At 44.9% G+C, this 144,179-nt stretch overlaps 1 protein-coding gene across 1 annotated transcript; it reads left to right on the top strand.

Annotated features, from left to right (window-relative positions):
- The first annotated feature begins 35,703 nt into the window (after window positions 1–35,703).
- Window positions 35,704–95,591, top strand: LOC126199147 (uncharacterized). Its single transcript, XM_049935903.1, has 2 exons — window positions 35,704–36,078; window positions 93,778–95,591. Exons 1-2 carry the CDS (start codon window positions 35,724–35,726, stop codon window positions 93,873–93,875), a joined length of 453 nt encoding a protein of 150 aa, XP_049791860.1. The 5' UTR covers window positions 35,704–35,723; the 3' UTR covers window positions 93,876–95,591.
- Window positions 95,592–144,179: the final 48,588 nt, after the last annotated feature.

The raw sequence follows: 144,179 nt of genomic DNA, 5'->3' as shown, positions 1-144,179 counted from the left end.
GGTTACCACACATCCTGACACGTCCTTCAGACCTCCTTCGCACTAAACCAGGCACTTATGAATACACCTCGTTACACTACAATTGCGTTACTAGTACTGGCACCCTGTAAAGTCTGCTTTTAATTGTCCCCATAGCCAGAAATCCAACGGATTGAGGTCTACTGAAGGGAGAATCCATGATACTGTACCTCCGATCCATCGTTACAAAACGTTGCTGTGAGGCACTGTCGCACGATTCGTAGAAACTGGGTGGTGACCCATCGTTCATATACTACAGTAATAGACGGACACTATAATACCGTTTAATAAATCACCTCCCAATAGGTAGACGTCCACAAAGACAACAAATTCTGTAGCATATTCAATAAAAAATATAATACGGCTTCCGTCATAACTTGGTGACTTATTCGATTTGAGTATTTTCAATTGTGTTTCGGTACGGTGGATGCTTATTTCAATTTCTGTCGTTTGCGAATGTGTGAAGCGGCCAGACATTCACGTGCTCTTGAAAATATAAATGAAAACCTTTCTAAATACGTAATCTTTCCGCATTTTATCTGTTGCCTTCGTTTCGATGCTCGACTGATGAATGCATGCACCCAATCCATTAACTTTTTAAAAAAAAATTTCTGTTATTGCGGAAGCTTATGTAATGTCATAAAATGACACAAGACCAATCATTTTTTCGTATACGTTTCATTTACGCTTCTCTTGCTGAGTGTGCAGTTTCCTGTATACATAGAAACCCGGTAGGGATTAAAAACACTCCTGCCCGTGAACATATTTGCAAAAAGTTTAGAATCACATAAAGCGTAATTCGCCTGGCTGCAGTACATCCGCGCGTCGTGTGCAGCTATCTGGTGGCCGGAACTGCAACTACAGCGGTGTGGCTTCGGTCGCCCGCAGTGCCGCGTCTACTTGCGCCTCTGCGTTCAGCGATTTCTGTGTTTCCAAAACCAGGGGTAACTCAGCCGCTGAGGTTCCTGTCTCTCTCTCTCTCTCTGTCTCACTCGCACCCCGAGAGATTCTCGGGACATGGCTGCACATGTGCAGGAGATGCGACTGTTCCGCCACAGACACCGCCGTCTTAAGTTTCACGGCATCGTGTTGCGAGTATCGCATGTCGACGTGTGAAACCACACAGCGGTAGTATGCGGCGACACAATTTCGAGGGCAACCAAAAGTTGCAGCATTCACAAAGAGAGCATTATCCAGTTTGACGTTAGCAAAAAGCAGCAGTGAACACCTGTATCTACCAATCCATAAGCACACAGATTTATTTGTCAGAAAAGCGGAATATACAGTGACAGTCTTCGGGAATTCGCGTGCAAAAATTAAACTGGAAATTTATTACTTCAATTCTCGATTCAGGTTTTTCAGTTTAGTTTATATTACAATTACGCATATCGTCGAGTTTGTTACATATGAGTACAAATCAACCTTTCTCGCGAAACTTGACGGATGCTCGAAGTGGAGCTGCTTATTTAGAGTACATCTGTTTTTGAAGTAATTTAAAACACACTGCAGTATACGGCAAACTATACATATAGTGAGGTTGATAACAACCGGTCCAGAACAATTCTCCTAAGGTAAAAAGTGCTATGACAACCCCTGTAAGCAGTAAGGAAACTGGAAAGGAGTTGCAGCTGTTCGCTCACTTCACGTTTTTCCACATTAGTCTCCATGACATTAGTGTCAGTCTCAAATTTTTAAGATTTGCCATTATGGCAGGAACACTTAACGTTCAATTATACGAACTGTTAGTTTAGGTTGGTCATATGACTTTAATTTGTAGCTGTACTAGTCGGACAACTCACATGCGATGTCATAGCTCGCGAAAAGCACGTGGCGTGTCGCATCCATCACAGAATCGGACTGGCAGTAAGATCAGTGTTTCGCTTGTACTCTTCGGATACTGCGTGGGACTGTAGTAAACAGTGATACAGATCATATTAGGTCTACATAATTTTTCTGTGGCATCACGTAGTTTTATTTGACGAATACGATTCCTCCTTTTCGAGGTGTCAGGCTGTTACTGTTAAAATGTACTCGCATTTTCAGGCGAGTAACAGTTTCGTTTGGTTGTATTGCCTGAAGATAAGGGGTTACAAACTTATCGAAACGTTGCTCAGAGACGACGCAGGTATTAGGCTGATAACCTGAGAAGATTCCATCATTGGCTCTTCGTTTAATTATGATCACGCCCTACGTATTCACTACGAATACTACTCCAATAACATGGCTGTTGACGGACCATTACATACTGATGTAACTGGAAGAAAGCAGTAAAATTTTCTTATACGCCGAGATGTACCTTTTCTTTGTGTTACAACCTTACTGCCCACTTTTTATTATAATGAAGTGGCAGAATGCTCAGGATTTCTCTAAATGCACCTTTCAGGGAAGTCTTCCATCTTTGGGATTTCTTAAGTTTATCACTTGTCAATTAGTAATTCAGTCAAAATAACTTTATCTTCTTAATGGCGGGTTCCACAGCTTTCACAGTGCGACGTAGAAGTAACTGGGCAGCTATTCTCACAATCTGGCTGACACTTCCAGTAATATTCAGACAGGTCTCTGAAATGTGAAATTCAATTGAAAGATCGTCCTTATGATGAAGCTCAGATCTTGTATTGAGTTCTGTGCCATGATCATGGCGTTCTTAGCAGTTTTAACAATAGATAAATTACAGAATACGCATACTGCTCTGTCACGATGCTGAGGGTCTCAGAAATATTGTTTCTGGATAGCTGCGGATATTCCCAAACTTAAACATTTTTTCTCCCAAATTGCATGCAAAACGTTCCTTCCAGCTCTTTTTATTGTTTATCTAAGAACTCACTAGTCATTGTGACGTTGATTTCGTTATATGTTGGCTGCTTTCCTGTCCTAAATACGTTCGGCGACGTCATCATCTGAAATACTAGCGAGCAAATGTAACATATTCCACTGTTTATCGAAGGTAAAGTAAATACGTCATCGAAGATTTGAAACAGATCTGCCCCAATTTCAATTATGATTTTTATCTTGTATGTTAGACTCAGATTGCTTCTTCCTCGTTGATGCGTTGAGCGCCAGAGCAAAGGGTACTTACATCTCTTCACATAATGGTATGCTCTTGGAGAAACTGTTGTTACTGTAAGTACCTAAGTACATCATCGGACCGTCCAATGGAGTTTACGCAAGTTTTCTTTCCGGGAAAGTTAAGCGTCAAACTAGGCGCCAGCGTTCTCCCATGATTAACTTCAGGAGTTCAGCATATCTCACTGAAGATCTGGCACATAATACCTGCCCTTGGATTCAGATACGAGAAAACTGAAAGTTCACTAAAGAGCCTAACAGTAGATTATCAGCCTGCTGCAAAAGAAATGTCTTTGTTTCCTAGCAATTGTTGATCATTCATACTTGGTAAACCTTGTTCTGTGTTCTCAACACAGATTACCACAACACAGTATAAAAAATTCTTAAAGATGCCTGTAAATTCAGCAGATATATGGCAGTAAACTCGGAGAGGCTGAACAAATCAGCCAACTAATTGCAAATAACATAATTGTATGCTCAAGAATCAACTGTTCTTAACGGACCAACCTAAGTACATTAGCAGACAGTCCAACGGATTTTAAGGAATTTTTCTTTCCAGTCAGTTATGCGTCAAACTAGGCGCGAACGAAAGTGACCCGGTAACGATTCGAGAGACTGTACAAGAGGCCTACCAGCCACGGCGAGTCGCCACAGAGTATACAGGTGGACAACAACAGAGACGGCACGAAAGAATGACAATTCCAGAAAGTAAACCGAGTTCGAAACCTAAGACTTAGCGAATTCGGGACGAAGACAACGATGTGAGGCGATATATGCACAACAGCACAGAGAAACAGCGGCTGAGTGCAGAACTGTTACCGGCCGGAGTGGCCGTGCGGTTCTAGGCGCTACAGGCTGGTACCGCGAGACCGCTACAGTCGCAGGTTCGAATCCTGCCTCGGGCATGGATGTGTGTGGTGTCCTTAGATTAGTTAGGTTTAAGTAGTTCTAAGTTCTAGGGAACTGATGACCTCAGAAGTTGAGTCCCATAGTGCTCAGAGCCATTTTGCAGAACTGTCTTGTTTTCGTTTATTGTTATTTCAGTTCCCCACAAAGGGGAGGGGCTGCCAGCGGATAAAAATAGTTCTTCAGCTAAATGTTACATATGCTGTATTTAAGATGGAAAATATATAAGAAGATGACAATAACAGATGATTTTGTAAAAACATAGTCGCGGACGATATTTACGATTTTTGCATGAAAAAAATTAGCGTTAACGAGGTTTTTGTTAAAAAAACACATCGATGGGAAATTTTGACAGTTTTTAATACTTTCTTGGCGATTTTCTATTGTAGTTAAAACAACAAATGTGAAGGATGCCATGATGTAATGGTGATGCTGGTGATAAATGAAAATAATTGTAATGTTGAGAGCGCAACGATATGTATGACTATAGAACCGAAGGTAGTGACCAAAAAAATCAGGAAGTTGAATAAAGGGGAAAGGAGAAAATAGAAGGATCCTGTGAGGTGCAGTGATGTGATTAGGATTGGAAAGAGGAGTATATCTCGGGACGAATTTAATTCTTGGGCAGTGGGAATTGGCTAAAATTCCAGCGGGAGAGGATGGATAAGGCATGAAGGTGCATGGTAAGTGCAATATGTCGTGACGCACAAGATAGCCGCACGGAGTGGCCGCGTGGTTTGAGGTGCCATGTCGCCCCTGCGCGGCCCCTCCCGCCGGAGGTTCGAGTCCTTCGTCGGGCATGGATGTGTGTGTGTTGTTCTTAGCGTAAGTTAGTTAAAGTAGTGTGTAAGGCTGGGGACCGATGACCTCAGCAGTTTGGTCCCTTAGGAGATCACACACATTTTAATATTTTTGAACACAAGGTAACTAGATTGGTTATTAGTGGGTGGGCAATTGGGTGCTGTGACTAGGTTTTGCGACTAATGTATCGGATCCGAAGGTGCTTTGGAAGAGAAGGAGGTGTGGGAAGTGGATGATTTGGTACAAGATGAAAGTTGTGTGTGGGGGGGGGGGGGGGGGCGCGAATGCTAAAGGAGGCAGTTTGCAGGTCTCTCCAGGATTTCAAAAACGTTATAGAAATTAGGGGAGGCGGAGATTCAGGCAACATTGCAGGCTGTACAGATGTGGGCAATTTTCCAAATTTTCTTCCTGCCTGTTTCACAGGGGTAAGTGGCAGCAGTAAAAAAATGGTTCAAATGGCTCTAAGCACTATGGGACTTAACATCTGAGGTTATCAATCCCCTAGACTTAGAACTACTTAAACCTAACTAACCTAAGGACATCACACACATCCATGCCCGAGGCAGGATTCGAACCTGCGACCGTAGCAACAGTTCGGTTCCGGACTGAAGCGCCTAGAACCGCTCGGCCACAACGGCCGGTCCTAAGTAGCAGCAGTAATTCGCACCTCAGTCATCTAAGCAACTGTAATGAATTACGAAGCCATATAATAGAGAACTGCAGATGTTAACGATTCGAACACCACTGTATTGAATGGCTCGCTTTGAAAGAGCCTAGTATAAGTCTGACTGTGAGACTGAAGAGGAAGGCAAAATTTTATTCTCACATGCATTCTTCTCCTGCAAAACTTTTCAGTGTCCGAACCACAAATTGAGTGACTAGATACTGGACGGTAAAAGTAAACTGATGACTGTCAAAGTCCGCCGGGTCCCACACCAAGTCTATTAGCTTTCATTGATATCTGCTACGTTATGCCAGTTCTGCTACTGCTCCCTTCATTGTACAGAATGTGACTCAAGTTCCACACAAATAGCGTCTCGGAGTGAAAATATTTCTTGTCGACAAAAGAGTTATTCGACAGATGGAAATTTCATGTTGTCTCAACATTCGGTTCTTGATATTCCTTCTTATAGCTTCTTTCATGAATGTCTCAAGAACCGAATCAAAACTCTGTCATCAACAATGACGTAATGGACTAAAGGTAACAATGTAGAATTCGGTCCAAAGAAGGTATGGTCTTCAATTTCCTTAGATACATCACTATCTAATTCCTATTCGTTTGCAGTGTCATACGTCAACTTTATTCTTAGTATACTTCAGTAGTGTGCATATCAGTTAATTAGTAAGCTGCAGAGTGTGCACTCCTTATATTACAGCATATCGCAAGAGTGGAAGAATTTAGAACTGAAAAGATATTTGGCAATGTAGCTAACTACAACAGAACTGTTTTCTTCAACACTGGAAGATGATTTTATGTAGCTTAATTTGGATGCAGAAAGATCATTCATCGACGCAATCTATCTCAAATGTTTTCGATTTTCAGAAGAAATTGTTCTGTTTTAGTTTCTTCAACTGCTGTATTACATCGAAAAAGAGGGTGTAACTAAAAAATGGCAAAATGTACTACAGTAAGTCCAAAATGATATATAAAGTATAGTGAATTTTAATAACAGAGTTTTCAGCTTGGTAGATGATTTCTGAATCTAGACTAATTAAGAAAAAGTACATACGCGAAAAAGTAACAAATAAAGAAATAAAATTAAGAAAACTATATTCCCATTGTGACTGAATGGAAAACGCATAACCAGTTCACACAGTCAGTCCAATCTGTGGCAGAATCCCGAAACGGATGTTGCTGTGTAAGACGTTCTCCGGGAACTTGTTGCAGGAAATCTGTACAAAATTCTCGATCTTGAAAAAACTATCATATTGTTCGTGACGAAAACAACTGTCTCAGAGGTAACACAATTTTGCAGATGGAAATGTGGTATATGTGCTCCTCAACGACCAGGGATTAGGTCAGCGCCAATGGTGATAGGTTGTCCGTACATAATTGTTTAAGTTGATATATTAATGTACGATAAATTTGCATTTAATGAAAATTGCTATATGAACTACTCAGATTTCATAAAAGAGACACAACTAACTCTTGCTATTGAGAAATAGCGGTTTACGAAACGTAAAGGCTTAGTATCCGTTAACAACAAGTTTAGTGAGCCACATCCAGTCAGTCATGTCACACAAATATTTTCGAGTGGCGGGGTGTATGATATTAGTTGGAGCGACCATATAGACTCAGTTGTTGGTAAAGTACGAGTAAGTGATAAGCTTCGAAGGAGATTGGGAAGCTGTAGTTCATCTACAAAAGAGACTGTATCCAAACCACATCTAAGGTCCAAACCTAAACCCGCTCAAATGTTCGGTACCAGTATCAGATCAGTTTCACACGAAAGATATAATGCGTAATAGAAGGGTTGTACAAATGGTCAACACACTTGTTCGATTGGCGAGAGAGCCTAACAGAAACATGTTGAACAATCTCAGCTGGCAGGCATTTGAAGAAAGACGCCGTCCATCTCTCACGATAACCTGCTTGTAAAACGTCAAGAACCATATTTTAGAGCATAAATCACCAGTGTTCAATATCTTCTTTCAGAGTTATCTCGTAGAAATCGTGCCGGAAAAAACAGTCACAAGATGTCCCACAAAGGCGTATTAGCACACATTCTTTCAATTCTCTATCCGTGAACAGAATGGGAGGAATACTTAATACACCAACGGGAATGGAAAACGTTACAACACGAAATACTTTCAGTAGAACGAAAAACCAGCTAAAACATGAAGCACTTTCAGTAGAACGAAAAACCTGTCCTAAGTTGCAAATTTTTGCTTTTTATTCTCTCGATTACTAGTTTCGCGCCAAGATCTATTTTCAGATCATCGTAACATGGTAGAAAATGACATTTCGTATGATGTGAAGAATATGTACTGGTCCGTGACTGGCAGTACCCAAGATCGATTAACAACGACAAGGGATCGTACTGTGCCAACGTCTCTATGCCGTTACTGCAGAGTATCCTTAGGCCACCTGTCTACCACCACACCTTTAATTAGGTACAGTTTCTTATTTTTAAATAGATGTTGAGACTGCAGAAAGCTATCTAATTGCAGAAGATTCCAGTTGGAGAGGAGCCTCTGATGACAAGAATCTAGCCCGCGCCGCAATCACACTGACAATGAACTAATCGGACACGAAATCAGCCTTAGTACAATTAATATTGCATCCACCTCAACCGTTGACCATGCAAACAGCCTGTCTGCCAAATGATGGGAACAACACCCTGCCTACACGACGCCGAAATCGTACCAAGCCACGACAGAACTGCGAATAATTACTTATAAATATTCACACGCCAATGATTACTGAAGTTAAGCAGTAGTGAATAAAAGGGCCTATTTAATGAACCACTCTCGTTGTCTACGATACTGATACCGTCAGAGCAACAAATTACTTTAATTTCAGTTCCTGATTATCTTGCGTAATGATAAATGCGACATCCAACTAGCAATTGTTATCTTTCGCAACGAGCTTTTCACAACGCAGTACGTACTCTCTGACATAAACTCGGAACTGTTTTAGTACTTGTACTAAAATACCAATCTGTCTACCGTCTTGAAATGATTATTCTGTTTATGGACACTTCCATCACTACTGTTAGGAATTAAAACATTTTTTAAATCTCCCTTAAATATTTTTCCAACTCGACGCAGCGATAATATGTAAGTGATGAGACTTCGCATGCGTCACAGAATAACGAATCTTTGTTAGTAGCAAAATCTTTGGCCTTTCCGTAAATAATTCAATTACTACAGTTAAACTTATTCATCATTTAGAAAACTTTTTCCCTTAATTGAAATCTGTTCTTTAATATAGAGAAGAGCTACTTTCAGTAGCTTATTTATAATTTCATTCGTTCAAGAAACTTTTACCAAACACATTTAAAAACACCACATTATAAGTGATATCGACTCCACTGTATCAGTATCTCTAAATTACACTCTTTTAGACTTCCGAAAATGATGTAGATATATTCACACTAGATACCAATTGAATAGACTGGGAAGTTTCCTTTAACCCCAATAAAATTGGATTTATTTTCCTTCTAGGTATCTCAATACACGTTGGTTATCACCAGTGAACGAGTGCCAGCAAGTATATTATCAGTCCCCACAATACGGAAACAAGTAATAAAAAAATCAAACAAAAATCCTAAATGTCACCGCCACTTTTCAACTAACCTGAAGTTACAATTTAAATGCGCGTCTTGGCCTCTTCAGGCGTTGACCACACGCGACCCGCTAAGTTCCCTAACATTTAAATCGGCCACTCGTCACCTTGATGAATCAAGTTTTGGTTTAGCTACGTGTAGCTCGTTAAATGGTTCCTTCAATTTACTATCGCTTGTCTACTCACTGGTACGTGCACACCATCACCGTATAGTGAAACAGTTCGTCGCTCTATGAGCCAATTCGCTGTCTGCTGCAAGCTAGTGGTCTTGAAAATACAGCTACCAACACGTGTTCGAGGCTTTCCCTTCTCGATAAACACACTCACAATACCCAAACCACCTCAATAAAAACGACAAGCAACCCCATTACCTCTGGGCGCGTCGCGACCACTCAACATACAATGCAGACGGGATATCGGTCACACCGATTCCACCTATCAAAGCACTCTCTCAATGAAATCAGGCTCACACGGGACTCACCCCAGCAAATTTTACGAACGAAACTGTTCCCACAACTATAATCAACAAAATTCCGTGCACTCTCCCAAGACTTAGGTGTCAACTTAGTAGCCTCACTACACCACGCAGTGAAACGCTATAAGATCAGACCTGATATACACCACTACCACCAGTTGGTCGGTGAGAGGTCTATCCGGGAACTCACTAACCCTTTTCGTTGTACAATAGGAACCATTTAAAACTAACAAACACGCAACGGCACGCCAACTTTCAACAATTAATGTAATAATCATCGATGCTGTCGATTCTTCGCAATAGCGGCCGGCTGCTGCGCGTCGCTCAGGCGGCATCTCTGGACGCAGCGAGGGTGATATGGTATATTGCTGCAGTCGCGCATGCTCGCCACCTGCTATTCCGTAGACGCTCTCGTATCATCTAGAACACAATTTGATTTTGGTTTTACCACAGCATACACGTATATTATCGTGACCACCAGGTGTTATTATTGATTTATCACTCAGGACGCTCAGCACCAGTAAGGGCGAACGTACCCCGTGCGTTTTGACTCAGCACAAATATGCAATGAACATTTACAACGCACACAGCACAGTTATCTATATGCACTATAACGGTTCGTCACACATTTTTGACACCTTCGGAACTGCCATTTTCGAGTATGTTACGATGATTTGAAAATCGGTCTCGGTCCGAAATTAGTCATCGAGTGAATAAAAAAGTAATAATTTGCAATTTTGGACTGGTTTTTCGTTCTACTGATTAACAGAAGTTGCTAACACAAGGTACTCCACCATGCTGTAAGTTCATGAAGCACTTTACTCATTTTTATCAAACTATAGTGAGATGTTCATCACATAATGACTGTTAAGTGATTTGAGTCCAATCGAATCTGATGTCTATCGTCATCAGGAGGAGGTGTGACACCAACGACCACGAAGCCCAAATTGTATCTATTGTTACTTTGGAGGAAAGTTGTCTTGAAGAGTTTTCAACCAAGTCTAAGACACATGCTGCATCAATTTTTGAAAATTGCTGTACAATAGCTGGTACGGGAGGACACACCTTCTCATCACACCCCAGACGTGCTTAATGGGTATCGAACGAGGGCACTGGACTGGCGAATCAAGACCTCCTATCTTCCTCAAGGCCTCTGTATTGCGAACTGCATTCTGCTATAATATGACATTCGGTGTCATGGTCATCAAGGACAAGGGAATGCAAATTCTTGCCTTGTACTGGAGAGAGTTACGCCTCTCTTCAACAAAAACATTACTCCTGTCATATCCAATAGCTTCCCACACCGTGATTCCAAATTCAAATGGTTCAAATGGCTCTGAGAACTTTGGAACTTAACTGCTGAGGTCATCAGTTCCCTAGAACTTAGGACTACTTAAACCTAACTAACCTAAGGCCATCACACACATCCATGCCCGAGGCAGGATTCAAACCAGCGACCGTAGCGGTAGCGCGGTTCCAGACTGAAGCGCCGTGCACACAGGTTCTCTGGCGAGGGGCCGGCTATTGGTCGAGCGAGTGCCGTTTCCTTATTTTACCCTGAAGATCTGCCCAGCTGAAAAGGGCGTGAGCTGCAGAAAACGCGGATACAGAGGCTCGCGCAGCGTGAGCAGAGTTTTATGTTTACACGTCTGGACACAGTGTGGAGGCCCATCTTAACGTGCTGGGCAGGGCACTGCGCAGCCGACATCGGCCGAGCAAAATGGCGGCAAGGAGGCAGCAAGGAGGCGGCAAGTGCTGGAATAAACAGTTGTAGTGCCGTGTCAGTCACGTTGGACAGCCGTTTGAAATTGCACAGACGGCGGCTGGGCTTTAATTTGCGATCATGTTAGAGACTGCACCTTATGGTGTGCACCCCAGCGTCCAGTCATTAAGAGATTTTGATATTTGTGTCGCAGAGGCACTTTTGTTGAGTTGTTTTCGTTCGTCTGTAAATTAGGCTGAGTGCATTTAGGCCGTTGGCCGTACCTGTTAAGTTACCTCAAGATTACTGAACTTTCATAAAGCGTGATCTGCAAACATGCGTCTACTTATCACGCGTATTGTAATCCTAGCCGACGGTCATTCGGATTTGTAATTGATAGCCGGCCACTGTGGCCGAGCGATTCTAGGTCCTTCAGTCTGGAACCGCGCTGCTGATACGGTCGCAGGTTCGAAGCCTGCCTCGGGCATGGATGTGTGTGATGTCCTTAGGTTAGTTAGGTTTAAGTAGTTCTAAGTCTAGGGGACTGATGACCTCCGATGTTAAGTCCCATAGTGCTCAGAGCCATTTGAACCATTTGTATTTGATAATTATTCTGATGTATAAATTATCTGTTAACTGGATGATTAGTTAACGTCGAAAATTGTCTTTCCTGTGTGGGCCGATTTATGTCAGTGGCACTTCACACGTAATTCTTTTTACCGTGTGCATGCGGATTTTTATTTTGTAATTATTGTCATACATACATTTTCTTTTAACTTGAGAAAGTAATGAACCCTTAAATTTATCTTGTCAGGTGGCGATGTTTCTTCGAAACCGTGTGGGCTGACGTATGTCAGTGGCAGTTCACACGTAATTGTCTTTGACGTTTGCATTCGGATTTATATATTGTAGTGCTGAAATTTAATATTCTGTCTATTTCTGTTGCAGGCAAACTGTGGGCCGATTATGGTTTCTATTTTATACTGCATACAGTTGCGTGGGTCGCGGCACTGAATCTGGTTGGTTGGTTGATTTGGGGGATTAAAGGGACCAGACTGCTACGGTCATCGGTCCCTACTGAATCTGACTACCGATATTATATCTATTTGTCAAAGGTTTTTGTACGGATCATGATCAAACAAAGTAGCAAATTAAAGAGTTGTTAAGTTCTTGTACTTGAAACAAAGCCTTAGGTTTTAGATAATTTGATGTTAAATTGTTCCTTTTGATTATACAAATGTGTACCTTTGTATTTTTGATAGTTTGGTAATGGCTGTGTTGTATATTATACTTACTGCCAAGTTGTTTTAAATGTGCTAAGGTAGACCACTGCCCTGGTGTTGACTTTTGATTTCCTAAGTGGAGTAGATCTGAGTGGTGGTGGTTAGTGTTTAACGTCCCGTCAACAACGAGGTCATTAGAGACGGAGCGCAAGCTCGGGTTAGGGAAGGATTGGGAAGGAAATCGGCCGTGCCCTTTCAAAGGAACCATCCCGGCATTTGCCTGAAACGATTTAGGGAAATCACGGAAAACCTAAATCAGGATGGCCGGAGACGGGATTGAACCGTCGTCCTCCCGAATGCGAGTCCAGTGTGCTAACCACTGCGCCACCTTGCTCGGTGAGTAGATCTGAGAGGACATAAAAATTAATGTTAGCCTGTGTGACAAAAGGTATATTTGTTGATCAGTTATTTTAATCTTCGTGTCAGCTAACTGCTTCGTTGTGTTCTGGCCGCACGATTATTCACTGTTAAGACTTGACGTCTGTTGACGTGCCCTTTTGACGTGCCCTTTTGATATGTTTTGGTGGAACCTTCCAACAGTGAAGAACTTGGTTTGCGTTAAGTTGAGCCGATAACTCTTCAGTTAGAATTAAGTACTTTCACATGATTTTGGGGACTGAATTCTAGCTTAAAACTGTCTCACGGACTGAGCACTGTGAGGTTTAAGTGATTTCAGATTCTTTAAATAAATTTCTTGGCTAAGTTACGTGAAAAATCTAATGAGTATAAGCTCTTGTTTTGAGCTTTTAGGCCCGAAGCAGCTTTTTCTGTGAAAACGTGCTTGTATAGAGCGCCCATGTTGTTCATTAAGTTATTACGATTTTGTTGTTCATTCAAGTAGTAAATCTTTAGGAATGGGTTACTGTGTCATTAATTCTTTGTTTGCAAGCCTGACGCAAGTTTCGGGGCAGCCGTCAAGTGTGTACTTAAGAATCCTTTTAAATTTTCTAACCTTGGTTTAAAGTCACTTCTTTAATTTATTTGACAAATTACACTATGTGATCAAAAATATCCGGACACCTGGCTGAAAAGACAAGTTCATAGCGCCCTCCATCGGTAATGCTGGAATTCAGTATGATGTTGGCTCTCCCTTAGCCTTGATGACAGCTTCCACTCTCGTAGCCATACGTTCAATCACGTGCTGGAAGGTTTCTTGGGGAATGGAGCCCATTCTTCACGGAGTGCTGCGCTGAGGAGACGTATCGATGTCCATCGGTGAGGCCTGGCTCGGCGTTCCAAAACATCCCAAAAGCTTTCTGTAGGATTCAGGTGAATACTCTGTGCAGGCCAGTACTTTACAGGGATGTTATTGTCGCGTAACCACTCCCCCACAGGCCGTGCATTATGAACAGCTCCTCGATGGTGTTGAAAGGTGCAGTCGCCATCCCCGAATTGCTGTTCAACAGTGGGAAGCAGGAAGGTGCTCATAACATCATTGTAGGCCTGTGCTGTGATAGTGCCACGCAAGACAACATGGGGTGCAAGCCCCCTCAATGAAAAACACGACCACACCATAACACCACATCCTCCGAATTTTACTTTTGGCACTACACACGATCGATGGCAGATGACGTTCACTGGGCATTCGCCATACCCACACACTGCCATCGGATCGGTAAATTGTTTACAGTTATTCGTCATACCACACAACGTTTTTCCACTGTTCAGTCGTCCAATGTTTACGCTCCTTACATCAAGCGAGGCGTCGTTTGGCATTTACTGGCATGATGTGTCGCTTATGAGCAGCCACTCGACTATGAAATCCAAGTTTTGTCACCTCCCTCCTAACTGTCATAGTACTTGCAATGGATCCTGATGCAGTTTGGAATTCCTGTGAGATAGTCTGGATGGATGTCTGCCTATTACACATTACGACCCTCTTCAAGTGTCGGTGGTCTCTGTCAGCCAACAGACGAGGTCGGCCTGTACGCTTTTGTGCTGTACGTATCCCTGACCACGTTCTAAGTCCGTGAGTTCCGCGGAGCGCCCCATTCTGCTATCTCACGATGTCTAATGACTACTGATGTCGCTGATATGGAGTACCTAGCAGTAGGTGGCAGCACAATGCACCTAATACGAAAAACGTATGTTTTTGGGGGTGTCCTGATCGTTTTGATCATCCTATTTGAATATATCTGAATGCCTGTCTTGGTGTAAAGTTTCAAGCAGCCGTGACTGTTGATTTCTGAAGTTTTAATGATCTTTGCTTGACGATCTTAGTGTAATAAGAAAAGTTAAATTTTGTTAGGCTATGATTGGGTGTGAGTCGTGTGACATGTAAAACTGTTTGATGATGGGCCTCTGTAAATCTATCAGAAATAGAGTTTGTTTAATAAATTCGCATTGTGTACTAGATTCTTTTCTTTGGGCGCCAGCACCTTACCGCTCCAACCTAGCTCCCTACAACCTAACAGGAGTTGGAGAAGTATGGGTGTCGAGAATCTCTGCTCCCTGTCTTTTCACAAGGTCCTCTACGGACACTGCGTCAGTCTGACGACAACGGATGGCAGCGAAACTCATCGCTGAGCATCACGGTGCCCACTTAATCTGGCCCTACACCACGCAAATCACTGTTGTCTATGGTATGGTGTCAACACTAAACGACCAATGGCCACTGGAAATCTCAAACCAGCTTCCAGTAATCTGTTCTCAACTGTTTGTGATGACACTCTTCATGTAACCTCCGCCAGGATATCAGTTATTGTCATCTGTTTGTCAGACCCAATTGAACAATCCTACGATATTTTCATCGTATGGTACTTCTGGAAGGCCCCCATGAGTTGTATTCTTGCCACACTGTCATTCTGAGTTTCGTTACCACTCTCTCTGCAGTTATTGCATTATGCTTGTAGTGTATCGACCATATTCGGTCAAAGAGTACGCCAGATCGGAAGCGAGTTGCAACAGAGCCAGCTGCAGGCGCGCGAGAATGTTATGTGCTACAAAGCAAAAGACGGTCGCCTGGCGTTGCGAAAGGCAGCCAGCTGTTTGCGGTATTGCAACATCCGACACTGCATATACGCTGGTGGAAGGACGGAATCTTTCCTCACTTGCCACGTGGAAGTGTTTACACTACATGCCTTACGCCCCAAACGAAAACATTCTGGAGCATACAAGTGCCCTGCCATTCGTGCACTATAAAATTTAAGACATTTATTTGACACCACAAACGAAACTGACGACGCAGTCGGTAGAAACTAGTTATGTAACCTTTTAAAAATGTCATTGTTTTAGTGACTGTGGCTTGAGGACCGTTTGTGGTGTCCAATAAACATTTTAAATTTCATTCAGTTACACTCCTTGATGACACTTACTGCCAAAATACGAAAGTCGTGTACTAAATGATCCTTGTCTCAGTATCGCAGCCTACGCCACGAGGCCGCAACACCCATAGTAACATCCCAGAATGAAACTGAAGGTCCATAGTTCGACCACGAGACAGGACACCCTGCCCTTAGTCATGAAGGAGCCGTCTGCTTGCTGTGCCGCCATACTGTCATCACGGCCACAGCCGGCGACATTGCTGACAGTGACATTCAAGTGATGGCATGCTCGGCCCCGCTCTTTGAGCTGTCAGCAACGCTGGACGTCTATTGTTTCGCACGAGAGGCAACTGGACACTTTCACCAAGCTCTTCCTGATTTACTATGTATAAGGGCTGAAATAAAGAAATTAACTGAACGTATCTACAAATCTCCATGGGTGACAATCCAAGGGTCATTTAACATAGCCTACAGTCCGTGGGATAGGTCGGTATCACGTTCCCATGCCCATCATGCTAACGATTCGACCTTTCTCAAGGTCTGAAACATGGCGATAAATAGCACATGCACATCCTCTGGGCATACTTTACTGCGATCTTCACCAGTAACGTTGGACGCACACGGCTACCATCATGTACTCCCATCATTCTTTATCTGCAGGAATGGCTTTTTTCTATACTGAAATTAACCCGCAAACTCCAGAGATTTTTTTCCCTAAGTCTTTAGACCTATTTGATGGGTCCTACCACGATTTCGTTACCTGTGTCAACCCTTTCTCCTCGAAATAGCACATGCAACGTGTGCCCTCAGTTATTTGCTGCGTGTGTTCCAGTCTCTGTCTCCTTTTGTAGTTTTTACCCTCTTACAGCTCCCTCTAGTACCATGGAAGTTATTCCCTGATGTCTTAACAGATGTGCTGTCATCCTGTCCCTTCTTCTTGTCAGTGTTTTCCATACATTCCTTTCCTCGCCGATTCTGCGGAGAACCTCCTCATTTTTTACCTTATCAGACTACCTAATTTTCAACATGTTCCTTCGTCTGTCATGGATTCTTCTGCTACCTAGGTAGTAGAATACCATCACTAATTTTGATGTTAAGTTTCTCGCTGTTTCCATTTGTGCTACATCTCGTTACTTTTGTCTTTCTTCGATTTACTCTTAGTCCATATTCTGTACTCATTAGACTGTTGACTGCATTCAGCAGATCGTGCAATTCTTCTTCACTGAAGACAGCTATGTCATCAGCGAATCTTATCACTGATGTCCTTTCATCTTGAATTTTAATCTCACTCCCGATTCTTTCTTTTATTTTCTTCTTTGTTTCTTCAATGTATAGATTGAGTGGTAGGGGCGAAGACTACATTCCTGTCTTACACCCCCTTTAATCCGAGCACTTCGTTCTTCATCTTTCACTCTTATTGTTCCCTCTCGGTTCGTACATACTGTAATGTCACCCGTCTTTCCCTATAGCTTCCCCTATTTTTGTGAGAATTTGCAACATCTTGCACCATTTGACACTGTCGAACGCTTTGTCCAACTCGACAAATCCTGAGAACGTTTCTTTCATTTTCTTCAGTCTTGCTTCTACTATCAACCGCAATGTCAGAACTGCCTCTCCAGTGCCTTTACCTTCGCTATAGGCAAAATTATCCTCATCTAACACATACTCAGTTTTATTTTCCATTCTTCTGTATATCATTCTTGTCAGCAATTTGGATACATGAGCTGTTAAGCTGATTGAGCGATGATTCCCGCACTTTTAGGCTAATGCTATCATCGGAATTGTGTGGCTGATGTTTTCTTCGGGAAATCTCATGGAATAAAGCCAGACTCATAAATTTTACCCATCAACGTTAATAGACGTTTTGTTGCCACATCCCCCAATGATTTTTAGAAATCCCGATAGCATGTAATCTATCCTTTGCGCCTTATTTGAACCAAATGTCTTTTAAATTTTGATTCAAATACTGTATCCCTTATTTATTCCCTATGGGCTCCAGTTTCTTCTTCTTCTAACACGTCATCAGACAAGTCTTCTTCCTCATAGAGGCCTTTAGTGTTCTCTTCCCATCCATCCGCTCTCTCCTCTGCAATTAACAGTGGAACTACCACTGCAGTCTTAATCTTACCGCCATTGCTTTTAATTTCACCGCAAGTTGTTCTGAGTGTTTTCTCTATGCTGAGTCAGTTCTTCCGATAATCATTTCTTTTTCGATTTCTTCTCATTTTTCATGCATCCAATTTCGCCTTAGTCTCCTTGCACTCCATATTTATTTTATTTCTAAGTGACTCTTATTTCTGTCTTCCTGAACTATTGTACTTCCTTCTTTCGCCGATCAAATGAAGTATTTCTTCTGTTACCCATAGTTTTTCCCCAGTTATCTTCTTTATTTTCCTTTCCAACTCCTGTTATTGCCATTCTTAGAGATGTCCATTCCTCTTCAACTGTACTGCCTACTGAGCTGTTCAGTACCACTGCAGCTGAAACCCTAGAGAACTTCGTGGGTATCTGTTCCATCCTTGCCGGCTGCCGACCGCAGTGGTCGAGCGGTTCTAAGCGCTTCAGTCCGGAACTACACGGCTGCTACGGTCGCAGGTTCGAATCCTGCCTCGCGCATGGATGTGTGTGATGTCCTTAGGTTAGTTAGGTTTAAGTAGTGCTAAGTTCTACGGGACTGATGACCTTAGAAGTTAAGTCCCATAGTGCTCAGAGCCATTTGAACCATTTTCCATCCTTCCGTATCTCACCTCTTCGCACATTGATTCTTGGTGTCTAGTCTCTTAAACCTTAGCTTACTCTTCAGCATCGGATCCTATATCTGCCACTGGGTACGCCTTACAATCCAATATCAGATTTCGGAATCTCTGTCTGACGATGGTGTAATCTAAATGGACTCTTCCCGTATCTCCCGGTCTTTCCCAAGTATACCTCCTCCTCTTGTGATTCCTGAACAGAGTATTCGCTATCACTAGCTGGAATTTGTTGCAGAACTCAAAAAGTCTTTCTCCTATCTCATTCCTGGCATCAAGCCAGTATTCTCGGGTAATCCTGTCTTCTGCTCATTCCGCTACAACCGCATTCCAATTCTCCACGTCTCTAGATTTTCGCCTCCACTTACGTACTGAATTATCCACTCAGTACCTTCACATACTCTCTCCAGCTCTTCATTTTCTGCTTGCGACATTGGCATGAGTAACTGAACTATTATTGTCAGTGTTGACTTGCTGTCGATTTTGATGAGGACAACACTATCACTAAAATTTTCACTATAATTCATCTTCTTATTCATCCTACTCGCGTTATACCATTTTCTGTTGCTGTTGATGTTACCCTATAGTCGTCTGAAAATAAATCCTTGTCTTCTTTCCATTTGAATTTAGTCTATGTCTACGTTGAGCCAGAGCATCTTCCTCTCCATATTTTCTGGTTTCCTACAACATTCCAGCGGTTGACATTCCATTCGCTGAGTAGTAGAACATTATCCTTTAGTTGGCTATCCAATCTTTTTCTCATGCTCACCTCCCTCTGGCAGTTCGTCGCGGAGATCCGAATGGGGGAATAGTCTGGAATCATTGTCAATGGAAACTTTCAAATACAGGCCATATGCCCTGTTGATGCACGTTATATGTCTTTAATGCAGTGTTTTACACTACCTTCTGCATTCTCATAAGACTCCTCCACCTTATTTAACAAGGTCATTGGCAGAATGACAATGACTTCTCATGCCGGAAGTCTTCGGCCGCCATTATTGACAATTTTTATTCAGAATTCAATCAATGGTGAGGCTCGAACCTGGAAACGAGGATTCTTGGGTACCAATCATAGACGCTATCCTAGACCACAGGCACCCAGATGTATTAGTGTGTTAAATTCATCGTGTGAACTATACCCTGGCATGTCAAAGAACAGAATGAAGCCAGCAGCAGAGTCATTCTTGCAAGAAGGCAAAATGGATTTCGAAAAGGGAGAGCTTGTACTGACAAATATTTACTATGAAACAGCTGATAGAGAAAACAACTACATTTTGGTCACCTGTATGGCGTTGTAAGATCTACAGTAGGCCTTCGATAAGGTAGAGAGGCAGGATCTACGAAATTATAGCTAAACGGACTGCTCCTAACACATAATAATATATATATAAATAGTTTTCGTTATGGAACCTGCTTCATACTCAGTTGATCTAATTACAATGGCGGAAACATAGTTATCGATCATGGAGTCTTCTCTTTTTTAACATCATACAGACGATATCCTACGCAGATAGAAGAAACAGGTACCACTTGGAATTAAGAATCACTTATTGCATGGTGATGATTTCGTGATTATGAAAAACACAAAATATAGTCTTCAAATAGGTTTTTATTTATTACGTAAGATTTTTAAAGGATATAACTTTAAAATCTCTGTCTCAAAATCAGTAGCCTAGGCATTCCTGGGCAAATACTAAATAAGAGCAAAGATTATTTATAATGACAGAATTTTAGAAAGATTCAACATTTTAGCTATATAAACTGTGATATCTCGTATAATTTTGACAGAGATAGAAATAATAAATTAGGATGATACCAGGGAATTGCGGAAGTATTCACAGAACATTGAAAGCATAGGGGAACGAAACGCATTGAAGCCGTACAAAGTGATGACAGTGCCGGTTATTCTGCAGGGCAGTGAGATGTGGACATTAAGACAGGAAGACCACAGCGACATACAGGCCACTGAAACGAAATTCCTAGGGCACTGCTGGGGCGCAAACGATAAAATAAAAAAACTTGGATATATGAAACCAGTTACAAACATTTGCCATACAGTATAAAATGGGCGAATATAGAAGCAACTGGGAAGACCATTTATAACGAATGGACAATACAAGGATTCCGAAAGTGGCCTAATGGCCTTAAAGTCCCAGGAAGTCTGAGGCTAAGATTGAATGAGGCCGGAACAGGCCGAAGAGCCTAATTCCTTAAAGAATTATGATTACGATGATAATGAAATTAAGCTCGCATGGGGGTGGAATTTTAATCGATATATACGACAGCCACAGGAATGATGGATAATTAGTTTGTTGGCGATGGGAAAGCTGTTCATAGTGTGACACTGCCCATTTCGATCAGTGCAGATAGAACAATAAAAATTCTCACTGTCCGTACAGGGCAGTGATTTGCAGCGAATACATACGAATGCAGATATAGGACACACTCCCCTGTTTTCTCTGGGTATCAGCGGCCGCCTCTGTGCACTTCTTTATGTGGATCCCTCATCTCTTAATAATGTTATTGCCGGCCGGAGTGGCCGAGCGGTTCTAGGCGCTACAGTCTGGAACCGCGTGACCGCTGCGGTCGCAGGTTCGAATCCTGCCTCGGGCATGGGTGTGTGTGATGTCTTTAGGTTAGTTAGGTTTAAGTAGTTCTAAGTTCTAGGGGACTGATGACCTCAGAAGTTAAGTCCCATAGTGCTCAGAGCCATTTGAACCAAAATGTTATTGACACACTTTCCAGTTGTGGAACTCAAGTGAACAAGCAGTCTACGAGTTGAGGATTCTGGCAAAAAAGTATGTTTGAAATAACAGTAACATTTTTACGATAAGCGCAAGGGAGGCGAAAGAATGTGTAAGGAAGAAGGAAGACAACAACTGAGGCCTTGGTAGTAACTTACGAAACAGAAATGCTGATGAGCACTGTGGGGCGAACGTCTCCTTGTGTCGTTTATTAATAGGCTCTCTGAACTCCTTTGCTTCCTTCATACACTGCCCGAGTTTGTTAACCTCTGTTACAAGGCAACTGGAGACACTGGAAGAGCACAAATAAAGTACTTGTTGCACAAAAGCGTCGCAAGTAGATTCTATCACCTATAAGATAAAGAAGGAAAAATCGATTGGTTTTGATGTTCAAGCCCTAAAATTTAAGCAGCACCTAAATTGGCAGCGTAGTCGTGACTTTGGGACACGTAAGTATTGTTATCAGTTATGTTTATTCCTTTAAGCTTACATATTGAATTACAATAACTAAATAATTACGCAGGCAAAAGCATCGAATAAATAATTTAAATCGTAACGAAGAAATGTACATATATCTAATCCTATTTACGCGAGTCATTGCGCTTCTATGGGACATAATATTTATACAATATTAATTTTGGCCGGCCGCTGTGACCAAGCGGTTCTTGGCACTTCAGTGCGGAACCGCGCTGCTGCTACTGTTGCTGGTTCGAATCCTGCCTCGGGCTTGGATGTGTGTGATGTCCTTAGGTTGGTTAGGTTTAAGTAGTTCTAAGTCTAGGGGACTGATGACCTCAGATGTAAAGTTCCATAGTGCTTACAGCCATTTGAACCATTTTTATTAATTTTGTTCACGAGACGTACGTCTCCGTTTTTTAAGCTTCTGTATTTGTCCTTTTTCTTTTGAATTATTGAATTAGATCGCTCACTGAGATTGTGAGGTCTATGTCAAGAACTCGGGATTTTCCCGCCAGGGGCTGTCCCCACGGTTACATGTGCCCTTGTCACAATCTTCTCTCTACGGGTTACGGGTAGGAGGAACGTCTGGACGTGGCCGCAACGATAGTTTTAGCGAAAAAATCCTAGTTATGCACCCGTCTGGCGGCCTGTCAGCTTGGTTCCGCCAACGCGGGTGGACACTTACGCCAAAGAAAACCCGCTATCCGTCACCTTACAGCAAGAAATATACTCAGCTGAGACCGGTAGCTTTTGCAAGATGGACTGGATTCCGCGCGATAAAATGAGCTAACCAGTGACATAATGGAAGATAGGTGATACGAAGAGGCGTTAGCATATTCTACTACACTGAGATGACAAACCGCATGGGATACCGGTGGGCACGTATACGCACGGTATAAAAGGGCTGTGCACATCGGTAAATACCGCAACCTCGTGAAGCTTGTGGAAGAAGGAAATGGTATTGTTTGATCCACAATATCGAGCCGCAGAAGTTGTTGAAGATGGTCTTCCACCATCTTATGACCAAGAGGGAGCCAGAGTTGCTGAAGCAGCACCTCGCAGCTCAGGGTTTCCCTGTCCGCTCCACCGGCCTGATGAGGTCGCCTAGGGCACACAGGAACAAGCCTCTGCTCCTGGTTGTCCTGGTCGACAACATCGAAACTGGCAGTCTTGTAGGGGAAGGTTGAGCCCCTTCGTTCAGAAGATAGGAGAGCCCAGTGTTACGTCTGCAAGGGTTGCACCATGTGGTGCGCTGCTGTCACATGCCAGCGCGCTGTGCCAGGTGCGCCGGACCGCACCAGAGTAGGGAGTGCAGCAAGAAGAAAGAACACCCGCCGACTTGCTGCAGCTGATGTGAACCACATGCGGCAAGCTAAGGGGGCTGTAATGCCTGCCGCCGCAAGGCAGCCACCAGACGGATCCAGCCAGGACTCAGCTTCGCTGACGTCCCCAGGGTGTAGCGCCACCAGCTAGCAACACGCCTGCGCCGTCAAATGCGCCACAGGCCTCACGAGTAGGGCGCGGATGTCAGACTGAGCGACGCGTCATCTTGCAGCGTGCCAGTGGACAGCGCGCAGCGACAAAGAGCAACGTCGCAGCCGCCGGAACGGACAGCAACGAACTCAGTACGCTCCTGCGGCACTGACCCAGCTTTTCTGACAAATTCCAGCAGTCGTTGAAGCAGTAACGCCGGCAGCTGATGGCCGAGCGGTTCTAAGCGCTTCAGTCTGGAACCGCGCGACCGCTACGGTCGCAGGTTCGAATCCTGCCTCGGGCATGGATGTGTGTGATGTCCTTAGGTTAGTTAGGTTTAAGTAGTTCTAAGTTCTAGGGGACTGATGACCTCAGATGTGAATCCCATAGAGCTCAGATCCATTTTTTGATGCAGTAACGGCGGCTTTCCCAGCCAACGCCGTCAAAAACCAGCGACATCACGGATAACGCTCATATCCATGGCTTGACAATAAGCCCCTTCAATGCGAACGGACTGTGTTCCCAGCAGGACGAATTTCGCCAATTCCTACGGAACGAGGATGTTGCAGGAAACATTTCTCAAGCCCGGGGTGAACTTCTGGCCAGCAAACTACTGTAGCTACCGGATCGATAGAGCCACCCACTTGGACGGCACCGCCGTCTGTATCAAGAGGTCGCTGCAGCGTCATTTTGTCCACCCGCTGGAGCTCGCCTTGTTGGAGGCCCCGGGGGCCGTCAACACCACCGCCGGGAAGATTTTCTTCGTGTCGTTATATCGGCGGCCCAATAGACCAACACACGAAGCATATTTCAATTCTCTGCCGTCACTTGAGGGCGACTTTTACATGCAGAGGATTTCAATGAGAAAAACCCGGAATGGAACTCTCGCCTCACCAACACCAACGGGTGCCAACTCTCCCACGTCGTAACGGCGTAGTCTGCCAGGGGCCGTTTGATCCCACACACTTCCCTGCCCGACGTCATAATAATAATGTCGTGTGACTAGGGCCTCCCGTCGGGTAGACCGTTCACCTGGTGCAAGGCTTTCGATTTGACGCCACTTCGACGACTTGGGCGTCGATGGTGATGAAATGATTATAATTAGAACAGCACAACACCCAGTCCCTGAGCGGAGAAAATCTCCGGCCCAGCCGGGAATCGAACCCGGGCCCTTAGGATTGACATTCTGTCGCACTGACCACTCAGCTACCGGGGGCGGACTGCCCGATGTCGATAGGACGTGATCGACTTCGCACTTCTGAAAGGCATCGGCCAATTCACATACGGTGAAACACGGAACATCCTATCATCCGACACTGTCCCCGTCTTCTGGGATCGTCTCCTCCCATCTAGACCAGAGTCCGAGTTACAGGAATTTGGGGGAGTGTTTCCACACGGAATGAACTCGAGCCACCAGAAGACACAGCAAACACCGAAATTGTCGGGACCGACGCAGTCCTAGAGTTTTCTTCAACCGAAGATTACTCAGTGCAGCAAATGCTGCTATTCCGAGACGACCGCAGTGGCCGCCAGACGTCTCGCGTGAATTACCGCCGCACAGCCTGGCAGCCGTCACCGAGAAGAAACGACTGTTTCGTGAATGGCAGTTCACTCGCCAGCGAGACACTAAAAGCCCGTCAACCGCATGCGACAGGAGATAAAGCAAGCAGTCGAAGAACATAGGAACAGAGAATGGACAGACGTAGTCCACGCTCAATCCAGACGCCAGCAGCACCTGCAAAATCGTAAAAATCTTCTGCGCCACCGACAGCGCGCACCGCTGTTACAAGCCGGAAACGAATAATTCAGCGAGCCTGATGCAAAAGTCGGCGTGCTGGCCAACGCATTCACAGCAAACTTCACGCCAGTGACCGACGGAAGGAACTTGCCCCCCCCCCCCCCTTCTTGCAGCGGTGTACCGTAGGTCTCTAGAAGAGCGTAGCTTTCCAAAGGATTGGAAAAGGGCACAGGTCATCCCCGTTTTCAAGAAGGGATGTCGAACAGATGTGCAGAACTATAGACCTATATCTCTAACGTCGATCAGTTGTAGAATTTTGGAACACGTATTATGTTCGAGTATAATGACTTTTTTGGAGACTAGAAATCTACTCTGTAGGAATCAGCATGGGTTTCGAAAAAGACGATTGTGTGAAACCCAGCTCGCGCTATTCGTCCACGAGGCTCAGAGAGCCATAGACACGGGTTCACAGGTAGATGCCGTGTTTCTTGACTTCCGCAAGGCGTTTGATGCAGTTCCCCACAGTCGTCTAGTAAAAAAATAAGTAAGAGCATATGGACTATAAGACCAGTTGTGTGATTGGATTGAAGAGTTCCTAGATAACAGAACGCATTCTGTCATTCTCAATGCAGAGAAGTCTTCCGAGGTAAGAGTGATTTCAGGTGTGCCGCAGGGGAATGTCGTAGGACCGTTGCTATTCACGATGTACATAAATGACCTTGTGGATAACATCGGAAGTCCACTGAGGCTTTTTGCGGATGCCGCTGTAGTATTTCGAGAGGTTGTAACAATGGAAAATTGTACTGAAATGCAGGAGGATCTGCAACGAATTGACGCCTGGTGCAGGGAATGGCAATTGAATCTCAATGTAGACAAGCGTAATGTGCTGAGAATACATAGAAAGGAAGATCCTTTATCATTTAGCTACAATATAGCAGGTCAGCAACTGGAAACAGTTAATTCCATAAATTATCTGGGAGTAGGCATTAGGAGTGATTTAAAACGGAACTATCATATTAAGTTGATCGTCGGTAAAGCAGATGCCAGACTTTCATTGGAAGAATGCTTAGGAGATACGATCCGAAAACAAAGGAAGTAGGTTACAGTACACTTGTTCGCCCACTGCTTGAATATTGGTCACCAGTGTGGGATCCGTACCAGATAGGGTTGATAGAAGAGATAGAGAAGATCCAACGGAGAGCAGCGCGCTTCGTTACAGGTTCATTTAGTAATCGCGAAAGCGTTACGGAGATGATAGATAAACTCCAGTGGAAGACTCTGCAGGAGAGACGCTCAGCAGCTCGGTACGGGCTTTTGTTGAAATTTCGAGAACATACCTTCATCGAGGAATCAAGCAGTATATTGCTCCCTTCTGCGTATATCTCGCGAAGAGACCATGAGGATAAAATCAGAGAGATTTGAGCCAACACGGAGGAATACCGACAATCTTTCTTTCCACGAACAATACGAGACTGGAATAGAAGAGAGAACCGATAGAGGTACTCAAAGTACCCTCCGCCACACACCGTAAGGTGGCTTGCGGAGTATGGATGTAGATGTAGACATAGATGTAGACATTGTGGACGAGGCCCACGGCCACCGAGTCGATAAGCAGCTCCCCGTATCCCTAGCAACAAGGAATGAAGAAGACATAATTGAGACGATTACAGAGGAAGAAGCCGCGGTGGAACTTCGTTGTCTCAGCACGTGGAAAACAGGCGGCAGTGACGGAATCAACAAACACCTGATAAAGAACCTGCCATCAGGAGCACACCATCACTCAGCGGACGTGTTCAACGAGATACTTCAGGCTGCTACAGGGTGTTTCAAAAATGACCGGTATATTTGAAACGGCAATAAAAACTAAACGAGCAGCGATAGAAATACACCGTTTGTTGCAATATGCTTGGGACAACAGTACATTTTCAGGCGGACAAACTTTCGAAATTACAGTAGTTACAATTTTCAACAACAGATGGCGCTGCAAGTGATGTGAAAGATATAGACGACAACGCAGTCTGTGGGTGCGCCATTCTGTACGTCGTCTTTCTGCTGTAAGCGTGTGCTGTTCACAACGTGCAAGTGTGCTGTGGACAACATGGTTTATTCCTTAGAACAGAGGATTTTTCTGGTGTTGGAATTCCACCGCCTAGAACACAGTGTTGTTGCAACAAGACGAAGTTTTCAACGGAGGTTTAATGTAACCAAAGGACCGAAAAGCGATACAACAAAGGATCTGTTTGAAAAATTTCAACGGACTGGGAACGTGACGGATGAACGTGCTGGAAAGGTAGGGCGACCGCGTACGGCAACCACAGAGGGCAACGCGCAGCTAGTGCAGCAGGTGATCCAACAGCGGCCTCGGGTTTCCGTTCGCCGTGTTGCAGCTGCGGTCCAAATGACGCCAACGTCCACGTATCGTCTCATGCGCCAGAGTTTACACCTCTATCCATACAAAATTCAAACGCGGCAACCCCTCAGCGCCGCTACCATTGCTGCACGAGAGACATTCGCTAACGATATAGTGCACAGGATTGATGACGGCGATATGCATGTGGGCAGCATTTGGTTTACTGACGAAGCTTATTTTTACCTGGACGGCTTCGTCAATAAACAGAACTGGCGCATATGGGGAACCGAAAAGCCCCATGTTGCAGTCCCATCGTCCCTGCATCCTCAAAAAGTACTGGTCTGGGCCGCCATTTCATCCAAAGGAATCATTGGCCCATTTTTCAGATCCGAAATGATTACTGCATCACGCTATCTGGACATTCTTCGTGAATTTGTGGCGGTACAAACTGCCTTAGACGACACTGCGAACACCTCGTGGTTTATGCAAGATGGTGCCCGGCCACATCGCACGGCCGACGTCTTTAATTTCCTGAATGAATATTTCGATGATCGTGTGATTGCTTTGGGCTATCCGAAACATACAGGAGGCGGCGTGGATTGGCCTCCCTATTCGCCAGACATGAACCCCTGTGACTTCTTTCTGTGGGGACACTTGAAAGACCAGGTGTACCGCCAGAATCCAGAAACAATTGAACAGCTGAAGCAGTACATCTCATCTGCATGTGAAGCCATTCCGCCAGACACGTTGTCAAAGGTTTCGGGTAATTTCATTCAGAGACTACGCCATATTATTGCTACGCATCGTGGATATGTGTAAAATATCGTACTATAGAGTTTCCCAGACCGCAGCGCCATCTGTTGTTGACAATTGTAACTACTGTAATTTCGAAAGTTTGTCTGCCTGAAAATGTACTGTTGTCCCAAGCATATTGCAACAAACAGTGTATTTCTATCGCTGCTCGTTTAGTTTGTATTGCCGTTTCAAATATACCGGTCATTTTTGAAACACCCTTTATCTTACAACGTGGAAACACGCCGAAGTTGTGGCCATTTCGAAGGCCGGGAAAGATCGCCAGGTAACAAGCCACCGGCCCATCTGTCTCCTCCTGTCGCTCTCGAAAGTTTTCGAGAGGATATTCACGAAAAGACTGATGGAACAGCCAGGAGGGTGTCATCCCAGACGAGCAGTTCGGCTTTCGAAGCGGCCATTCAGACTTCCATCACAACTGCGACTCTTAGAGCCAACGATGAGAGCACTGGAAGCAAGAGAATACCTTGGAGCAGAGTTTCTCGACGTGTGCGGAGCCTTCCATTCCGTCAAGCATGACGGCCTCGTGTACAGACTCTTCCCACTCTGGCCGCTGCCTATCGGAGCGAACCCAAGTCAAGGCAAACTGCAGATACGTGCGGGAGTACCGACGGGGTCTGTACTCGGCCTTTTGCTGTACTCATTGTACACTGGTGATATTCCGCTGGTGGCGCGCGTCGAACTGGCACTCTGCACCAATGTTACAGCGTTGTATATCCGCAGCATGAATGGACGAACCGTGAATCACCGTCTCCAACTCGGGTGCAACACTCTGGATTCATGGTCAACGAAAGGGCGGCTGAAATTCATCGCAGTGAAGAGCCAGGCAGTGATCTACACCCGAAGAACGCTGATGCCAGATCTCCCACCAGTAGAACTACTTAAACCTAACTAACCTAAGGGCAGCACACACAGCCATGCCCAAGGCAGGATTCGAACCTGCGACCGTAGCAGTAGCGCGGTTCCGAACTGAAGCGACTAGAACCGCTCGGCCACAATGGCTGGCCCAGTCAAAACCCTGAGAGCTCCTGCCCCATTGAGCAAGACGGCGAATTAACTCGGGATAGCCCTAGAACAAAGACTCTCCTGGGCGCCTTATACCCGAAACATCAGAAATGAGCCATAGGGCGCCTTCGCGCTCTCTACCCGCTGCTGAACCCACAGTTGACACTCACGCTGTACCTAACACTGATTCGACCATCGTTAGAGCATGCAGCTGTGGTGTGGGGAAAGGCAGCAGATTTACTCATCGCAACGTCAAAGGACGCAGAATCGAGTTCTGAAGACCACTCTACGCCTTCCGATGGAATACTCCACTCGTCTACTACACGGAGATACAGGTATCCTACTCCTGCAGTAGACGTGTCGTCGTTCTGCGAGAAGGCAGGGCAGTCCCACAACCGGCTCGTCCGTGAATTTGACCATCAACCAAATCACAGGGGAAGAACACGTCTGCCTGACCTGTTGAGAGAATAAGTTTCTCTCGGATGACACAGGAATGCCAATTCGTATATGTAAGGTTTTTGTTTTCTTCCTTACAAGAACAGCAGGAAGAGCATTTTCATACTTAACCTTGCTCAACATGTCGAGCAAGGAAATCTCGCCACAGAAGAACTGTTATTTACACCCAGATGATTCGTGTGAAGAGGTTTCCGACGTGGTTATGTCCGCACAAAGGGGATTATCAGACTTTGAACGCGGAGTGGTAGTTGGAGCTAAACGCATGGGACATTCCGTTTCGGAAATCATTGGGAAATTCGATATTCCGAGATCCACCATTGTCAACAGTGTGTCTAGAATACTAAATTGCAGGTATTACTTCTCATCACGCAAAACGCAGTGGGCGACGGCCTTCACTTAACGATCGACGGCCCCGGCGTTTGCGTAGAGTTGTCATTGCTAATAAACAAGCAACATTGCGTGAAATAACCGCAAAAATCAAAGTGGTACGTATTACGAATGTACGAGTTAGGACTATGCGGCCAAATTTGGTGTCAATGGACTATGGCAGCGGAACACCGAGGCGATTGCCTTGGTTACCGGCGCGACATCGCCTGCACCGCCTCTCCTGGGCTCGTGAGCATATCGGTTTGACTCTGGACGACTGGAAAAGCGTGGCCCGTTCAGATGAGTCCCGATTTCAGCTGGTAAGAGGCGATGGCGGGGCTAGAGTGGCATCATAGCTCAATATTTCTGAAGGGGACTTCCAACGATTTGCTGGGTCCTTGTCACGTCGAGTTGCTGCGATACGCCGGACAAGAGGAGGTTCGACACGGTATTAGGTTCAAATGGCTCTGAACATTATTGGACTTAACATCTGAGGTCATCAGTCCCCTAGAACTTAGAACTACTTAAACCTAACTAACCTAAGGACATCACACACATCCATGCCCGAGGCAGGATTCGAACCTGCGATCGTAGCGGTCGCGCGGTTCCAGACTCAAGCGCCTAGAACCGCTTGGCCACCCCGGCCAGCACGGTATTAGGAACTATGTCCTATGTCACCTCAGTGCAGTATGAATATTGTAATACATCGATATCTCTGAATAAAGCGTTTATCTAGTTCTGCATGACAAATGCTTGACCATGACGTTTCTGTAATACACATGCTTGGAGATTTTTCTTCTCTGGTATCCCCATTATCCAAGTTTCCTTCCTTTGAACTAAATTACAGTGAACCAAGTCCAGTTATTATATTGTGTATTGTGATTTAAACTGGGGACCTAGAAACGACGGGGAGGATTCGTCCCGCCGTAGCCCTCAGTGATTCACAACAGGCCTTAGCAGTCCACCAACCCCACCGCCGCCCCACACCAAACCCAGGGTTATTGTGCTTTTCGGATCGCAGTGGACCCCGCCACCGGGAACGTCTCATACCAGACGAGTGTAACCCCAAATGTTTGCGTGGTAGAGTAATTATGGTGTACACGTACGTGGGAACAGTGTTTCCGCAGCAATCGCCGACACAGTGTAACTGAGGCGGATTAAGGGCAACCAGAACGCATTCGCCGAGGTAGATGGAAAACCGCCTTAAAAACCATCCACAGGCTGGCCGGTCATACCCGCAGACTGCCCACCAGAGCGTTGTTTTACCATGTATTGGCATTATCCTTCATTTATGAGCATGAGTGTATTATACAGGGTGAAAATTATTTGAACCGATAAACTCTGGGAGGTTGTAGGGGACATCAAAACAATTATTTTTCTCTTATGTCATTTTTTCCTTTGAGGAGTATTTACATCGGTAGAGGAAGATTTCTCTGGCGGCAAATTAATTAAACCAACAAACACTTTTCCATTGTTTTATGACCAAGAGACAACACATTAACACAACCCAATTTCAATTACAGTAGATTTTCAAAAATGCCTCCATTGACACGTAAACAATGGTTACACCGCCGGAAAAATGCCTCGGATCATGTTCTGTTTGACACTGACAAAAACCCAAGGAGTATCTTGAATTGTTCCTGGTGCTACTACTATCCGGGCGACCAGATCCTCTTCTGGTGCAAAAGGAGTTGCGTAAACAAGGTTGCGCATCTCTCCCCACACAAAGTCCAGAGGGGACATATCTGGGGATCGAGCAGGCCATGGTAAAGGACCACCTCTGCGAATCCACGTTTCTGCCAATCCACGGTCCAGGAATCGACGCACACGACAACTGAAATGTGCCGGCACCCCGTAATGTTGGAACCACATGCGTTGTCTTGTAGGGAGCGAGACGTGTTCCAGCAATTCTGGCAATGGCTCTGGCTCTGAGCACTATGGGACTTAACATCTGTGGTCATCAGTCCCCTAGAACTTAGAACTACTTAAACCTAACTAAGGACATCACACAACACCCAGTCATCAATTCTGGCAATGCTCTGGCGATAAAATAGTGCCTGCCATTTAATGGCCTAGGTAGCAGATACGACTCAATTAAACAGTCCCCAACAACACCGATCCACACATTAAAGAAGAACCGTACTTGATGAGCGCTAGTAACTGTGGCATGTGGGTTATCCTCACTCCAAACATGCGAATTGTGCATGTTGAAGACTCCATCAAGCCCGAACGTTGCTTCATCGATAAACAGCACAGAGGATGGAACTGTAGGATGCATTTCTCACTTACCACTGCGAAAACTGTGCTCTGGGTGGATAATCAACGGGTCCAGGTTGTGGACACGCTGTAAGTGAAATGGACGTAACAATTGCTCTCGAAGGATTGTTCTTACATTCGTCTGATTCGTCCCCATGTTACGTGCAATTTCACGAGTGCTGATTGAAGGATCCCGCTCCACATGCTGCAAGACAGCTTCCTCAAATTGCAGCGTGATTACCGTACGACGGCGTTCCTGTCCAGGTAATTCGCTAAATGTCCCGGTCTCACGCAGACGTTGGTACACAGCAGTAAAGGTCATATGATGCGGGATACGGAGATTAGGATTTTGTTGATAAACCCGCTGTGCAGCTCGTCCTTTCTGGTGCGCTACGTAGTACGCACCAACCATATCAGTGTACTCACTGCAAGTGTATCGCTCCATTAGTAAACAAAGACAATGTACTACTACACCGGTGCACAGCAGTTGCCTACGCCCTCTAACAACTGAAGATTCTAATACGGCCTCTAACAACTGAAGGGCGTAATACAGCCTCCATCGGTTTAAATAATCCTCATAGGAAAAAATTACAATAGGAAAAAATATTTGTTTTGATGTCTCCTACAACCTCCCAGAGTTTGTCGGTTTAAATACGTTTCACCTTGTATAGGCTACACAAGCCTTACTCATGAATCAATATATCTAATACTGAAAACGGTATCGAAATCCAGACAGTAGTTTCTGAGATTAGCCTTCAGATAGACAGAAACCGTTGGGAAGGACTCTAATCTCTATGTATAAAAGGAAATGTCTCGAGTGACTGACTCACACACTGACTCATCGCCCAGGCTAAACGGCTAAATACAGACACCTGCAACGTGCCGAGCGTGTTGATCTTATATAGTAGGCGTCGTATAGGAAAGGATTTTTCGAGATTCCATCCCTAAGGGCTAAAATAGGGGATGAGAGTCTTTTTGAAAATATGTCGTTATTAAGGCAATTTTGAATCCAAAACTCCGAAAACTGTAAATTTTTTCTCGATCATAAATAAAGTAGTACGTGTTTCAGCATTTTTGTAAACGTAAGCCCTACAGGAGTGAAACAGTGGGTGGAACTGTTCTGAAAATAAAATATTGTTAAAGAACTATTAAAGCATTTTCAAAGCTAAACCTATGAAGACTGGTATTTCACTTCTGATTTAGATATAAAGATATATGTTTTGGGGGATGAAAGATTCTATGAAAACGTAACGACAAGAACGCAAAAGACATGGTTAACAAAACCCGTCGACTCCAGAGACCAGAATCGTTTTCTGGTCAGAAGTACATTCGGATAAGACCATGCTTGTATGGTCTTCATGAGCTTTAAACGTTTAGAAGGTGTTGCAATTTGTGAACAACATAAAAATTCGATTAAATAAGAAACCAAATTGTCTGTAAAGACCGTACAGTCTACACGAGCGAAACAATTCATAATATGTATACATATTGGTGAAAACGTTGTCACTTGAAAATTTCAACGAGACTGTAGTTCCAAAACAAATATAGTTGTTGAATGTTTTCACTCGCCGGCCGGGGTGGTCGAGCGGTTCTAGGCGCTACAGTCTGGAACCGCGCGACCGCATGGATGTGTGTGATGTCCTTAGGTTAGTTAGGTTTAAGTAGTTCTAAGTTCTAGGGGACTAATGACCTCAGAAGTTAAGTCCCATAGTGTTCAGAGCCATTTGAACCATTTTTTTGTTTTCACTCAGTGATCTTTGCTTTTATCCTAATGATGATGAAATTTTGTAAGTTTAGCTAAGAATTCATGTACAAAGTGTGGTACATATGACAACATCATTACTGTAAAAAAATTAATGTCTTACATACGTCTTCGAACAGAAATAGAAGATTGAAGAATTACGAGTAATAACCAAGTAGTAGCTTTCGAAATGTGGAGCTACAGAAGAATGCTGAAGATTAGATGGGTAGATCACATAACTAATGAGGAGGGAGCAAAATAACTGATGATGTCGAAGTAGAGAGGATATAGAATGTAGACCGACAATGGCAAGAAAGCGTTTCTGAAGAAGAGAAATTTGTTAACATCGAGTATAGATTTAAGTGTCAGGAAGTCGTTTCTGAAAGAATTTGTATGGAGTGTAGCCATGTATGGAAGTGAAACGTGCACGATAAATAGTTTAGACAAGAAGAGAATAGAAGCTTTCGAAATGTGGTGCTACAGAAGAATGCTGGAGATTAGGTTGGTAGATCACATAACTAATGAGGAGGTATTGAATAGAATTGGGGAGAAAAGGCGTTTGTGGCACAACTTGACCAAAAGAAGGGACCGGTTAGTAGGACATGTTCTGAGGCGTCAAGGGATCACCAGTTTAGTATTGGACGGCAGCGTCGAGGGTAAAAATCGTAGAGGGAGACCAGGAGATGAATACACTAAGCAGAAGGATGTAGGTTGCAGTAGGTAGTGGGAGATGAAGAAGCTTGCACAGGATAGAGTAGCATGGAGAGCTGCATCAAACTCGTCTCAGGACTGAAGACCACAACAACAACAACCAAGTAGTTATGTCCTATTAAAATCGTGATCATCGTCATCCAGGAGCACTAATATGAAATGATTTGTTGATGCGCATTTCCATCTTTTTAAGTTTTACACACTCGGGCCCAACGAGATGTACGGATCCTGCAACGAACTTGTGACGTCACAGTAGTCGCTTGTCCGCCACAGTTCATTCAGGGCCTACGTGAAATCAATAACTGAAGAAGTGTCCACTAACGAGCTTAAATATCTCACGTGCTAACGAGGGTTTTATGCATTTAGATAAGCGATCAAGAATTGTTAAACTCGTCTGAAATAGTTATTCGCTCCTCGCCGGAGACGGCTGCTACCACTGTAATATCTGCAGGCCACATGCTGTGACGTACGCGCCACGGCTATCTTCCTCGTGGGCCTCGCACACACTGTACGGATGTATTTAAGACTCGCGCCCTCCTCCGAGGTGGTAACCGAACTTCGAAAATCTCTGTACGATGTTGTAACACTCGGTCAAAGCCACGGAGGTCGCCATATCTCTGTCTCCGCTTCCACGGTCTAAACTGCAATATCGGGTAGTCTGCTGAGGCGCCGCCCCGCAGCTGATAGGAGGTATTTAAATGGCAAGTGGCGGCGTCTGCTGCGTGCACTCACTGTCCTGTCAGATGACGTTCACTTTAGCGGACGGCGGTTTACCTTGTAGAACAATACTTAACCGAGACTTTGCTCGCTTCCCGGTAGAAAACGGAAATCTCGTTACCAGGAAAAAGCAGGAAATTACGAAGTGGAAAAAGCGTAACGCAAGAGAGGCGCAACACTCGGCAGCAGCCGTGTGTCCTGGGACGCGGCACGTGGCCATCCCGCCGGCTGCCGATTGGCTACACGCGGGAGTGGTGGGGGAAGGGTGCTAGTGTGGGGGGGACCGGGCCGCCGCAGGCCCGCTCGCGCAGAGAGCTGTGCCGGCAGAGTGTCGCGTACGCTGGCGCGATGCTGACGGCCTCAGCTGCGATGGTGGAGACGTGCCTGCTGCTGCCGGGCGCCGTGCCGGCCGAGAAGGAAGTCGCGCGAGCCCGTGGGGCCGCCCGCTGCCTGTTCGGCCCGGCGGACCCGGGCGCAGCAGAACTGCTGTTGCGGGAGCAGCTGGCAGCCGAGAGGGAGCGCTTGCTGTGGCGGTTTGGCTTCCGAGTCGTAGCAGCGCTGGCGGCCGAGGGCGTGGAGGCAGGCCTGGGGGCGGAAGAAGAGCTGGCTGCGAAGGAGGAGGCGCAACCCCTCGGTCCGGCGTCGGCGCCGAGCTTGCGGAGACCCAGGGCCAAGCCTTACCACCGCCAGACCACTGTTAAAGGTACGTCCCACTGTGTGTCTGGTAACACGTCTCTGTGTGATGCTGTCATCAAGTTGTTTTTCCCTTCTCAAGTGCCGTGCCTCAAGATGTACTTCCAGGTGGCGGAAAGCTTTACTTTTCTTCTTCATTCTCTTTACAAATGTGTCAGGAAGTTACCTGCAACGTCCTCTTGTTCAGTGCTTCCGTTGTTGATTAATTACTGCTTGATATACCTAGTTCACTTGGTCTACCTGTTTATTTTTTCCTATTGGCCGACAATTGATTACTGTTGCTGGCATCCTATTTCACTGTTTCAGCATTTTGTTGATAGAGGACTAGCAACCTCTTTCTCATATTTCTTGGAGCATTTATTAACAAATCTGTCACAGTTGCAGGCCATATGTATATTTGGCAACTAGTTTCGAACCAGTTGGTTCATGCTCAAGCCTGGCCTAGTGAGGTTGCACGGAAAGTGCCTGATCTTACTGACAAACATCGAAATGGCAATAACTGCTTTACAAAGTAAGTTTGAGTCTGAATTGCTAAGTAGGCACATTTGATTGCGAAAGTCATCTGCCATTACTGTGTAACGCATGCATTGCCATTTCGATGTTTGTTATTAAGATAGGCACTTCCAGTGCAACCAAGAGAATGGACCAGGTGGTTCGAAACAAGACGCCAAGTATGTCCTGCAAATGTGACAGATTCGTTAATAAACACTTCATGAAACATTGTATTTTCGCTCATTCTTATGACATTATCTCTCCGATTATCTCTATACTTCTCGACCTGTTCGTACGTGCTTGTAAGTCCTAGTTTTCAAGTCCCAGATTTTTTACACGCAGTACCTCCATGTACTACGATCCTCACTCGCTTTCTTACATGCGATCGTTTCTTAGACTAGTTGGAATCCAAAAGTTCATCACACGACAGAACTGGCTGAAAAACGCAATGGCCGTCGTCGAAATACGGTGCAGAAAAATGTAATTGTCATCCTGGCCAGAGACCGGAAATGTAAAACCAACCAAGACAGGAAAACCTGCTACAATCATATCAGTAGGGAAAATAAGGTATTCTGACCGACTATCGTATTAACTACGTTTGGATTTGCACAATCTGTGAAACTTCTCTTAGGGAGGACGGGGAATGTCACACTAACTTGGAGAGGGCATATGAATGATGCTTAGACACTAAAGTCATTGCTTAAATCAATTTAGAGGACTAACCAATTTGTATTTTACGGACTGCCTTATACTTGAAGCTGTCGGAGACCAGCGAACGTAATGGCAAACGCTGTCTTCCAACCATTAGGTACCTGATGTGTTAATCTCTGCATTGTATGTCATACGTTTTGCAGTGTAAGTAAGGGTGCTCTACCGCCGAAGGGCACTTTAAACATCATTAAAAGTGTAATAAACCCCTGTTTTGAAGGTTCAATACCCATACAGCAATTTCTTCCCCCAGCAGGCTTACAACTGTACAGTAGAATCATACCTACTGTGTAATCTGTCACTGAGGTCACAGAAAATCCAATCACGTGTCTTTGCCTCCCTATGCAAGTTTTTGTTCGGCACAGTCAAACTCTAGTGAAGTATTCGTACGTTTGTTGCATTCTGGCACAAATGGTACACTTCTTGCGATGTGTGGCATGGCCGTAGGAAAGGTGAACTACGAGTAGGAGCTACTTTGTGGTTTCTCATTTCACTATGTATGTGGGAGTGAAGCGAAGTGTCGATACATTGCTCACCGTTCTTCTCCTGAAGTTCAACAACTAACAATACGACACACGGAGGTACATTGACGACTAGTCGCTCTATAGCGGTATCGCATAACTCGCCTCCCCCACTCCCTGCATATACTGACTATTGGTTACAAAAATATTTGTCTCGCCGCTTCTACTCGAGGTGTCTAAACCCAAGCTAGTTGACACAGCACTATCTACACTACGAAGTTTTTGTATGTCCATCTTTGTGAACCATTGTCCATGGGACATAGGCTATTCACTTACGTAATAAAATGAAACATCTGCAGCCGCCGTTTTAATGTTATTTAATTATATTTTTGCCAGTACCGGTGACCCAGTACACCATTTTCAAACCTTCACTTACGCTGAGATGGTATACACGATCCTATCAGTGGCCAACATGTACGAACTGGCTTCTACCAACTCGCTACGAATGCATGACACTGCTTATGTACTCGCCTTTAAGTGTCTGCTTACCAACTGTCTTCTGACACGTAGATCACGGATAAGGTCGATGAATTTTGCTCTTTGTTACCAACCAAGTTGACGTGGTAGTAACGAGGCTGGACTCGTGCCCTGCGGAAAGTAGTTGAGATCCTGTCTGGCCATCTTTGTTCTAGGACACCCTTTGTTTCCCTCAATCACCTGCGGTGGACGGTGCAATGGTTCCTGCATCAGTTTCGGATTTCATCTGGAACAGCATCGTTAATCGACGGGACGTTCATCTCCCTCCTTTTTTCCTGAAAGCCATCGTTGAACGAAGGCTTTGGCAGACAGCTGCGAAACCGTGCGCGAAATCTGTATGCTCGTATTTCCCTGCCGCCTACACGTAGCAACGTCTCTGTTGTAGTGAGTGTGTAGTCGACACCGTGTACATTAATGCGGACCCTTGTGACAGCATTAAGCGCCCCTGGGTATGCAATAAAGAGACCCGTCTTATTAGCAATGCTGAAGTGATGGCTCAGTTAGTATGGAACGGCCGCTCCCCGACGTGTGATGGTGGCGGAAAATGCGGAAGTAGTACCGAGAGTCCAAGCGAGCAGAGTCGCTGACGGGTTGATTCAATTCTGTCTAGAATTACGATGTCGTGTGTCATAATGTAGTGAACTATTTCTCATTACGTTGTTCCTATTCGTTTTCACTTGCAGTGGAACGTGACGAAATTGAAGATTGCTAGTAGGCGCTGTCCAGGGTGGCCGAGCGGTTCTAGGCGCTTCAGTCTGGAACGGCGCGACCACTACGGTCGCAGGTTTGAATCCTGCCTCGGGCATGGATGTGTGTGATGTCCTTAGGTTAGTTAGGCTTAAGTAGTTCTCAGTTCTAGGGGACTGATGACATCAGAAGTTAAGTCCCATAGTGCTCCGAGCCATTTGAACCATTTTCCTAGCAGGCTGCCGCCTCAGTATGTTTCTATGTTGAGCTAATCTGCCTCTCCCCCCTCCCCCCCCCGCCCCCTCGCCGCTAGTTCCCTCTTTTCCCTCGTATTTAGTTTTCGCTACTAATTATGATACAAACTGTGTACAAATCTTGCACTTGTGCTTCATGGCGCACTTCTCAGCTTGCCGCTTTAAGCGGCCGCTAGCGTCGCTTGGATCTTAAACGGGCCCTGCATATTGCAATTATTCTGCTTAGCACTTGTCCCCTCATCTGCTCTCTGCCGCCGGCTGCTCCCCGATGCGAAAGCAATGACCTGTAGTGTGTCCCATCTTATAAGCGTTGTTCCATCTTATTGTTTCCTCCCTTGTTCTTTAGCGGCCTTCATTTTGTCCATTATACACGGTCCAGTGACACTAATGTGACCATCGCCTGTGTTCGGCATCAGCGTGTAATGCCACTCTCAGATTGCAGGTGGCAGCACTAGCAATGGACGGTATATAAAGCGTGTCGGGGGGACGTGCAAAACAGTGCAGTCGTTGTAAAGCGAAAACGGGGGGGATTTATCTGACGTCCAGAAGGACATGTTCATTGGCTTTCGGGCAAAGGGTGGAAGCATTTCCGAAATGGCTAAGTCTGTAAACTGTTCGCGTGCCGATGTGGTTAAAGTATACCGTGTACAGAAAAATGGCGGTATCCGAAACCCACGCGGAGGCGACTGTGGTGCACCACGGACCATTGATATAGGGCTGAACAACGGTTGCGGAGATGTGTACGCGCGAATAGACGTGCAACTGTTGAGGAGTTGACCGCCCAGGTGAACCAAGGGGATAGTAGCAGTATCTTCTCAACGACTTTTGCTGAGCATCGGCCTTCGCAGCAGGCACCTGGTTCATGCACACGTGCTGAATGCTGTTCAGTGGCTACGAAGGCTGAAATTTGCACGCCAGTACCGCCACTGGATGTGACAGGTGGCCTTATTATATGAATCACATTTTATGTTTCATCGGACACATGGCCATTGACGTGTACGGCATGAAACATCCGAAAGCAAACAAAGAGTGAGCTTTATGGTATGGGGAATGTTTCCGTGGCATTCCCTGGGCGTTCTCGTCATTCTGAAGGCCACCATGGATCAAGACCATTTTGCATCTGTCTTGGGAACCACGTCCACCCCTACATTCAGTTTATTTTTCCTCGGCACGATGGCATCTACCGGCAGGACAATGCAGCGTGTCACACAGCTCGCAGTGTACTCCCCTACCCACCGAACTTCCCGGATTCGAACTCAATCAAGAATCTGTGTGACTTCCTCACGCGGGCTGTTTGCACCATGGATCCTCAACAGACACACCTTCCAGAACCTTAATTGACTCTCTTGCTGCACGTTTTGCAGCTGTCAATGCTGCAAAAGTCGACTGGACAGTGATTGGACAGTTTACCATATATTAACGCTCTTCTAAAGCACCGCCAGTTTCGGCTTGGGTGACGCAGAGACTAACCATTGTAGTTGTATTCGGCAGAACCGAGGTCATGTTCCCGTCCAGTCGACCAGATTTTACTGCCCGTGCAGTTCTTAAATCACTTTAAGCGACTGCCACAACGATTTCTTAAAGAGGACCACAATAGATTTTTTTTGTCAAATAAAAGCTTGTGTCCTCTTCTAACAGCCTTGACGGCTACATTACGTTGCTTTCAGTAGCGCTATATATCAGATTCTCTTGTCTCTTTCTTCAAGTTTTCCACCTTTTATTATCATAAAATACCACGCTCTGGAGCTGCAACTTTGGGGGCGTGATTCATGATTCCACGCCTACATTTGTTTCTGTTGAACAGATGTTGTAAAGAATTCTATCTCGACGCCGCACTGCTTCTGCTATCTTCAATGTATGAAGCATGCTGTTGATGTCTATCCGAGATTTATTAATTCTCTTTTTGTACGGTTCTGCATTTCACGATTTTAGTGTTAAAATACCTACACTTTTCTGTATTTGACGATATTCGTGTAACGTTGATCAGCGAACATGGCTGCCAAGCGAAGAACACTGTTTCGATTCTCGCTAGGCCTACTGCCAAGGATTTTTTCTTGATGGGATGACTGATACTAGACCCGTTTACCCTCGTGATCACGGTTGAGGAGCTACTTGATTCAGACTTAACGTCTCCACGGTCTGGAAAGTCGGCAAAACGGCCGAGAGAGCGGTGTGCTGATCGGATGCCCCTCCTTACTGCATCCTCTTCGGGCTTCCATCCACTTTTCGTAAATGTAGAAACAAAATAATGGTAGCAATGTATGTATGTATGTATGTATTTATTAAACTGGGAACCTAGAAACGACGGAGAGGCTTCGTCCCGCCGTAGCCCCCAGTGGTCCACAACCCCACAACAGGCCACAGCAGTCCACCCACCCCACCGCCGCCCCACACCGAAACCAGGGTTATTGTGCGGTTTGGCCCCCCAGTTTGCGTGGTAGAATAATTTTGGTGTAAGTGTACGTGGAACGGTGTTTGCGAAGCAATCGCCGACATAGTGTAACTGAGGGGGAATAATGGGAACTAGCCCGCATTCACCGAGGTAGATGGAAAACCGCCCTAAAATCCAACCACAGCCTGGCCGACAGACCGTACCTCGACACTAATCCGCCTACCTCGACACTAATCCGCCGGACGGATTCGTGCTGGGGACCGGCACGCCTTCCCGCTCGGGAAGCTGCGCGTTAGATCGCGTGGCTAGCCGGGCGGGCATGGTAGCAACGAGTTTAATCAGCCTTACATCTACTTTTATTTTTTGCTTCTTCGCTTTTAAAGATTCACTAGCTCTGTTCCGCTGTGGTACCACCTAAAAACAGTTACTTATAAAAAAGAATGCCAAGGTATGTATTTATTCCAATCTTCTAGTAGTCCATTTTCTCCTTCCCCCTCACTCTGCCCATCTGTTCCTCCCCCCTCTCTGTCCACACATATCCTTCTCCCCCCCCCCCCTTTTTGCTCCCACCCCAGTAGGAGGCTGGTGGTTCTTACCCCCATCTTTCCAGGTTGTAACTACTATGTGTACCAGTTTTGCTTAAAGTCTCTCCAGGGTTTACAATGAGCTTTTTACCCGCAGACGCACACGTAAAATATATTTCATACGTGTTTATCATGTTTCGCGCGACTTTGTACCCAATTTCACCTACGTCTAGCGAATTTCGCCCTACAGTTTCATTTTCACGCATCTCGCTATTTGATGTCCTCTCATGAACTATGTGTCATAAAATTATATTTTTTTGTAGTACATTCGGTGGCATGTGTTTCCATTGTCTGCGAAATGTGTTGCGATAAGAGTTAGCAGCAAAGAAGTAAGAAATTTAAACGTCACACATGATACGGCAGTTTTGGCGCATCTCAGTGTTTGCTGACGTCATATCTTCTGAAATGTGTGTTGTACAACGATATAATTTTGCTGGCTCATAGTATTAAGGCTTTCACAACCGTATGACATTGCTGCTGGTAGAAGATCTTGCCGGCAAGACTCAACGGAGGAGCAACGCCTCTGAAGATGTCGACCGCAGTTCTGGACGAAACGTTACATTAGGAACAGAAGTGTTTCGTGCAGCGCCACCTTGTACCCCGAAAGGATTGCTGGTGCATTCATTGTTGCATGTGAATACTGTTTGAAAAGTGTCGCTAATACAGTTAGTTGTAAAGAAGTAGCCGACCGTGGTGGCCGAGCGGTTCTAGGCGCTACAGTCTGGAACCGCGCGGCCGCTACGGTCGCAGATTCGAATCCAGCCTCGGGCATGGATGTGCGTGACGGCCTTATGTTAGTTAGGTTTAAGTAGTTCTAAGTTCTAGGGGACTGATGACCTGAGAAGTTAAGTCCCATAGTGCTCAGAGGCATTTGAACCATTTTTTTGTAAAGAAGTAATAAATGAAAACGTGATGCCTCATGCAATAATTTTACTGCATGAACAGTGAAAATGCAGTGAGCGATAATTTTTTTTTTCCTTTTGTCATTTTATTGGGGCTGTCAGCGAGGAAGAGTTGCATAAAGATTTGATATTATGTGTAAAGTTTGTTGGAAGTCACTATGCCCTCTCATTCTAAAATACTCGATGACTGAAGTATGGGCATTCGGTGCGTTGTGGCTATACTTCTTTTTCAAAAAAATGGTTCAAATGACTCTGAGCACTATGGGACTTAACATCTGTGGTCATCAGTCCCTTAGAACTTAGAACTACTTAAACCTAACTAACCTAAGAACATCACACACATCCATGCCCGAGGCAGGATTCGAACCTGCGACCGTAGCAGTCGCGCGGTTCCGGACTGAGCGCCTACAACCGTTAGACACTTCTTTTTCACACTCACACCAATCCCTTTGATAAGCAGGTATCTATAAGATAACCTATGTGTTAATACAGGTAATTCAGGGTGAAAGCTATCTCCATTTCGTATGTTATCGAAATCCGTCCAGTCGTTTCAGCGTAAAGGAATAACACACACACACACACACACACACACACACACACACACACACACACACACAAGCTGCCGCGTTAATAATATATGTCAGATTTACATATTAACTTGTCACAGTTGTCGCGTGACGGAGACGTACGTGGGATGAGTAACCTCTAGATATGACATGTGACTGAATCCAATTGAAAAACATTTATGAGTTCGTTAGGACAGATCAAACGCCCCGCCGCCGCATCTGTCAGAAGTATTTACCGTTACTTCTCCGATTAAAACGTACGTCGGTAATCAAAACGCGGAGAGCATTCGTTACGTCTCCGCGCTACCAGGGAAAAAAGCCGCGTGACATAGCGAGGAAAGAAAACATAGAGAAAGAAAAGTAGGCTTGCCGTGTGTTGCAGACAACTGGGCGCCGCCAGTGTTGCAAAACGTGTGCCCAGAACGCGGTGAATCGCACGCAATGAGGGCAACCGCTGACACATCGCTTCCTCACTCTTCTGAGTAAGAGCGGAGTGGAGGGAGGAGGAAAAACCAAACGTTCCGTAAACAGCTGCGACCTAGTCGCTAGCAAAAACACTGCTGTCCTGTTTGCTAGCGGGCAGCGCAGAGAAACAGTAGCTATGAATGCTCCGTTACTGTTGTAATCCATGTGTGCAATTCTGAAGTTGTTTCATCCACTTTTGATGAACATGGCGTCACTTAAATATTCACACAATGCAATCGCAGTGCGGTACTTCGTCCTCGTCGTCTTAGAGACGCCGTCATCGTCGTCGTTGTTATTGTTGTGATCTTCAGTGCGAGGACTGGTTCGATGCAGCTCTCTATGCTAGTTCAAAAATGGCTCTGAGCACTATGGGACTTCACATCTGAGGTCATCAGTCCTCCAGAACTTAGAACTACTTAAACCTAACTAACCTAAGGACATCACACACATCCATGCCCGAGGCAGGATTCGAACCTGAGACCATAGCGGTCGCGCGGTTCCAGACTGAAGCGGCTAGAACCGCTCAGCCACACCGGCCGGCTCTATGCTAGTCCACCTCTTCTAGGGATGGTGGTTATAGCTAGAAACACGGTTTTCAGTTATACTGGACTTTTCGTCTCCAGCTGGTTTGATGCAGCTCTCTATGCTAGTCCACCTGTTCTTGGGATGGTGGTTATAATTAAAAAACCGGTTTTCAGTCTCCAGATTAACCTGAACGTTAAAACCGCTTGAAATACCAGATTTTCGGTTTGTTTATTGCTGTTATTTGCAATAATAAACGTAAGCCTTCGAGCAAAGATTGAAAAATTCTAATGAACGCGAAGGAGTAGGAGATCTCGATCAAGATGAGATAGCAGCTATGGCAGAAATCGGTCTCAGTATCTCCAGTAAAGACGGCGAAGATGTGGAAGACGTTCGGGTGAAGGCAAGGGTGAAAGGCCACAAACTGAGAACTTCCCTGCACCTTCACTTTTGGGTAGTTTCATTTTTTCATCCTGAAGCAACCACAAAATTAAGGATTCAGTTATTATCCTAAATTTATAGAACCTAAATAAAATTATGGGCATATCAATTAAGGGACACTGTGGATGTTTTGTCCTTACATTATGTCACATGTACAATATATATATATATATATATATATATATATATATACTCCTGGAAATGGAAAAAAGAACACATTGACACCGGTGTGTCAGACCAACCATACTTGCTCCGGACACTGCGAGAGGGCTGTACAAGCAATGATCACACGCACGGCACAGCGGACACACCAGGAACCGCGGTGTTGGCCGTCGAATGGCGCTAGCTGCGCAGCATTTGTGCACCGCCGCCGTCAGTGTCAGCCAGTTTGCCGTGGCATACGGAGCTCCATCGCAGTCTTTAACACTGGTAGCATGCCGCGACAGCGTGGACGTGAACCGTATGTGCAGTTGACGGACTTTGAGCGAGGGCGTATAGTGGGCATGCGGGAGGCCGGGTGGACGTACCGCCGAATTGCTCAACACGTGGGGCGTGAGGTCTCCACAGTACATCGATGTTGTCGCCAGTGGTCGGCGAAATGTGCACGTGCCCGTCGACCTGGGACCGGACCGCAGCGACGCACGGATGCGCGCCAAGACCGTAGGATCCTACGCAGTGCCGTAGGGGACCGCACCGCCACTTCCCAGCAAATTAGGGACACTGTTGCTCCTGGGGTATCGGCGAGGACCATTCGCAACCGTCTCCATGAAGCTGGGCTACGGTCCCGCACACCGTTAGGCCGTCTTCCGCTCACGCCCCAACATCGTGCAGCCCGCCTCCAGTGGTGTCGCGACAGGCGTGAATGGAGGGACGAATGGAGACGTGTCGTCTTCAGCGATGAGAGTCGCTTCTGCCTTGGTGCCAATGATGGTCGTATGCGTGTTTGGCGCCGTGCAGGTGAGCGCCACAATGAGGACTGCATATGACCGAGGCACACAGGGCCAACACCCGGCATCATGGTGTGGGGAGCGATCTCCTACACTGGCCGTGCACCACTGGTGATCGTCGAGGGGACACTGAATAGTGCACGGTACATCCAAACCGTCATCGAACCCATCGTTCTACCATTCCTAGACCGGCAAGGGAACTTGCTGTTCCAACAGGACAATGCACGTCCGCATGTATCCCGTGCCACCCAACGTGCTCTAGAAGGTGTAAGTCAACTACCCTGGCCAGCAAGATCTCCGGATCTGTCCCCCATTGAGCATGTTTGGGACTGGATGAAGCGTCGTCTCACGCGGTCTGCACGTCCAGCACGAACGCTGGTCCAACTGAGGCGCCAGGTGGAAATGGCATGGCAAGCCGTTCCACAGGACTACATCCAGCATCTCTACGATCGTCTCCATGGGAGAATAGCAGCCTGCATTGCTGCGAAAGGTGGATATACACTGTACTAGTGCCGACATTGTGCATGCTCTGTTGCCTGTGTCTATGTGCCTGTGGTTCTGTCAGTGTGATCATGTGATGTATCTGACCCCAGGAATGTGTCAATAAAGTTTCCTCTTCCTGGGACAATGAATTCACGGTGTTCTTATTTCAATTTCCTGGAGTGTATATATATATATATATATAGCTCTAAGCACTATCAGACTTAACATCTGAGGTCATCAGTCCCCTAGAACATAGAACTACTTAAACCTAACTAACGTAAGGATATCTCACACATCCTTGCCCGTGGCAGGATTCCACATGCGACCGTAGCGGTCGCGCGGTTCCAGACTGCCGCGCCTAGAACCGCTCGGCCACCCTGGCCGGCTGTCGCAAGTTCGTTTTCCCTTTTAAAGTAAATAGAGCATTTTACTTCACTGATACTGCATTTGGAAACATACTTCCAAACTAGGGAAGGTTCCAGTCTGCATTACAACTAATGTCTGAGGACAACAGCAGGAAACTATCGTATAGACCAGACGGGGGAAATCTTGCACACTGCACGTACATTCGTTACTTCTGATGGGCCACATCACAAGGCAACGGATACATTATTGTTTCAGCGAAGCTGTGCTCATCCTTATGTAAGTGAGTATCGCTGGTTTCTAACCGTAAGCAGTTTTATTAACACTGCACTGATCTATTCACCATTTTCTGTAACAACGCAGTATTTTAAATCAATGAAAATTTTGTGAATAAACGTTATTTAAAGACCAAAAATTTTAGCACTGGTGCTATGAAAAATATGGCGTTTTCTTAGTTATTAGCAAAAAAATGAAAGAAGTGTCACAACCGAGACCAAACAGATAACCAAAATACCGGTTATTCCGAAAATACCGGTTATTCCGAATTCAAATACCGGTATCTATTTCAAGTGGTCGATTTTGCCCATTCCTACCCTGTACAAGCCTCTTGGTCTCTGCATAGCTACTGCAGTTTATTTAAAGTAAACCTGATTTTCATCCTCATAGCTCTGCTATTAGCGCCACTCTTATGCAGCTGGCGCGAAATATGAATAAGCGTCTCGGGCATGGATGTGTATGCTGTCCTTAGGTTAGTTAGGTTTAAGTAGTTCTAAGTCTAGGGGACTGATGACCTCAGACGTTTAGTCCCATAGTGCTTAGAGCCATTTTTATGAATAGGCGTCATCATTCACATGTAGAAATACGCCTAACAACTTCCGTTTACCTCGCACTTCTTCTCGGTGTTAAGATTTTTTTCGATGGTGTGTTGCTGGGAGAGGAGATAAACAACCAAAGGGAAGTTTCCTTTAATTTACGTCTATGGTCACAATCTTTTCTGTTTAACAGATTACCGGTTTCGGTCTGTAATGACCATTATCAGATCAGTCTCATAAAATCAAAATCCTAATGCACTTGATTTTATGAGACAGATCTGATGATGGTCATTAAAGACCGGAACCGGTAATCTGTTAAACAGAAAAGATTGTGACCATAGACGTAAATTAAAGGAAACTTTTTACATATACGGGTCACTGTGTGTTTTCGCGACGACGTCGCAGCTTGTGAAACCAAAGAGAAGTCTGCAATGGAAAACGTAAATAAGCGTGCAAGGTGAATGAAATAGAGTTGTGTGGGATCTGTAAACTCGTGAAACATAAGCGTGAACTCCGTCCACAGGCCATGCCGAGCCCAGGGGTTCTGACAGACCACGGTGTCTTCCTCAGCCAATAAGCCAAGAAGTCACTGCGTGCTGTATGGATAGGTATGGTGTAAGCACAGTGCTCTCTCGTTAGTTGTCAGTTTCTGTGACCTGGAGCTCTACTACTGTGTGGAACATGTAGCCTGATATAAGGATGGAAGACGCATCAAGGAGAACTTTACCTGGAATCAAAAGAAAGATCGAGACGACGAACTTTTGTCAGATGACTGGCAGTAGCAATACGGGCAATATGGACAAAGAACGTAATACACGGAAAATTCTAGAAGAGCTTTATATATCAGAGAATATCAAACGGCTGATGCTGCTGGTGATGGTAGCTAGAATTATTTGGAAAATTAAGTAGGAAAAATGCCGGAGTGGTTCCATCGAAAAGTCCACGAACATTACACTTTCTGACCTGTTATTGCCTAGGCTGGTGCCGTGTATTGAATGACTTCCTTGTCATCTGGACGCTAAAATCAGTCTATTTCAGTTTATTTTAGGCCATAAATACGGCTCAGTAAAAGTGATGGAGCTGTGATTGGCACCTGGTGCTCAAGACGAATCGCAGTGTAGGACGGGACGAGAGGATTGCAGGCTGCTAAAGCACAACGCGCGCCTGCTCCGGAAGTCGTTAAGACGTTGCGGGCCCATTGTATGAGCGCCAATCTGTGTGCAAATTAGCGGCTCAGCGGAGGAAAGGGGATGGGATGGGAGGGGGGGGGGGTAGGGGGGCTGAGGCGAAACACGACGGATGGATGGAGCACGCGGGCCATTTCGCAGAACCGCGAGGCGCTCATCCGGCCTCAGCGGATCCTGATCGCGCCGTCCTCTGTCTTTTGTCACCATCTAGTGATAAGAGGGGCTAGTCTGGCAGGTAACTGCTTTTTGGAGGGATAGCTTGTCCATAAATCATCGTGATAGTATTAAAACAGATAACTGAGCTCCACGAATACAGAGGGAGGAAAAGTTTCGTGAGCTCACGTAACCATTATCGTACATAAGAGCTGTAACTGCGTCTATTATTTTCTCAAAAGCGCACACCATTTTTTTTCTTCTTCTTTCGTGTAGACCGGCTAAGGACCACTACATTTTCAACTTTTGTGTTTGGAGTTGGTTTTGACGTCCGTCCAACAGTGCGCATGGTCTAGATGCGTTGTTCCTTCCAGTCGATAAGCTGACTGGTCAGCCGTCTAGGATGCGTCTTGTGAGTATGTCCGTACAAGGATAGAGGTCTCTTCCTAATCACGTCCGTGGTCTTTATATTTGTTACCTCCTTCGACTGGTTCAAATGGTTCAAATGGCTCTGAGCACTATGGGACTCAACTGCTGTGGTCATCAGTCCCCTAGAACTTAGAACTACTTAAACCTAACTAACCTAAGGACATCACACACATCCATGCCCGAGGCAGGATTCGAACCTGCGACCGTAGCAGTCGCGCGGTTCCGGACTGCGCGCCTAGAACCGCTAGACCACCGCGGCCGGCCCTTCGACTGGTCCCAATATCTTCAGCACTATATTCCTTTCCTGGATTTCTAGTTTTGAGAGCCTTCCAGTTGAGAACCAAACACTCTGAAGTATATAGGGCGGATAACTGGTAGTGCTTCATGTTTCGTTAAAGATGCTGCTGGTCAGTTGACATGCCTGTCCAAGCTCTTTATTCAAATTGATAATGCTGTTCTTTCGGAATGATTAGGTTCCAATCACACTCCCAGGTATTTAAACCCGTTTGTTTAGACTTCTCAATACTTCATGTGCAGTGTGCAAGGAAACCAAATGATGTTCGTGGCGTATTGTTTTTTCAAGCAGCACATTACTAGATAATCCAAGGGGAAAAACGACCCATCATGAAGGAATTATCCGAATGGGACAGAAATCGGTTTATGTGATGTTAATGTACAGATGAACAAATGATTACAGTTTCCGAAAAATTTGTTGATTTAATCAGGAGAAAGAGCTTCACAAACTGAGTAAGTCAATAAAGCTTTGGTCCGCTTCTGGTCCTTGTGAAAGCAGTTATTCGACTTCGCATTGGTTGACAGCGTTGTTAGATGTCCTCAAGAGGGATATAGGGCCAAATTATGTTCAATTGGCGCGTTAGATTGTCAAATCACCAACTTGATGGACGTCTTAGCCCTAATGCTCCGAACATTCTCAGTTGGGGAGAGATCCGGCGACACTGGTGGCGAAGGTAGGACTTGGCAAGCACGGAGTCAGGCAGTAGAAATTCTCGCCGTGTGCGGGTGGGTATTATCTTGCTGAAATGTAAGCCCAGGATGGCTTGTCATAATATGGCAAAAAAAAAAAAAAAAAAAGAACTGGGCGTAGAATATCATCGATGTACCGGTGTGCCGTAAGGCTGCCGCGGATGACAACAAAATGGGTCCTGTTACGAAATGAAATATCGCCTCAGAGCATTACTCATGGTTGTCAGGTATTATGATGTATGACAGTTAGGTTGGTATCCCTGTGCCGACCTGGGCTCCTCCAGACACGTCTTCACTGATCAACGGGGCTCAGTTCGAAGCGGGACTCATCACTGAAGACAGTTCTACTCCATTCAGTGAGATTCGAGGCCCTTAAGACAAGCGAAGATGTCTGAAGAGACGCGCCGGCTAGCGGTGGCATACCATCCTGATTGTTACCAACCATACAGCCCGATAACTGGGAATGACTGTCTGAGGTGCCATTGTATTTCATATGAGGGCCCCTTTGGTTGTCAATCGCGCACTCTTACTGGGCAGCGATACGTCGACAATACTCTACGCCTCGTTATGTTGCCCTTCATGACAGACCGTCCTGGGCTTAAATTTCAGCAAGTTAATGCCAGCCCGCAATGGCGAGTTACCGCTATTTGTCTTCGTGCTTGCCAAATCCTACCTTAGCCAGCAAGGTTGCCGGATCTGTTCCTAAATGAGAACGTCTGGAGCATTATGAGCTGGTCCCTCCAACCATTTCGGAATTGTGACGATCTATCGTAACAATTGGACAGACTTTGCCACGATATCACTCAGGACATCAAACAGCTCTATCAATCAATGCGAAGCCGAATATAAGCATACTTAAGCGCCAGAGGAAGACCAACGCGTTATTTACTTGCTCAATTTGTAACTCTTTCTCCTCAATAAATCATCCAGTTTTTCTGAAATTGTAATCATTTGTTTCTCTGTACGTGTACTAGATTGCACCTAAACTATTCGCCACCATTCCTGTTGTTTCGGGCAGCGCTGGTCTATCAGTGTAAGCAGGTAAAGAACATGAGAGTTTAACGTCCCGTCGACGTGGAGATCATTAAAGAGGGGGATGAAGTTCGGGATGGACATCGACGGAGAAGGTACTTCAGGCGCGTCCCTGTTCACGTCCACTTCAATGTGGATGCCAGACGGATATGCGAGCGCACCCTTCTGGAATTAGAGTCTAGCGTCTTAACCACTGCTTTAAGTCGTTCGCTATGTAAGTGGAGTTTAGATAATGGGGATGGTTACTAAAAATTAAAGCATTAAATCGGACCATTTAGCGCAATTGAATAAGTCAGTGAGTCGGCCGGGGTGGCCGAGCGGTTCTAGGCGCTACAGTCTGGAACCGCGCGACCGCTACGGTCGCAGGTTCGAACCCTGCCTCGGGCATGGATGTGTGTGATGTCCTTAGGTTAGTTAGGTTTAAGTAGTTCTAAGTTCTAGGGGACTGATGACCTTAGAAGTTAGGCCCCATAGAGCTCAGAGCCATTTGAACCAATAACTCAGTGAAATGCATTGGGCCCGAAGTGAAGTGTTAAAGAGTTTAAATTCCCAGTTCAGTATGCTGATTTGAACTGTCATTAGGCTACTGTACTTTCCGTACTTCAATAGGCAAAAACGGAACTCTTGTAGAATCACTTTGTTGTAGTCTGTCTGTTCGTATGTTAAGAATCCTTTTTCTTAGGAACAGATGAGGTATCAAGCTGAAATTTATGTCAAACACTAAGGTCTAGAGTCCCTTGGTGATTTAAATAATAGAAGGTTTTAAGTGAATACAGTCAAAAGGTACGGCCATTTATGCTACTACATACGTTGATAATCGCAAACTTACCCATCAAAACCGTTAAATGACCAATCTACATACATATCGAGCCAGGTGGTCTAGAGGAGCCGGTAAAGTAGCTCAACATGTTCGGTGAGAGGGCTGGTTGTCGTCTATAATAAAAAAAAATCTGAGTGAAGTATTCAACGATGAAACTGAAGGGTTGTCACGTGACGCCGTCAAGACCTAATGATGAGAACAATGACGAACAGAATGAAGGGAAAAAAGATGTAAAACGCATGGCTGGAAATTGAGAAGTCGCGAAATCGAATCTCGGTCGGACCACGGATTTTTCAGTCTACATTTTAACCTAGCCTTCACCTCTCAACTATGTGAGGAATCGCCAGAAATAACACTTGTTTCGGATTCCGCCCTGAACTAGTTCCCGTTTCCCCAGAAAGCTGAGGTATGTTACAGACATGCAAGTCACCATAGTGGTCGCCATAGTGCAGCTTGCACCGCATCATTGCGCCACACGATATAGTTATTATTATTATTTACATACATAGTTAAGATTGCACGAAACCCTCAGAGTGTGAGTCCTGCTAGCATCTGCCATGTATTTTTTTTTTTCTCTCCCGCTTTTCGGTTTGAGTAACAAAAATGGTTCAAATGGCTCTGAGCACTATGGGACTCAACTGCTGTGGTTATAAGTCCCCTAGAACTTAGAACTACTTAAACCTAACTAACCTAAGGACATCACACACATCCATGCCCGAGGCAGGATTCGAACCTGCGACCGTAGCGGTCGTGCGGTTCCAGACTGTAGCGCCTTTAACCGCTCGGCCACTCCGGCCGGCTGTTTGAGTAACAGAAGACTGATATAAATTCAGCAGTAACACCTGGAGATGTGTCCATTTGGGTCTTGATCTGCGTAGTGCAATAAAACACGCACTGTTTGTTGCTGAATATCAGTTCCTAAATCTTCTCTGTAATACCGTTGCATAAATACATAACTAACTAGATGGTAACTGACGGAACTATTATTATTATTTTCTATTCATTTGCCCATTTTTTGTCGTTACGACTGCTAGGAATGCACCGTTTGATTACGAGCACAGGGTACGGAGAGGCTTGTGCTGTCCAGTGCTGATTCACGAGGAACCGGTGGCAGAGTCTGCAGAGTGTCTGAGCTCTTGCAGGCCTAGTAACAGCGCCTGGACGCACGGCTTGCTGTTGGCCCGCCGCGCGCTCTGCAGTGGCGGGGTGTGCCCGCGGGGCATCGACGCACGTGCTCGCTCTGTTCCTGACCTACACTCGGGGCCTTGAGCTCCCAGCGGCCTGCAGCGTGTGCTCAGAGCTGCCGTGCAGTCTGGCCGCCGACATCGCTGCGGCCGAGGCGGGCACAAACACTCGGATGCAACAAAAGCATCGTGAATCTACACCCTTTGCTGGACGAAGTGCTTGCCACAAACCTGTTAAGTGGCTAATCCAATCAGTAATAGGTGGATATACACTGTGACAAAAAGTTGTGGGATGGCGGTATGCACATGCACACCGATGGCGGTGATTCGCCAGCACAAGGTATAAACGCCATTACATTGGCAGAGCTGAAATTTGTACTCAGGTGATTCGTGTGAAAAGATTTCGCTCGTCATCATGGGCGCATCCCGGGAATTAACATTCTCTGAATGCAGAATAGTAGTTGGAGCCAGAAGCATGGGATATTTCTTTTCGGAAACCGTTAGGGCATTCAATATTGCGAGATCCACAGCGTCAAGAGTGCATTACTTCTCACCACGGAAAACGCAGTGGCAGATGGCCTTCACTTAACGATCGAGAGCAGCGGCGTTTGCGGAAAATTGTCAGCGTTAACAGACAAGCAACGCTGCGTGAAACAAGAGCAGAAATCAATGTGGGCCGTATGACGAACGTGTCCATCGGGACAGTGTGGCGAAATGTGGTGTTAATGAACTGCGGTGCCAGACAGACGATCGACGCGATTGCGTTTGCCAACAGCATGACGTCGCTACAGCGCCTCTCCTCTCGTGACCATATCGGTTGGACCCTAGGCGACTGGAAAACATGGCCAGCTCAGACGAGCCCCGATTTCTGTTGCTAAGAGTTGATGGCAGTGTTCGAGTGACCCCACGAAGTCATGGACGTATGTTGTCAACAAGGAAATGTGCAAGCTGGTAGTGCCTCCATAATGGTGTGGACTTTGTTTCCATGGAACGGACTTTGTCCTTTGGTCCAACTGAAACGGTTATGTTCTGCTACTTGGAGACCATTTGCAACCATTCATGGACTTACAGTTACCAAACAGTGATGTCATGTGATCGGACCGCAGTTGTTCGCGATTGGTTTGAAGAACATTGTGGACAGCTCGAGCGAATGATGTGGCCAGCCACATCAGCCGATATGAATCCTAGGGGACATAATCGAAACGTCAGTTCGTGCACCAAATCCTGCACTGGCAACACATTCGCAATTATGGACGGCTATAGATGTAGCATAGTTCGATATTTCAGCAGGAGACTTCCGACGTCTTGAGTCCATGCCAGTCCTGTTGCTGCACTACAGAGGGCAAAAAGAGATCCGACACGATGCCATGAATTTGTGACATCAGTGTACAATGAAAAATGAGAGTCGAGGCCGGTTGAAATTGCACACACAACCAGTTTGGTCCAGGAGAAGCTCTACAATCAACCGCAGGTCCAACTGCAGTTACGTGAACTTAAGATTTCCCCTTGACGACCACTGTAGAATCGTGAATTATTGTTCCACATTTGACTTAAAAGATATTACGTGGTATTCGAGGAAAGTGAACGGTATAGGAGCTCCTTTATTCACTTCAGTTTGATGATTACTACAATAAAATGTGTGCGTTAATTCCTAAGGGACCAAACTGCTGAGGCCATCGGTCCCTAGAGTTACACACTACTTAAACTAACTTACGCTAAGAACAACACACACACCTATGCCCAAGGGCGGACTCGAACCTCCGGCGGGAGGGGCCGCGCAATCCGTCACATGGCGGCTCAAACCACGAGGCCGCTCCGCGTGGCCCGCAACAACAATAAAGATGAAATAAAATTCTGAACATGAAAATGTAGAGGTGACGAGAAGGTCCAGGGCTCTAGGCTATGAAATAAGAGCAAAATACTGTTTGTACTGTCCCGTATATGGGTCATAGGCTGCGTAGGGTGTCGGGAAGAACAGGGAAGCATTATACGTAATAAAGAGAAACGGAGAGGGTGTCAGTCTCCTTGATAATGTCCTATCCAGGTACGTATAGCTTAAGCGTGAACTGGTTAGTAGAACTACTTCATACCTAACAATACATACGACAGTAAGTCATTTATGGCAGAGACACTAAACAGATACACAGAAGGCTGCAGAAGGCTTTCTGTACTGTTGAGCGGTTCTTACTTTGTTTCAAATACTGATAACATTCCGATTAACCTAAACGCACTCGCAACCGTAATTACTTTGAGTTAAAGCATCTATAATTAGGAGTTGAAAAGTGCATGCGGATTGATGACTCTTGAAGGGCGGAACTTCCCATCAAGATAGGATTGTTGTTCAAATGTTTGTGAAGTCTTAAGGGACCAAACTGCTGAGGTCATCGGCCGCTAGATAGGATTGTCACCATGGGCACAAGAAAGGGGAATGCATTTACAAAAAGTGCATTAAAAACGCACAGTGTATTACCGTAAACATTGTATCGGACTCTCATGGACTCGCAAAATTTGTAGTATACTTTAAGTCCATGAACCAGTTTCCCCATAGACATCCACCAGTTCAGTACAGCGACTTAACATCTGCGATCGATTCAAGCTCACTAGAGGTACCAAAGCGTGGATGAACGTACGTTCATACAATAGCAAGGCAAACTCTCGTTGTACATGAAGTTAGTGCCTAATGCGGTCCAAAGTTTGAGTTCGTGGTGCACAAGAAATTTCTCATCAGCTCGTGCCAATTGAAATCTTGACTAACTATAAGAAATTTTCTTTTCCAGTCAGCTGATATGCAGCAAAAAAGTATCAACGCCCAAGACATGAACGGCGCTCACACACACACACACACACACACACACACACACACACACACACACACACACATATATATATATATATATATATGACGCACACGTTTAATAACGCAGATATATATATATATATATATATATATATATATATATATATATATATATCTGCGTTATTAAACGTGTGCGTCATCTGAAGGCCTATCCGTTGTCTGTCACCATTGACTGCAGCTCTCAGCAGTCGAGAGTCATTCGGCAGAAACCAATCAGTGCTATAGGATGATATGTTTTCGGATGAGTAACTGCCGATTCACTACTCGTTCATTTGAAGTGATCATGCTGAATTTTTCAACTTCTACAGAAACTGAATAGTTTTCTGTGCAGTTCTTATCCATGTTCGTTCCTAGTGGTCAGCGTTGTTGGCTTCTGGCGTGGGTGCTTCGGACTGGCCCCAACGATTATTGCAAATCTAATTTGTAATGGAGAGGTATAAAACAGTGTCCTTTCTTCCACGCGAGATCAGCCCAGAAGCCAATCGTATTTATAACAGAAACGTAAACTCAGTGAGCAGGCGCATGCACCACATCGTTTCCGACCGACCGCCGTGTCATCCTCCGCCATCAGCGTCATTGGAAGCGGGATGTAGGAGCTTGGGTGCTGCACACCTCTCTCCTGACTGATGTCAGTTTTTCTAAGCTGGAGCAGCTACCACTCGCTCAAGTAGCTCGACAATTGGCATCACAACTGTAAGTCCGCTCAGTTCAAGTTCATGTACCAAGGAAAAATGCGTGGCAGTAACGGGAATCGAACCCGGGTCATCCGCCTTTGTCAGCCGCTATGATCAATCAGCTACAAAGGCGGACGATATTAATAATCACATCGCCCAAATGCAGTCACATCGACACGCACCACTTCCTTACACGTCTTCGTCACTTGCGTCTTTACATAATGCTTATCTGATGCCTTGTCAACGTTGTACATTACGTCTGAAAATAGCGAATCCGTATTCAGTTTTTAGTGTAAGCTCTGTTGGTTACCCGCTAGTTGAGGGGGCGGTGAGTGCATTCATCATGGTGGAAGTTTAGTCATTCTTCACAGCGCAAGGCTAATCTTGCCAAGTCGACCATACCTTCTAATATAAAGCCGACCGACGGAAGACTCATGGGCCCCAGCACTTTTCTTAATAACGCCTCCGTAGCGGCAGGCCGGTCATACCTCCTGAATGATTGCCTTCTTCACTCTCCTCTAACTCGACGGAATTGCTCTTGATGCGTTTCACATTGTGGGTGCCCCGCAACGATTGCAGCGTGCGTTCCCTGGATGAAGACGGACTGCCTCGCTGCAGTGTTCTTCACTTAGCCAGCCCACTGGCCGGAATTAGTGCTGATGGGCCGCTGAAGATAAGTTATCCACGGACGGAGAACCGTAAAGTAAACGCCCGGCGAATATGTTACTCACTGGTGGGGAACTGGCTTCGTTCAGCAGCATTAATAGACATACAGGGTGTTCCAGAATGTGTACCCTGGTGTAACGTGACCATAAATATCGTACTAAAATACACACACACACACATTATTTCACACATGCGTACACACACTCATGTTCTAAGTTCCATTTAATGTAATCAATGAGAGTGCAGCTTATGACTCGCGAGGCAGTCTATCACACGCCACAAATTTCGTTGTATTTGAGGGGTACCACTTTCAACAGTTTGAATGATACTTTCGCGCAATGCGCGCACATCCGGTAAATGTGTGTCGAACATCTTTCTCTCAACATATCCCTTAGGAAAAAAAAAAAAAAAAAAATTCAATGGGGTAATGTCCGGCAATCTTGTTGGTCGTGGAATTCGGTCACCTCTTCCAACCCAGCGACAAAAATATTCCTTATCCAAAGACTGTAGAGTACATGTTGCCCAATGAGGAGGTGCTCCATCTAGTAGAAACATCACACGGGGCTGCACCTCCTGGAACTGGGGTATAGCATAATAGTGTGTTCAAATGTGTGTGAAATCTTATGGGACTTAACTGCTAAGGTCATCAGTCCCTAAGCTTACACACTACTTAACCTAAATTATCCTAAGGACAAACACATACACCCATGCCCGAGGGAGGACTCGAACCTCCGACGGGACCAGCCGCACGGCTCATGACTGCAGCGCCTTAGACCGCTCGTCTAATCCCGCGCGACAGCTTAATAGTGAAGCATATACAAGTACACAGTACCAGTGACGGAAATTTTCTGCTTGATCTTGGGGTTCCCCCTATGTGCTTCCTCACAAGTACTGGCTTTTCGTTACCCCGAATACGCACGTTTTGTCTAATTATATTTCACTTCAATTAAACATTACTCCATCTGAAAACTCTATTTGCTGTATGAAATTTTCATTCTCGCCAGTAGGGAACAATTTGATATCAGCAAATTATTTACGCTGTTCAAAATAATGTAGTTTCACTTCTTGCAAAATCTGAATCTAATACGCCTACAGTCCCAACCGTTTACGTAACATTCTATGCGCCATGTTATTCGGTTCACAGAGCTGACGTGAACCTCATCTTAATAATTTGGACGGCAATCGTGTAAACATCTTCCGTATGTTTTCGGCAGCCTCTGGATACGTCGACCGGCCAGTGTGGCCGAGCGTTCTAGGCGCTTCAGTCTGGAACCGCGCGACCACTACTGTCGCAGGTTCAAATCCTGCTTCGGGCATGGATGTGTGTGATGTCCTTAGGTTAGTTAGGTTTAGGTAGTTCTAAGTTCTAGGGGCTGATGACCTCAGATGTTAAGTCCTATAGTGCTCAGAGCTATTTGAACCATTTGGATACGTCGAAGATCGCCCACAGCTTTGTTTGTTTCCACCTGAACTCGTAATTAAAATTGATTGCATCTGTGCCTCAATCAACTTCGCATCTGGTGGCAGTTCCCCGGTATTTAGCTACACCATGATTGCATTTTTCGTCTCAGCCTGCCACACAACACATTCTTTCACTGCACTGGTGCAGTCACTTTCAGCTTTAATCGACAGTAGCACTCCCACTGACAGATTCTGAAACTGAAACATGCCATAATGGAAACTTAATGAGTTTTCAACAAACTAAAAACAGGGTATCATAGGTATACGCCGTAAGTAAATAGTAATAGCTATTTGAAATCAGGCTAAATGTTTGGGACACCCTGAATTTTGCATGCTATCCGATTACTTTGTATGGATCGATGAACAACCGGGACTTTAAGCGCTCTAGCTGAAGTCCATTATAAAATAAAAACTGAAAGGGAGAGAGAGAGAGAGAGAGAGAGAGAGAGAGAGAGAGAGAGAGACTTATAAACTTCTGTGGCCTCTCCCTCTATTGTCCTTCGAATGGCAAAAATTTCCAGTTACGTTTCGTAACTGCATTTTACTCGCTCAGGAGAAAAATCAAACAGTTGCGTCGTTAGGTTCGCTTATGCAAAAACAAGGCGCAGATATATCAAGGGGTGGTCTTCATGGTGATAAGATTCACTTTTTTCCTGTCCTAGCAGAGAAATAATGCTCAGACTTCGTTCTCTTCCCTTGTTATAGCTCGATAAACTTCGTCACACAATAATATCTATCAGCACAAAAACAATTAATAACTTTGGGGCACCTCTTTTTGCTAATTATCGCACTAAGTTGCTTGAGGAAATACTTTACTTTTTTTTTTGTAAAGACTTATCTCACAGGAGACTCTTGTCTGTTTTCCATTTTGAGTGAAGAGCATTAGATTTATTGACTGCATTAATTAACGCCTCATATCAGTTTTATATTGATTTAAAAGTTGACGGGAAGGCGAAGTTAACTGATAAGTTTTTGTGCAGCTGAGGACGAATGGTGTGGAGATAACGAACAGTCGTCGCAATATCATTACTTTTGGTAAGTGCTCACACAGAAGAACGATTTACGTTAACAATCAGAGAAACATTTTAATATAACTGTAATTCTGTATACAGTCCTTAACTTCTCCACATCACTGAAGCCATATACGAGCAATATTTTTGCAAATTATACAGAATGAGGTGACGCAGTAGTGAACTGAAACTCTATTAATTTCGCATGAATTTCATTCAAATAATTTGGCTTATTGTTTTCTTTGGCTCCTATAAGAGTATCCCGCCCGTTCCAAAATTATATTCGCTTAGTACACTCATGCGATTACTGGTTCAATTGTTGCCAGCAGCTGTCATTCAGAAAGCACCACAGCGAGGAAAAATAGAGCGTTAAATTTATCCTTGTATTTTTTTCTAGTCATCGCGTTATTTCCGTAACACCAGTGTAACCCTTATCCTTGCCTTGTTTGCTCGTCACAACCGCACGTCTCGAGACGTTATCAGTTCTTCTGTTATTCGACCTCTATTCCTTATCCTCTAGCTCTCCTGTCACACGCTTTTAAACTCGTGTTTACACTCTAGAGGAGGACTTGGCGTCCACTCGATAAGAGCTGTCAAGGTCGCAGCCAACTATACACAGCATCCTTGGAAGACGCAGACGGACCCCGATATTTAACATGTGTAGGTTTCTCCTCTGCGTGCTGCATCATTTCAGTGTAACGATGAGGGGGAACCGCTTTCGGCTTCTGTATGTCTTATCATCCTCATGAACCTGCTGGTGTCTTCCAGTAAGACGCAAACAATTCCAGGTTACATATTCTACGGAACTTTAAAATAAAGCTATGTGATGCAGTCACAGATCAAGGGATCGTGGTCTACCCACCCATGTCAGTTTTCACAGAATGCCACAGGGCGTTAAGCATTGTGTTTCCTGGGTAGCATTCGAGAGGAGAAAGCAATGAGAATGGCGGTATTAGATTACAACTCATCTAATCTCATCGACATCAGTGTTGTAAAACATACTGATTTACTAATCACAATTAGCTGAATTAAACTTAACACATAAACAACACTGGTAGCTCGAAGATGAAGCGTGCCCAAAGTGCGAACGAAAGTTAAAGTACAAAATTTTTTAGGCTTTCGTGGACCCTTGTTGACCATCTTCGGCCAACATTGGCTTAATGCTTTATCTGTCGTTCCGCTAACACGAGTGGCTGGCATTGTCAAAGATTCACACTCCATATCTGTGGGTGTCGGTCTAAAATCCTGAGACGAAAGCCAACAGGCAATACAGCAACAAATAAAGTGTATATACCTTTTAGTAGCATGCCAGTCAATAATAATGTACTTTTATACATTCTACCGCTCCTTATAAAAGACGTAAAGGTTCCTCGGTCAAAACCGTGGACTACTACTTCGTATAAGTGCGACAAATTCCTTATGTGGATCTTATTATGTAGACTTGACGCAAGTGTATCTGTGGAATCATGCTCTAACAAACACTTGAATGCAGGCAATGGTTTGAGAATTAACGTTATTATTCGAAGCTAGTCACCACCAAGAAATAGTAAGCAGCTGTGACAGAAACTTGAAAAAATACTAATTTAGATTGTTGTTGACATAATTAACTCTTACCTTAAAGCAGGTAGCTCTCAAAGTGACCATCGCCAGATCGTTATTCGGTATTGTGGTGTTGCGTTGGATAATCCATTGATGGTCCGATCGCCGGGATCAGAATCATTTGGCGTGACTAATAGAGATGACATTGCTGCTCCGCCAGTGCCCTCAACGCCGTATTCTCCGATGGGTGCATTTCAAAGACAATTTGAAACACGCTTGTTGATGAATCTTCTCCCACACAATTTCACACCATACCCTCTGTTGTGAGTCTTGGCGAGCTCTTTGTGGCCTGAACGATACAGTTTCTCGTGTTTTTGTCTTTGACGATAAATTTATTCCGTTTAGCACCTCGCCCCGTTGCGAAACTTCCCTCTGTTCGCTAATTCAGCTTTTCTAACAGTGGCTCATGCAGCACCACTCATTAAATACACTTCTTCTGCAAGTTCCTGTAGTGAGTGATGGTTTGTCTTGGGGAACAAGCCCTGCTCTGTGGCCAGTGGAGAATTGCACCGTGGGCACTTCAAAGAAGATTGTGAACTTTTTTTTAAGGTAGCGTTACATAAGTCTGTGCATTAGGAGTTATTTGTTACGCAAAAGCAGCAATTTACAAACTGAAAGGCTGGTAATTCTGACTGAGGTCATTTATACTTGCACTGCTTTGACTATAAAGGCTGGAACACGCTGCGTACACAGTCCGTCCAAAGAGTTCCGGGTCTGGCATATAGGCGACGTCATGGCAGTAACTACGGTGCAGCTTGAACTAACAGCTGTAAACAACAGATGGGCATTTAATCAGTCAGTAGTGAGAGAGTAATGTTAAGTAGCGGGCTACGGTCGCAGGTTCGAATCCTGCCTCGGGTATGGATGTGTGTGATGTCCTTAGGTTAGTTAGGTTTAAGTAGGTCTAAGTTCTAGGGGACTGATGACCTCAGATGTTAAGTCCCATAGCGCTTAGAGCCATTTGAACCAAGTAGCGGGCGTGCGGCGTTACAGTGTGTCAACATTGTTGTGTCGCAAATTTCAGTGCAGCAATATCTCTAAGTCAAGCGTTCAATACAGTCTCCCGAATGTGAAAGGTTTATCCCGCACATATTGATTCCTGACCAAAATCTCATGGACGTCTTCTGCGACGTTATTGAAATGCAGCACGCGGAGAATTCTTTTCTGGAAAAAATTATAGTGGGTGCCGAGACTTGAGTTTTTCAGTACGAACCTACTAAAATGCGAGAAAGGCAGAAATGCGCTTGAAGTGTCGATGCTCTGACCACAAATGGTTCAAATGGCTCTGAGCACAATGCGACTTAACTTCTGAGGTCATCAGTCGCCTAGAACTTAGAACTAACTAAACCTAACTAACCTAAGGACATCACACACATCCATGCCCGAGGCAGGATTCGAACCTGCGACCGTAGCGGTCGCTCCCCTCCAGACTGTAGCGCCTAGAACCGCACGGCCACTCCAGCCGGCACTCTGACCACACAACCGATGCTAAAGCCAATGTGACGCACGAGTTGAACACCCCAAAGAAGGACTTTGATCAACTTTCTGCGCGTTGTACTCGAATGCGGAAAGACTATGTAGAATGCCTGAAACATTAAAATGACCATTTGAACTTTTCTCTATGTGTTATTAATTCAGTCTCGGAGCTATCTGGACGGATGGGGTATATATAAGATAAGAACAGCTGATTACATGTTATATGTTACTGTAAGAGTTTTTGGGTGGCTTACCAGTACACTAGCACACTACATTATGGCGGTGGCTGTGGAAAATAACGTAGAGAGATGTCGCGATGATCGGCGAATGTAATGAAGTTGAGAGGTAGGGATGATCGCAAGGTACAGCAGCTGTTTGCGTATGTGACCTCGGCCTTGGCAAAGGACGTCTTCCAAGCTGTAGGGAGCGATAGCAATCTCAGGAAAGCGACTGCGTTTCTACGAAGCTCCCTTCCCCCCTCCTCACCCGCCGCTCATCACCCCCGCCCTATCACATTCTTATTTCTTTTCACGCCATCGTTCTGCGTCACAAACACGAGGACTGTGAAGTTATTGTAATGGCCTAGTGGTGCGCAAGATGCTTATCTTCTGGCTCCCACAGATACGCTTCTACGGAAAAGTGTGAGAATGCCTGGAGAGGATTCATGGAATTGTCTCCTGTAGAAACCGCTTGTTAGAAGTACGACAACGACTAAGAAGTCAGAACTTTTTGTACTGTAGAAAACTTATGACGAGACCATTATTTGTTGATTTGTGCAAGTATACTACCGGAGATCTATGTATAAAAAACTGTCTTCGTTCGTGCTTAATGTACGCAACATGCAGCTAGGCCTATAGATTATTGTTCGTATTGAACAGGAAACATTACAGTGGTCTGTACGTGGCCGTATGGTACACAACAGTGGCCACGCAGGTTTCCACACAGAACAGGGCGGTCGCCGTACATAACGGACTTCAGTAACAGGTTTCCTCCTGCACCATTCACAAGCGGCGTTTACGATGTCGTTGTTCGAAAACTTCCGCATACCTACAGTGCGTTCAACTGTATCTTTGTTTCTTGTTTTCCCTTGGTGCGTGCTTTTGTAGGACTTCGTGCACCCTCGAATTTGTTTCTAATCAGGAACCTTCCTCATGCCGACGATTCGTGACTGGAACAGCAAATGAGGGAAGTGACAGGGGTACGCAAAATACCCTCCGCCACCGTAAAGCGGCTTGCGGATTATACACATCTACATCTACGTGACTACTCTGCTATTCACAATAAAGTGCCTAGTAGAGAGTTCAATGAACCACCTTCAAGCTGTATCTCTACCGTTCCACTATGGAACGGCGCTCGGGAAAAACGAGCACCTAAATTTTTCTGTGCGAGCCCCGATTTCCCTTATTTTATCGTGATGATCATTTCTCCCTATGTAAGTGGGTGCCAACAGAATGTTTTCGCAGTCGGAGGAAAAAACTAGTGATTGAAATTTCATGAGACGATCCCGTCGCAACGAAAAACGCCTCTCTTTTAATTATTGCCACTCCAATTCACGTATCATGTCTGTGACACTATCTCCGCTATTTAGCGATAATACAAAGCGAGCTGCCCTTCTTTGTACTTTTTCGATGTCACCCGTCAGTCCCACCTGATGCAGCACCCACACCGCACAGCAATACTCCAGAATAGGGCGGACAAGCGTAGTGTAAGCAGTCTCTTTAGAAGACCTGTTGCACCTTGTAAGTGTACTGCCAATGAATCACAGTCTTTTGTTTGCTCTACCCACAACATTATCTATGTGATAGTTCCAATTTAGGTTATTTGTAATTGTAATCCCTAAGCATTTAGCTGAATTTAAAGCCTTCAGATTTGTGGGACTTCTCGCGTAATCGAAATTTAGCTGATTTCTTTTAGTACTCATGTGAATAACTTCACACTTTTCTTTATTCAGGGACAACTGCCACTTATCGCACCATACAGGTATCTTATCTAAATCATTTTGTAATGCGTAATGGTCATCAGATGAGTTTACAAGACGGTAAATGACAGCATCATCAGCAAACAATCTAAGACGGCTTCTCAGATTGTCTCCTGCGTCGTTAATATAGATCAGGAACAATAGAGGGCCTACAACACTTCCTTGGGGAACGCCGGATTTTGCTTCTGTTTTACTCGATGACTTTCCGTCTTTTACTGCAAACTGTGACCTTTTTGACAGGATGCAACAAAAATCTACGGCACAAATTGCAGCAGACATACCTCACACGACGAAGAAATTATGTTATGGATCTGGAAACGCTTTGTTTCCATGTTACAACCCATTTTCTCCAACTCATTAATCATGGGAAACACACGAGAACAGAACAAACTAGCGTACCACCTGTAACTCTTTCTCACAAGAGATGTTCAATATGCCCTCCGTGGGCAGTGATACATGCATCAACACATCATGTGGTCAACATTCAACTTCTGAGGTCATCAGTCGCCTAGAACTTAGAACTAACTAAACCTAACTAACCTAAGGACATGACACACAACCATGCCCGAGGCAGGATTCGAACCTGCGACCGTAGCGGTCGCTCGGCTCGAGACTAGATCCGCACGGCCATTCCAGCCGGCACTCTGACCACACAACCGATGTTAAAGCCAATGTGACGCACGAGTTGAACACCCCAAAAGAGGACTTTGATGAACTTTCTGCGCGTTGTACTCGAATGGGGAAAGACTATGTAGAATGCCTGAAACATTAAAATCACCATCTTAGCTTTTCTCTATGTGTTATTAATTCAGTCTCGAAGCCATCTGGACAGATGGGGTATATATAAAATAAGAATAGCTGATTACATGTTATATGTTGCAGCTTCATGTCTTGTACTGCCACTAGGGTCGTCGTCAACTGCATGAAGACTTGCCGCCTCCCGTTACGGTGATCTCGCCCTTCTAGGCCTCCCTCGGTAACAAATGGTTCAAATGGCTCTGAGCATTATGGGACTTAACTTCTGAGGTCATCAGTTCCCTAGAACTTAGAACTACTTAAACCTAGCTAACCTAAGGACATCACACACTTTCATGCCCGAGGCAGGATTCGAACCTGCGACCGTAGCGGTCGCGCGGTTCCAGACTGTAGCGTCGAGAACCGCTCGGCCACACCGGCCGGCCCCTCGGTAACAAATATCAGGCTTAAATGCCCCAATGTTTCCTTAGCCGATCATCAATCGTTTCAAACGTTTGCCCGTCGGGGCAGCTTCGTCCTGGAAACCTCTCCAGGTACAAACGTCGAGCGCCAGAGTCATTGCCGTCGGGTAATCCACACAGCAAATGGGCATCTGCCATCTCTGCATTTGTGTACGCTGTCACTGCTCGAGAAAAGTCTGTGATTAACTCTAGGTAGTAATCTCTGTGCTTGAACCGGTCGTAACAACCCGTAAACAAGCAATGACGTTCGTCGCAAGGGAACAGGGAAATGTAAAACAATAACACTGGTGGTACACAATGTTACCAGACGTCACCAAGAGTGCTTATTCATGATTCTAACGTTCCGTTCATGTGGATTTGCCATGATTAACGAGTTGGAGAAAATGAGTTGTAACACGAAAACACAGCGTTTCCATGTTCATATAACATAATTTTTCGCCTACGTGCGAGGAATGTGTATTGCTGTTGGTGCCGTACATTTCTGTTACACCCTGGTTGGGATAGAAGCTACTACGCGCAAGCAGCAGCTTGCACAGTGGCTCGCGGACTCTGCTGGCGGCTATCAAGGACGTCCCAGTTCCCACGGCCCGTCAGTATCGGGGCGGCGGGCGCCTGTGACGTACTGCAATGCACAGCGCACTTGCTCGTGGTAGACGTCAATTCTCACCGCCTCCTCATCGCCCTCTTCTGACGTTAGTGACAATGGTTGAGCTACGCGTATGCTCATATCGGGACTACTTGAGATTGAGAAATTGATCAGGCGCACTGCGACCGAGAAAATGTTCAAATGTGTGTGAAATCTTATGGGACTCAACTGCTAAGGTCATCAGTCCCTAAGTTACACACTACTTAACCTAAATTATCCTAAAGACAAACATGCCCATGCCTGAGGGAGGACTCGAACCTCCGCCGAGACCAGCCGCACATGACTGCAGCGCCTAAGACCGCGCGGCTAATCCCGCGCGGCCGACCGAGAAACCTCACGGCGTTAATTTTGAGACAACAAAAGAGGTCGTGGCGGGAGTGTAAGTAAACAAGAATGCAGATTTGCAACACAGTTCTATTGTGCATGGTCGTGAGATACTGTACTGCGTCTTACAGACATTGCGTGCGTTATCGAGCGAGGTGGCGCAGCGGTTAGCACACTGAACACGCATTCGGGAGGACAATGATTCAAGTCCGCGTCCGGCCATGCTGATTTAGGTTTTCCGTGATTTCCCTGATTCGCTTCAGGGAAATGCCGGGATGGTTACGCCGGCCGCTGTGGCCGAGCGGTTCTAGGCGCTTCAGTCCGGAACCGCCCTGTTGCTACGGTCGCAGGTTCGAATCCTGCCTCGGGCACGTATGTGCGTGAAGGGCACGGCCGGCTGGCTTCCGTAATCCGATGGGACCGATGACCTCGCTGTTTCATCCCCTCCCCGCAAATCAACCAACTGCTGTTCCACTCTGTGAATCGAGAAAATCACCTTGAGATCACATCCGAAACAACACCATACAGTTATTTATCAACAATTTTCAATACAATACGACGTGCAAGGAGATAGATAAGCTGTTACTCTTCACTGGCGATTCGATATACAAAGGGTAAGTTGTCAACAGGAAATATGGCCAAAAAAACTGCGCCAAGAACAACTACTAAATTTCAGATTTTCGCTGTTTCTATAGCGACAGTGTAGTGTGCGTACTGTAAGACCTTCAGTACTCACACCATGAGATTATTTGACTTGTCGCTCTAACGAAGTAGGCGAGTGTCAGCAATATGTCTCGTGGTCTTATCGTGGCGTGTTTATCTTCTGCCGTTAGGTCAGACGATAGAAATGCCACTTGCACGCTTAGAGTAGGAGATTGACGGTGACCAACTTTAAACAGAACTTGATTAATTTTCACACACATTAATTAAAATAATAAAAAGGCATAGATAGTACGTAACTTGATTCTGGATGCTATTTACAATTGACAGTCTGAAGTTCCTTTGGTCTTGGTACGTTAATCTTATTCTCACATATCTCTGATACTTGACAAAGTGTCTATACATTTATCTTCATGGCTATGTACAGGAATATGATAATCTTATTAGGCGCAGACTGAAACTTGACTATAGACTGGTACAGACTAATGCAGACTAATGCAGAGTGACTAATCGGAGGTCTGTACACTCGTTATAATTCCTCGCGCGTTGAGGTATCACTGCGCGAGTGTGATCCGCGAGGAGAAAAGGTTCTACGTTAGCAGCAATCTCATTGGCTGCGTTACATATTAATACGCGTATCGGCGGAAGCAGAATTTGGTCCGTCTCTAAGACAGTGCCACCTCGTAGAGCGGAGACGGCCGAGCGCTTCGCCTGCGCTGTTGTGCTTAGCGGGGCGCGCTCTAGTGGGAAAGTTGTGTACGCGCTGACTACGGGGAACTATGTACACAACAGACAGACACATAAGTAATGAATGATATCGAAAGTAGTGTTTCTTTCTTGTCCGTGTATTTATTAGTACATACCTCAACATAAGCAAAACTGACCAATGTGGATATCATCTTCCATTGGAGTGACATTACATAATAATAATGTAAAGCAGTCTGAGTGCCCTTAAAGTCAGAGACACAAGGACCGAAACTACCCACCGGAATAACGACGGATGCCTGTGTGCTAGGCAGCCTAGATGTTTTCTGCATCCACCGAGATAAATACCGGGCTGGTTTCCAACTCCAAAAAACACTCTGAAAACGTTATAACATTTGACCACGCGATATACACAAGACATAGCAGATAAGACAAGCATATGGATTCCTCCCCTGCGGAGGGTTGGAAGGGGGGGGGGCGGCAGGTGCTGGCATTAGCATAAAAATCTTTAAACAAATAATTTTTCAATCTAACACATTTTTAAAACGGATTAAAAAGTATAAAATAATTTGTCTCACCGCCATAGTCTCTTAAAAATGAACTATTCATGCATTAAGTTTTAGATTCTACAAGTACTTTCATAGCTATTAAAAATTCCCAAGCAGAACTTCTTAGCATTAGCTGTATACGGTTAGGATTCTGTTTGGAGCTATGAGAAATTATTGCACATTTTTAGTCTGAAAATAGGTCATATTAAACAATTTTTATTTAAATAATTATTTTCTGCTTTTTAGTATTCTGTGTGCCAAATATTTTGATCGATTACAAACATTTCGATGAGATTACAAGAGAGATATGTGGTAAATTTCAGGATTATTTCAGTTTCTCTTGACCTGAGTCAACCAATACATTGCTTCCTCCCTCGATTATCTCACGAAAGGACCTCGAATGTAAAAGTGAGAGAAAATGGAGCTCATCGTGGACTTACTAGCAACCATTCTTACCACAAAATATTGATAAGTGGAACGGGAAGAGAAGAAAATAGCAGTGATATACAAAGTAGTCTCTGCCACCCATGAAAGCTAGTTAATATTGTATTGTCACCCAGTTCTGAGCTATGTTGAAATTTCTGGTCTCTAGCTTATTGGGAAATTATGGTGGCAAAGAAAGTACCGTTCGCCACACACCAGACTAGAAAGCGAGTCAGTATTGCATTGTCATCCAGGTCTTCGCTATGTTGAAAGTTTCAAAAGGTAGCTCATCGGGAAGTTAGCTAACAGTTAATTGGAAACTTCTTACTGAAAGAAAGACAAGAAAGCGACCTAATAAGAACGAGTTGGTAATTATGCACGTATACAGCTATGGCTAGTTCTCTTCCTAATTGGAGACGTAGCACACCACTCCACACAACTCTCGATTCGGCAATGGTTGGACAGAAGGTCACTGGTATGAATAGATGGACTCTGATGAAATTCCGATAGACGAGAACTAAGTGCTTTTTTCTCGTTGAAATATGGATGCTATCATTGCTCGCCCAGTTTTAAATCATTGTGACGGTAAAATGCAGTTGTAGTCGGAAGGCGACACCACGGCAGTGAATCCGACTGCGGTCTTTTGCATCGAATATCCTACTCCATTTGGCCTTGAAGGCTTTGTATTCGGTTCGGATTACTGTAGAGGTACGAGATCCATCTGACGGGGTTCGTCTGGTAAAACATGCCGTCCAGCCGGGAGGGAGATTTCAGGCAGGGTGGGGTGACAGTGGATGGGGTACCCCTGTCGCCTGTCGTATCGTGGTGACGCTGCCGGATCGCTACTGGCACGGGGACTCGCGAGTAAACAGAACGGCGTCGCTGAGTCCTTGTCAGAGTGTTTGGCCTTGAAGCGCGCGCCAAAAGCTAGCGGCGTTCTGTCGAAACGTGGCCAGGGCCGGAAATGCCGCCGCAATGGAGGTTGCCGTCGGTGAAGCCTCTAACAAACGCAGTACGTAATAAAATCGCTCAGTGTAGTCTGTTGTGCAGAATTCACAGGAGGTCTAAATTTTGACAGGCGAACCGGAATAAAATTCTCGTTGGTGTCAACCGCGGCATTTCCAGGATCTTCGGGCGAAAATAGGAACAGAGGTTGTTCTCGATCTGCATCGTGCATGTTGACACATTCGAATTTGCGAATAGCTTCTGAGTATATAATATCCTGTAAAAAGAATTTCAATGACCGTACAGGGATCTTGAACATCACCATTCTTGAGTGACTAAACTCGTTTATTTGGCTACACTTTGGTAGACTTCGTTATTTCCTTATTCCAACGGCATCATTTAGCACATAACGCATAAAAACTGCCCTTATTATGTACAAAGAAGGTAAACCCGTCTTCAACCTAAAGGGTGGTTCGAAAATCAGAGTACTTACGTGTATTGGAGGCGATAAGCACTTGCTTTTCACCGAAATTTGAACTGAGTCATATAGAGGCAGTCAATGTAATATCTAGAGTTTGTTGTGTACGTTGGTCACCTTGCGCTTTACGGTTTTGCTGGCTTCGAATTCTAGCGTGTTTGCGATGCTCTCATGAAAATCGCTTCGATTTGTCGATTGCACCAATATACGCAACACCGATTTAGCTAGAGTCGACTGCATCCGACGCGTGAAACTATCACCAGCATCCTCAGTGAAGTAACATAATGAAATTCAATATCGGATCAAAATTATGTAGAGGCCTGTTAGCGGACGTTTGATTCCACCCTTCGTCTTTATAGGGCTTGAACTCTGCTGTAGGCACTTTCAGTGGAGTGTGTGAATATCCTTGGAGGGATGGCAGCCCATTCTGCCGCAAGAACGAAACCAGATAAGGTAGTGTATCGACGCTGTAGTTTGGGAGCGTTAGATGCTCCAACGCATCTCTAAGGTGTTCCATTGGGTTGTGGTCGGGTCTCTGGGCAGGGGAATCGATTTCAGGAATGTTATTGTCCACAAACCAATGTTGCACAGACGCTGCTTCCTGACAGGGTATACTGACATGCTGATACGAACAATAATCTCCGAACTGTTCCTCTACCTTACGCAGAGCCCAGTACTGCAAAATGTGTTCGTATCATTCCGTAGATGGCATTTCCGTAAGGGCAATAACGGGGCCACACTCTAATCACGAAGAACTCCGTGACAGCGTTAACACCTCCCCCCGCGTATTTTACTCCTGGCACGACGAATGATGGCAAACACCCTCCTCCATGCTGTCGCCAAATCCAAGTCCATCGGATTCCCACATGAGATAACATGAATGAAAACTCCGAATCACTCGTCTCCAGCCATATACTGTCTTGTGGCGTCCCTATTTACACCACATCAAGCATCGCTTAGCATCGACTAAAGAAATTTGGAAATGTGCGGTAATTTCCTGTGGAAGCAAACTGCTGAGGTCATAGGTCCCTAGACTTACACACTACTTAATCTAATTTAAACTAACTTACGCTAAGGACAACACACACACACGCCCGAGGGAGGACTCGAACCTCCGACGGGGGGAGCTGCGCGAACCGTGGCAAGGCGCCTAAGACCACGCGGCTACCCCGCGCGGCCGACTAAAGAAATGTTTGCCTTATAGCAAGCTGCTCCACTACTGTATACCTCATTCTTTTCAACTCCTTACGCACGTCATTGTGCTAGGGGACTCACTAGTGATTTGTTCCTCTGATTTCTTGCTATTTTGTACAACCACTGCCCGAAATGTTCTACGGTCCCTGTCGGTTAGTACTTAGGTCAGCCTAATCTTGGTTTAGCTTTAGTTGCACTTAATATTCACATTACCAACAGTGTCGTTGGTCAATTTGTCACTCAGCTGGCTTGCAGTGACTACTCTACATTCAAAGTCACTGAGCTCTCCTGTTCGACCCTTGTGGCGGTAGTCCTGGAGTAACGATATGAACTTATACAGATGGCGGTAGCATCGCATACACAAGGTATAAAAGGGGAGTGTATCAGCGGAGCTGAAATTTGTACTCAAGTGATTCATGTGAAATAGCTTCCAACGTCGTTATGGCCGTAGGACGGGAATTAACAGACTTCGAGCGCGGAATGGTAGTTGGAGCTACGCGAATGGGACACTACATTTCGGAAATCGTAAGGGTATTTTGTATTCAGAGAGCCACAGTGTCAAGAGCGTGCCGAGAATATAAAATTCCTGGCACTACCTCTCACTACGGCCAACGAACTGTACAGTAGCGTTCACGTAACGACGGATAGCAGCGGCGTTTGCATAGAGTTGTCAGTGCTAACAAACAAGCAGCTGTGCGTGAAATAACTGCAGAAATCAATGTGGGAGGTACGAAGAACATATCCATTTGGCCAGTGCGGCGAAATTCGGCGTTAATGGGCTACGGCAGCAGACGACCGAGCCCAATGCATTTCTAACAGCACCTGCGGTGCCTCTCCTGGGCCTTTGACCATATCGGTTGTACCCTAGACGACTGGAAAACATGTCCTGGGCAGATGAGCCCCGATTTCAGTTGGCAAGATCTGGTGATAGGACCCAAGCTGATGAGGCAGACCACACAAAGCCGTGGACTCAACTTGTCAACGAGGCACTGTGAAGCTGGTGGTGGCTCCTTAATCGTGTGGACTGGGTCCTCGGGTGCAGCTGAACCATTGGCTGGACAGTGTCTGGAAATGGTTATGTTCAGCTACTTGGAGACCATTTGCAGACATTCATGCACTTCATTATCCCAAACAATGATGGAATTTTTATGGATAACGATGGGTCCTGTCACGCGGGCCACAAGTGTTCGCGATTGGTTTGAAGATCGCAATTATGGACGGCTGTTGAGGCAGCACAGGTGAATACACTACTGGCCATTAAAATTGCTACACCACGAAGCGAAATTTAACCGACAGGAAAAAGATGCTGTGATATGTAAATGATTAGCTTTTCAGAGCATTCACACAAGGTTGGCGCCGGTGGCGACACCTACAACGTGCTGACATGGGGAAAGTTTCCAACCGATTTCTCACACACAAACTGCAGTTGACGGGCGTCGCCTGGTGAAACGTTGTTGTGATGCCTCGTGTAAGGAGGAGAAATGCGTACCATCACGTTTCCAACTTTGATAAAGGTCCGATTGTAGCCTATCGCGATTAAGGTTTATCATATCGCGACATTGCTGCTCGAGTTGGTCGAGATCCAATGACTGTTAGCAGAATATAGAATCGGTGGGTTGAGGAGGGTAATACGGAACGCCGTGCTGGATCTCAACGGCGTATCAAGGCCGTTATTACGGCCAGAGGTGGTTGTTCTGGGTACTGATTTCTCAGGATCTATGCACCCAAATTGCGAGAGGACAGGCATCTTTATCCGCATGGCTGTAACGGATCGTGCAGCCACGTCTCGATCCCTGAGTCAACAGATGGGCACGTTTGCAAGACAACAATCATCTGCACGAACAGTTCGAGGACGTGTGCAACAGCATGGAGTATCAGCTCGGAGACCATGGCTGCGGTTACCGTTGACGCTGCATCACAGACAGGAGCGCCTGCGATGGTGTACTCAACGACGAACCTGGGTGCACGAATAGTAAAACGTCATTTTTCTGATGAATCCAGGTTCTGTTTACAGCATCATGATGGACGCATCCGTGTTTGGCGACATCGCGGTGAACGCACATTGGAAGCGTGTATTCGTCATCGCCATACTGGCGTATCACCCGGCGTGATGGTATGGGGTGCCATTGGTTAGGCGTGTCGGTCAGGTCTTGTTCGGTGGACGTTACATTTCAGATGTGTTACGACCCGTTGCTCTACCCTTCATTCGATCCCTGCGAAACCCTACAATCTCAGCAGGATAATGCACGACCGCATGTTGCAGGACCTGTATGGGCCTTTCTGGACAAAGAAAATGTTCGACTACTGCCCTGGCCAGCACCTTCTCCAGCTCTTTCACCAATTGAAAACGTCTGGTCAATGGTGGCCGAGCAACTGGCTCGTCACAATACGCCATTCACTACTTTTGATGAACTGTGGTATCGTGTTGAAGCTACCTGTACACGCCATCCAAGCTCTGTTTGACTCAATACCCAGGCATATCAAGGCCGTTATTACGGCCAGATGTGGTTGTTCTGGGTACTGATTTCTCAGGATCTATGCACCCAAATTGCGAGAAAATGTAATCACATGTCAGTTCTAGTATGATATATTTGTCCAATGAATGCCCGTTTATCATCTGCATTTCTTCTTGGTGTAGCAATTTTAATGTGCCAGTAGTGTTTTTGTGCCGGGCACGTCCAACTCGTCGAGTTGCTGCACTGTGCCGGGTACAAAGAGGCTCTACAGGATATTAGGAGGATTCCATGGTTTTTGTCACCTCGGTGTATAGTCTGAAGGAGTTGCACAATCGGGAGATATGATTAGGTTGCGAGGCCGGCAGGGCTTCATTAAGTTGCGGACAGCCACCGGTGAGAAGACGGGTCTCCTGGCGCGGGGTGGTAAACAGCGGTCAGCCGGGCAGGGGCCGCCTGCTGCGTCACGGGAGATGGCGGTCACGCGGAGCCCCGCGTGCGGCGCGGCCGGCGCTGCCTTCTAACCGACTGGGCGCGGTGCCAGCGCGGGAAAACCTTCCCGCCACGTCTCCGCGCCGCTGCAGCCGCGGCGCCCGCCGTCTTTCGGAAGCCCGGTCCAGACTGGAGCCGGCCTTGGGGCGGGCGGGCAGGCTCCGACCTGTCGACTCGCACCGCTAAAGAGGGGCGGGGCCGCGCGCAGCCGAGCCTTTTGGCGCCAACTCGGAATTCCTCCCATTCCTGTCGGCCCGCAGTTGATCTCGAACCTTCGGCACCGCGAGCTCCAAACCGGCTTTCCACACGGCCAACCGTCATGCTTGTCACCTCACAGTTAATGTATGTTCGCGGGCAAGGGGCTGATTGCAACATATTGCACCTCGAGCCTCCTGTCGATACCCATCTAAATGATACGATAAGGATCGTGGCGCGAAGTATTAGACCCAGACGTACAGTATGGCAGTATATTGCCCCCCACGCAAACCTCCGACAACATGAGTGGATGAAACACGAAAGATCCAAGTCATGAAACGCGTCCGCAGCTCGTGGTCGTGCGGTAGCGTTCTCGCTTCCCGCGCCCGGGTTCCCGAGTTCAATTCCCGGTGGGGTCAGGGATTTTCTCTGCCTCGTGATGACTGGGTGTTGTGTGCTGTCCATAGGTTAGTTAGGATTAAGTAGTTCTAAGTTCTAGGGGACTGATCACCATAGATGTTAAGTCCCATAATGCTCAGAGCCATTTTCATGAAACGCTGAACAACTTAGCACGCACTCGCTAATGTGTAGAGAGCCAATTCGGGTAAATAATGCCCATGTCGAGCCTGAAAACTATAATCTGAGATGACTGGAGAAATCAGTGAACTTACTTCCATCGTCCCCCGGTAGCGAACCAGCCAAGAAAAATAGGGAATTTGAAAAATATGTAAAAATCAGCCAACCGGTTGCGTAGATTTTCTATATACCTTGACTAGGTTTCGTCTCCTCTAAGGGTGATCTTTGACGATATGTTGTTCATGTAATTACCTTACCTTCTGATGAAGTCACCCATAGAGGTGACGAAACCTGGTCAAGGTATATAGAAAATCTATGCAACCTCTTGGCTGATTTTTACATACAGGGAGATCAAAAAGTCAGTATAAATTTGCAAACTTAATAAACCACGGAATAATGTAGATAGAGAGGTAAAAATTGACACAGATGCTTGGAATGACATGAGGTTTTATTAGAACCAAAAAAAAACTAAGTTCACAAAATGTCCGACACATGGCGCGTGAAAGATCTCTTGCGCGCATCGTTTGGTGATGATCGTGTGCTCAGCCGCCACTTTCGTCACGCTTGGCATCCCTGATCCCCAGACTTCAGTCCGTGCGATTATTGGCTTTGGCGTTACCTGAAGTCGTAAGTGTATCGTGATCGACCGACATCTCTAGGGATGCTGAAAGACAACATCCGACGTCAATGCCTCACCATAACTCCGGACATGCTTTACAGTGCTGTTCACAACATTATTCCTCGGCTACAGCTATTGTTGAGGAATGATGGTGGACATATTGAGCATTTCCTGTAAAGAACATCATCTTTGCTTTGTCTTACTTTGTTATGCTAATTATTGCTATTCTGATCAGATGAAGCGCCACCTGTTGGACATTTTTGAACTTTTGTATTTTTTTTTTTTTTGGTTCTAATAAAACTCTGTCATTCCAAGCATGTGTGTCAATTTGTACCTCTCTATCTACATTATTCCGTGATTTATTCAGTTTTCAAATTTATACTGACTTGTTGATCAAAAAATTTTTCAGATTTGTGTATACGGTTGCTGCAAACGTCAGCCATGTTAAAAAAAAATGGAATAGCGGATAATATGGAGATTGCCAGAACAGCAACTGACGTTCGCCACTCTGCTCTTCTCCCCTCTGCCCCCCTCCTCCCCTCCCCCTTCCGTCTCCCGGTGCCACTCATAAAAAGGTGATCCAGCTACAAAAACAAGTAAGAGAACAAAGAGACAGAAAATGCGCTCTCTGTAGGTATAACGCGACTGGAATAGGTAGGCGTAAGTAAAGACAGTATTTGTGTATCCGAAGGAAGACTCAAAAAATCACTGGCGAAAACTGCTCTGTATAAACAGTGGTATCCTCTAGGATAGTGGAAATCTTCACTCTTCTTAACACCGGAGCCAACTACACTTTAGGGAGGCCTAGAACAAGATTGCTAGCAACGGTAATTAAGTTTCTAAGAACTGGTGTATTTATGTACCTCAAAATGCGAGGTGGCCATTCATTTTGTGCGTTACGCCACGTAACTGATTGTTGCTCGTATTTGAACTAATAGCAGTCGGTACTGTATGGCTAGGTACTCACGTTACAACTTACATTTACTGTCAGTGTTTTAGAACGTTAAAACTGAACTACTGTACTTCTTTCTTTGTGCCCACAAACGCACCATAATTGTCTGTTTCTAGACCAGAACAGTTTTCTTTTCAAACTTTCCCCTGCAGTCAGAAGTAACAAGATTCATTTTGCCAGCTTCTTGTCTTGGTATCTGACAAACTATCGCAGCTGCTAGACTCATAGTTTTAACACAAGGTCACGACGCTTGCTGTATGTACGAGCCATTTAAGTCATGTCCTTGACGGCATATCTCAGATGACACAGTGCCTTCGTAAACATGTTCAGATAAGGAGTGCTTACACGTCTTCTATTACTTAGATGCCACAACTCATTAGCTGTTCAAGGTTGGAGCAATGAAGGAGCATAGTTTCTTCCTAGTACACAGTAATATCATCAGACGCTTAAGCGCCGGGCAGTTCACATTTCTGCTGCCATTTCCGAAACTGCGACATTCTCTTCAATTAGTCTTACGCACACATGTTGACTTCTTATATTTTCTACTACCTTGTGATTCACGTCAGAGGGATTCCCGATTTTAACACTAACAGGCCTCCATTAAGGTTGGTTGGTTGTTTTGGGGAAGGAGACCAGACAGCGAGGTCATCGGTCTCATCGGTTTAGGGAAGGACGGGGAAGGAAGTCGGCCGTGCCCTTTGAAAGGAACCATCCCGGCATTTGCCTGGAGCGATTTAGGGAAATCACGGAAAACCTAAATCAGGATGGCCGGACGCGGGATTGAACCGTCGTCCTCCCGAATGCGAGTCAGTGTCTCCATTAAGGGTATACAATCTACTGAAAAGAGGTCATGATAAGTTAAGGAGCTTCCAGTATTTTCTCCCCGTAGGTATCATGGATTAAGTGTTATAGATCCCTAAGCTGCGTTCTTAGAATCCAAACGAACTATTGATTACTTTTATCCCATTCTTTTAAACAGTACGAAGTCCCTTTGAAACAGAATTTACTCCTGAACCGCTTTGTTTTCATTAAAAATAGTGACCTTAAAAAGCAATCGAAATGCAGTTTGCAGAAAGACAAAATTTAAATGGTTAGATAGGACACTGGATGACCATAGCCAGAAACAATGACATAAGAAGTTACAGGTTTTTAGGCCTTGTGTTGAGGTAACTAGGAAAAGTTAATTTCGGAATGGAATTATTAAAGGACAGCGGAAGATCGAAATATGTAAAATGTAAAATATATTATCGTGGATGTTTCGTGTGCCAAATTTTAAAGATGGAGAGAGGAGTGCAAGACGATAAAGGTGGATGATTTCAGACGGGACAGCAAAGAAACCGTACCGTACGGTTACGATGCTCTATCTGGAATTGTTTGGGTATCAGAACCTTGTGCTTTTGTACAGCTTTTATCCAACTGGTATGGCTATTATTGCCGGTGACGAGCCCTGAAAATATTCGTTCAGGACTCCAGTTGCTACCTGGCAGTAAATTACACGGTCAAACGATTGCACGAAACGGTGATGGAGGCTTATAGAAAGCCGGAGTGACGACATCCTGGTATATCGGTACAAGCGCACGCCATGTTGGGCTGAGATCGCTGAGTGATTTTCCCCAGTGCTCAGCCAGAGGTGCCGAGTGAGTCACTGCTGCCGCAGGCTACGCTTTCGTTCGCGTCAGCCCGATGTGAAAGTGGGAGCCATGCTGATGCAATTCCAACAGTCAGCTCGCTCTTCCGGGAGAACGTAATGCTAAGCGCAGCGCGCGTTCCTTCAGACTTACACCATTTTGCCAAAATAGCTTTCACTCATTCCACTGAGATTATACAAAAAAAGTTTGAGCAGTATTCGTAAGTTTTCCAAAGGTATCAGCATGATAGGGTTACTCGTTTGTGGTTTATGGTATGAAAGTGAGCATAGGAGAATACTAGATACCAGCTAGCGCGCTGATACGAAATATCCTCGGTGAAGAACAGTTAAATTCTTGTATATATGGACGTTGAAATGTTTCATAGGTGAAGCAGGGACTCTATACTGTCAACATTAGCCTTGAACCAAATATTCAGACTCTAAATTAAAGTCAAAGCTAGTATTTCAATGCGGTGAAACCGAAAAAAAAATCAGTTGCTCAGATGTTGCACTTGTACTGCGACTGCAACGAATTTTGTTTATACTTTGAGCGTAGAAAATCCTACCTCATAACAGAGGAAATGAGACATTTTGCTTTACTAAGTAACTATCTGCAGTGACCGTCTTCTGTTTTTCGCCTGTAAACTGTGACTGTGTGCTGAGACAAGTTTCATAAAAATTGATCAACCCGCAGTTATCGTTTATACTTGTCGACTGGCATACTCGTTGCAGTTTTTTACGTCAGTGAGGGACCTGAGGTCCATTGAGATGTCCATATGAGTAGACATTATGCTGGTCCGCTGTGGATCACCGTGACGAAGGTTGCCTACTTTGTCCCAGCCGATCTCGAACGAGAGTGTCATGTATGAGGGCTGATAAAAACGAGGCTGATACCGTACATGTGTATGTTCTTTCCATATACGTTGAGTTATTTCCAGTCACCTTCAACATAGAACCCGTTTGAATCCACAAACCCATGGAATCATTCCTTATACTTCTCATATCATTCCTATATATTTGTGTAAGACTGCAAGAGATCGCCAGTTTCAACTTCTGGCAGAAGACAATACTGCTGATATTTAAAGGGTGCAAATAAGAAATGGTATTAAATCCTCGGATAATTCTTTTGTTGTTTACGTTCACATGAGGACAAATTTGCGGTAATGACGGAACAGGATTTGAAAACTAACTATTCAAGCACTGTTACCACGATTTTTCTAAAGAATGTCTCTTTTACAGACTGGACATTTACAATGTGAACAAAATTGGGAGTTTTACGAAACTCTTACCTCTAAAGTTGGGATTAACACATACAGGTCTAAAACTAAAATCTGTAGAGTGGTTATAATTAACCTTGAGCCAGTGAAGGAAAACTGTTTTCTAGACCGAGCGGGGTGGCGTAATGGTTAACAAACCCGCGTCCGGCCATCCTGATTTAGGTGTCCCGCGATTTCCCTAAATCGCTTCAGGCAAGTGTGGGGGTGGTTCCTTTCAAAGGGTACTGCCGAGTTTCCCTGATCTGATGGGACCGATGACCTCGCTGTTTGTTGCCCCCCCCCCCACATACACGAAACCAACCAATTATTTTCCACACGAGGGCCCATCTTTATAGAAATGTTCAGACTGTATGCTGCAGGATTTGCGTTGTTAATAGTGGTTTCTGTCAGGGACTGTCATTAGGTGCCAGTATTCATACACAAGGATCAGTGTGAATTGCAGTTGCAGAGAATCAACACGGGTCTCGGCAAGGTGAGCACAGGACTTTACTCGTAAAGATGTTGTACCAAAAAACTACAGCAATATCAAAAGAACAGCAACGATGGCGCGGTTCATTACGACTGTCGACGCATTAAAGAAATGCGGAGAGGTCCTGTTTGCGCACCGCCTTGGCAGAACCTGATACGAACGTTCGAACTAACTGGCTCCCGGGAGAGGCCGGCAGCCAATTGCGCCGGAAATTGCTGAAGTCGTTACTGTTGCCATGGCTGAGAACGCTGGACGCAATTCGCGATCTTCAAGCAGTGCACGTTGCAGGTTGAAAATGAGCGTAGCAAGGGAGCTAGCTAATATCCCAGCTGAGATGTTTCAAGCAGCAGTAGAGCAATCTATAGCCTGGTTCCAGGCTGTCGTTTATGCAGGTGATCGTCACATTGAGCAACTTTTGTAACCTGGAAGGTAAACATGATACGCTATTAACAAATGTTACCCTCTCATGTGGAAATTAAAATGTGAAAATGTGTTTGTTTCAATAGCTTGTTTGTTTGCCGCATGTCCTTACAAATGTTTCCAAAAAATGGTTCAAATGGCTCTGAGCACTATGCGACTTAACTTCTGAGGTCATCAGTCGCCTAGAACTCAGAACCAATTAAACCTAACTAGCCTAAGGACATCACACATATCCATGCCCGAGGAAGGATTCGAACCTGCGACCGTAGCGGTCGCTCGGTTCCAGACTGTAGCGCCTAGAACCGCACGGCCACTCCGGCCGGCATACAAAGTTTCATTATCCTGTGATCACCCGTTTTCACGTGTCTCTCTCGAGTAGCGAAAGTTCAGTTATAACCCTCCTCTATATCCCACAAGTGTTGGATTATTTTTTTCCTATTTAGTGACCTTTACAAAACTGTTCATAACGTAAACGCTCACATAATTAGTGAAACAATATCTGATTTGGTCTTACCGAAATATTTACGCATCCCGACGAGGTTTAATCGACAGTCTGGTTTTCAACGGAGAACACCAGGACAATCGCGCCTAGATGTGTATACCCCGGAAAAGCTGAACTCAACACGAACTGGCAGAAATCTGTGCGCGTGCAGGGACTCGGTTCTGAGTAAAGTGTAATACCCTTGGCTCCTTTACGAATGAATAAAATTTGAACCAACATTTGTTTCAAGTGCGCGTGGAACCCTATTAATGCACTATTGGCTTCAGAGTTGCGCTGGCCGGCCTAAGTGGCCGTGCGGTTCTAGGCGCTGCGGTCTGGAACCGCGAGACCGCTACGGTCGCAGGTTCGAATCCTGCCTCGGGCATGGATGTGTGTGTGATGTCCTTAGGTTAGTTAGGTTTAACTAGTTCTAAGTTCTAGGGGACTGATGACCTAAAGTTGAATCCCATAGTGCTCAGAGCCATTTGAACCATTTTTTTGAGTTGCGCTTTCATCGCAGTGACTCGCACTATGAAATTTCCGTAGTAATTACGCTTCCTACTTTGCATCGAGGCTGGAAGCCTAAATGGAACTGTGACGAGGTGAGGTGTACGCCGCGGTAGGTGGGTAGCGTATACCCCGGGCGCGCTATCGCTCGGCGTGCTGTGTGACCCGGTGGCCCGCATCGGGCCTGCTGATAGCAGCCTCTCGCCGTGACGTCACCGAGCGTGGGCCGGCGGCCGGTTTTATTGCGCTGGCTGCGGCTGCGTAACCAGGCCGCAGCCAATGCCGCTCTCGCTCTCGGCTCATCACTGAGTGGGCGGCAAGCCGAGCAGCACGCGATTACTCACTCCGTAGTACTCTCCTCTCGGCTTCTTACCTCACCACTCCGTCACGCGCTGTTTTTGTGTGCCGAAGCGGCATTGACGTATGTGCGTGCCTCTCACGATGAGCTGCAGGCTAAATGGCGTGAGAAGGATGTTCATGCCCTACCGTAACATCTAGACTCTGCTGCCAAGTATACAGTACTTGCAGAGAGTATTTACTATTGAACTGTTGTGCATTAAGGCTTCATTTCTTCCCACCGTAGGAATAATGATTATATGCCAGCTGTACGTAATGGCACTGCCGTTTCTCGTTTCTCATCTTCCACTCCCTGTTCTCTTACGAACGTTCTTCTGTGTATTCTGTTGCGGTCATTGCATGACGAACGTCTTCATACCAGTTATACAGGGTGTTACAAAAAGGTACGGCCAAACTTTCAGGAAACATTCCTCACACACAAAGAAAGAAAATATGTTATGTGGACATGTGTCCGGGAACGCTTGCTTTCCATGTAAGAGCTCATTTTATTACTTCTCTTGCAAATCACATTAATCATGGAATGGAAACACACAGCAGCAGAACGTACCAGCGTGACTTCAAACGCTTTGTTACAGGAAATGTTCAAAATGTCCTCCGTTAGCGAGGATACATGCATCCACCCTCCGTCGCATGGAATCCCTGATGCAGCCCTGGAGAATGGCGTATTGTATCACAGCCGTCCACAATACGAGCACGAAGAGTCTCTATATTTGGTACCGGGGTTGCGTAGACAAGAGCTTTCAAATGTCCGCATAAATGAAAGTCAAGAGGTTTGAGGACAGGAGAGCGTGGAGGCCATGGAATTGGCCCGCCTCTACCAATCCATCGGTCACCGAATCTGTTGTTGAGAAGCGTACGAACACTTCGACTGAAATTTGCAGGAGCTCAATCGTGCATGAACCACATGTTGTGTCGTACTTGTAAAGGCACATGTTCTAGCAGCACAGGTAGAAATAAATGATAACGTGCTCCATTGAGCGTAGGTGGAAGAACATGGGGCCCAATCAAGACATCACCAACAATGCCTGCCCAAACGTTCACAGAAATTCTGTGTTGATGACGTGATTGCACAATTGCGTGCGGATTCTCGCAGCCCACACATGTTGATTTTGAAAATTTACAATTTGATCACGTTGGAATGAAGCCTCATCCGTAAAGAGAACATTTGCACTGAAATGAGGATTGACACATTGTTGGATGAACCATTCGCAGAAGTGGTGCCGTGGAGGCCAATCAGCTGCCAATAGTGCCTGCGCACGCTGTACATGGTACGGAAACAACTGGTTCTCCCGTAGCACTCTCCATACAGTGACGTGGTCAACGTTACTTTGTACAGCAGCAACTTCTCTGACGCTGACATTAGAGTTATCGTCAACTGCACGAAGAATTGCCTCGTCCATTGCAGGTGTCCTCGTCGTTCTAGGTCTTCCCCAGTCGCGAGTCATAGGCTGGAATGTTCCGTGCTCCCTAAGACGCGGATCAATTGCTTCGAACTTCTTCCTGTCGGGAAAAAAATGGCTCTGAGCACTATGGGACTCAACTGCTGAGGTCATTAGTCCCCTAGAACTTAGAACTAGTTAAACCTAACTAACCTAAGGACATCACAAACATCCATGCCCGAGGCAGGATTAGAACCTGCGACCGTAGCGGTCTTGCGGTTCCAGACTGCAGCGCCTTTAACCGCACGGCCACTTCGGCCGGCTCCTGTCGGGACACCTTCGTTCTGGAAATCCGTCTCTATACAAACGTACCGCTCCACGGCTATTGCCCCGTGCTAATCCATACATCAAATGGACATCTGCCAACTCCGCATTTGTAAACATTGCACTGACTGCAAAACCACGTTCGTGATGAACACTAACCTGTTGATGCTACGTACTGATGTGCTTGATGCTAGTACTGTAGAGCAATGAGTCGCATGTCAACACAAGCACCGAAGTCAACATTACCTTCCTTCAATTGGGCCAACTGGCGGTGAATCGAGGAAGTACAGTACATACTGACGAAGCTAAGATGAGCTCTGACATGGAAATTAAGCATTTCCGGACACAGGTCCACATAACATCTTTTCTTTGTTTGTGTGTGAGGAATGTTTCCTGAAAGTTTGGCCGTACCTTTTTGTAACACTCTGTGCATTAACATCGCTTGAACCTCGAAAAGACAGTCACAGATAACAGTCTTAATGTAACTGCATTCCTGGCAATGTCTTTAAAACAATGCTCAGCGTTCCGCCTCAGTGCGCACAGTTCGCCGTCACATACTTGTCGCGGGTATTCTTGTCTGGAGCGGACAGTACACAGTGGAGCGGAGGCACAACGCGGAAGCGTGCGTGTGCTGGGACCGGCTGGCAGGCGCGCAGAGGTCGCTGGCTCTAGCGGTACCACGGGCTGGCTCCGCCCGCTACACCGCAGAGGAATGCCCAGGCGGGACCGGAACCCGCTGGCGCTGAAATGCTGGGAGTTCACGGCCGGCCGGGCCTCAGGCACTCCTGTCGGCTCCCGCACTGTTATTTCCCACTGGGGTACGCGCTTAGTTCGGATGCCGCAGGGCACTGTTCTTGGACCAATGGATTTGATGTACAATCGATAATTCAGAACCCGAAAGCTTTTGGCGTAATGGCCTCTGTGTCCGATGTACCTTCAAATATCCTTCACGATAAGGCCTCTGCTTAGAGTACCAAACGTGTCTTGACTTTTCCTGGCAGATTAAAACTGTGTGCCGGACCGAGACTCGAACTCGTGAGTCGTGCTTGGGTAGCTCAGTCGGTAGAGCACTTGCCCGCGAAAGGCAAAGGTCCCGAGTTCGAGTCTCGGTCCGGCACACAGTTTTAATCTGCCAGGAAGTTTCATATCAGCGCACACTCCGCTGTAGAGTGAAAATTTCATTCTGTGTCTTGACTTTCCTGCATTCGAATGGGATAATGTACAAATTGATGGCCAAGTCTTGTAAAACACTGAGAATATTTGCGATGTCTCGGGTGTTCTCTGTGCGATTGCTTAATAGTGCGATTCGGGTGTTCAGCCGAGATGTTCTTTCCACTTCCATAATGGAACGCGTCACTGATATGCGGATGTCACGGATTAGAATGGTAGGCAAGGGCCACCTATGCAGTCCGTAGGCAGTGTTACGAGTTTCGAATGTATGTTTATTTATGAAATGTACCCCAGATTTGAATGTAACACTGCCTGTTGACGGTGCCAAAATCAAAATAGACTAAATTAAAGGTAACTGGCGTTTGTCGCGGGATTTCAGTGCAAGTAGTTCATGAGATACCGTAGTCCGAACATTGTAAACACTGACAATTGTTCGTTCCATGTTGTAGTACAAAAGAATGTTTCTCATGGATGCGTATTCGCAGTCCTGAACAGATGATAATAAGTCTCCGGAGGCGTCTTGTTGTTAAATGGGACATTGCCTAGGTCAAACGAGAGACAAAGGTGAATGCAGTGCCCCAGTGATGTATGACGCGTAAAGACTGTGCTCAGAACGACGACCACCAGCGTCAGTACAACCTTTCAGTCTGTCGTGAAACTATTGCTGCACACGTGTTATCATTTCAGCGGAAACTGCGGCACAGGCAGCAGTAATGCGCCGATTCATACCATGTGTAATTGTTTGACGACGTTGAAGAGGTTGACACCTATTGGGATATCGTTCGGCGTACTCGATACACGAACGAAAGGCATACTTCCTACATTCACTATAAACAATGAGCATTGAGGAATGATATCTTCCAAGCAAGTCCTACTACGTCCACTATCACACAATAAGCGGCAGGACCGTCGAAATGTAATCGCAATCTTCACACAACACAATGTAAGCAAACATAACACCGTCATCTAGCATCTAAGCAATTGATAACTCGTAAACTAATTCCACTAGCTCCCTGCAACAAACACCACTGACGTTTCCATTTACTCTACTTTTAGGATTTTACTAGCAATAGACATTGTCCCATTCAAGAGGAGGAGAAGGGGATTTAGTGTTTAACGTCTCCTAGACATCGAGGTCATTAGAGATGGAACACAAAAAAATGGCTCTGAGCACTATGCGACTTAACTTCTGAGGTCATCAGTCGCCTAGAACTTAGAACTAATTAAACCTAACTAACCTAAGGACATCACACACATCCATGCCCGAGGCAGGATTCGAACCTGCGACCGTAGCGGTCACGCGGTTCCAGACTGAAGCGCCTTTAACCGCACGGCCACACCGGCCGGCGATGGAACACAAGCTCGGATTAACAAAGCATGGAGAAGGAAAGCCGTCATGTCCTTTCCAAGGAACCATCCCGGCATTTGCCTTAAGCGATCTAGGGAAATCTGGATGGCAGGACTCGGGTTTGAAGCGTCATTCCCCCGAATGCGACCAATTAAAGATTTGTAAATGTTTTAAGAAACTGCACTTTCATCAACTTCTCACTGTCTGTTTATTAGCTCCAGACACGCACCCTCGTCTACAATTCAATTCCTTAAATACATCGTATCCATAGTGTCTTCCAACTTCAAAGTGCTTATGACGACCTCAACTCTGCTGGACCACTTTCAGCGAGGTGTCTCAGTGTCTGTGGAGAAACACCAGTACATTTTTCCTCAAGAACAAAACGCTGCATTCTGGAGCGAAGTCGACGTTCTAACTCATCCAAAAGGTGTTCAGTTGTGTTCAGGCGAGATTCCGCACAGGCCAGTCCATTTCGGGAATGCTATTGTCCTCAGACCATTCCCCCAAAGGTGGTGCTTTATGACACACTGCATTGTCATGTTGATATAAACAGTCATGGCTTACGAACTGTTCCTCTACTGTTTCAAGGCACGATACTCTAAATTGTGTTTATATTCTTCCGCATTTAGCGCTCTCTTAAGCACAATAAGTGAACCACACCCTAATCACGACAAACATCCCAATACCATAACATCATGTCCCCAGCACTTCACTGTTGGCACCACACATGATGGCAGGTAGCATTCTCCAGACATTCGCCAAACCCAGACACTTTCATCGAATAGCCATAGGATATAGCGTGATTCATCAATACAAATCACTCGTTCTCAATCGTCCACCGTCCAGTGGCGTCCCTCTTTACATCACTTGAAGCACCGCTTAGCACTGACAGCGAAAATGTGTCGCTTATGAGGAGCTGCTCGATCATTATACCACATTATTTTAACTCGTTACGCACGGTCGTTGTGCTAGATGGACTGCTGGTGGCACTTTCGAACTCACAAGTGATTCCCTCCTTTGATTTCATGCGACTTTTTACAATCATCCACCGCAGTGCTCAACCCTCCCAGTCCGTCAGTACGTGAAGTTTGCGTCGTCTTGCTTTAATTGTGGTTGTTACTTCGTGTTTCCACGTCCGTCTCATCACTATCCATCGTATTGAGCAACTTTGGAAGGACTGAAATGTCCGCGATGGATTTGTTATTCAGGTGCATCCAGTGAATAGTCTACGTTCGAAGTCACTGTGCTCTGTTGATCTAGCCATTCTGCTATTACTGCTTCTCTGTTGACAGCACACCCCGCTTCCTTTAATATTATCGGGTCTACATGCCGTGACGTCTATTGGTCAGTTCTGCATTACGTATGGGTGTTCGGGTACTTTTGTTCGGATAGTGCGTATGACATGGAAGATACTGGAAAATTGATGCCTGTTCTAACGTTTCAACATCGATGACAATTTTTGACTGTTTCCCTAGGTCGCCATTTCTGTAGTTTCAGTGGTTGTAACTGGAGCTGTGAGGTGCATTTTTTACCTACTCTCAGCTATTTATGTCCACATTGTATCTAATTCATTGGACTACTTAATATTTGACAGGGGTGAAAACAATAATTGTGACACTCTGCTGTCGCGGCAGTGATACACTAGAGACCTTTGCATACTGGAAAACTAAAATATTTCATGTAAAAGAACCCATTGTGAAGAAATATAGTGAACGGATACGCTAGTATGGAATGCCGCTGGAACCCATGTGAACGAATGAACCAACTGGAAAACCGGCACTTGAACGTCGTGCAGACGTGCGGAGCTTTGGCTGGCTCTGACAAAGGCGATGAGGCACTCGCCATCCGACGGGAAATGCGAATGAGGGCCTGGGGCATATCTGCGGTTTCCGTCCGGATGCCGGCGGAACCTTTTGATTTTGCCGCTCGCCACCTACGGCGGAGCAGTAAAGATGTTTACGGCTCTACAGCCGGGAGAACTGGCCAAGCATCGCGTTTAATTGTTTACACCTGGTGGGTGAGTCGTCGTAAGTGTTGGATCATTACTTGCTTCCTGTCAGTCGGACGCTAACCCCACGTGCAACTGCGAAAAAGAAAACAGTTTCATTATCACGGATCAGAAACGTGTGTGTTGCTCGCGTGATCCATTGAGCCAACGATGCTGCTTCGTATTTTCCACCACAAACATTGTTATTGAGTGTTACAACGATTGCTAGATGCTGATGAGTGTAATAATAATTGAGTTATTTGAAATTTTTGATGCTCTTTCATTCTGCGGACATGGAAGAGTGAACTACATTATTTGCATGTTGAGTTCGGATGTGAGTTAGTGGAGAGGAAAGTGGCGAATGAGATGCGACACTGTTTTTAGTTCAGGGAGACACCATATTGTATTGAGTTAAATTACGTAACTGGTGGATATTCCTTGCCACAGTGTACCTGTTATTACTGTAAGCCGTTTCAGAGTACCATCAAATTGAGGATCTCTTGAAAACGTTTCGTTTTTTATATGACTTGTTATAATAAAACGCCAGGAAACTAGCATCGGTAGCTACAGGCGTCCTGTAGCTGATGTTTTTAATCTTGTACCTTATGTGCTGTGAAAGTATACCGTTTCAATGCTAAGGCACATTGATAATCTATCAATAGCACGTCGTTTTGATACAATTTATCACTGTTAAATAGCAAATAATGACATTTCTAGATGCATCTTCAGGCAGTGTATCATATATACAGAGCACTGGCTGTCATGTTGAAGCTGTAGCTTGGTTGATAGAGTCGAGAGCTGTGAAGAGAAGATAACAGATTTACGGCCTCCTCCTTCCAATTTTTTTCGATTTTTCTTCTAAACTGTCTGGGTGTTTCTTGTTAATTTCATAGAAGTATTGCGGTGGTCTCGCGGTTCTAGGCGCGCAGTCCGGAACCGTGCGACTGCTACGGTCGCAGGTTCGAATCCTGCCTCGGGCATGGATGTATGTGATGTCCTTAGGTTGGTTAGGTTTAAGTAGTTCTAAGTTCTAGGGGACTGATGACCACAGCAGTTGAGTCCCATAGTGCTCAGAGCCATTTGAACCATTTTTGTCATAGAAGTATTACCTGCAATAGTCGATGTTATTTATTATAAATAATGTATTTCATGGAAGTCTTGCTGGGATGAGCAACGACTGGAATTTTTCTCCAATTTAATTTTATTCGAGGTGATAATTAAAATTTTATTGTTATATTTATAATGATTTTCTTCCATGTTTACGTAATAAATCAAAATAGAAACAACTTACAAAAGTGAGAGCATGCTACATTTAGAGAGAGAGTGGAGAAGTTGGGATGTGTGAGCAGGACTTCTTGCATGCGGAGTGGGAAATCTCTTGCATCTTTTTCAACAAAAAAATCATAACATATTACCAAAGTTAGTTTTCAGATTACCACATTGTTTTGCTTGCCAAATTGCTGTTTCCATGTTCACTCGGCAATCGAACATAATGTCACTGCCGCATCTATTACGTATTTTAGGCTATCTAACGCTCAAGGAGCCATATTACTGTGCTGTTTTTAGGATCCTGCACCTACATTGGTAGAAGCGGCACTCTTAAAGGATCACTTTGTTGTCCGTCAGTTCGTCTGTCCGTTTGTCAGACTGTTAAAAATCTTTTTCCACAGGAATGGACAAATATGTCGAGCTCGAGTTTATGTCATATACTAAGGTGTACGGTCTCTTGACGGTGTAAAATATTTAAGCTTCTAAGTCAAAGCAATCAAAAGATACGACCATTTATGTCACGAATTTTGATACTCGCAAACTCGCTTACTAAAACCTAGAGGGTACTTCCCGTTTACCTACACTCACAAACTTTGTCTAGAAGCAAGTTTTCACAGTACTAGTAAATTAATACACCTGAAAACTGTTTGTAATTACTTCAGACGGATAACATAATTTTGTCATTTGTTATCCAACTTAAAACGTTCTCGAAAGTCTTGGAACTGCTGGGGCCGATATCTTGCCAGTATCGATGTCGATAACAGGCAAAAATACTCAGAAAGTGAGTACTACTCACAGTGACCAAAGTTTAAAATTTTTTATTTGATTATTATTAGCCGGCAGGAGTGGCCGTGCGGTTCTAGGCGCTTCAGTTTGGAACCGCGTGGCCGCTACAGTCACAGGTTCGAATCCTGCCTCGGGCATGGATGTGTGTGATGTCCTTAGGTTAGTTAGGTTTAAGCAGTTCTAAGTTCAAGGGGACTGATGACCTCAGATGTTAAGTCCCATAGTGCTCAGAGCCATTTGAACCATTTTTTGATTATTATTTTTAATTAAAACTGCGTAACTAGTTATATTATCATTTCAGTATTACAGCTTCTTTGTACACTTCAAGTGAGCAGTGCTAATTTCTATCGCACCCATTTCCATAATTTTTGCAGCTGCCCGATTTGAGCGGCGTCTCGTATTAGGGCCCCTACACAAGAGGGCGACAGCCGAGGCGTGACGCGCACTTGGGTTGTGCCCACGCCTTGTCGCAGCCGTGTCGCGTGCCCCGGCGAGCTTCCGCCGCCACCTGCAGCGCGCTGCTGTCCTAATTGGCGCTCATCTGCAAACAATGGCCCAGGTGAAGATGGCCCGCAGGCTTGTGGCGCGTGGACCCGCATGCGCGCCTCGCATGGGGGTCGTCTTCACCTGGCGCATTGTCCGCTACCGGCGTTCACCCTTTCTACCCAATGGCGCTAGGACGCTCCTTACGTACACCTGTAAAGCTCACGAAACTAGTCCATCACCTCTCTCCACTCGTGCATTTGCGTCCTATTGTAGCGGCCTGCACACGATTACGATGGTGGTGAGACGTTGTGCACAGTGGCAAGGGCCCTGTACTACGTGATACTGTGGCTAAAAGCGTCGTCCTGCCCCGCCCATCTGTAGCTTGCCCTTTGGGGCGCGCAGACAACATTTAGCGTTGATTTTCATGTCAGTTTAGGTATGGTGAAGGTACTTAGCCAATGTAGTGTTCGTACACTTTTTGAGTCATCAGTCTTCTGAAATTCTTGATGCGATCCGCCTCATTTCTTGCCTTATCAGTCTACCTAATTTTCAACATTCTTCTGTTGCACAACATCTCATACCCTTCGATTCCCTCCTGTTCCGGTTTCCCTACTGTCCATAATTGGCTACCAAACAGAAATTTGGTCCTTGAATTAAGGCCACTGCTTGATACTAGTAGACTTCTTTTGGCTACAAATGTCTTCTACACTGTGCTACTCTACTCTTCACGTCCTCCTTGCTTCGTTCGTAATGGATTATTTTTTTGTTTCCAAGGTAGCAGAAATCCTTAACTTCTTCTACTTTGTGGTTCAAAAATGGTTCAAATGGCTCTGAGCACTATGGGACTTAACATCTGAGGTCATCAGTCCCCTAGAACTTAGAACTACTTAAACCCAGCTAACCTAAGGACGTCACACACATCCATGCCCGAGGCAGGATTCGAACCTGCGACCGTAGCGGTCGCGCGGTGCCAGACTGAAGCGCCTAGAACCGCTCGGTCACACCGGCCGGCCGTGTACTTTGTGATCACCGGTTCTGCTGTTGAGTTTCTCGTTATTCTCATTTCTCTTCCTCCTCTCTTCGATTTACTCGGTATCTGTATTCTGTACTCATTAGACTGTTCATTCCATTAACTGATTTTAGGAATGATATCAGCAAAAATTATCATGATATCTTTTCGGTCTGAATTTTAATCCCACTCTTGAACCTTTCTTTTGTTTCCGTCGTTGCTTTTTCGATGCTTAGAGGGTTTCCCAGAAATGCTAGGTCAGACTTCGGACACATCATCCAAAGATCTTCTGTCTGGTGGAACAGCGCCGTGAAGTGGACTGCGCCTGTAAGTGCAGGCTACCCATTTTGCATCCACATGTCCACATTGCAATACCTGGCCAGCTGCCCAGGGGAAAGAACACTAGCGACTTGCTTGAGCCACGTCTACTTTCAGGTACTAAACATCCTAAAAGCATCCTCGCCTTAATGACTTAAATTATTAGTCCGCAAATGAAGTAAATTCTTAAGTAGTGTTGTTCATTACACTGTCCTCAATCATCAACAGAAGTATCTGCACTTACACCCTTAACATCCTGCGTATATATTGGGTGACTGAAAAAAAAAACTGATAAATCTTAGGGACTAATTCCTTATACAGCAAAAAGTAAAAAATGTCTTGTAAACATGGGTTCTAAAGAGCATATCTTTAGAAATATGAGAACTTGGCCGTTTTTGATACTATGAAACACATCTCTTCCACTGCAAGCTCTTTGCTTTCCATGTTTTGGGAGGAGGAAGAATTGACCAAAACAAGGAAAAAAATTTCCAGTTAACGATGAGTGTAATATGCATACTGTAAGAGATATGAGCACTTGCTCATCCTCGCTTGTTTGAAATACAGCTCTTCTGCCGTACAAGTGCATGTAGCTCTTGAGGTACACATTGTAGAGCCCATGTTTACTAGACTTTATTCTTGTTTTTGTTCAGACTATCCCCCTCCAAATACGAAAACGAAAGAGTTTGCAGTAGAAGAGATGTGTTTCATAGTGTCTAAGATGGACAAGTGCTCATATCTCTCAAAATATGCGCTTTAAAGCCATAATTTACTTGACTTTTTTTCTTGTTTTATGTAAGGAACGTGTCAGTAAAGTCTCTAGGTGTTTCTTTGTTACACCCTGTATACTATGTAGCACTGCACATGTTATAATGTATGTTGAAAAAATAGACCTATTGCAGAGTGATGGTAGTAAACAAAATCCGCCTTTTCCTTTCGTTTCAGATTTCTACAGGGTGCAAAAGACACCTGCCGACAAGAAGCTGGAAGCGGTATCCAGCAGACAGACAGAAAGCGTGTGCGCCGAGGCCGATGCCGACTGAGCTGGTGCGACCGCACTCTCGGCTTGAGCGCTGGGAAGTCTTCCAGAGGACTGCCGTTTGAAGAGGCTCGTTCCGGTACACGCCATCTGCGACAAGCAGGGCGGGTGGAGAACCTGCATCCGAACGACACTCCGTCCACCACGTAGTGTGGCCGGTCCTCGGAAATCAGCGGATCTCGTAAATCTGTAGATCCGACCACTTACTGTGACGTCACGCACGCTTGCGCAGAGGACTCTGGTGTGGTGCGAGGCGCATACCCTTCTGTTTTCCTGTATTTCTGTGCTGCTATCAGTGCTAGTACCGTATAGCACTCGCCAGAGACTCTACATTAATACAGTTTGATGTAATACAGTCTTGGTCATACTCTCCCCTGTAATGTTTACTTCATTCTTGAACACTGTTGTTAACATTTTAATTCTTGAGGGTATGTGTGATGTGCAATGTTGTAAATAGCCTGCAAAAGAAAACTTCCTCTGAAAGAACACAGGATTATTCGACATTATCACTACTGATAATAGTGTTTAGTACTTAGGGTGTTCAAGAGGTCTTACACATTATTTATTGCATTATAAAAATGTAAATAGTCAAAGTAAAAATTATTTAAATGTTGTAAGCTAACATACCAAAGCCGGAGGACAGTGGGTGTGATAATATTGTTTTAAAAGATTTAGTTTCTGTTGCTCATTCCGTTAGAAACGTATTATTCCTTTTGTCACTTGTGTTGAGTTGAAATAATTGGTACAGTGTACAGACAACATGAGTATCGCAGATAAATATTTGGGGAGAAATTCTGCATCTTTTACGATAGTCTTCTTGTTATTGTTGACTGAAATGTGGAAATTAAGAGAAGACTCGTTGTGAATCTCAAATTGCAACTACTTAGTTTTATTAATTCTCGTGAAACATTATTTTGTTTAAACGTGAGGTTAATTTATTTCACTGTTTTGTCGTAAAAGTAATTTTTATCCTAACGTTGCATCAACTATTGGCTGCAAAGGTCTTAGGCATAACTTACACGCACTCTACTTTTCTAAATAGTATCTGCACCGCGTGATTTAGTGTTTCCCTCGCACTCCAAGCACTGTCCATGCTTCGCAAAATATCGTGCCTTACGTGTTTGTCGATCCTATTCTAAATGTCATGTGTAGATGTGTCTTGTTGTGGAGTTCCTAGCTAGGCACAAATTTCGCCAGCAAATCCCTAGTTTGTCGCCTCTTCTTGTCTGGCTAGCTTTTCTGAGAGCTGCCAGCCTACAGCGGATAGGCCAAAGAAAGTGCGTAACACACACGTTGCATCCTTAGCAGTGTAGTGTAAGTGTTCCATCCATTGGCGATTTCGTCTTCTCTTGACTAACCACTCTAGTCACCCCTAAATAATCTTAGTATTTGACATCTGCAATTACCTTTAAGGGGAAAGTATGTAAATTTTGTGAAAGAGATTGACAAAGTCAAAATATTTAATGTATAAATGTAAGTATTTAACTTTGTGTAAGTGCGCTGTAATACTGAAATGTTGAGGGTCTTCGTAGCATTGTGTCTTACTTCAGGCATAAGTACATCTAAAACAAAGGGAATTATCTTTGTGGTATCGTTGTATATTACTGGATGTTGATTCTATGATGAATGTACAGTTTAATTTAATCTGTCCATTAATTATTACGTAATGATTGAAATGCTGTCGTTCAGATTATTAAATAAACATTGTATATTCCGTTCAGTAATGTCTAGTCTGAATGATACCAGATCTCATTATGTTATAACATTTGTTCTTTTCGACGTAAGATACAGTAAATGTCAGTCATCTGAATAAACTCTTAACTGTGACTAAAAAAACTGTGTTTAATATCTGCTGCTGCATTTGTCTTGGAATACCCCTGAATCTTGTTTAACAGACAGATGAATGACATCGTCACTACAGCAAGATCTCGCACTGACATTTAAGAGACAGTGTTGCAATATTGCCAAAAACAATACTGTAACACTTAAGATGGGGAAATATACCAAATAAACAACTGTAACAGTATCTATATCTATGCAACTTCGTCACTTGTTTATCCCACATTGAAAAACTAGTTAAACAGAGCAGGCTATTTATTTGGAACACTAACAACAGTAATCGAACAAGAAACTGCACGAATATCCTGAAAAAGGAGAATGGAAAACTACCTGTACAGAAACAAAAGGAACAAATATTGCGATACATAGAAGTACTGAATAACGGAAAGACAGACGACACAAAGCGACTAAAACTAAGTCACAGATCTGACGCCACACAAACTACCGTTTTGACAGGGATAACAGACAATTGGATGAACACAAAACAAATCTCAGTATCTGCATTTGGTAGAATATCAAAGGATTCTGCAAAAGAACATGAAGCAGAAAAATTTTAACGTCTAATAAATACATTTTTCACAGCTCCAGTGTCAACGAACGTAAATGTAATGAATACGATCTCAAACACACAAAATGTATTGTAGAATAAGCGAACCAAGATAGTAACTGTCACCACAAAGCATAAAAACCGAAGCAGCACTATGTATTAGGGTCTATAAAATTCTTCCAGTATCAGTTCAAAGTGGCCGTTGTGAAGGAAGAACATTAGCATATCTTTTTCAGTTTCGCGAGAAGGTGATACCAATTTGCAATTCTTCGATACACGTCAAATGAATCCAAGAGGTAAGTAGTTAATATCACTAACTAGTTAAATGTATATTATAGCAACCTGTATTGTAAGCTTGGAATCTTCAGCTTCACACGTCTCAAACACATTGGTGTAGTTAATGTAGCTTTGAGACTTGTTAGATGCTTTACATAGTATAATCCTGTACTGCAATCGCTTTCCATGTCCACATTAAAGGAGTAGTGCATACAGTAATGAACAATGCAATGGAACTCAGTAAACAATGGTTCTGCTATTGAAACCCAGCCGACAGAAAATAATTCACTAGACTGAGAAAGTATGTAAAGGGAGAAGTCAGATTATGGAATATAGCATGAGAGGGAAAAGACAGATGGAAATTGACAGGAATCCAAAGATATTCTAAAAGTGGATGTAAGTATTTATGTACGTATGTTCCACATCTTCTCCTAAACCACGGGACTAATTTAAACCAAACCTTATACACACACCCTTTACTGAAAAGCAACAACGCTGGGGGGGGGGGGGGGAGGGGGTACGAACCATCTACCTATCCTAGTTCGGGAGATATGCCGTAATAAACACTGAGATGCGTGAAAAACTGCCGCACCATGCACTACGTATTAAGTTGTTACTTCTCTGCTAATAACTCTAATAGCCATCAATTTCGCGGACAGTATCCACATATTACGCTAAATGCACCTACAAAATTATATCATGGTGCCATACACAGTTCAGGAGAAATTACGTCATAAATGCAGCCGCATTGCGCATAACACGACTTTTGTACTGATACGATTCGCAACACATTTTGAAGTCAGTATGCACATATGCATGGAAAGAGGTTATAAGATGAACATCAACAAAAGTAAAACGAGGATAATGTAACGTAGTCAAATTAAATCAGGTGATGCTGAGGGAATTACATTAGGAAAAGAGACACTAAATTAGTAAATGAGTTTTGCTGTTTGGCAAGCAAAATAACTGATGGTGGTCGAAGTATGGAAGATATAAAATGTAGACTGGGAATGGCAAGAACAGCGTTTCTGGAGAAGAGAAATTTGTTAACGAGTATAGGTTTAAGTGCCAGGAAGTCCTTTCTGGCCGTATTTGTATGGAGTGTAGCCATGTATGGAAGTGAAACATGGACGATAAACAGTTTAGACAAGAAGAGAATAGAAGCTTTTGAAGTGTGGTGCTACAGACGAATGCTGTAGATTAGGTAGGTAGATCACGTAACTAATGAGGAGATACTGAATGGAATAGGGGAGAGAAGAAATTTGTGGCACAACCTGACTAGAAGAAGGAATTGGTTGGTAGGACACATTCTGAGGTAACAAGGGATCGTCAATATGTACTGGAGGGAAGAGCGGGAGGTAAAAACTGCAGAGGGTGACGAAGAGATGGATACAGTAAGAAGATTCAGAAGGATGTAGGTTGCAGTAAGTACTGGGAGATGAAGAGGCTTGCACAGGATAGAGTAGCATGGAGAGGTGCATCAAACCAGTCTTTGGACTGAAGACCACAACAACAACATTCACATATGCCGCTGAATGTACCTACAAAAATGTATCATTGCATGACACAGACCAGGAGATATGACGTCACAAACACTGAGACACGTGAAAAAAAATGCCGCAACATACATGAAGTTTTAATACATTTATTCTTTACAGTTAAATCACTCATACATTTGAAACGACTTAAGGGAATCCCTGCCATATAGCAGCGCATGTGGCAGCTTTCAACTGCGAAGAGCAAACGGCAGTAAGCGAACAATAGCCGTCTATAGAGCTATGAAGAGGTGTTGCCATAGAGGCGTGTTGTTGACCCGCAAAGCAACTGCGTCCAGCGTACAGAAATTGTCCGGGATCAACTCACACGAAGTCTACTGCAGATGTACACGTAAGGCTTCGTTTCTAATAGAAAACTGGCAAAATGAATACCCGGGAAATGCCGTGTTTGTCACTTAGTACAAAACTAAACTTGAACTACTCTTTTTTGGATGCTGTGCACAAAGCTAAAATATTCTGAGTGAACCGCGAAAACCAAAATACAGTATACTTATTTATTTGTTGCTATTAATTGAAGATCTGGCCGCTGAAGTCCCTAAGGAAGAACTTATGGCATAAACAGTTACAGTGTTGTGAAAATCTATCTTTACACAACTTGAAGCTTTAAAGTAAAACGGGAAACACTTTTTAATACACTTCAGAACAATGGGAAGTGTTTCCTATTCATTATTGTGATCATGTTCTACCAGGCAGCTACGGGAAATTCAGTTAAAGTTACTTAAAGCTGTAAAATCTGTAGCACTATTCTGGCCTTGTGACACGGACAATTATCCTGCTGGAAGATGTAACTGTATTCTGCAAGAAATCAAGAATCAAAGTAGTCCCCAACAACGTTCGTATAGTTTACAGCTGCCATGGTGCGTACGATTACTACTCAATAAGAGAAAACTAAGTAACACTACATAGTTTGTGTGTGAAATAAAATGAAATAAAACCGTTTACGACCGCCAGAAATAAATAACATCTAAGCACATACTTGTACTAGATAGTAGTTACTGTTCTAGACTCGTTAAGGGCATTGAATTAATGGTCAGAAATGAATACTTATTTTTGAACATAAACGAGTTACACCTTAAACTCATAGCAGCTGTTCTAACGGATACCAGCCAGAATAAATGCATATATTAAGAAGGCGCATGAAAAACATTACACCATTCTCTCATGACCTGATGAGTCAAAACATTAGGACCACCTACTAAATACGGTAGAGTGTTGCTCCACCTTTGGAATACAATACAGTAGCAACTATTGGTGGCAAAGATCCTTTGTAGGGCTGCCGAGGTATGTGGCACCATATGTCTTCGCACAGTTCACGCAATTCGGTGGATTGCAGTTGCGGATCCGATGACCAATAGCGTCCCAGATGTGCCCCATTGGTTTCAGATGGGTAAAATTTGGAGACGAAGACATCAACGTGATTTCATTATCATGCTTCTCAAAACGCTGTAGTACTATTCTGGCCTTGTGACACGGACAATTATCCTGCTGGAAGATGTAACTGTATTCTGGAAGAAATCAAGAATCAAGGTAGTCCCCAACAACGTTCGTATAGTTCACAGCTGCCATGGTGCGTACGATTACTACCACAAGTCCCTCTAATACCCAGATGAATGTTCTTTGCAGCACAATACTGCCATCATAGTCATCAGTTCGTGGCGTAAATTACGTTTCGAACACTCGTTCGTCTGGATGACAGCATATTGTCCTGGTGCAACAATGATTGTGATTCATCCGACCAGGCGACACGTTTCTATTGATTGACAGCCTAGTCTCAATGCTCCCGTGAACTGACAATGTTGGTGAGTCAACAAGCAAACATACAAGGGATATCTGCCGCGGAGCTACATGATCAACAACGTGCACTGAACGATGGAGTTTGAAACACTTGTGCCTAAATCAGCATTATATTCTCTGACATCAGATTTTCCACTGATCGTTGCTTACCGTCCTTTACAGAGAGAGGAAGCCTGCGACGATGACGTTCCGTGATGTGAGGCGTGGACGTGCAACACGTTGTCGCCTACTTGTGGTTTCACCGTGAAAGATGCCTACCGTTGTCTCTTACAGCTTTCCACCACCTATTTTATCTTTTTTAAGTTGTATAATATTTGTTTTACAACTGTCTTTGAGATACCAAGTTAGTCAGCTTAATTACCCACCAATTCTTCGTAAATGGCTTGCATGGCCACTGCATCAGAAACTTTGTCTTTGGTGTCCTGTTGGGTCTCAAACAATCACAGGGCTTCGCAGTCGTGTATGCCATATGCTTGTGGTTCGAAAAGAACTCAGAGTATGTGGGCTAAGAGGGTTCTGATGCAGAGTACATCACCTACAACGTCATCTATGAGTATTCGGATTTCCCCACCCCTCCACCAATCCACGCCTCTAACAAATGGTGGGAAATTCAGAAACTTGCGAGAAATTCAAAAACAGCCAGGGGTTTCCTCCAGTCCTATGAAATTGCTCTGGAAGTAGGGCATCTGCCCTAAATACAAAATCGTGGGAAATTTAAAAATCCAAGATGATGCATTGTCTCGCTAGTGGAAGTAGACCACTGGTGCTAATTACAGAATCCAAATGGGTGGTCTAGAATATTGATGCGGCCCTACTCTCATGTCCGAGTCCAGGATGGCGATCCAACGGAGCGACCAGGATATATTAGTGCAGCTCTACGATCTCAGAATCTGAGATGAAATACGTGAGATACTGGTGGAGCCTTACCATGGTGTCAAAATCCAACATGGCTGACCAGGAATACTGTTGCAGTTCTGTGACATCAGAAACCATGATCTAGGAGAGAGGCAAGTAAGTTGTCTGCTGGAAAGTGCCCAGTCCTGTAGAGACTTGTAGGGCTACTTACAGCGGCAAGTCCACTTGTTCTATACGTGGAATTCCATCCTGACACTCATAAGTTAAACAATTTCCCCTGACCTCCGTTTAAATAACTGCCGCTATAAGTTCAAAATGGCCAACACATGTATCACACAGTGTCAGGTTATTTTAGTTCAATAACTAGGATCCCACGTTTTCCCCGGGTCCACTTGTGCTATGCTTATACAATCTCTGTCCCCCCGTCCTTTTGCTCTAACATTGCTGTTTAAACAGTTCCCTCTGCACGCCAGGTACCATAAGTTCAGAATGGTGAGAGATTCGTCTTACCCCCAGTTTAAAAAGATGTTGAGTTTGCTATTTGCCAAAACTATGGAGCAATTGTTAGATCTTTAAAACCGCATGGCCCACTAACGCAGCTACTATGTTGTCGCTATCATATTTAGGAGGAATAATATAACTGCGTCTATATTTAAACAGGGAGGGCCTTGATTACTGTGCGCTACTATCCAAGGGCAACTATGCAAGGGCAACAGTCTGGATGATTGACTCATCTGGCCTTGTAACAATAACCAAAACGGCCTTGCTGTGCTGGTACTGCGAACGGCTGAAAGCAAGGGGAAACTACAGCCGTAATTTTTCCCGAGGACATGCAGCTTTAGTGTATGATTAAATGATGATGGCGTCCTCTTGGGTAAAATATTCCGGAGGTAAAATAGTCCCCCATTCGGAACTCCGGGCTGGGACTACTCAAGAGGATGTCGTTATCAAGAGAAAGAAAACTGGCGTTCTACGGATCGGAGCGTGGAATGTCAGATCCCTTAATCGGGCAGGTAGGTTAGAAAATTTAAAAAGGGAAATGGATAGGTTGAAGTTAGATATAGTGGGAATTAGTGAAGTTCGGTGGCAGGAGGAACAAGACTTCTGGTCAGGTGACTACAGGGTTATAAACACAAAATCAAATAAAGGTAATGCAGGAGTAGGTTTAATAATGAATAGGAAAATAGAAATGCGGGTAAGCTACTACAAACAGCATAGTGAACGCATTATTGTGGCCAAGATAGATACGAAGCCTACACCTACTACAGTATTACAAATTTATATGCCAACTAGCTCTGCAGATGACGAAGAAATTGAAGAAATGTATGATGAAATAAAAGAAATTATTCAGATTGTGAAGGGAGACGAAAATTTAATAGTCATGGGTGACTGGAATTCGAGTGTACGAAACGGGAGAGAAGGAAACATAGTAGGTGAATATGGATTGGGGCTAAGAAATGAAAGAGGAAGCCGCCTGGTAGAATTTTGCACAGAGCACAACATAATCATAGCTAACACTTGGTTTAAGAATCATGAAAGAATGTTGGATACATGGAAGAACCCTAGAGATACTAAAAGGTATCAGATAGATTATATAATGGTAAGACAGAGATTTAGGAACCAGGATTTAAATTGTAAGACATTTCCAGGGGCAGATGTGGACTCTGACCACAATCTATTGGTTATGACCTGTAGATTAAAACTGAAGAAACTGCAAAAGTGTGGGAATTTAAGGAGATGGGACCTGGATAAACTGAAAGAACCAGAGGTTGTACAGCGTTTCAGGGAGAGCATAAGGGAACAATTGACAGGAATGGGGGAAAGAACTACAGTAGAAGAAGAATGGGTAGCTTTGAGGGATGAAGTAGCGAAGGCAGCAGAGGATCAAGTAGGTAAAAAGACGAGGGCTAGTAGAAATCCTTGGGTAACAGAAGAAATATTGAATTTAATTGATGAAAGGAGAAAATATAAAAATGCAGTAAATGAAGCAGGCAAAAAGGAATACAAACGTCTCAAAAATGAGATCGACAGGAAGTGCAAAATGGCTAAGCAGGGATGGCTAGAGTACAAATGTAAGGATGTAGAGGCCTATCTCACTAGGGGTAAGATAGATACTGCCTACAGGAAAATTAAAGAGACCTTTGGAGATAAGAGAACCACTTGTATGAATATCTAGAGCTCAGATGGAAACCCAGTTCTAAGCAAAGAAGGGAAAGCAGAAAGGTGGAAGGAGTATATAGAAGGTCTATACAAGGGCGATGTACTTGAGGACAATATTATGGAAATGGAAGAGGATGTAGATGAAGATGAAATGGGAGATATGATACTGCGTAAAGAGTTTGACAGAGCACTGAAAGACCTGAGTAGAAACAAGGCCCCCGGAGTAGACAACATTCCATTGGAACTACTGACGGGAGAGCCAGTCTTGACAAAACTCTACCATCTGGTGAGCAAGATGTATGAAACAGGCGAAATACCCTCAGACTTCAAGAAGAAACTAATAATTCCAATCCCAAAGAAAGCAGGTGTTGACAGATGTGAAAATTACCGAACTATCAGTTTAATAAGTCACAGCTGCAAAATACTAACACGAATACTTTACAGACGAATGGAAAAACTAGTAGAAGCCAACCTCGGGGAAGATCAGTTTGGATTCCGTAGAAACACTGGAACAGGTGAGGCAATACTGACCTTACGACTTATCTTAGAAGAAAGATTAAGGAAAGGCAAACCTACGTTTCTAGCATTTGTAGACTTAGAGAAAGCTTTTGACAGTGTCGGCTGGAATACTCTCTTTCAAATTCTAAAGGTGGCAGGGGTAAAATACAGGGAGCGAAAGGCTATTTACAATTTGTACAGAAACCAGATGGCAGTTATAAGAGTCGAGGGACATGAAAGGGAAGCAGTGGTTGGGAAGGGCGTAAGACAGGGTTGTAGCCTCTCCCCGATGTTGTTCAATCTGTATATTGAGCAAGCAGTAAAGGAAACAAAAGAAAAATTTGGAGTAGGTATTAAAATTCATGGAGAAGAAATAAAAACTTTGAGGTTCGCCGATGACATTGTAATTCTGTCAGAGACAGCAAAGGACTTGGAAGAGCAGTTGAATGGAATGGACAGTGTCTTGAAAGGAGGATATAAGATGAACATCAACAAAAGCAAAACAAGGATAATGGAATGTAGTCTAATTAAGTCGGGTGATGCTGAGGGAATTAGATTAGGAAATGAGACACTTAAAGTAGTAAAGGAGTTTTGCTATTTGGGGAGCAAAATAACTGATGATGGTCGAAGTAGAGAGGATATAAAATGTAGACTGGCAATGGCAAGGAAAGCGTTTCTGAAGAAGAGAAATTTGTTAACATCGAGTATAGATTTAGATGTCAGGAAGTCGTTTCTGAAAGTATTTGTATGGAGTGTAGCCATGTATGGAAGTGAAACGTGGACGATAAATAGTTTGGACAAGAAGAGAATAGAAGCTTTCGAAATGTGGTGCTACAGAAGAATGCTGAAGATTGGATGGGTAGATCACATAACTAATGAGGAAGTATTGAATAGGATTGGGGAGAAGATAAGTTTGTGGCACAACTTGACCAGAAGAAGGGATCGGTTGGTAGGACATGTTCTGAGGCATCAAGGGATCACCAGTTTAGTATTGGAGGGCAGCGTGGAGGGTAAAAATCGTAGAGGGAGACCAAGAGATGAATACACTAAGCAGATTCAGAAGGATGTAGGTTGCAGTAGGTACTGGGAGATGAAAAATCTTGCACAGGATAGAGTAGCATGGAGAGCTGCATCAAACCAGTCTCAGGATTGAAGACCACAACAACAACAACAACTATCCAAAAACACTTGCTGGGCCGTACGCCGCCATCAGTTGCACCCACTGCTGCCCATTTTCAAAAGACTACACGATTTTAAACTTAAACGTACCCTAATTTACAACAGGACTGCGTCCTGTTGCGGTAGAGGAACGTAATCTAACAGTTGCGACATTCCATAGCTGGATCAGTCTACATGGTTCTCTGCAGACTGCTATTCAGTTTCAACCGATACACATTTGGTACAAAACTGAACAAGGTTACTCAATGGTCTCAGCAACCCCTTACTGTGTGATGACATACTCCAGCGCAATTTCCGATCTTTGTTGCAGTCCAGTTAACAAGTTTTTTTTATAGATAAAACCTGAATCCGATTCGATGAAAGTTATATACCACCTATGATAGATGTCTGTATTATTCCTCAACTACCGTCACTCTTTAATTTATGTGTACAGAATGGACAGCACAAGTGAAAATCTGAAGGTTATATATTTTACATGGAATACGGCAATGCCGGCCGCGGTGGTCTCGTGGTTCTAGGCGCGCAGTCCGGAGCCGTGTGACTGCTACGGTCGCAGGTTCGAATCCTGCCTCGGGCATGGATGTGTGTGATGTCCTTAGGTTAGTTAGGTTTAAGTAGTTCTAAGTTCTAGGGGACTGATAACCACAGCAGTTGAGTCCCATAGTGCTCAGAGCCATTTTGAATACGGCAATGATTCTGCGAGACGCAAGCTACTGGTATATTTCTGGAGATACAAGGCATGAATTAGTTCACGAAGTTCACGTAAATTGTCATCCACTTTAGAATGCATCATACTAGCGTCTTCCTTTACTGTTCAGGTCATTTTCTGGGAAACATTCCAATGTATCTAAGTACTTCATCCATTACTTCCGTTACTCCCAGTTACAGTTATTCCACCAGTTACAAATGAAATGTAAGCAAAGTGAACTCCATGACAGAAATAAAGATGTGCACGACAGAAATGCTTGTAGTCAACATCATGCTGGAAGGGATCTAAGTCTTCCCTACGCTTTTCCCATACTTCATGAAATGAACGGACGATTCAAGTTAGCCGCCATACAACAATCGAATTGTCGTTAAATTTAGGTATTACACCAGTGATGAAACCCATTAAACGAAAGCAAACTCGACATAAATACGGGGTGTTCAAAAAGTCTCTCTGCAGTACCGTATGCCGCAGGGAATATCCCGAAATGTAACGCAGTGAATACAAGTTATTAATTTATTGAATATACATTTTACTTAAAGATTTTCACATTAAATTATGTTGAATACGCAATTCAATTCGTCTAATCATGATTCCAAACACAAGGTGTAACATTTCTTCTGTAACAGAAGCAGTGAAAGTGGATATTGCAGTTTTCATTTCATCGATAGATTTTGGACGCTTTTTATAGACAGTTGCTTTCGCTGCTCCACAGAAGAAAAAGTCATGTGGTGTTATGTCAGGTGATCGTGGAGGCGAAAGTCCCTGCGAAATTATGCGATCACCAAAAAATTTTGCAAATAGTGACATTGAAACGCGAGCTGTATTCGCGGTTGCACCATCTTGTTGAAAATAAACTTTCAGTGTTTCACTTAACACAAGTTCTCCTATGAATGGGTACAGAATACCACTGCAGTATCATTGTGCGTTTATTGTTTCGATGAAAAATATGGAACCCACAATCCGACGACTAGAAATTGCAATCCAAACTCCTATTGTCACAGAATGTAGTGGTTCCTCAATTATACACAATGGATTTGCAGTACTCCACATACGAGAATTTTGCTAGTTCATGTACCCGGATATATGAAACCACGCCTCATCAGTGAAAAACTTTTCGTTAAGAATATCCCTTTCATTTTGTTGAACGAAATTTTTGAACCATTAACAATAATGCAATCGCTTGCCATGATCAGTAGTATTTTTCAGTTCTTGCACGACTGTCACTTTGTATGGGAAAGTTCTAATTTTTTCCTTACAGCTGTTTGGGCCGTTCCGACACTAACATCGATTACCTGGACAAGTTTTCTTACTGACTTGTTCGGGCTCATGGACGTTTTATCGGAAATATCGAGTAGTTTATCCTCAGACAAAACGCTAGGACGACCACTTCATCTGTCACTGAACCCGTACTTGGAAATTAGTTAATCAAATCTCGCACAGTATCGCGATATGGGAGTGTTGTCTCCGGGAAAACTGAATTAAATGTTTGACGAACTGAAACTGTATTTACCGCCAGCTTTGAACACTTGTTCGACTAAAAACACACGTTTTTCAATGGTTAGCATTTTAACAGTGACATAAACGAAACAAACGAACAAAGGAACTAAACTTAAACGTTCACGTCAACACGTAACGACACGCACCAACGATACTACTGACGCTGGCTGAGATATACGAAACAGTGAAATGTTGGGAGAGTCCACTTCAAGGGAAGTAATCCAGGCAGGCGAACAATCATACGGCACGCACGGCTAACAATCATACGGCACTGCGGAGAGACTTTTTGAACACCCAGTGGATGTGTGCAGGACTGTAGCGTTTGATATCGAAACTTAAACAGTATGATGCTCTAGCGTCGGGGAGGAAAAAAAGAAAGAGCTGGAACAGACCACTAGCAGAGTTCGATCTCTCACAGTGGGTCCCATGACGAATTCAGTAAGGTGGTAACAGCAGGTTCATGCAATAGATTGCAATAGGCTCTCAGCTAAATGTAATAATAGAGATATAAACATGGGTTTGCCACCAGCTGTATCACACCACCCACTAACACGTTTAATGGGCGCTTGAATTATTTTTCGACTAACACTGATTTTCCAACCACCCTTCCTGCAAACAGAATGTGATCTAATGTCTGGACTAGCACTGAATTTTAAATGAATCCTCAAGTGAATTATAAGTGTTTCATATTGAACTTATAACATTTCCAGATTTCTGCCCGCGACTCAACCCTAGCATCCAGATGTACCAACCGTTAAGAATATGCTGGAGCCTCACACACAGCTGTTTCGAGACAAGCTCAGTGAAGCACACTATGTGCAGCACATGAAAGCACAGAGTTTTATTTGTGAGTTCCAACGAGCTTCTAATTACTATAAGCGACTTGTATTTTTACATACTGCGTGCATTTTAGTCCAAATTTGTAAATTTCTTACATATTTGTGTATGTAGTAGGCACAGTTCCTTGTTTAAATTACTGTCTAGTCTATAGTTCGGTCGTCTTTAGTATGGATAGGGACTGTGATAGCCGCGTTCAGATCCGAGATGAGTTGGTGACCCTTCGCTCACAGCTGGCTTTGGTCACGCAGTTTGATGCTGTTGCCAATGGGCATCGCTGTCGGTGGACTGAACATGGGGGTACAGCAAACGTCCACCACATCCCTCATGTCCCCCATCGGTCCACTACAGCGACCGCCCTGTTTACTGACCACATTCGGGGTGACGCCTCACTCATTTCGAGTGGGAGGTTGTTTCTAGTTGTGGCAGACAGCAAAACAGCAAAAGACTTTCCAGGGGCCAATCGTAAGGCCTTCCCGGTTCGCCAGCCGGAGTGGCCGAGCGGTTCTAGGCGTTACAGTCTGGAACCGCGCGACCAATACGGTCGCAGGTTCGAATCCTGTCTCGGGCATGGATGTGTGTGATGTACTTAGGTTAGTTAGGTTTAAGTAGTTCTAAATTCTAGGGGACTGATGACCTCCGCTGTTAAGTCCCATAGTGCTCAGAGCTATTTGAACCATTTGAACCTCCCCGGTTAGTTTGGTGAAGAGGTTTTAAGCGCTACCTGTGGCTGACAAAGATCATGAGCCAGATGCAGTCGAAATCCAGTCTGCACTCTAGGTGCCTACTGGTTAAGTCATTCCAGATGTGGAACGAGTGCTTCCGAAGCCAACAACATCACAGGGTGTAGCCAGCTGCAGATGAAGGCCCATAGCAGTACAAATGATGGGTATTGCTTTGGATCAGACGAGATTATCTCTGGTTTTGTGCAGATAGCAAAAGTGGTAAGGACGGGCACTGTTCAATATGCCCTAGACATGTATGTTCCGAGTAAGTTTTTTAAGGGATGGGAAAGATCCACCATGGTTTAATAGCCGTGTTAGAAAAGCGCTATGTAAACAAAGAGCACTTCATCTCAGATTCAAGGGATGTAAAAACCTAGCTGACAAACAAAAGCTGAACGAAGCGAAAATGGGCGTAAGGAGAGCAATGAGAGAAGCGTTCAATGATTTTGAAAGTAAGACGTTGTCAACCGACCTGAGTAAATAGCCTAAGAGATTTTGATCGTATGTAAAATCAGTAAGTGGGTCAAAATCATGTATTGATTCTCTCAGCGACCACACCGGCACGGAACCGAAGACAACAGGGAGAAGGCCGAAATACTGAATTCAGTCTTCCGAAGTTGTTTCACTGCGGAAAATCGTAACACTGTCCTTCCTTTCAATCGTCGTGCGAACGTCGAAATGGCAGATACTGAGATAACCCATCGCGGAATTGAAAAGCAGCTACAATCGCTTAGTAGTGGAAAGGTTTCAGGATCGAATGAGACACTTATAAGATTCTATAAAGATTATGCGAAAGAACTTGCTCCCCTTCTAGCAGTAATGTATCGTAGATCGCTTGAGCAACGAAAGGTACCTAACGATTGGAAAAAAGCGTAGGTCATTCCCGTTTCTAAGAAAGGCCGTAAGACAGATCCACACAATTATAAACCTATATTGTTGACGTCAATCTGTTGTAGAATTATGGAACATGTTCTATGCTCAAGAATTATGACGTTCTTGAAAAATGAGCAGCTCATCTATAAAAATCAACATGGATTCCGCAAACAGAGATCCTGCGAAACTCAGCTCGCTCTGTTCCTCCATGAGATCCACAGCGCAATGGACAACGGCGCTCAGGCGGATGCCGTTTTCCTTGTTTTCAGTAAGGGATTCAAGACTCTCTTGCAGATAGAACTCAGCACGTCGCTCTTAACCGGAACTAAATCGACAAATGTGAACGTAATATCCGGAGTACCACAGGAAAGTGTGATAGGACCGTTGCTGTTAAAAATATATATAAATGACTTAGTAGAAAGCGTCGGATGCTTTTTAAGGCTATTCGCAGATGATGCAAAGTAGCAACGCCAGAAGATAGTAAGAATTTACAGAACTACCTGCAGAGAATACACTGGCAGTTGACCGTAAACGTAAATAAATGTAACATATTGCGATTACATAGGAAAAAAATCCACTATTGTACAGCTACACTATTGATGTCAAACAGCTGGGGACAGCGTCTGCCGTAAAATATCTAGGCGTAACTATCCAGAGTGTCCTTAAGTGGAATGAGCATATAAAACAGACAGTGGGAAAAGCAGACACAAGACTCAGATTCGTCGGAAGAATCTTAAGGAAATGTAGCTCACCCACGAAAGAAGTGGCTTATAACGCGCTTGTTCGACCGATTCTTGAGTATTGTTCATCTATCTGGGATCCCTATCAGGTAGGACTGATAGAGAAGATAGAGAAGATCCAACGAAGAGCGGCGCGTTTCGTCACGGGATCGTTTAGCTGGCGAGAGATGCTAAACAAACTTCACTGGCAGACGTTACAAGAGAGACTTGTGCATCACGAAGAGATTTACTATTGAAATTTCGGGGCAGCACTTTTCAGGAGGAGTCAGACAGCATATTGTTTCCCCATACATACGACGGGGGACCCTAAAGAAACCGGATTGTTGCCATAAAAAATTTATTGATGAACCTTTTTACAAAATTACTTCAGTCACCTTCAAAATACTCTCCATTACATGCGATGCACTTGTCAAGTCTCTTTTTCCCACTGTTGGAAGCATGTTTGGAACTCTTCAAGTTTGATATTGTCCAGTGCCCTTTGCAAAGCTGTTTTTACCGCCTCCACATCGTCATAACGCTCCCCTTTTAGCGTTTTTTTCATTCGTTGGAATAGGAAAAAGTCGCACGGGGCTAGGTCCGGCGAATACGGAGCGTGGGGAACGACAGACCACCTCTGAGATGCCAAACAGTGGGTCACTCGTAAGGCCGTGTGTGCTGGAGCGTTGTCGTGATGCAGAAATCAGTCACCTGATCGCCAAAGTTCCGGGCGTTTCCTCCTCACATCCTCTCGCAGGCACCTTAAAACATCCAAGTACAATTGCTGGTTAACAGTCTGACCAGGGGGTACGAATTCCCGATGCACAATTCCACGAACATCAAAAAAGACAAAGATCATCGTCTTCACATTTGACCTCACTTGCCTTGCTTTTTTTGGTCTGGGAGCGTTGGGAGTCCTCCATTGGCCTGACGCTTGCTTGGTTTCTGGGTCATACCCGTAACACCAACTCTCATCCCCTGTAATGACTTTGTTCAAGAAATTTGGATCACGTGCAATTTCTGTTTTCAAGTCCTGACACACATTCATGCGGATGGTTTTTTGCTCCTGTGTGAGAAGGCGCGGAACAAATTTAGCAGCAACACGTCTCACGTGCAAATCAAAATCCGCTGGCACGAGCTCCAACTGATTCCTGTCGCTGCTGAAATTTAGTCGATCGTTTGGCGACAATCCTCGTTGATCTTTTGGCAGACCTTTTCAATGTTCTCCTTACTTCACGATGTTGAGGGCGTCCAGAACAAGCTTGGTCTTCAACACACATCTCACCACGTTTAGAGTCCAAACGAGTCGAAAACCTGTGTGCGGCTCATAGCGTCCTCCTGGAAAGCTTCCTGAAGCATTTGGTGTGTCTCCGTTGCAGTTTTTTTATGCAGGAAACAAAATTTCACACACACTCTTTGTTCTTTAAAGTTGCCATAAGGACTTCGCAGAGGTAACCCGCCAACACACAGAGAAACACAATACCACACTTGCATGTTCAGCTCTACACTGGCGCCGTCTGCACAGCTGTTTCATGAAGGTCTATACTAACACCATCTAGCGTGAGTAGCCTGCACTACGTCTACGAGTGGCAGCGCCCTCGGAGTCCGGTTTCTTTTGGGTTAACCCTCGTACATCTCGCGTGTTGACCACGAGGAAAAAATTCGAGAAATTAGTGCCATTACAGAGGCTTACCGACAATCGTTCTTCCCACTTACTATTCGCGAGTGGAACAGGGTTGGAGGGATCAGATAGTGGTACCGAAAGTACCCTCCGCCACACACCATTAGGTGGCTTGCGGAGTATGATATAGATGCAGATGTTCATGTAGATGTTTAGGCGGGGACAATAACCTCCACAGGGCACTTGGCGCCTACCGCGACATCACGGCGCTGGCGGCAGCCTGCCCCTTCCGAGGCGCCCTTGTCGCTGTCGATTTTGATCGCACCTGTGATCGTACTGACGACGATTTCCTTCCCGCCATGCTTGAACACATGGGCGTTTCAGAGGCGTCGGCAATGGCGATCCTACGTTTAATCCATGGGGCGCTCGCGGACTATGGTCAAGGGCCACCAGACCGAATACGTCACTCTTGGGGTGTCCTTAAGCAGGAGTCATATTCGCGGCGGCCCTCGAACCCGCACTACACGGCCTTTACCAACGACTGGAAGGCACCTGCATATGAGACGTGACCTTCCGATGTGATGCTTTCGCTGACGACATGGTTCTCTTGGCGAGATCGGGCGACGAAATCCAAACGACGTTTCAGTGATTGTGTCGCTACGGCTTGCCATCAGGTAGCGTCATCAACATACGGAAGACAACGGATATGGATGTCGGAAGAGGCCTTCTCCGCCCGACAGCGATCTCCTTTCAGAAGGTTCCCAGACTGACCTCACTGGGAGTGCAGCTCCCCAGTATAGTTCGCCTAACTGCGACAGCCACATATCGCCGGCTACTACAATGGACATGTGCGCTGCTCCGTGACAGCAAATTCCGCAACATTGATATGATTCTCCGGATGCGTTACAATAACACCGACGTAGTGTCCATACTTAATTATTTTCCACACATTCTTCCCCTGTCACTATGGCCCATAGTTTACAGGTGGCTTATGAACATTTTGTGAGTGCAGGTCACATATTCGAAGTCCGCTACACTACTTTAATGATATCTCCGCTGGCGGGAGGCCTGGGTTCACTCATGTCCACCTACGGACGACACGATTCGCGCAGACGCTGGCCGGCACAAGACTGATAGGGACGCTGCTTCAGATCGTTGCGCTCTGAGATCTTCGACCACCGGTCGCCGTGGGACACATAGCTCCGTCACTCGCCCACATCCGAGATTTTCTGGTCGGACTGAGCTGCATGATAGAGGATCTACTGGCGACGAGGGCGCCGAGTACAAGAAACTATTTGCTACGGTCGCAGGTTCGAATCCTGCCTCGGGCATGGATGTGTGTTCTGTCCTTAGGTTAGTTAGGTTTAAGTAGTTCTGAGTTCTAGGGGACTGATGACATCAGCTGTTAAGTCCCATAGTGGTCAGAGCCATTTGAACCAAGAAACTATTACCGTATCTATCAAGCACGACAACCCCTCAACAACGTCGAACAGCTCCACCAGACAATACGCCGGACCAGGGTGTAGCACGGTGATGCATGGTGAACAGCAGATTAGCCACAAGTCAGCGCCTCCAATCCATCCATCTTACGGACGACTCTTTGTGCCCGCACTGCGCAGTCGTCGATTCATACACACACCACTTGACAAGTGCTGCGACGGGCGGCTGCAGAGATCTTATACAACCCATGCTGGCGCTCCTGTTGCGGCAATAAGCAGAGTATCACGCCGGACGAACTCCTACAACCAGATACTGTTTACTTTCCCACCGCCAGAACGAACGCCGTCAACTGGCTGAAGATCATGGTGCTGTACTACATTTTTCAAGCTGTGCCTGAAAGCGCTCTCGACTTGCGATTCCACCTGATGACTAGTCACAAGGCGTTCTGCAGCCATGGATTGTATCGGACACGGCTACGAATTATTTAGTCGCATTATTCGAAGATCCTCCTGTCCACTGGGGCATTCCGAGTACTAGAAGACACACTTGAAGACGATTCACGGAATATGAATAATCCTCAGAGGAAACGGTTAAGAGGGAGTCCCCTCTCCACCAATTTGCGCGAAGACGGCTCGGAAGCTTCTGGCGGCAATAGCAGGATCCGACTAAAACAAAATAACTAAATAAATTTGATCAAATAAAGTTCTCTTGATCCTGTAAGACCCCTTTCCTTCCTTTCCTTCCTTGGCACTGAGAGGGTGGGAATGGGGCATTCTGGTCAGTCCTCGGAATGTGACCCCTGCTCGCGTTGCCCCCGACCCTTCTCTCGGGCTTATAAAAGAAAAGAAAAAAAGAGTAGCGTCTTTGATTAGTAATCAAAACGTCCTCGATCCAGTGTTCGAAACCCAACACCGCTTAAATTTTGATTAATAATCGGCACTGGCTGCCGAAGACTTCCGGCATAAGAAGTCACCCCTCATTCTGCGAACGGCCTTGTCAAAGAGGGCGGACAAGTGGACATAGATTTAGTGCGCTCTCTTTTCCTTGGAGCGGGAAACTGCTCCTAACGGCTGAAGAATCAACAATTATCAACGGCATGAGGTTGCAGAAGGAAATGGAAACCACTGCATTTACCTGTATCCACAGCACATGTGTCCTGCAGTTGAAAAACTGTCATGATGATCTCTCCATTGACAAAAGATTTCGGAATAGTCCCCCATTCGGATCTCCAGGAGAGACTGCCAATGGGAAGGTGACCATGAGAAAAATATTGAATAATGAACGAAAGGATAACGTTCTACTAGTCGGAGCGTGGAATGTAAGAAGCATTAATGTGGTAGGGAAGCTATAAAATCTGGAACAGGAAATGCAAAGACTCACTATGGATATAGAATGGGTCAGAGAAATGAAATGGAAGGCAGACACGGATTTCTGCTCAGATGAATATACCGTAATGTTAACAGCAGCAGAAAATGGTATAACGGGATTAGAATTCGTTTTGAATAGAAAGATAAAGAGTGTGTTACTGTGAACAGTTCAGTGATAGGGTTGTCCTTGTCAGAACAGACAGCAAATCAACACCGACCACGATAGTTCTGGTATATATGCTGGCGACGCAAGCTGAAGGAGAAGAGATAAGGAAAGCATGTGAGGATGTTGAGATGGTAAATGAAGGGAGATGAAAATCTAATAGTCACGGGGGACTGGAAAGCAGCTGTAGGGGAAGGAGTAGAAAAAAAGGTTGCAGGAGAATATGGGCTTGGGACAACGAATGAGAGTGGGGAAAAGTGACATTGAGTTTTGTAGTAAATTTCAGCTTGCAATAGCGAATACTCTGTTCAAGACGCACAAGAGAAGAGGTGTACTTGGATGTTTGGTTTGTGGTGCGCTCAACAGCGCGGTTATCAGCGGGTGTACTTGGAGAAAACCGGCTGATGAGGGAAGATTTCAGAAATTGGAAAGAAAAACACAGGTTCTCTATTCGAATATTTACTTCGTCTTCTTTGGTGGGGGGATTTCGGAAGGATGTGTTTAGTAACGCTGCTCAGCACTGTCATCGATTGCTATCACCCACAGAAAGCATTTATTGTGTCTTCCCATTAGCACACTTTACATACAGTCAGAATCTCTTTGGAATTTATGCCAGGTTCCGAGACAAAGTTTCGATACGGATTGAATTCAAAGCAATAATATCTGAGACAGTTGAAAGATTTACACCAAATAAATTAATAAACGCAGGTACTGATCCCTCGTGGTACACAAAACAGATCAGAACACTGTTACAGAAGCAACGAAAAAAGCATGTCAGATTTAAAAGAGTACAAAATCTCTAAGACTATCTATGTTTTAAAGAAGCTCGAAACTTTGCTTGGACTTCTGTTCGAGGTCCTGTTCCACAACGAAAATTTTCAACGCGAGGTGCTGTTCCACAACGAAACTCTTTCTCTGAGTCCGAGAGAAAATCCAACGAGGTCCTGGTCGTATGTAAAATACACCAGCGTAAGTTACAATCAATGCCTTAACTTCGCGATAGTATGGTAATATTACCGATGACAACCCCAAATAGCGGAGTTGTTAACACAGTTTCCCAAGATCCATTCACAAAAGAAGACGAAGTAAATATTGTAGGATTCGCGTCAAGAAGAACTGCCAACAGGAGTAAATAAAAAGTAGATATCCTGGATGTAGTAAAGCAGCTTGAAGTACTTAAGGTAGGCAAGTGCTTAGACAACATACCAACTAGGTTCCTTTCAGAGTATGCTGACACAATAGCCCCATGCTTAGCAATCATATAAAACCTCTCTCCTGACGAAAGATCCGTACTAAAAGACTGGAATGTTCTATAGGTCACACCAATTCAAGAAAGGAAATAGCATAATGTCTTGAATTACAGTCTCTTATAACCGACGTCGATTCGAGGTAGGATTTTGGAACATACGCTGTCTTCGAACATCGTGAATTACCTCGAAGGTAAGGGTCTATTGCCACATAGTCGGCACGGATTCAGAAAACATCGTCCTTTTAAAACACACCTAGCTTTTCTGTCCTGAGCGTCGTCCTCTTCGCTATCGCCCATAACCCTGTAATGGCCTGCCTCCCGCTGGGTATCTCCGGCTCCCTTTTTGTTAACGATTTCGCCATCTATTGCAGTTCTCCACGAACCAGTGTGAGAGGCGTCTTCAGAGATATCTCGATCGTCTTTACTCATGGAGCATCGACAATGGCTTTCATTTTTCAATTGAGAAAACTGTTTGTATGAATTTCTGGTGGTGCAGTTAATTTCTCCCACCATCTTAACATCTTGGGCCTGATGCTCTTCCGTTTCTTGAAATTACGAAATTCCTGGGGCTGCTGCTCGATAGGAAACTCTCTTGGTCCTCCCACATGTCTCATCTGTCAGCCGCTGTACGCGTTCCCTCAATGTCCTACGTGTCCTCAATGGTACAACTGTACTGTGGGTGATTTGTTTATGCATCTGCACGTCCGTCCCTCTTACGCCGTCTCAATACTATCCACCATCGTGGCATCCGTTTGGCTACTGGGGCCTTTACACTAGCCCAGTTGAGAGTCTGTATGCAGAATCTGTCAAACTACCGCTGTCCTACCGCCGTGACCTTCTCTTCAACAGGTAATCATGCCGTTTGTCTGCCATGCGTGGTCACCCATCCTGTGCCTCCTTCTTCGATGGCTCCTTTGATCGCCAGTGTGGGGAACGTCCCTCTTCTCTGTTACCTCCTGGAGTTCGCTTTCGGCTCTTGCTCCAGCAGATTAACTTCAAGTTCCCTGCAACTTTTCCGACGGGTGTGAACCCTTCACCATCTTGGCTTCGTGCGGCAACTCTTGTTCACCTTGGCCTTCATTCGCTTCGTAAGGACACTACTCCAGCCTCGCTCTATCGCGTTCAGTTTCACGAACTTCGCGTGGAATTTCGCGGTAGTACCTTTATGTACAATGATGACTCTCGGACTGACCGTGGTGTCGGGTGTGTCTTCGTCATTGGCGCCGATGTTTTTCGGTTTCGGCTTCCGGCACACTGCTCAGTATTTACAGCAGAGCTCTTTGCCCCGTTTCAGGCCGCGCAGTACATCCGGCGACACAGGCTTTTCAATTGTCTCATCTGCTCAGACTCTCTCAGCGCCCTTCAAAGCCTCTGTGCGCTGTGCATCGTCCTCTTTTTTACCACCATTTCTTGGATTCCTGCCAAAATGAATTGTAATACAATCATTAATAGAAAACAACATAGTGCAACGGGTCCAGGAAAACTGTCACTTTCTCACTCTTGATTGATCCACTGTGATGTTTATGTGGGCTCCTGGTTACGTCGGTCTGACAGGAAACGAGGCTGCTGACGCTGCTGCCAAGGCTACAGTCCTCGAATCTCAGCCCACTAGTTCTTAAATGCCCTCCCATGATCTCTGTGCTGCCGCCTGTCACGAGGTGGTGTCACTTTGGCATCGCTGTCCACCCTTCATGGGAAAAATCTCCGAGTTAATAAGGATCTCCCGGCGGTTTGGACGACGTCCTCTCGTTTCTCCCGCCGCGAGGGGGTCATTTTAAGGACGTTGCGTATTGGGCACTGCCATCGCCACTTGTTAAGTGGTACTCCCCCACCACTTTGTGCACGTTGCGCACAACTTTAAACTACTCGCCATTTCCTGACGGAATGTCCTTTTTTTAAGCGTTTACTTTCCAATTTGGATTTGCTGTCTGAGTTTTGGGCAGTTTAACGAAGGACGCTCGGCCTGTCAACGGCGTTTTACTTTTTACCCGTGTTGGCAATATGTCGAAGGCCATTTAACTTTTGGTTCTGGACCAGCGTTTCTCTGTGGCGTGTTTTAGAGGCCTTTCTCCACGTCCTTGTTTTTATAGTCCATAGATTGGGATTGACGTGCGATAATCGTTTTTAACTCCTCTCTTTGTCTTAGTGTTTCACAGTTTTGGCACGGGCGCGAATGACTCTAGTTGGTTTTGCGCCCTGAAACAAAACAAACAAACAAAAATACACCTAGCCCTTTATTCGCACAAAATAACAAAATAATGAGCTGCGTCGACATAGGATGTCAAATTGAGTCTACATTTATAGGCTTCCAGAAGGGTTTTGACAAGAAACTTCTAGTCAAATTGCGTGCCTACAGAGTATCGCTTCAGTTGTGCCACTGGATTCGTGATTTCCTGCCAGTCAGGTCACAATACGTAGTAATCGATGGAAAATCATCGAGTAAAACAGAAGTAATATCTGGCGTGCCCCAATGAAGTGTTACAGGCGCTCTGCTATTGCTAGCCTATATAAACGATCTAGGAGACAATCTGAGGAGCCCCCTTAGACTATTTGGAAACGATTCTGTCACTTACTGTCTAGTAAAGTCATCAGGAGATCAAGATCAATAGAAAAATGGCTTAGACACGATGTTCCTGTGGTGCGAAAAGCTGCAGTTGTATCCGAATAAGAAAAAGTGTAAGGTCATCCACGTGAGTAGGAAAAGAAAGCCGTTAAATTTCGGTTGCACGAGTAATCACATAAATTTAAAGGCTGGCAATTCAACTAAATGCCTATGAATTACAATTATGAACACCTTAAATTGGAATGATCACACAGTGGAAGGCAAATCAAAGACTGCGTTTTATCGGCTGAACACTTTGACGACGCAACAGGTATACTAAAGGGACTGCCTACACAACGCTTATTCGTTCTCTGCTAGAGCATTGCTGTGCGATATGTGATACGTATCGGATAGAATTGACACAGTACATCGAAAATGTCCAAAGAAGCGTAGCTTGTTTTGTATTATCACGAAGTTGGAGAGATAGTGTCACGAATATGAAAAGCGAGTTGGGGTGGCAGCCATCAAAACAAAAGCACTTTCTCATTGCGGCGAGACCTTTTCATGAAATTTCAGTCACCAGCTTTCTCGTCTGTATGTGAGAATATTTTACTGTTGCTAACCTACATAGATAGGAGTGATCATTTTGATAAAATAAGAGAAATCAGAGGTCGTACAGAAAGATTTAAGTGTTCACTTTTCCCACTGGCTGTTAGAGAGTTGAATGATAGACAAATAGTCTGAAGGAAGTTCTAAGAACCCTCTGCCGGGCACTTACATGTAAATTACGGAGTAATTGTGTAGATGTACATGCACTGAAGATTTATCAAAAACTTCTCGTTCTCGGTACTATTTGTTGTAATTAAACGTCAGTTGATGACGTATTATCAGTTAAGACCTTCAAAAGGCCGTAACGTAAAAGACTTGATTGTAAGTTACACATTTCCTTAGTAATTTAATATAAGTTTGTTCTGTAATATTCAGTGCCATGTGCATGTAAGCGAGCTCGCTCCCAGGAGTAAGTTTGACTTTGTGAACATGTCAGGGAATGTGAACCAGCCAATTGCAAGATTGATTTCTACTTGGCTGTCTGACATGATCGTAGATCAATATTTATTTATTCATCGAAAGAGGCTTTACAGTTTCTGGGATACATAATTCCTTTGTAAATATTGTGCCTGACTGTATTCACAAATATTCATGCACGTGCATGAGTATACGTGTACACACACACACACACACACACACACACACACACATATTACATGAAGTGCAGAAAATTTAACAGTAATATTGTACTAAATAAATTAGTTTTTGCATTATCTACAAGAGGGCTTGCACTACTTACAGTGGGATATTTGGCATTTGTTGTTTTAAGTCTTGTATTCTGATAATTTCGCTAGTAAATAGAAGCAACAGCATTAGGGTTTTATTAGAATGTGAGAGTGATGAAAATTTGTATCGTGCCAGTTGTAGTGGAAGGTTTAAAGCCTGCTTCCTGTCTGCATATGGAAATTTCTTTTTTTACCTTGACTTATGTTCATGAATACTGAAGTTTTATGTTTATCTAGCTGAGCACCTGGCATTACTCAGCTATGTCATTATTCCAATGTTCTTAATACATCTCATCCTTCCCCTTCTATCTGTGGGCCTCCTCCATTATTCTCTCCCTCGGTCTCCTCCTCCCCATTCTGTCTGTTCATCTCCACTGACACCCACTCTGTGACTTGTTCCTGCCCCTCCCATCTGTTCCTTCTCCCTCTGTCGATCTCCTCCTATTCCCTTTGCCTCCTACTCACCCCTACCTCCTCTGTCTCTCTGTCCAACTCCTCCTCCACCTCTCTCTTGTCCCTTCCCTCTTTGTCCATCTCCTCTTCTCCCCACTATCCTCCTCCTCCCTCTGCTCATCCTCCCCCTCTCCCTGTCCTTCTTCTCCTCTTCCTCCTCTCTGTTTATTTTCCCCTTCTCCTCTCTCTCTCCAGCTCCTACTCCCTCATACCTATAGTATCCTCTTTCCCTTTTACTGTTTGTCCATCCCTTCAGCGCCCCCTTCTACCTCCCCTTTATCACCCACATCTGGAAAGAAGGGTGCCGGTTCTTATCGCCACAGAATTTGTTGAATGGAAAGTCGGAATTAATTATACACACATCAAAAAAAGTTTTGCATCACACCAGTTCCCAAACTCCTGAAGATAGACATTGACTGTGGTTCTTGTATCACAGACACAGTCCCTCTGACTGTTCAGAGATGTCACTAAACCCGCCTAAAGATGTAAACAACCGTGCACAAGCAGCGCTTATTAGACGGAAGGTGGCAGACAGCCGATCAGTTCGTCATTCCACCAGGAAGGAGGTACACGGCTAGTGTTGTCTGTAGTTCAACCATGCCTAGACGGTCAATAGCACGGTTCGATCGCGTCCGCGTTGTTACTTTGTGCCAGGAAGAGCTCTCAACAAGGGAAATGTTCTGGCGTCTCGGGGTGAACCAAAGCGATGTTGTTCGGACATGGAGGAGATACAGAGAGACAGGTACTGTCGATGACATGCCTCGCTCAGGCAGTCCAAGGGCTACTACTGCAGTAGACGACCGCTACCTACGGATTATGGATCGGAGGAACCCTGACAGCAGCGCCACCATGTTGAATAAATGAACTATTTTTACACACAATACCACACGCGCACAACACTAATGTATGGTTTCCTGTCAAAAAATATTTCCTAAAAGTTCTTACGAAATAATCAGGGTTCATACATTAGCAGAGAACAATTTCACCACGTAAGATGGTGTTTGCACCTTATTTACAGATTATTCATAATCTAAGTCGAATTTATGATTTCTGAGTGGGTTCTGGGCCACCAATATACAATTATTATCGCGAAAATTGACCACCAAGATTTTTGTGTCCTTAGTAATTTCATTTTAAACTGCCGCTGCAATATTTCACTAAGATGTCGGCTAACATAAGACAATCCCTTATCGAATCTGGTTCAGGCGTTGTTTTACTCTCAACAAATCATATATATTAATTCTTTCCTGTACCTTAACTTTATGCATTGTCTGGCCCCAGTAGCTGAGTGGTGCCGGCACGGTAGCTCAGCGTGTTCGATCAGAGGGTTAGCTGCCCTCTGTAATAAAAAACTGAGTCAACGGCGCAACACTGAACTTGAACGGGTGTCCTAGGACATCCACACCGAACACATGCAACGAAAAAAAAAAGAAAAAAAATGTGGTCAGCGTGACCGAATGTCAAACTTAAGGGCCCGGGTTCGATTCCCGGCTGGGTCGGAGATTTTAGTCCGCTCAGGGACTGGGTGTTGCGTTGTCCTAATCATCATTATTTCATCCCCATCGACGCGCAAGTCGCCGAAGTGGCGTCAAATCGAAAGACTTGCACCCGGCGAACGGTCTACCCGACGGGAGGCCCTAAACACAAGACAATTACATTATTATTTACTATATGTATTAACATTTAAAAATATTTCGCCGTGTTATTCACTCATTATTCAGCATTTTACGAATAATCCGCGTTGTAGATCAATAGCACTAATGGCTGCGCTCCATTGTAGCTGAACAGAAAACTTAATATTTACATAGGACGAGAATCATATTAAAATAAAAATTCAAACCCACGCATTGATTTCAATGTCACAGAAAATCTATTTTTGAAATATTACTTAACAACATAATACAGTTTTTTACCGACCTCAGTGCTACAAGACATCAATCACGTCCGATCATTACAACAGTTCGAAGAAGAAGAAGGAATTATTCTAGAAGAATCATAGATAACAAAAGATGACGATTTCCATTATCTTTCTCCATGAATATTGTCTGAGATCCAATTTTCACAGAAAATTAAATTATTTAATTAAGTTTTAATTATTTAAATTTAAATCATTTATTATCATTTTAGTGTCGATGAAGTCCTTTTTCACTAATATCACGAGAATTTTGCCGCGCGCGGTAGGAGCGCGATCTAAAGCGTCTTGTCACGATCCGCGCGGCTTCCCCCGTCGGAGGTTCGAGCCCTCTCTCGGGCATGGGTGTGTGTGTCGTCCTTAGCGTAAGTTAGTTAAGTTAGATTAAATAGTGTGTAAGCTTAGGGACCAATGACGTCAACGGTTTGGTCCCATAAGCCCTTACCACAAATTTCCAATTTTACGATAATGTTCGCTCAAATTCAACACACAACGCTGTCGTGCATACTGTTCTGATTAAAGTATAGTCGTGGATGTTACAGGCTGCATCCTGATTGGCTTCGTCGACATCAGCGATATGACTGCTGCATCTCTTGTGGCGCCCCAACTGTGAGCACTTTGAAGTACGCCGCGCTGCTACCACTGTAACGTTGGCACACGGTGCTCGAGATGGCGGCGACCGCGCTGAATTGGTTGGTTGGTTGGTTTGTGGGATTAAAGGGACCAGACTCGCGCTGAATTAACGCACGGCACAACAGTATTTCTTTCCCCATTGTAAGTAACACGTGTGCCAAGTCTGACTGAAATAGATTCGAGGGTTTAGATGGAGTTTTATCAAAGGTTTTGCCCACACACGCACATGTCACATACATTTAACGTATCTCACATGTATTTACACGCATCTTTAACCTGGATCTCTAGCCAATTTCGCTCTGCAGTTTTGGTTTCACGCCGCTTAATGTTTATGATGTGATATCTCCTGAACTATGTGGCGTACAATGATACGGTTTTGTAGGTACATTTAGCGGCATATATAGATACTGTCTGTGAAATGCGTTGCGAAAAGAGTTAGTAGTAAACAAGTAATAAATTTAAACGTCATGCATGATGAGGCAATTTTGCATCCATCTCAGTGTTTACGACGTCATATCTCCTGAATCAAGTGACGCTCAGTTATGTAATTTGCAGGTAAATTCAGTGGTATATTTGAATACTGTCTGTCCGCAGCTCGTGTGGCCTAGTGGCTCGCGTTGCTGCCTCTGGATAAAGGGTTCCCTTGTTCGATTCCCGGCCGGGTCGAGGATTTTCTCCGTCCAGGGACTGGGTGTTTGTGTTGTCCACATCATCTCATCATCATTCGGGCAGTGCCGAGACTTATGACGGAAAGATTTGGAACATTTACGGGCGCTGATGACCACGATGTTGACCGCCCCACAAACCAGCATCATCATTATCTGAATATTGTCTGAAAAATGTGTCATGTATTCAGTTAGTAATAAAGAAGTAATGAACTAAAACCTCATGTTCCATGCGGGAATTTACCGCATGAACAACGAAAAAGTACACCATAATTTTTTTTCCTTCCATCAGTTTTGTGAGAATTGTCAGAGAGAAAAAATTAAGGTTTCAAATTGTGTGTAAAGTTTGTTGCGAGTCGCTAATTACTCTCATTCTCAAACACTGGATATAGAAAAGACTGTGTTTTCGCGTGTCATGGGTTACACTGCTTTTTCACCTCCATCACCATCACTTTGATCGGTAGGTAGTTTTTATCACCACAGCGATTCTTTCCACACTGCAGGTGATATGTGTACATTGGTTGAAATCGATCCATCGGCTTAGGAGAAGATGTGGGACACACATACGAGGGTAATCCCAAAAGTAAGGTCTCCTATTTTTTTATAAGTACATGTTGTTGTTGTTGTTGTGGTCTTCATTCCTGAGACTGGTTTGATGCAGCTCTCCATGGTACTCTATCCTGTGCCAGCTTCTTCATCTCCCAGTACATACTGCAACCTACATCCTTCTGAATCTGCTTAGTGTATTCATCTCTTGGTCTCCCTCTACGAATTTTACTCTCCACGCTGCCCTCCGATACTAAATTGGTGGCCTCATAACATGTCCTACCAACCGATCCCTTCTTCTGGTCAAGTTGTGCCACAAACTTCTCTTCTCCCCAATCCTATTCAATACTGCCTCATTAGTTATGTGATCTACCCATCTAATCTTCAGCATTCTTCTGTAGCACCACATTTCGAAAGCTTCTATTCTCTTCTTGTCCAAACTATTTATCGTCCATGTTTCACTTCCATACATGGCTACACTCCATACAAATACTATCAGAAATGACTTTCTGACACTTAAATCTATACTCGATGTTAACAAATTTCTCTTTTTCAGAAACGCTTTCCTTGCCATTGTCAGTCTACATTTTATATCCTCTCTACTTCGACCATCATCAGTTATTTTTCTCCCCAAATAGCAAAATTCCTTTGCTACTTCAAGTGTCTCATTTCCTAATCCAATTCCCTTAGCATCACTCGACTTAACTCGACTACATTCCATTATCCTCGATTTGCCTTTGTTGATGTTCATCTTATATCCTCCCTTCAAGATGCTATCCATTCGATTCAACTGTTCTTCCAAGTCCTTTGCTGTCTCTGACAGAATTATAATGTCATCGGCGAACCTCAAAGTTTTTATTTCTTCTCCATGGATTTTAATTCCTACTCCGAATTTTTCTTTTGTTTCCTTTACTGCTTGCTCAATATACAGATTGAATAACATCGGGGAGAGGCTACAACCCTGTCTCACTCCCTTCCCAACCACTGCTTCCCTTTCATATCCCTCAATTCTTACAACTGCCATCTGGTTTCTGTACAAATTGTAAATAGCCTTTCGCTCCCTGTATTTTACCCCTGCCACCTTTAGAATTTGAAAGAGAGATTTCCAGTCAACATTGTCAAAAGCTTTCTCTAAGTCTACAAATGCTAGAAACGTAGGTTTGCCTTTCCTTAATCTTTCTTCTAAGATTAGTCGTAAGGTCAGTATTGCCTCACGTGTTCCAGTATTTCTACGGAATCCAAACTGATCTTCCCCAAGGTCGGCTTCTACTAGTTTTTCCATTCGTCTGTAAAGAATTCGTGTTAGTACTTTGCAGCTGTGGCTTATTAAACTGATAGTTCGGTAATTTTAACATCTGTCAACAGCTGCTTTCTTTGGGATTGGAATTATTATATTCTTCTTGAAGTTTGAGGGTATTTCGCCTGTTTCATACATCTTGCTCACCAGATGGTAGAGTTTTGTCAGGACTGGCTCTCCCAAGGCTGTCAGTAGTTCCAATGGAATGTTGTTTACTCCGGGGGCCCTGTTTCGACTCAGGACTTTCAGTGTTCTGTCAAACTCTTCACGCAGTATCGAATCTCCCATGTCATCTTCATCTACATCCTCTTCCACTTCCATAATATTGTCCTCAAGTACATCGCCCTTGTATAGACCCTCTATGTACTCCTTCCACCTTTCTGCTTTCCCTTCTTTGCTTAGAACTGGGTTTCCATCTGAGCTCTTGATGTTCATACATGTGGTTCTCTTATCTCCATAGGTCTCATTAATTTTCCTGTAGGCAGTATCTATCTTACCCCTAGTGAGATAAGCCTCTACATCCTTGAATTTGTCCTTTAGCCATCCCTGCTTAGCCATTTTGCACTTCCTGTCGATCTCATTTTTGAGACGTTTGTATTCCTTTTTGCCTGCTTCATTTACTGAATTTTTATATTTTCTCCTTTCATCAATTAAATTCAATATGTCTTCTGTTACCCAAGGATTTCTACTAGCCCTCATCTTTTTACCTACTTAATCCTCTGCTGCCTTCACTACTTCATCCCTCAAAGCTACCCATTCTTCTTCTACTGTATTTCTTTCCCCCATTCCTGTCAATTGTTCCCTTATGCTCTCCCTGAAACTCTGTACAACCTCTGGTTCTTTCAGTTTATCCAGGTCCCATCTCCTTAATTTCCCACCTTTTTGCAGTTTCTTCAATTTTAATCTACAGTTCATAACCAATAGATTGTGGTCAGAGTTCACATCTGCCCCTGGAAATGTCTTACAATTTAACACCTGGTTCCTAAATCTCTGCCTTACCATTATATAATCTATCTGATACCTTTTAGTATCTCCAGGGATCTTCCAAGTATACAATCTTCTTTCATGATTCTTAAACCAAGTGTTAGCTATGATTATGTTGTGCTCTGTGCAGAATTCTACCAGGCGGCTTCATCTTTCACTTCTTAGCCCCAATCAATATTCACCTACTAAGTTTCCTTCTCTCCCTTTTCCTACTGACGAATTCCAGTCACCCATGACTATTAAATTTTCGTCACCCTTCACTATCTGAATAATTTCTTTTAATTCATCATACATTTCTTCAATTTCTTCGTCATCTGCAGAGCTAGTTGGCATATAAACTTGTACTACTGTAGTAGGTGTGGGCTTCGTATCTATCTTGGCCACAATAATGCGTTCACTATGCTGTTTGTAGTAGCTTATCCACATTTCTATTTTCCTATTCATTATTAAACCTACTCCTGCATTACCCCTGTTTGATTTTGTGTTTATAACCCTGTAGCCACCTGACCAGAAGTCTTGTTCCTTCTGCCACTGCCACCGAACTTCACTAATTCCCACTATATCTAACTTTAACCTATCCATTTCCCTTTTTAAATTTTCTAACCTACCTGGCCGATTAAGTGATCCGACATTCCACGCTCCGATCCGTAGAACGCCAGTTTTCTTTCTCCTGATAATGACATCCTCATGAGTAGTCCCCGCCCGGAGATCCGAATGGGGGACTATTTTACCTCCGGAATATTTTACCCAAGAGGACGCCATCATCATTTAATCATTCAGTAAAGCTGCATGCCCTCGGGAAAAATTACAGCCGTAGTTTCCCCTTGCTTTCAGCCGTTCGCAGTACCAGCACAGCAAGGCCGTTTTGGTTATTGTTACAAGGCCAGATGAGTCAATCATCCAGACTGTTGCCCTTGCAACTACTAAAAAGGCTGCTGACCCTCTTCAGGAACCACACGTTTGTCTGGCCTCTCAATAGATATACCTCCGTTGTGGTTGCACCTACGGTACGGCTATCTGTATCGCTGAGGCACGCAAGCCTCCCCACCAACGGCAAGGTCCATGGTTCATAGGGGAAGTATAAGTACATGGACCTGTTTATTTCTGCAATGGCTTACATCAGTTTACATCTTGAACATTTAGCTATTTTTCGACATAATAGCCATTTCTGTCGATGCATTTTTGTAGACGCTGTGACAGTTTTAATATACCCATGTCATACCAGCTCGCCGCCATGCTGTTCAGAAAGTTATGAACCTCTTCTTTCACCTCGTCGTCGGAGCTGAATCGCTTTCCGGCCAAATGTCCCTTTAACCTAGGGAACAGATGATAGTCACTGGGCGCCAAGTCAGGACTATAGGGTGGGTGGGCGATTATGTTCCACTGAAACTGTTGCAGGAGACCAACGGTTTGCAGAGCGATGTGTGGGCGAGCGTTGACATGGAGAATGTGTACGCCCTTGCTCAACATTCCTCCTCTCCGGTTCTGAATTGCCCGTTTGAGTTTTTTCAGACTCTCACAGTACCTGTCAGCGTTAATTGTGGTCCCAGCGATTCAGCTCCGACGACAAAATAAAGGAAGAGGTTCATAACTTTCTGAACAGCATGGCGGCGAGCTGATATGACATGGGCATACAAGAACTGCCACAGCGTCTACAAAAATGCATCGACAGAAATGGTTATTATGTCGAAAAATAGCTAAATGCTCAAGCTGTTACTGATGTGAACCACTGTAGAAATAAAACAGGTCTATGTACTTATAAAAAAGTAGGAGACCTTACTTATGGGATTACCCTCGTACATACATTTCTGCAAATCTGTATGGATACTCCAAACCTAACATCATGTTCAAAATGGGTGTGAAATCTTATGGGAATTCCAGAAGCATTACAGAAGGTAATGACTATGAAATGGGGAAAGGTAAGTTCCAGTCGCATTAATGTGACAATCGCCTACACACTACTTAATCTAAATTATCCTACCGACAAACACACACACCCATACCCGAGGGAGGACTCGAACCTCCGCCGGGACCAGCCGCACCTAACATCATGGTTAGGTTTTGTACAAGAGAGGAAACATGCGGACTGATAGAGTTAACACAATTTTAAGAGCGTCTGTTTTCATAAAGAAAGTATGTGATTTGCGAGCGAGGTACAGCAGACAACTGCCGCTTGAATGCGTTACGGTGACAAACCATGATGAGGAGCGCGCTCATTGCGATGCACCAGCTCGTTTCTAAGCGTGTACCAACCACGTTGCTTCGGAACGAGAAACACGTTCCGTGTGAGGTGCGGTGTTGGCTTGTGCTGTGACACTGCGCCGTGCAGTGATTGCGCTTCCTGGCTGGCGCGCGGCCGGTGCCCGCAGGTGTGGGCGCTTCCTCTTGCCCTTTCCCTGCTCTCCCCCCACTGCTGCCCCAGCCACTGCTTCCGGTGTCTCGGGCGCCGGCGCTAGGGTTACCGCCAGGCGACGTTACGACGCGCTGCGGTGGAGGGGAACCCCTGGCACTGCATCAACAAACACTGCGGTCTCGTCGACGTCCTAAGTGGCCGCGACGATGACCTCTTTCACCTGTTAAGTGCGATACCAGTGTTTCAACAATCATAATCCCTGGAGAGAGGAGCACTGCTGGTTTCCAGAAGCATTACAGAAGGTAATGACTATGAAATGGGGAAAGGTAAGTTCCAGTCGCATTAATGTGACAATCGCCTATCGTCGTCGACAACGTGTAATAACCACTCACAGATGGCATGTGGCAGCACTAGTAGTAGAAGGTACATAAACCGTGTTTGATTGGGGGGGGGGGGGGACGGAAAGCTGCAGTCGTTGTCGCAACGCGGGAACGGAGCGATTTATTTGACGTCCGAAAGTGCATGATCATTGGCTTTTGGGACAAGGGTGGAACCATTTCCAAAAGGGCTAAGTCTGTAAACTGTTCACGTGCAGCTATGGTTAAAATACAACATGTATGGCACAATGGCGCTATCCGAATCCAACGCCAACGTAACAGTGGTTCACTAGGGGCGATACATTAGAGGGCTGAGATGTGTACGGGCAAATAGACGTGCAACTGTTGAGCAATTGGCCACCCAGATGAACCAAGTGCTACCAACAGTATCTCCTTAATGACCGTTAAGAGAATGTTGCTGTATATGGGCCTTCGCATCACAGGCGTCTGGTTCATACAACCATGCTGACAACTGGAAGGTTGGAATTTACACGCCAACACAGCAGCTGGGGCCTATTTTGTATCTTTCCGCCATTTTGACGATCGATTCGGTACGCCAGCGCACCGAATGGTCTTGTTTTCTAATCAAAGCCCCAAATATTATTCAGTAAGCATTTCGAAAGCGATGCCGAACGGTCCTAGCGAACCGAAACGCTATTGTCAGTTCTCCTCGCGCCAACCAATGAAAACCAATCTGCCTCAGATTCGTGCATGCACACTGTAGCGCCATAGCGGCACGAACTCGAAGAGGCTAGCAGCTGACACAGGCATGCCATTCTTCACAGTACCGAAAAGTGTGGTTAGAGTACGTAATACTATCCAAATTTCGCTGACCTTGGGCTTCCATGAATACATGATAACGATAGAATAGTGACTGTGTTCTGGAAACTGTCGTAAATGTCACATTATGTCATTTTATTCTCATTCACATCGACGTCTTGTTTTGGATTTTACGTTTCGGAATATGAGTTAGGAATGGAATGTAGTACCACATTGTACAAATACATCTATAGAAACACTCGAAAAATTCATTTTTTCTGTTTTCCCGTCATTCCTTATTTGCTTCAAAATTCATCCAGGTATCTTCCATCTATGCAAGTAATTGATGGCTGGTTGTTTATTGGCATACGCGATTGCTTCCTTTATTCGTGATAATGCTTCACAAATAAAAGAAGCGAAACTCGTGTGGTAATAAACTGTCATCAGTTAGTTGCATAGACGGAACACATCTCCACGAACCCGAAAAATTGTTTAAGGGTGTGTCAAAGGATAAGAAGAACCGTAGAATGTGGTTGTAGCTCACTCCTAGAGATCCAAATGATAAGGTAGCCTACTTCCCTATATGATACATCAACGATTTGGTTCATAAAAACAAAATTTAAAAAATCGCCTTTTCGAGAGCATGTGGCGAGTGCAGCTATAGAAGTTCGTTGTAGTTTGTAACATGCATCTGATTCATCATAATGTTTCGTACATGGTGATATAGTCTGGAAGTATTGTGGCGGGAACCTTTCATCTCTGACTACTGTTGTTAAGTATTCGATAGCAGATAAATACACTCCTGGAAATTGAAATAAGAACACCGTGAATTCATTGTCCCAGGAAGGGGAAACTTTATTGACACATTCCTGGGGTCAGATACATCACATGATCACACTGACAGAACCACAGGCACATAGACACAGGCAACAGAGCATGCACAATGTCGGCACTAGTACAGTGTATATCCACCTTTCGCAGCAATGCAGGCTGCTATTCTCCCATGGAGACGATCGTAGAGATGCTGGATGTAGTCCTGTGGAACGGCTTGCCATGCCATTTCCACCTGGCGCCTCAGTTGGACCAGCGTTCGTGCTGGACGTGCAGACCGCGTGAGACGACGCTTCATCCAGTCCAAACATGCTCAATGGGGGACAGATCCGGAGATCTTGCTGGCCAGGGTAGTTGACTTACACCTTCTAGAGCACGTTGGGTGGCACGGGATACATGCGGACGTGCATTGTCCTGTTGGAACAGCAAGTTCCCTTGCCGGTCTAGGAATGGTAGAACGATGGGTTCGATGACGGTTGAGATGTACCGTGCACTATTCAGTGTCCCCTCGACGATCACCAGTGGTGTACGGCCAGTGTAGGAGATCGCTCCCCACACCATGATGCCGGGTGTTGGCCCTGTGTGCCTCGGTCGTATGCAGTCCTGATTGTGGCGCTCACCTGCACGGCGCCAAACACGCATACGACCATCATTGGCACCAAGGCAGAAGCGACTCTCATCGCTGAAGACGACACGTCTCCATTCGTCCCTCCATTCACGCCTGTCGCGACACCACTGGAGGCGGGCTGCACGATGTTGGGGCGTGAGCGGAAGACGGCCTAACGGTGTGTGGGACCGTAGCCCAGCTTCATGGAGACGGTTGCGAATGGTCCTCGCCGATACCCCAGGAGCAACAGTGTCCCTAATTTGCTGGGAAGTGGCGGTGCGGTCCCCTACGGCACTGCGTAGGATCCTACGGTCTTGGCGTGCATCCGTGCGTCGCTGCGGTCCGGTCCCAGGTCGACGGGCACGTGCACCTTCCGCCGACCACTGGCGACAACATCGATGTACTGTGGAGACCTCACGCCCCACGTGTTGAGAAATTCGGCGGTACGTCCACCCGGCCTCCCGCATGCCCACTATACGCCCTCGCTCAAAGTCCGTCAACTGCACATACGGTTCACGTCCACGCTGTCGCGGCATGCTACCAGTGTTAAAGACTGCGATGGAGCTCCGTATGCCACGGCAAACTGGCTGACACTGACGGCGGCGGTGCACAAATGCTGCGCAGCTAGCGCCATTCGACGGCCAACACCGCGGGTCCTGGTGTGTCCGCTGTGCCGTGCGTGTGATCATTGCTTGTACAGCCCTCTCGCAGTGTCCGGAGCAAGTATGGTGGGTCTGACACACCGGTGTCAATGTGTTCTTTTTTCCATTTCCAGGAGTGTACTTGTGACAAGATAGAGTATAAAGACGACTGCTGCTGGATTCACACGCAGTAATTTACATTGTGCTCTTAGATTCGTGTCTGACTACACTCTCGGAAATAACTACGTATTCCGGAAAAATATGGTGAATTGCTTGCGACAAGAAGTAGTGTAAATGTCACTGTCAGTTGTTTCACGCACAGTAATTTCATCTTTCATTTCTTGAACACATGGAAGTCACAAAATCGGAGATACTCGTTACTGAGAAAGCGCTATTATAACAAATATTTCAGAAAAATGTCTAACTTTGACGATTAACGAAGTCCCAGAACGTGTTGCAAAGACGAAGAGTAAAATAATAATAATACTTTCGCATCAAGCGGTATACGAACGTACGCCCTTTGCCACGACAGTTTTTTTGCTTTTTTTTTGTTGATCGTTGCGGACGTCACATGACATTCGTTGAAGATCGTTTTTGACCCCTTCTCTCAGTTTTTTTTTTTATTAGAGAGATAAGACATTTCTCTGATCGAACACACTGAGCTACCGTGCCGGCTTCAGTTAGTCATTTTACTGACTTCGCTACTACAACTCTCATGCTGTCGGCGCTTTATTTTATGTAATTCCATTCGAGAGAGACGCAGGCTGACGTCGTTGACGAATGATGCGGGCGTAAGCGGTAAATGCATGAAATTTTGGAAGGTTCCCTCTATCAGACTTCACAAAAGTCCTCTGCATTGTTAGTTAAAAGTTTTAAACGCTCTTCGATTGTTAATAAGTAAACCATTTTGGGAAAAGTATATGCGAAGCCACTAGTAATTTCAGCTAACACTTATGTAATATACGTAAGCAGAGCCGATGTCTTGATATTTACTTATCTTTAAACTCTTAATTTCATAAAAGTAACAGGTGTTTTGAGAGAGTATTGACCTAAAACTTTTTTTTTTGATGTTGTAATCATTCACAGTAACAACCTAACCTAACCATATTTCTAAGAAAGGAAAATAGTCTATTATGAACTCACTTTCCACATGGACGCATCCTGTGGTGATTCTTTAGTAACACAATCACTAAATCCAAAGCTAAAACCGCTCAATATGTTTAACATAACAAACTGTAGGTGTAAATAAACAACAGCTAACTGAACGACAGGGCCATAACGAAATCCAAAACCTCTCTGTTCAGCTGTCGAGAAATCGGTGGGAGGACCGTTCAGTAAAAGGTCTCAGAAGTTTACTGAACAGGAAATTCGGATAAAGAACCGAAAATGACGTCACTACCGAGCCTAGCCTACTGCACCGATCGATATGAACGATATAGAATAGGTCCCCTGGAGTCCACTCAATGGCGACAGGAGATGAATCACGTTTTATGCTCCATCAAACAGATGGCCATTGGCGCGTACAGAGTGAAACGTGTGAAAGCAAGCACACTGCAACGAGGAGGGAGCATTACGCTCTGGAGAATGTTTTCGTGGCATTCTGTGGGTTATCTTGTCTTTATGGAAGGCACAATCGATCAACGCAAGTACGCATCTATCCTTGGGGACCATGTGCACGCCTACATGCAATTTGTATTTCCTTGGCAGGATGTCATATAGCAGCAGGCCAGTGAAATGTTTCACACAGCTAGCAGTCTACGTGCGTGGTTGAAAGAACACCAGGATGAGTTTACCATATGCTCCTGGCCACCGAACTCTCCAGATGTAATCGATTATCTGTGGGACCACCTCGTGCTGTGGATCATCAACCGAGAAGCCTAGCGCAGCTGGCAACGACCCTAGAGTTGGCATGGCTCGACATCTGTGTCGGTATCTCCCAGAACCTCAAGGACTCTCTATGTGGATGTCTCACAGCGCTTCGGTCTGAAAAAGGTGTTATTCAGGCTTTTGACAGGTGTATATGTTGACTATCTGTAAACTATGGTGTCAGGACTCCATCCATCAACTGGCGACACCAAAGTGTACAGACAGTCTGCATAACCAGTTATGTTGGCCACTACTGCGGTGTATCACGTTAACCCCTTCAGCATCACCTACGGCCTGAAGATGGCCCATTGAAGGCCGAAACTGATAGCTACACAATAAATAAGATCACAAGAACGCATATAAGCGTTTCATTGCCTTACAATTGCATGGAACTTGTGAAACGGCTTCTTCATCAAATTACTAACGATACAGTGCAAGCTTCCGTCTTTCAATTGCTATCAAGACTTCAATAAAATGGCAAAGGTGATGTTAATGAGAACACTGGGATAAGTTTTGGTCTAAATAACATTTGATTTATTCATTGACAACATCACATGACAAAAGATAGCTAAAAAAACGCGACACAAACATTTTTTACTTGACGAACTCATTCAGTAATATGGGGTCTATGGTGAACAAAGTGATCAGCTGGGGATCAACACACGACACTATTCAGAACTAATCACTTTACCTGACTTCATACATGTGAATCCGTGGTATGGCCCAAAAACTACGCTACTATCAAGCATCTATATTCAGCTGTTCCATAAAGAAAAACATGGTTGCAAAGAACAGGGTGCTGAGAAGCATATATTGGAACCCTACGCTGTAGCAGCGAATACTTTACCCTTCTGCTGGTCAGGGCTGTACACCACAATGGGTACGGCGACTGCAGTCATGGACAGTGACAATCTGTTATTAAAAGTACGTGCCCCCCAAGTTGGCAAATACACAGTCTCACATTTGGCTAATTCGAAATGCAGCTGCTTCCTTATTAACCTCTGAAAACCAGGTGGGTTCCAGTGTGCAGGAGGACCCGTTTGCTGGTCTGCCAAACCAATATGACTCCGTGCCACAATTATGTGTGACGGAACATGTCAGACGTTTAGAGGGCTCACTCGAACTAATTAAGTACACCCACACATAATTCATTGTTTGTGTGATGTCAGAAGCAGTACCTCAAGCGGTTCAGATGGTTACTGGCACAGGCTCTAAGTGGCACACTAGCAAAGGTCACAAGTCTCACCATTTAGATAAAGACCTGTCGTTCTTTACTAGTGAAGTACCAGTACAAGAGTAAGTGCTTCTCTTTCTCTCAGCTTTCCTCGCCAGCTCAGCAGCATGACACGTTTACATGCATAGACTACTCGCACTTTAGCAAAAACCAATTACGAGCTGGAGAGCCGCTTTCTAAGCTGGGAGACTGCCCCTTTCTCTGCATACACAAATGTGACGAACCAGCGACTTTAAAAATTAATTGGGAGAAAAGGAAAAAAGATTCTACTTTGTAGTCTCTTTCCAATGTGTTTACGCCATGTCTTTCGTAAGAGCATGACGTGGATGAAACCACAGCCCTCCATACAAAGATCGTTATCTCCCCTGTTGCGTCCATTTCGAACTTTCCAAAGAATGGCTATAAACTCACTAAAAGCCTCTTGCCTTCACAAATGTTTTGTAGCACAGTGTGGATGCCTGAGCGCCACAGACCTGTCCCACGGAAATTCACAGAAAGTCACAGCCGTCTCATTGGCTTCCTACCTGCCAAGAGCCCATCCTCTGCTTTATTGCCAGTCATCAATGCTCTGTCCCTATAATAGCTCCAGCGGCTCCTCGAAGCTAGTCAGCCTACGTCGGCGCGGCCGACAACCGACCAGACTAATCCAACGCGTCTACACAATGAGACCGAGGGACTGGGTTCCGCAGAAAAAACGCTCTCCGCAGCCCTCAGCCACCGTACGCTTTTACTGCAGTCAATTAACTCGGCACCCTGTTCGTTTGAATGCAGGTAAAGCTTACCACCATTCCTTCAATAGCGCACACAAGCAAGGGCATTAACTACTGCCAGCCATTTCATCATACGAATGAAGTCAGATCGTATCCAGTATAGCAACCAAGTTGTAAGATGGCAAGAACTATGCCCCTTACATGAAGTCATTAAAGATCACCTAACTCACGTTCAGCGAACAGTAGGGCTGAACAAAAAATGACTGACAAGGCACAATGCATCTTGTAGAGGGTATAGTATGGACGTATTGGAATAATTAATGTCGGGTGATGGTTTTAAAGTAATTCACACGACATGAAAACTTTGTGGAAACGAGTCGATTTACTGGACGCTAGTTTACCCCAGGGAAGTATTTAGAGTTGACCGTGGCCGGCTGGGGAACGGCGAAGGGAAGTGACAATAGGCAGCTTAGGGCGGTTCAAGCTCTGAGAGAGCGGTAACGCAGCGCGGCCTCCAGCCACCTTAAGGTAAGTGACAGTGAGTAGGTGGTTGACCCCGACTCCATGCTGGTGTACTGGGAAAAAGACAGAGAACTTGTAGGAATGTTGATAAATGTCCGTCATCCCCTTTTCTGTGAAACATGCGACAAAGCCGCGCAAAGTTACGGTGGAGTGGTCAACAGAGGTCAAAATATGCTTGTTTGTGACTATAGCAACCTCACGCTGAATTCACGGTCTGCAGAGCCTGAAGTAAATCAGGTGAAGAGCGACAGCATGAAATATGCCGGCCTCCAATGGGAACGTAGGACCCAGGAATTTGAAGTACTCTCCTGGGAGTCAGAATTCCGGAAAACTTGGTGTTCATGCAGATGCTAACCTTAATGGGTGGCCTGGGGGGAACTAAATAGAAGAAGTTGAGAGGAAGGGAAATTTTGTGGGAATTTGTTCACTTCCCAGAGCAGGCATTGGTCAGCGCTGGGAAGCGATGCGTAATTAACACGACTTACGCTGCAATTGGCGTAAGTGATTTTGCTGGAGGGGAAACTGAGGCGAAGAGTGGACTGGCAGAAGTCTCAGTAGAGGTCTTCTGTTCCCAGCTTGCCTAGAGTGCGGACGTGGCTTTCTTTACTCAGCTTGCCTGAGAAAGAGTGAGCATCTCTGCAGTTTAGGACGTAGCAAATGGAACGATTGAGCTTGGAGATAGAAAGTTTTGGTTCAGCTATGTACTGAGCAAGATAGCTAGGAGTGAATAGACGAGTGCAGCCTTGCAGCACTACGAGGTCGGCCAACGTCCACACAACGACGCAGCTCCGCCACGCTGTATTCGGTGATATTGTGCCCACTCCGGCCACTGATTAATTTGTTGGATCACATCGGCAAAGTTTCCACGAGGGTTTCATGGGCCGTGTACTGTAGAATTCTTCTCGCACTTCACATTACGCCTGGGTCAGTCGATAGGAATTACTTTTGAGTTATCGAGCTTTACTCCACGCAAACGCAATTTATTACCACTGGCTGGTAGGAGAGTCATGTAATGTAATGATTGAAGGTCGTGAGTTAAAATAAATTTATGATAATCGACTGCATCTATTTTCAATGAAGTAGTTGAAATCCCAAGTCACTTTCTTAATTAATTTTATGTTCAACATTTGCATCTGGTGTTCAATAGATGCATATAACACCAATGTGCACCCCTTTTTAATTAAAAGTGATCAATTCTGAATCAATTAATGTCAACACTGCCACCGCAGCTCAATCAGGAGACACAGGGCCTTATTACTTTCTTTGCGTTATCCCATATTGCGGCAGTTTTGCACTCTCTGTTGATCTGTTAGTCAATTAGCTGGGGTGAACACACGCCAAAACCAGATAAGTGATGGGTGGGGTGTTACAAAGCAATAGAGACCATCTTCCCTAAGAACATTAAACAGCATGACACTGTATCAGAAGTGAGAGTACCCTGCAATCTCTCAACGGCCCTTCGCATACATATGATGTTTCATAAGTGAGGCATACTTTACATGTTTTGATACTTGTAACAATTGCAACAGTCACATATCGGCCTTAGAGAGCCTATAAACGATTATTATTCAAAAGATGTACCAGAACAGCTGTTTACAATAATTAATCTTTATTAATGACAGTCTGTTTTGATATTGATTGCCATGTCAAATACCTGTGAATACAGTTATGTCAAAAAAAATTGTTCAAATGGCTCTGAGCACTATGGGACTTAACTTCTGAGGTCATCAGTCTCCTAGAACTTAGAACTACTTAAACCTAACTAACCTAAGGACATCACACACATCCACGCCCGAGGCAGGATTCTAACCTGCGGCCGTAGCGGTCGCGCGGTTCCAGACTCCACAATTATGTCATTAGCAGACATATATCATGCTACTGGTTAAAAAAATGGCTACATAAAATTGTAGTTATTTCCCATCAACGATGTATTTCGGGAATATTTGAAATGAAATGATAGATCATCATTTTCAGGCTCTCCTTTTGTGCCAACAAGTGTAGGTGGAGCACTTTAGCTGTTTCTGAGTATTGACACAGCATTGGTTGCCGTGTCAGAAACCTATAGTTGACACTAAAGATGCAATCTAACTAGAGAGTGTGCGCTGAGGTTGCTGGGAGCGAGTGTAAGCTAGTCCGCACATTCCACCACTCCCAGAATCCCCCGCGTGAAATGCCAATTTACATTCCTGATATGGTACTTGACTGAACCGCAGAACTTTTCAGTGTACTGGTCGTACAGTTTTTGGCAACATTGTATTCGCAGGGTTTGTTGAGTGGAACGCATGGGCCACGTTTAACTTCCTGCATTCATTTTTATTTGGGAATATGTCAGGACTGTGACACACGAGTATGTTTAAGCAGCAGCCTCACAACACTTTTTTCCACTGATGAACTGTTGCCATAAATTCACTGCATTGTCACAGCTAGGGCTCACAGTCAAGTAAAGTTTTGTATAAACACCATGGTAGCATTTTTACTGTAAAATTATTTATTTGTGCAACCCACTACTGCAGTTTTGGCTACGTGGCCATTATGAAGTAAAAATAATTGTGATCTAGCACAATTGACAACAGCCAAATGACCGAAATTTCAATAATAGGTTGTTCATATAAATAATTTTACAGTCAAAATGCGACCATCATGTCAGTTACAAAATTCTTTAGAATTTCAAAGTAAAAGAGATGTGAACAGCAAAAGCAGTAGAAGGGAATGTGATGTATACCTTATTCTAGTGACGATCGTCTGAGTGTGTGACCTTATTACGCTCTCTGAAATGTAATGTCTGACAGAAAAAGTATTTTCAAATTTTGATTAAAGTTTTCCCTCATGAACAGCTTCTTCAGTAAAAGATATAGTTCCTTGGGAATATGTAGGACATTAGGAACCAATAAAGGGTCACATTGTAGCCATGTAACGAAACAATATATCGTTTAGTTCTCAGCAATCTTTTGTGCAAATGACACGTTCCACATCATGATGTTAGTCGTGAATATCATATGCGGAATGTGGAACTAATGGAGTCATGATTTCCACCGGAACTGAGATGATTTACTGAAATAATGGCGGATTTTACGAGATGATGTGAAGAGATCTCCAATGCTCGACAGAGTCGAAAAACGCTCAGGACAGATTACTGTTCACCTTTATAATAAAACATAATTTACGTGCAATTGTGGTCATTCATTCTCAGATCCTTACCAGCCATTCTTGGGAATAACGAACAGAGACTGAAAGTAATATCATCGTTAACAAACGATCGTCTGAGTGTGTGATCTATCGTTCCTCTAAGTTTGTTCACTGGGCTTTGATACGCTATGTAATTTCACTGTATGCGACTGACCTATTGGTCTCACATTGGACTTCGGAAGGATGGCGGTTCAAATTCCCGTCCGGCAACTCAGATACAGGTTTTCTGTTGTTTCTTTAAATTGTTTGAGGTGACTGCTTTAAAGAATTAAAGGGGTAGATCTAATTTCCTCCCCAAATCGAAGGTTGTGCTCCGTTTCTCAAGGCCTCGTAGTCAATAAGACGTTAACCACAAGTCCATCCTGCTTTCATCCTGAAAACAAGTGTTAATGTCAGATATCTGCAATTTGGCATTTCTAGCCTGGATGTGTATCGATGGAGGACATAATGCATGGAAATGTCTGGAAGAAGCTTTAGTCAGTAGTCGATATCAGAATTGTTGCTGTAATTATCATCGTATCCGTGAGGGAGCAGGCTAATTCTGTAACATAGACGTCAATGGTGTGACGCATCATGACTTAACCGGATAAAATAAATTACATTCAAGGGATTGGGAATGCTCTAGTGGGCATGTCTGAGACTTCATGACCATTTAACTCCCATGATGAAAATCGCAGGCAGTACGGAGTGACAGCTATAGTTGAGAAGATAAAGGAAATCCATCCTCGGCGATATGAACACATATTTCAAGCAGATCGAGAAACAATAGCAAGACTTTGGTTTTCGTTGAAACCAATATTTCACCACTACGCAACACTAATTAGATAATCGCAATAGACCCTTAAGGTAGCGGATGTCCAACCTGACCAAGCGCCAAGTGTGACAGAAAGTCAAAAGGGCAGGTCCGTTACATTGCAGGAAAATCGCTATGGAAAAAGACGCAGTAGCGGAGCTTTTACTCTTTCGGTATCGAGAAGGCTTTCCGGGGATTTCACAGAGGAAGCGAGAGGCGGTGATCACTCAGCAGGGTGAGACCAGCGCTCGCTTTCATATTTGTACTGGTACCGCAGCTGCAATGAGGCTTGTCGAAATAAAGCGAGCTGAACCAGGAGAGGAAAACTCTGTGGCGACGTGGCGACGACCGGAAGTAAAGTCGTGATTAATTAAATGGATAAAAAAGTCGGCAGCGCAGATCCCTCATGTTGAAAAAGATAGTTACCGCACGTACTTTCATTTAATAGTAACACTTGTAGGCCGGGTGGAGTGGCCGCGCGGTTACAGGCGCCATGTCACGGATTACGCGGCCCCTCCCGCCGGAGGTTCGAGTCCTCCTTCGGGCATGGGTGTGTGTCTGTGTGTGTGTGTTGTTCTTAGCGTAAGTTAGTTTAAGTAGTATGTAAGTCTAGGGACCGATGACCTCAGTAGTTTGGTCCCTTAGGAATTCACACACATTTGAGTAATTATAATAATTAAGAAAGTAATTAAACGAAGATGATTTAGAGGGAGAAACAGAGCCCCTCGACTGGCAAATTTGTATCGCCTGTCTTGGGAGTAATAGAAGGACCGCTTTGAGCGCCGGGAAAGACCTCTTGCTTGGCTGATCCGGAAGAAGTAGCGTATCTTTCGGATTGCGAACGAAAGGGCTAAGTGTAGTATCTGACTTAGTCATTTTCGCTGTTAGAGCGCATTAATCTGCGGTTTCATTGGGATATCATTCATTCATTTCGTTCTGCTCCATGCGCGACGATTTTACTACCGTAATTTAGTCAACGATTACTTAACAAGCGGCGATATTATAAGCGTAACTTTGTGTTTCAGACAATGTTGTTATCCTCGGGTGTTTCCAGAGGCGATCTTGCAAAGAACTTAATATGAGTATTTGTAGCCGGCCGCGGTGGCCGAGCGGTTCTAGGCGCTTCAGTCCGGAACAGCGCGGCTGCTACGGTCGCAGGTTAGAATCCTGCCTCCGGTATGGATGTGTGTGATGTCCTTAGGTTAGTTAGGTTTAAGTAGTTCTAAGTTCTAGGGGACTGATGACCTCAGATGTTAAGTCCCATAGTGCTCAGAGCTACACTCCTGGAAATTGAAATAAGAACACCGTGAATTCATTGTCCCAGGAAGGGGAAACTTTATTGACACATTCCTGGGGTCAGATACATCACATGATCACACTGACAGAACCACAGGCACATAGACACAGGCAACAGAGCATGCACAATGTCGGCACTAGTACAGTGTATATCCACCTTTCGCAGCAATGCAGGCTGCTATTCTCCCATGGAGACGATCGTAGAGATGCTGGATGTAGTCCTGTGGAACGGCTTGCCATGCCATTTCCACCTGGCGCCTCAGTTGGACCAGCGTTCGTGCTGGACGTGCAGACCGCGTGAGACGACGCTTCATCCAGTCCCAAACATGCTCAATGGGGGACAGATCCGGAGATCTTGCTGGCCAGGGTAGTTGACTTACACCTTCTAGAGCACGTTGGGTGGCACGGGATACATGCGGACGTGCATTGTCCTGTTGGAACAGCAAGTTCCCTTGCCGGTGTAGGAATGGTAGAACGATGGGTTCGATGACGGTTTGGTTGTACCGTGCACTATTCAGTGTCCCCTCGACGATCACCAGTGGTGTACGGCCAGTGTAGGAGATCGCTCCCCACACCATGATGCCGGGTGTTGGCCCTGTGTGCCTCGGTCGTATGCAGTCCTGATTGTGGCGCTCACCTGCACGGCGCCAAACACGCATACGACCATCATTGGCACCAAGGCAGAAGCGACTCTCATCGCTGAAGACGACACGTCTCCATTCGTCCCTCCATTCACGCCTGTCGCGACACCACTGGAGGCGGGCTGCACGATGTTGGGGCGTGAGCGGAAGACGGCCTAACGGTGTGCGGGACCGCAGCCCAGCTTCATGGAGACGGTTGCGAATGGTCCTCGCCGATACCCCAGGAGCAACAGTGTCCCTAATTTGCTGGGAAGTGGCGGTGCGGTCCCCTACGGCACTGCGTAGGATCCTACGGTCTTGGCGTGCATCCGTGCGTCGCTGCGATCCGGTCCCAGGTCGACGGGCACGTGCACCTTCCGCCGACCACTGGCGACAACATCGATGTACTGTGGAGACCTCACGCCCCACGTGTTGAGCAATTCGGCGGTACGTCCACCCGGCCTCCCGCATGCCCACTATACGCCCTCGCTCAAAGTCCGTCAACTGCACATACGGTTCACGTCCACGCTGTCGCGGCATGCTACCAGTGTTAAAGACTGCGATGGAGCTCCGTATGCCACGGCAAACTGGCTGACACTGACGGCGGCGGTGCACAAATGCTGCGCAGCTAGCGCCATTCGACGGCCAAACACCTGGTTCCTGGTGTGTCCGCTGTGCCGTGCGTGTGAACATTGCTTGTACAGCCCTCTCGCAGTGTCCGGATCAAGTATGGTGGGTCTGACACACCGGTGTCAATGTGTTCTTTTTTCCATTTCCAGGAGTGTATTTGAACCACTTTTTTGTACACTTGCACCGGAGCTACTCACAATGAGCTGGTTTGTTGATACAGGAAGTCGGGTGAGGGAGGAAAGGTACTCTTGCTGGGAAGCAGTCTGTGTTCCAGGAAAGGGGTCGGGTCACGAACCCTGGGTAGAGGCAGGGCAGCAGCAGGAAGGGACCCACGCCCCCACCCCTCCCCACTGCCCCTCCTTCCATCATTGCCCCTCGCGAGCGGAGGATGCGCACCCAGAAACAGGAAGCGGGACATGACGCGGTGCGCGCACATGTGCCGGTGTCGGCGGCGGCGGGTGCGGCAGCGGCAGCGGCGGCTGCCCCGCTCTCGCGGACGGGAAGCGGGCCGCACGTGCGACACGTGCAACGCGAGCCCCAGGCGCTTCCTGCCGCCGCACAAGGTGCTCGGCTTCCGTCACCGCGGCGTGAAGCTTCTCCCAATGGCTGCCTACAGAACCAGCTGTCTAGCGCTCGCAAGTAACTACTTTTTCTGGTCCTCAAGATTGGCTACAACTTTAACCTATCACTGACAACTAAATTGAATTTAACACGAAGAAAATACTGTAGAAGGGGAAGAAGAAGAAAATGAAGATGAGATGGGGGTTATACACTTTCTTTCGCTTGTGCCCTTTCCCGCAGTTAGGCAGGGTCGGCATGGTTAATCGGATTTGGCAATGTTAGTGGAAGGGGTGGCCGGATGCCCTTCCTGCCGCCACCCCCCGGGAAGGAATTAGTGTACCCCAAGTGTCTGCGACTAGTGTAATCCATGGAATAGTACGAAACTGTGCAAATGTCTGCGAGCCATGTAATGGAGGCGGGGTGTGGGGACCAGCCCGGTATTCACCTAGAGGGATGAAGAAAACCTCCTAAAGCCACATTCAGGCTGGCCGGGCCGGCACACCGGCCGTCGTCGTTAATCCGCCGGGCAGTTTCGATCCGAGGCCGGCGCGCCTACCCGAGTCCAGGAAGCAGCGCATTAGTGCTCTCGGCTAACCTGGCGGGTCGTGGGCGATATACACAGAGGTGACAAAACTCATGGGATAGCAATATAAACGTATACAGATGGCGGTTGTATCCCGTACACAAGGTATTGAAATCCCTGGGCTAGCAGGACAGAGCGGATGAGTTTATATTTGTGGAAAGGGGCCAAAATATGTTATTGTCAGTTCCACTTGACGTATAAACTTTATTTCTTAAAACAGACACTCGATCAAGCAATAAACAAAAACTCTCAAGTTTTTAACGAAAGACCTCCCTTGATTTAATTTACATCGGCTGAAGGCCACATCGAAAATCCAAGTCAAAATGCCTAAGCAAGGAATTGAGGTAGAGGAGTTCTTCTGGAGGTTTCACTTGTTTAGAATAAAACTTTTAATCTTCAATATAAATAGGCTGAAAGGGTTAGCTTAAATTTTTCCAGTAGAACTCGTCTGAAGGCCTCACATTAATCAAAT

The sequence above is a fragment of the Schistocerca nitens genome, chromosome 8 (genome assembly GCF_023898315.1).
Source record: "Schistocerca nitens isolate TAMUIC-IGC-003100 chromosome 8, iqSchNite1.1, whole genome shotgun sequence".
Taxonomy (NCBI): domain Eukaryota; kingdom Metazoa; phylum Arthropoda; class Insecta; order Orthoptera; family Acrididae; genus Schistocerca; species Schistocerca nitens.
This window is presented reverse-complemented; position numbering and strand designations above follow the sequence as displayed.

Coding starts and splice junctions, on each gene's coding strand:
- LOC126199147 (XM_049935903.1), top strand. CDS start 35,724: ATGCTGACGGCCTCAGCTGCGATGGTGGAGACGTGCCTGCTGCTGCCG. Junction 36,079..93,777: donor CCGCCAGACCACTGTTAAAG/GTACGTCCCACT, acceptor CTTTCGTTTCAG/ATTTCTACAGGGTGCAAAAG.